This window comes from Notechis scutatus, chromosome 1, assembly GCF_049901735.1.
Source record: "Notechis scutatus isolate UNSWTSFEM ecotype Mainland chromosome 1, rNotScu1.2, whole genome shotgun sequence".
NCBI lineage: Eukaryota > Metazoa > Chordata > Lepidosauria > Squamata > Elapidae > Notechis > Notechis scutatus.
Window position 1 is genome coordinate 307,467,761 of NC_142009.1, and position 128,181 is coordinate 307,595,941.

Sequence of the window (128,181 nt, forward strand, 5' to 3'; positions counted from 1 at the left end):
TTACTTCTCATATTTTGAGAAATTATTTATTTTGTCAAATACTCAGTTCTATTTGATTGGTTGCAGTCGATCACCTTTGTATTTGTATATTTATGCAACTATGTATATGATTTTTAAGTAATAGAGGGGATTCGGGCTGGTCTTTACATTGTCGTAAAGCACCCAGAGTCATTTGTTTGAGGAAGTTAACAAAATAAATGTTCAGCTCTCATAAAGAGATAACAATCAGGTCTGGGTTTGAAAGGTCTTTGAAAACGAGTTCATGGACTTATGGAAATGAATCATGCCTTGATCAAAATCTCTACCAAATTCAGAAAAAGATTATTGGTTTTCAGGATGATAGATGCTACAGAATTATTGCCATTTAAGTTACTCATACATTTGTTCAGGAATTCAATATAGTATACACAATTTTCCTCACAAGAACAACTGAGTGAGGTACATTGGGCTAAGAGTGACTAAATCAAAGTTGGCATGTGAAATTTCATGGCTAATGGTGGATTTGAGTTTGAATTCTTTGGTATGTTCCACACCTTAATTACTACACCATATTTTAGCCTCTAGCAATCCATGGTCACACATATAGAAATGCAGAAAATGAATCATTATTGTTAACTCTTTACAAGAACAGTCAACCGAAAAAATTCACCCCAAGAGTAAATTCCCCAGGAGGTTGCTGAGAAGGTATGGGCAATAGCAAATAAATCGAGCCTCCTCATCCATTGAACAGTTAATGAGAAACACAGAATTCAAAGAAAAGAACCTAATGTTTCCAACCATGAACTAAATTAGTGAGAGTATCATAGTTTGGGGATACTTTGTAGCTTTAGGATCAGGGACAGTGGATTCTGAATCGTACCAGCTAATTTTATAGGAGAATGCAAAATATCTGTGAACTCTTAAAGCAATGTGGGTCATGCAACACAACCGTGGCTGAAAAAAATTCACATTTTGGAACGACTGAGGCAAAATCATGATCTTTCTTTCACTGAAATGTTATGGCATGATTTGAAGGAAGTTCAGGAAAGACAGCCCCAAAATATGAGCTGATAGTGTTCACTAAAGAGAAATGATCAAATTGTTTGCTGGAATGATCAGGGATGAGACTTGGTTGAAATTGCTCCTGAAGGAGATGCCATTGGTTACTAAAATTAAAGCTTCCAAAAAAGACAGTAAAATGTATAATAAATACATGACATGGTACGCTGTTTGCAGTAATGTTGATCCTTTTGTTCGCAAGACATAGAGGGATATGACAACATTGTAGCTTGTAACATTTCACAGTTACCTACAGTTCTAAAATATTCAAAACCACATCACGGAAGATGAATCTAAATTCTAAAATGTTGGATTGTTAACTTAGATCAAACATAAGACCGGCCAGAATCCCATACAAAGGACACAATTTTTATAGTTATAAGCAATATAAAATTGCTGATTTGAAATATTACACAAAATATGGTAGATGGAAGCAGAATCTGATGCTGTTGTACATAAAAGGTTAAATGCAGTTTTAGATTTTTCAACATCCATATTTCAACACAATAATCTCCATCAATGTAAGAAACTCATAGCCCAGAAAAAAGTATATGCTCTTTAATGTAAAATGTTTTTTTAAAAAAACATGGGCAAAACTTCAATATTATGATTCTCTTTACAATCTAAAACAAAGCTAATTCTATACTATTTAAATAGTATTCTATTTGTAGAACAATTGCAAAAAAGCAAAACTGTGGTAATATATTTTATTAATCATTTTATCATTTTCTGTAAGGCCTTTGAATACTAGCAGTAAGTCTAGGGAGATGTGGGCATTCTTGGTGGGGTAGGAGTATCTTTGCTCAGAGTGCCTCATCCTGTTTTGATTCTGCCAGTTTAGAAGGAACAGGAAAATGGGTGAAAGTTCAAGGTACACAGTTGTGCTTTCTCATGGGACTTTCCAAACTTTCCCATGAGACTTTCCGTGGCTGTATGATCTCATCCTAGCAAGGTAACATCTGGGACTTTCCAAGATTGTGTGTTCTCATGCTGGTGAAGTAATCTCCTGTTGAGGTCATTGTTTTCTGAATATGCATACTGTATATTTTGCTTGTGTTTTTTCTCAATAAATACTGCTACCTGAGTTCTCTCAGGGTTGGCATTTTCTCAAGACATTTCACCGTGTCTCATTTCAAATGTCAATCCACCATAAATGGTGACCCCGACGTGATAGCTGGAAGGCTATACGTTTCCCGCATCCTATACTCATCGTCGCGACGCCGACTGGGCCCTCATCTTCTTCGCTGGACGAAGATAGATTCTTTCGTGAGTATGGGGGAGATCTCTCGAAGGCTCAGAAAGAGCACATCAGGGAATTGAGAGGGATCATTGGGAATAGTTTTGGGTTTGGAATTGGCAGTAGGGGTTGTGCTGTAGGAAAGAAAGAAATTGAGGACTTACTACAGTATGTTTGGAAAAATATTAAGTCATATCCGGAGGGAGGTAGTATTAAAGTAGAGTCCTGGAAAAAGATAGGAAATTTTTGCACGAGGAACCTCGTGCCCTTCTTCAATTTTGTTAACCTGGAGGGTGATTATGGATGCGTTAGCTACTTATGAACAACCGCTCCTAGCACCCCCTGAAGAAGGTTTGCCGCTTTACCATGCGGTACGTTTGTTGCCGCCGACGGCACCTCCAGATAAATCTGGGGACTGTCTGGCGCTAGAAATACTTTGTCAGAGGATAAGAGTTTACCTTTAAGGGTTCAGGTGGATGCAGTTACTGCAGCTATTCAAGAAGCAAAGAATAGAGGGGAACTATCAGGAGATGATTTGGTGGAGTTTGGAGTAGAAGTTCAACTTAATCCAGTGGAAATTGTCATGGATGCTGCATTAAATCCGCAGCGGGAGTGGAAGCCTTTACCTCTCAGGATTTTGAGGGAAGTTAAGCAAGCAGCAAAAAGAATATGGTGTTAGATCGCCATATACTCAGGCATTGTTAGAAGCAGTTGGTTATGGAAATAAAATGATTCCGGCTGACTGGAAAGCTCTGTTGAATATGATTTTAACTCCAGCTCAATATTTGGTGTTAGATCAGAAATGGAGACAGCTGGCAGTCCAGAGGGGAACAGCAAATGTTACCCCAGATCAGCTTTACGGAGCTGGTAATTTTACAACAGTGGAACAACAGAGAGATGGTATGCCTGAGGAAGGGTTCGTTCTTCTCCCACAAATAATTTTTCAAGCCGTAGGGGCTCTCCCTGGACGGCGAAGGTGGTGAGAAGACCTTTACTAACATCAAACAAGGGAACAATGAACCCTATGAAAATTTCATTAGCAGACTGAAATTGGCTATTGAAAGACAAATTGATAATCAATTCGCCCAGAAAGAGTTGCTTTTAAGTTAGCAGTAGAACAAGCTAACACAGATTGCAAAAGATTTTAAATCCACTTATAGCAAGTGGAGAGCTAGAAATCGCGGATTTGATTAATGCATGTAGAAAGGTAGGGAGTCAGTCTTTTAACATGGAAACTTTAGCTCTGGCTTTACAAACAGGACATGCTCAAAAGGGGAATTGTTTCAATTGTGGGAAGCCTGGACATTTTAAAGCGCAATGTCGGGCTCCTGGAGGAGGTAAAAGTCAGCAGAATAAGAGATCAATGGGACAGGGTGTTCGTCCTAAATCAGTGTGCCCAAAATGTAAGAAAGGATACCATTGGGCATATCAGATGCTCCTACAGTTTTTACTGATGGAGGAAAGTTTTTGGTGCTTGTGTTTGGAAAGATAAATCTGGAATTTGGCATACAAAAGTGACTTCAGAGCAGAAGTCTGCCCAGCAGGCAGAACTTGCTGCTGTAGTTTTGGCTTTTCAAAATTTTCACAATCAGGATTTTAATTTAATAGTGGATTCATTGTATGTGTATAATTTGTTACCCTTTGTAGCAGGTTCTTATTTGTCTCCTGGAATATCACCTGATATTTTAAGATTGCTTTTGCTGTTACAAGGATGTTTGGAGCAGCGTGTGAATGTGTGTTTTGTTGCTCACATGCCACGCTCAAGACCATGTTGACTAAATTAAATAAAAAGGAGGGAAGCTCCTGGGGCTTCCGGCGATTCAAGATCAATTAAATCTAGCTTTATATACTTTAAATTTTTAAATTTGTCTGGTAACCCCTGCGGCGCGGCCAGCAGGCATTTTTCTTCTCCTTCTACAGATGCGGTGAGACCTCGGGTGTTGGTGCGGTTCCTTCCGGATCCGGCATGGGTTCCTGCTGAGCTGATAACGTGGGGACGTGGTTATGCAGCAGTTGAACATCTTGGTCAAATTCGTTGGGTTCCTGGTCGGTGTGTTCGACCTGATCATTCGCAGGCACCTGTGAAGGAAGTTTCGGAGGAGCAGGATGGCGCATCTGTGGTTCCTGATCCTGCTGATTCTGCCTAATCTGTCCTGGGCTGCTCGGGTGCGGAGAGAGCAGCGACAGCATGTTCAGCGTGCCGGAGATTTGGGCGATGATTTGTGGACAGATAATAATTACATTAAAGATTTGCGCACAACTGCCAAAAACTTGAACATCACCAATTGTTGGTTGTGTATGCACCTTCCTGGGAGAGTGGGAGAAGGACTAACATTGCATGGAGTGCCTTTTGAGGAAAAAAGATTTAATAAAGAATGCAACCTGGAGAAAACAGTTGTCTTGTGCTACAACAGAGCAATTCCAGATGTTCAAAAAGAAAAAATGCACACATTATAATCGGAATGTGACGGCTAAGGTCAAGGTGTCTTTAAAGGGAAGGGCGTATGTATGCTTCACCCGAAATGACTCTGGAGGAACTTTCCTAGGGAATTGGTCCAGGTGTAATGTCACTTTTCAAATGCCAACCATCTGTTATAATAGCAGTGTGCAGAACTATACCTGTCTCCCTCAGTTCAATTCTCCTCAGTGCTATATGTGTCAATATCTTGAGAAGATGAAGAATGGTTCTGAGGTAGCCCGGGGGAGCCTTGGGCTATGGGGGAATGATGTGTGGTTCCTATGTGGGGAGTATGGGTATCGGGAGGTTCCCAGGAATTGGTCTGGGATATGCACATTGGGGTATGTAATACCTGTAATTTATAAACTGGATCAGTTGCCGGAAGGCAGAACCGCAACAAACGTGAGCTGGAATCAGGTCTAACCAGGGAGGTAATCTATGGACACAAATTTCTCGAGGTCTCATCCCGCCTTTGGGAATTGCTATGAACTATAGGGATATTCATATTTTAAATAATTTTACTGTTGCTATGTTTAATGATACTATAAAGAATATTAAGATGATTAATGTAGAAATGTCTGAAATTCGTAAAGTTACTTTGCAAAATCGATATGCTTTAGATATTATGTTAGCTGCCCAAGGAGGAGTTTGTGCTTTAATTCATTCGCATTGCTGTATTTTTATACATAATTATGAGCCAAACATTACAAAGACTGTTCAGGACATGGAAGATCGTATTGCTCAGCATCAATCTGGAGCCGATGGGTTTAATGCATCATTCTGGGACAGTCTGTGGTCCTGGCTTCCTGATGGATCATGGTTTCGCTCCTTATTGCAAGGGGTTGTTATTATTATTGCTATATGTATCTTATTATGTTGTTTTATTCAATGTATTCCTAATCTATTACAAATGTGTACCTCAGTCTTCCGGCGTGTGGGATCAGGTCATGAGGGAACTGTGTACTATGCCACTAAAACACCCCTATCTTTGAATAAATAAAAAAGGAGGGAATGTGGTAATATATTTTATTAATCATTTTATCATTTTCTGTAAGGCCTTTGAATACTAGCAGTAAGTCTAGGGAGATGTGGGCATTCTTGGTGGGGGGTAGGAGTATCTTTGCTCAGAGTGCCTCATCCTGTTTTGATTCTGCCAGTTTAGAAGGAACAGGAAAATGGGTGAAAGTTCAAGGTACACAGTTGTGCTTTCTCATGGGACTTTCCAAACTTTCCCATGAGACTTTCCGTGGCTGTATGATCTCATCCTAGCAAGGTAACATCTGGGACTTTCCAAGATTGTGTGTTCTCATGCTGGTGAAGTAATCTCCTGTTGAGGTCATTGTTTTCTGAATATGCATACTGTATATTTTGCTTGTGTTTTTTCTCAATAAATACTGCTACCTGAGTTCTCTCAGGGTTGGCATTTTCTCAAGACATTTCCCTGTGTCTCATTTCAAATGTCAATCCACCATACAAAACATCTCTTGAGAAATATCCATTGGTAACATTGGCTGATTTATACAATAGGGACAATAGATGACCTCACGTATTTCCTCAATTCAACTTATGTAAGATTCTACCTATATTGCTTTGCAAAGCAATTTGGCCTTCCATTATATTGCCAATTCAATTACAATACCACATCAAGAATAATTGCCCTTTTAAGTGAACTTCAAATAAGATTCTTTTTCAGTGTGAGAATTTGCTGGTGCATATCTTTTGAAATTGCTTTGACTATAGAATATTCTACTATAGAAAAAAAAATCTCTTCACCAAGTTTTATTAATGCTGAAAGATATAACCACTGATATTTTAATATCAAACCCTTAGAAATCCTTAGAAAAAGCGTGCAATGGACTAACAGATTAAATGGCAAGATCTTTCCATGAACTGAAACAGGAGTGGAAAATGTTCCATTTGTTTTACTGCAGATGAAGCTAGATAGAACAGAATCTGTTTTTCACTCGATGCATATGGAAATAAGAAAAAAATGGTTGTTTTCATCAACCTATGTACTCTTATTTAACAGGCAGCCTTACTATGTGCACTTGGGTTTGCTTCCAAATAAACATGCATCAGACTGTTCTGTGAGATTTCTGTGATCAGATTAACAGTCCTAATTGCTAGTATTGCATTTACCATGATTAAAGAAGAACAGAAAAAAGATGGACAAACACACCACACTGATGCAAGGCATTACAGCTATGCTATGAAGTGTAGGGTTTTCAATTTCTTTCGCTTCGATCTGGCAATTTCACCAGTGCTTTCTACAAACAACGTTCCTGATGAGATCCCACTTGAATACTGTGTTGAAGTGCCTTTCTTCCATTATAACAAGAGTCCTCTTTGACAGAAAATGGAAGCAAGACTTCTCTTATACGTCATCTCTTATACTTTTTGATTGCTTCCTGACAATTAGTATTCTTCCTTTCAAATGCGAGCTCAGATTGGTCCTTTGGAGCTTATTGAGACAAAAAGGGAATCAGCCACCAAAGAGAAAAGCAGAGCCTCCCCTTTCTTTCTGTCATATAGCAAAATTGCACAAGATTTTGTAGGTATCTGGGCAACTGTTTCTAATGCTTTGGTGCCAAAGTGGGAGGCAAGGAAAGACTTTTTTGACTGCTGAACAAAAGGCCACCGATTACATACTCAAGATTTCTCACAGCTGTTGCGCTATTGCCTCCTACCCAGCAAAAATCTGCAGAATTCAAAACAAGGCTGTGATACCACTAACAAGAATGCTACCCTTGCATCTTGAATCCCTGCCAGAAAAATCTCTTATTGATGCACCCTAAATAGCTTGCTTAATGGTGAACCTGGTTATGAAAGCACAAATTGCAAAATTAAATACCTGTTAAATGCTGGCCTAACTTCTGACTGATAAAATAAAAACTTGAAAGCTAAATTTTCTCCAAGGCCCGACAAACTCTACAGCCTATTTTCAATACTGTGATTCAGCCTTGCAATGTATTAAGGTTCAGGATGAGGATCAACAAAAGTTATTGCATGTAATCAGAGAGGGGTTAAAAAAAAGAAGAGAGAATTTACTCTACTGAAATTCTGCTCAATTTTTGTCCTACCAGGTATTTCTCAACAAAAAAAGCCTAGATCCAGAGGACTCATGAAGAATTTTATTACTGGGACGCTTCCCCTAAATTCCCCAATTGCTCATTATTCTCCCCTCCTGTATCTTAACTTTCAATTTTAAAAAGCAACACTAAATTCCAAGGAAAGTTAAGATTTGTCTTTAGGGATGCCATTTTGCTGCCTGAAGATCTGCTTCAGAGGATTCAATGTTGAATGTTGGCAGTAAAACAACTGCAAGGATTAATCAACTTGATAATGATTTGACATGGAATCTATAAAGATCATGGATTCTTAGGGGTCTTTCTGAATGATTTTTTGGGGTGTGTTATTATGTTTACATAAAATATTTCACTTATTTGTGATGTACTTAATCTAGTTTTTTGGCCCTGACTTATAAAGGAAGCTATAAATATAACTGCACAAGCTGGATTCACATAATATGCTAGGCTACAATGAGATTGGCTAATATATGGTACTGCGTTGTGTGAACTCAGTTGATCAAATATAGGTTGTGGACGGTACACAAACATCTTATTTGCTTGATCTATAATTGTGAGTTTTGTCATAAAGCATAGGTTGTTAGAAACAGTGTTGCAATTCTTCAGGTGAATTGTGAAAAATTGGGAATGGTATCTCAATCTTTCTTGTTTAAAAGAGGCAAAAACCAGTTTTTCTTTTTCATTTGTGAAATGGAGACAACTTAGCATAGTCAGGAATAGACTTGTGTGAAAGCCATATGAGTAATGTTGGTACTGAAAAGCCACCTTGCTACCAACAATATCCAAACTGTGATGAACACAGCGGAGAAGAATTATGAAAACTGATATCATATATCCCCCTCAGTCCTCCCTTCTCCAGGCTAAATACATTCAGTGCCTCCAACTACGTGTGTGTGTGTGTATAAATAAAATGATACAGCTTACAACTTTTTTAGCAGCTGCATCACACTATTGAATTCTTGCTCAGCCTTTGATTTATCAAAACCCTTAGTTCTTTTCTCATGTTTCTTATTCTCATATGTTTAATTTTTGTTATTGAAATAAAGGATCTGAATGGAATCCTCTTAACTGTTTGCTACTTCCCTCCCCAATCTTTGTGTCATCTACGCATTTGATAATCCTATTATTTAACCTCTCATTCAAGTATTTATAAATATATTAAACAGTCCAGGGTCTAGAATGGCCTCTTGAAGTATACCACTCATCACTTCTTCCAGACTGTTGTAGAGTCACTGATATACATTTATTTATTGGGTACAGTTGTTCAGCAAACTTTACATCCATTTAACAGTAGCACACCTGTGATCAATTAAACTTTCAAAAATTGGGATCAAGTTGGTTAACCATGACTTCTGCCAAATACATGCTCCCCAAAAAGCTTGCTTAATAATATGTTTCAGTTTTACTTCCCACTATCAATAGCAAATTCTGTGACTAGTTAAATCCTCTTTTCTTCCTTTTCTGGAGACAATAATATTTCCCTTTCTCCAGTCTTCTGGCACTAGACTTGTCTCAAATTTCACTGAAGGGGGCAATTTGTATTCCCAAATTGGCTGTCATTGAAAGTGTGACCGATCACAACAGAATTGGAGCAGAATACAAGACAATGAATTTCTAGTCCTCCAGAATATTTCCTACCGTTACAAATGATCCTCCCTCCCTCCCTCCCTCCCTTCCTTCCTTCCTTCCTTCCTTCCTTCCTTCCTTCCTTCCTTCCTTCCTATACTTTGAAACAAAGCCTTGGAATGCAGGCGTCCATCATTTTTATTTTTAAGAATGTCTATATCACCAGTTCATCGGCTAAAGTTTTTTACAGAAATAAAAACAATGGAGGAGAGAATGTTTTGTTCTGCAGTTTGTTAGTTTTGTATTTTATTTTTTTTAACTGAAAGAATCTTTAAAAATCAGAAAGGAGCCTGCTGCCAAAGAAGCTGTCACAACATTAGTGACTGGGCTATCCATCTGCAATAAAGGCTAAAGCAGATAGGAAGTTGGTAGGTCCATTTGTTCAAAGTCTTTGTTTGCTCCAAATATGAGCTCAGACTTCAAGACCTTTTTCATAAACTCTTTGGGGTATTGTGCACCCTTCCCTAATATGATGTATGGAGAACTAAATGTATGATTTAGAATGTTTCAAAGTTGGTCATGCTGCCTAAGGACTCCAAGAGCTGATATTTAATATAGCTAGGGGCTATTAAATTGGGGTAGGCTGATTTAATATAAGAAAATTAATTATTTCCTGTTTATTGCCTTTAAGTCTGTATATTGCATGGACCTGATTTTTTTTAAAGTCAAGCTTTATACTAATGTTGCATTCTTAGAGTTATAATTCTCATTGTCTGCTCAGAAATTGAATAGAAGGTAATGTGAAAGATGTAACAAACTCTGTAGCCGATGCAGAACCGTCTGCTGAAATCCTCCATGCAGTTTGAGCAGGATTGCCAGATGATGAATGAAAAACATGATGTTCTCTTTGCAACTCTTTTCCTAATATCTTCATATCTAATCTTTATCTTGATGGTTCTGTATAAAACTTTACTTTTTCTCTGCTTGAGGCCTCAAAGGAAAATGTCCGTTTATGTCTACTATTACTGCTCATGAAGGAATCCAGTCTGTTAGCCCTTTAGTTTGGCTGATGAGAACAATCCCATGATATTTCATAAAGTATGGCAGCAGCTTTGCAGTAGCCATTCATTGGCTTTTTAAATGTTCCATTGCAGGACATTACAGAAATGCCTTCAGAGCAATGACATTTGTATGATCTTGATGAAAGACCTTTCCTGGGCATGTTTTCAAGTCTTAGGAAACAAAAGAGTTCCTTGTGTGGTAACACACACACAAAAAAAAACCCGTAAAGGGTCGGCTTCTTGTTCCATACAGTACTTTTCTTTCTTTTCTTTTCTTTTCTTTTCTTTTCTTTTCTTTTCTTTTCTTTTTTTCTTTTCTTTTCTTTTCTTTTCTTTCTTTTCTTTTCTTTTCTCTCTTTTTCTTTTTTTCACAAATAATGGAAATGTATTAACAAAAAAATTGACAATCGGTTCTGTCTCTGATGCAGCTATGATTTAAATCACCGATGGTACAACAGTAATTTGTTACCAGGTTACCTAGAAAATATGGATAAACATTATCCAAGGAGGCTGGCTTTAAGGCGAAGGCTGTTGGCTTATGTAGTGTTTGTAGAAGTACAAAAATTCAAATGGAGGAAACCCACCCCATGCCAGAGCTAGATACTGGGTAGCGCAAGGATGTTGAATGTTTAGATGAAAAGTGGGAAACTCATTGTCTGGAGAAATGGAAGGAGATAATGTTGAGAAGGATGAAAGGCAAGCATTTTTTAGATTACACTTGATGTATTTCATATGTTTGCAGCCATTTTTTCAAGGGTACTTTCTGTGCAACTCCTTCTGGAAGGAACAGATAGGCTTCTCATTTTTCTCCTTTTCATTTAGGGAATGCCAATACTCAACTGGCACAAAAATGAGCAGAGTTATATAAAACTATCCCCGAAAGGCGCCCCCTTTGAGACAAGTATTCAGAAAGCACAGAGAAGACACAGTGGAAGCTCTGATGAAAGATGCAGGTAGTCTTTAACTTAGGACCACAATTGAGCCCAACATTTCTGTTGTTAAGTGAGAAATTTGTTAAGTGAGTTTTTCTCCATTTTGTCACAGTTGTTAACTGAATCCGTTGATAAATTAGTAACCGGCTGTTAAGTGAATCTGTCCCTCCCCATCAGAGGTGGTATACAGCAGGTTCTGACCAGTTCTGGAGAACCGTTAGAGGAAATTTTGAGTAGTTTAGAGCAGTGGTCCCCAACCTTTTTTATGCCGCAGCCCGGTACCGGCATCAGCTGGGCGCCGCCATCTTGTTTTTATGAAAAAGTGCTTCCGTGAGCTCACCGGAAGCACTTTTTCATCAAAACAAGATGGCGGCACCCAGTGCCCAAGTGAGCTTTTCTGGGTAGAAATGGCTTTCTACACGGAAAAGCTCATCGAGCGCTGCGCCGCCATCTTGTTTTGATGAAAGTGCCCGTGAGCTTTCTACCCGGAAAAGCTCACCGAAGCACTTTTTCATCAAAACAAGATGGTGGCTACCAGCAAACCAGCGCCCGGTAGGATTTGTTCCATCGGACCAGTACCGGTCCGCGGACCGGTGGTTGGGGACCCCTGGTTTAGAGAACCGGCAAATACCACCTCGGATTGGCCCCGCCCCCATCTATTCCCTGCCTCCTGAGTCCCAGCTGATTGGCTGGGTCTTCTTTTGTTACCCTGCACAGGAGAACGGAGCTGGAAAGCAGGTTAGTGGGTGGGGAGGGAATGGAGATTTTACAGTATCCTTCCCCTGCCACGCCCACCAAGGCACACCTACAAGCCATGCCACGCCCACCAAGCTACACCCTCAGAACTGGTATTAATTTTTTTTGAATCACACTACTGTTCCCCATTGACTTTACTTGTGAGAAGGTCACAGCAACGGTCATAAATATGAACCAGTTGCCAAGCATTTGAATTCTGATCTCATGATCATGGGGAAGGTGCAAAGATCACAATTGGAAAAAAATGGTCATGTCACATTTTTCAGTGCCGTTGTAGCTTTGGTCACTAAACAAACTGTTGTAAGTCGAGGGCTGCCTGTATACTGTAAGTTGCCAAGAGGGATTATTATACCTTAAATGCTGGTGACAACAATCAGAGTTGTTTTAGCAGGGAGCTGCTGGATTTTTTTTGGCATATGTGGTGGTTGTGGTAGAAAATAATGGGAGAAGGATGAGTAGTGTAACCTGCTTCAGCTCCTCAATAAAAGGAGGATGTAAATAAAATCAACCGACACCAAATAAGTAACCTACCTTCAGAGTCCCCAACTCCTGGATTAATTGGTTCCAAGAATGACAGATCTTGTAACGAAGTGCCATTGAATTATTTTTTCCCCAAAGAAATAATAAGGTAGGTTTATAGGCACCCTGGCAGTTTCACTTAACAAGGAATATCTGTAGTTATTGCTGGATCAGGCCAAGTCTTAATCTACCATTTTACATCTCACACTGGACATCATAGTATACACAGTATGTCCTTTTCTAAGAGGCATTTTCAGGATCTCAAGATTTTTTTTTAAAGTATCTCTTTCCAGTTGGGCATTTTGATTATTACTTTGTTTTTATTTAGTTTTGACATTCATGCCAACTGAGTCCTAGATTACAATTTGGGCATCATTATATCAGGTTAAAATCTGGTTGCCTAGCTGTGGCTGGATGTGTTGGGCAAATGCTGTCTCTTATTGTAACTTCTCAAGGGTCTGATGGCCCTTCAGCACAGGAGGGGAAAATAAGATTTTTTTATCAAACTCCTGGTGAACCACCACTCCATGTTCAAGTGAGACCTGTTTTTGAAAATCACAGAAAGAAAATTAAAAACCTGAACATTCAGGAAGCATTCTCATTCATCCTTCCAGTCCATGGAAGTAGACGAGAAAAGGTAAGGCTTCTGTAATTCAATGATCATGCTGGAAAAAATCTGGTTTCAATGATCCTTGTCTGCTGTATCAAGATAATTTATCATTGGAATAAAAAGGATTGCATTTCATAAGGACAGATGTGTTTAGCCAAAACATGTAAAGATTGATTAGAGAGGTTTAACTTCAATCCTATGAAATGTGGAAAGTAAATCCTGAAATAAGTCCCTTGTATAAAAGCTTGTAAGTTGTAAAATGTTGTTAAACTGTATTGTTAAAATGAAGCCTCTACAACCACTCAAAAGTAAATTTAAAAAAAAATGACGCATAAAGTTAATGGCCTTTTTTGTACACTTTTACTCAGAGAATGGAAATAAACAAGATTAAGCTTGAGTTCTTAATCTAGAAGGACCAACATGGTTTAATATGAGAGACCTGGTAGAATGTCTTCTATGACTGAAATATAGCAATCGAAGGATAGCATTTATTTAAAGCAAAGAGAAGAGACAGAGAGAATGCATTGCATTGCAAGTTAAGAGCACCCTTTCTTGCTCATTACAAGTTAAGAGCACTCTTTCTTGCACCCTTATTCAAGTGAACAAATTTGAAATGCTGTAGAGAGCATTTTGGTTAATTGCTAAGGGTCAAGTATTTGGAAAACTGAGACTATATCCTAATGTGAAGCTTGACAGAAGGAATGTTTATCAAACTTGCAGATGATCATGGGTGGGATAGCTAACACCCTAGAACAAACTCACAACAACATGTCATCACATGATGTATTGCAACTTTTTTCCCTTTTGCTAAACTGGGGGTGGGTGTGGCCAGCACATGACATATCCGTCCCACGGGCTGCGAGTTTGACACTCCTGCCCTAGAAGAAATAAATTTCAACATGATTTTGATAGGTTATTGCAATCACAGGTAGAAGATAGGTTAATGTTAATACTATAAAATATCATTTAAGACAAAGGTCAGAAAAATCAATTGTGCAAGTGCAGAATGGGGATATCTGGCTTGATGATGGTACTCGAGAAAAGTATCTTGGCTGCCAGGAAGGCAGATGCAATCTTAGGTTGTATCAATAGAAACATACTTTTTAACTCACAGGAAATAATTTTTCCACTGTTTTGCTTTGGTTGAAAGTCACTGCATTCTAACCACTGTGCCACCACGGCTCTTAAATCTTAAATTTCTTGTCTGAAATGATAGGAAAGCAGATTTCTTCAAATAAATATTGTGCATTTGTGCATGTCAGGGTAATTCTAATTATAAATGTAACAGTGGAATAAAATACTCAGACCAGAAGTGGATTAGTTATATTGGTTACATTCAGGCAGGTGCTACACAGCCATGTATCTGGGGTGCAGAGAGGAGGAGCCCAAAACTGGTGGCCTAAATGCACCCTTCTAATTCCCCACCCAGATTCTTTTCCTTTTAAGGTCAGAATTGCATATCTCTTATTCTCAGTATTGATTCATTGCATTAATACCCTAGCTTTTCTCCGGGAGCTCAGATTTACGTGCATCAGGATTTCCTCTCTTTTTATCCCTACCAGTTCATAAGACATAGATTGGGCTGAATGAGAGTAGGCTAAAATGGCCTAATAAATGAGTAGGAACATAGGCTTGTGTCTTCGCAGTCCAGGTCTCATCACCATGGTTTAGTGGCACAGAGCCACCAGCTTCTGTGCCACTAAAGTCAAGGACTGATGTAAAATAGTTTTTGTATTTCAGCCAACAATTGTGTATGAAGGGAAGGGACTCTAATTCTTCTGGACTAATCCTGCATCGATTTGGTAGATGAATCTCGGAGATTGTGAGTGCACAATTTGACCCTCTTTTGAATCTTATTCTCATCCAAAACACTTTTTGTCCATTTTGGATGAGAGATGGAGCCAATCCGTAAGAACAACCAGCAGATATATACTGTATTCAGTGTTCGGTGGGCTAATATTTACAGCCCCATGTTCTTAACAAAGTTCATGAAACGAAGAGTTACTATGTGAGCTGGGTGGCTATGCAAATGTAATAGACAGACAGCAAGACAGACAGATGAGAAATGACTCTGAAGAGAACAGTTGCAACAACGGCGTGTAAAGCTTTGGATTTTTACATCTTGGTTCTTGACCCTCACCATCATCAATATTTCTTCAGATCTCAAATAATTTCCAAATGACTGCAAAAATATTTTCTTGACTTTGAATGTTTTTTTCAGTTTTCACTACTTCTTACTGAAATAGTTATTGCTTATATTGCTTATATTGTTCCACTATGATTGTTCTTATTAATACCAATACTATGTATTTAATGATTTTTTAAATTTTGTTTACTGTTCAGCTGATTTGACCTCCCTCTTAGATGTGTGTATTTTTAAATAAAAGTGAAGTATTGGTGGCAGAGAAGATAACAATAATTATTTTAAGGAATTGACTGTTGCAATATATTGCCATGAGAAAATAATAAGAGTGAGAGAGTAAGGACAGCTGGCTAATAGTTCCATTCTTTCCAATATCTAATAGCTGTTTTATAAGAAATAAGATATTTTTTGTCCCTTTTCACATTAGCTGGACACAACTCTATAAGAGGTAATAGCTTAAGCCAACATTTCAAACTCTGCTTGTGTTGTGTTTGTTTAAATTATATACAATCCTGTGGCAGGTAATTTGAAGTTGACAGAGAAAAGGTATGGAAAACCAGACATACTCCAGACCTTATTTTGTTGGTTGGGAGTATATCTGGTTTTGTTTTGTTTTTTGCAGCAGTCAGTATCCAATTGGTGCATTATTTACTTTTGATCTACTGAGTGTGGATTACAGAAGCTACTCTCTGTTTCATTGCTTGCTTTAGCTTCTGGCCTAAAATGCTAATTCACTTGGGCAGTCTACAGTTTGGCTTGCCCAAGTTAAGATTTAAGCCGTGCATCCTGCCGTAAAATGAAATTTATTTTTTGAATGCACTCTAGGTGTTCCACTCTCTCCAACTGAGCAATAGTTAAATAAAACACAACATATTAAAATCTTTGGGAAAAAAGTCTCTAATTAAACAAGTGCTTCTCCTTCTCCCACACAGATTTCATTTTCAGCAAATGGGTTCTCCACACAACCTGTTTTCATCACACAAGCAGCAACTGAAAGGTGAGGGAGAAAGGGAGTAAAAGTGAGAGAAGGGGCTCTCTAGCTTATAATCTTAGCTCTTCAACTTCAGGTCCAAAGGTTTCAGAAAGTGCGGCAAAGGTAGACCATCCAGAGCTTCTGGGAAATGTTCGCGTGAAATGCTCCCAATTAAAACTTGCATGGATCTAACAAAGAGAGAGAAAGGAGCAAAACCAGCTAACCACTGATATCGGCTATCACCCAGAAGGTCCTGCCATGGTTGCTGGTCTTCCCGCAGCTGCTGTTTCATGGCAAAATGGAAGCCTGTTGGCATGAAGAGCAAGAGTGAGTCCAGAAGGAGAAGCTTGGTGCAGAGATTTGAAGCTGGACTCTCCCAAATTTGTTGTAGGAGTAGGTCTAGAGGTGTGTTCCCAGCACAGTCACGAAGGCAAGGCGAGGCTCCATGTCCTAGCAGCAAAAGCAAACACTCTGGCCTTACCAGTTCACAAGCCACATGAAGGGCTGTTTTGCCACCTTCTACCCGACTGCAACCTCGGCGATCCAAATAGGTAGCTCGGTCACTTACTGGAAAGTTTTTGATGGCCTTCAGAATCTCTACTAGGACATGGATACGATTGTACCGGACAGCCATAGCTAAGTGAGGAGCCGAAGAGTGGCAGCAGCTGAAGTGAAGGCTCGGTACTGCAAGGGCACTTTTAGGAAATTGGTTCAGTAAATATCGGGCATAAGGCTGGTGGTTGTGTACCAAGGCATACAGCAGTGCCTCTGAAGGTGAATATGTGCTGACTTTGCCTCCTTCTTGCCAGTGGAAAACCTCCATGCGCCTCATGTCTTCCAAGAGCCATGCTGGTAGCTGGTCTCTCACCGCTTGATAGAAAGCAAAAGAAGATTTCTTGCATTGTTTCTGAGACTGGGAGCTGTGGCTGTTGCAGCTATTCAACCATTTGACGTTCCAGGGCATCCTTGAGGTTGGGTTCACTGGGAAGGGCTCCCTTCTTGGCTATCAGATGTTTCTCTCATGAAGAGTCAAGAAGACCAAGGAAGGCTTTTAAGAGAAAAGGAATTGTTTAGAAGTTACCCCTCCCAAAACCTATGTCCCTCTGTGTCTTTGTTTACCATGCAAGGTTCATCAAGGTACAAGTATTTCTCAACTTACAACCATTCATTTAGTGACTGTTCAAAGTTACAACGGCACCGAAAAAGGTAACATGACTATTTTACACACTTACAACCATTGGGCACGTGATCAAAATTCAGATGCTTTGCAACTGACTCATATTTATGACGGTTGCAGTGCCTGACGACTGCAGTGATTCACTTAACAGTGACAAGAAAGGTAATAAAATGGGGCAAAATTCACATAACAAATGTCTTGCCCAAGCAACAAAAAATTTGGGCTCAACTGTGGTCATAAGTTGAGGACTACCTGTATTGGGAGGTGGTTGACAAAAACTGTTTGAAGACGATGGGAAAGAACTCTGCCTAAATCTGAAACCTTCCCATATTTATGCGAACTGTAGGCACTGCCATCCAACTCTTTGAAAATAGTTCTTGATCTCTCTGTTTAAACATCAATAATAGTGTAGTTAAAATTACCATGAAGGGAGTTTTATTTTGAAATTCTAAGGCTCCATTTTCTCACTGGAAGGAAGTCTGCTAGTTACCAAATGTCAGATTCTACAGAAGTTTGAGGGCTTTACGTTTTGCTCAGACACACATAAAAAGAAAGCTGGGTGGGGGAGGGACAAGTTTGTGGTATTGTTATTCTTGTCAGTTGCCTCCTCTCCAAGATCAGCTGTTGTATGAAAAGGGTCAGGCTTCTGATGTTATTCTTTTCCTTCTATCCCTATTGGGTAGATGGGATTTTTGCTGTTGCATAATTTATGGAAGGTCAAGCTGGCACAGTATTTTCCCCAGCCTTTAAAGTCAAATGAAGACAGGTCAGTCATGGATCCGTGTTAAAACTATTTCTGAGGGTTTGGGGAACAAAAACAGTAGCCGTGCCCTTGAGATCTTCCACAATGTTTACCTATATTCCTCAACTTTCTGCAGACTTGATGAGGATTTTTTGGTTAGCTTCCCCTAGCATTTTTCTGCTTCTTTTCCCCACCATCAAATAATAGACATATCTGGTTATCTATCAACTTACTTAATGCCCCTAAGATCGCTCAACTCAGTTCGATAATCTTTATCCTAATCTCCAAATTCTGTAGACATTTATTTCTGTGGTGGTCACCTCTTATAATACTAGATCTGCTTAGTGATTAATTCCCCCCTCCGCTCTTAAAAATAAGAAAGGAGTGAGGAGGTGTTGGCTGAGCTAAGTAATTTAAATCTAACCCAGATTGAATCCATTTTCCCACAAGACAGATGGAATGGAAATTTGCAGAGCTAGTTTTTCACAAGGCGCCTGGACTCCTAACAAATTGGTGTCAGTCCCTTTTATATTATTAAGAATGATAAAGGAAACAGACAATACCTTTTTAGAAGTGTACAAGGTTTGCATTTTATTTAACTGGGCTGTTTGTGACTCCTCATCTAAAACTGAATGCAATATGTACATATTTATCTTTGCACGTTCATGACTGAGGCTTTTCATCCTAAATGAAAGGGCTATTTCACTCCTCAATATCAAACTGAGCATAAACAGCAGATCAGGCTTTGAAAAATAACTGTGTTGGGGAATTTTATCAGAATCCCAAGAGTTCCAGAAATGGCTTGCTAAATATGGTGTTTATGTCTCCCGGGAGCTGCAAAAGACTTCTGACCTACTCTGTATAAGCTTATCTATCCCCATTCACTCCAATTTTGCAATCAATATAACACATGCAACAGAATGACTTCTTCAGTTTGTTGTCTTTGAGCTGTTAAAATTTCCTAGGCAAGCAACGGAGCATTGCTCTAGCAGTCCTTGAAAGCTCACTGTACCCCCAATCACCATACCCACAAAGGGATTTATTTCCAAGTACATCATTAACACTGCAGCTTTTCTTTCCTATTGATAGATCTGAGATAAATTAACTTTGCTAGCCAGTTCAGCTTTGTTTTGTTTACACTAACAGAAGGGTTTAAGGGTGCCTGCACTTTGGCTCAGGAAGGTGTGATATTTGTTTCCTTTTCAAGGGCAAAAGGCCATGAAGATCTGGCCCAACAGCAAGTAACAAGGCTGACCTCCTGAGCAAGTTGCAATTTGGAGAAGGCCAATTCAACACCACCCTGCAAATCTTGATCCATTTTGTTAGCATTATGGCAACTTGCTTTACAAGTGGAGTCCCCAGTGATCTCAACATCAGGGTTTGCTCCATCTTGGCTGGCAGCTACTTGTAACTTAGGATTTAATATGTGGCCCAAGCCAGCTGGGGAATTCTGGGAATTAAAAACCACTTGCCTCTTAAAGTTCCAAGGCTGGGAAACACAGGCCTCCCCTATCTTGTCCTTGGATTCTCCCCTTTATGTCCTCCCCCTTTTGAGCTAGCATGATCGTCATCCCACTGCACCCAATGGTATTGCTATGTGGACCAGCAAGGGAACGTCCTCCAAACCTTGCACCTTTGAGGGCTCCAAAAGCAGTTACCGCTTGACCTGCTTTCCCCTCACTGGCATGTCCCTCTCTTTTAGCGCTTTCCCTCTCCTCTCTTGCCAGGCAGCGGCTTGTAACAAGACAAGGAAAGGACGTTGAGAGGCCCGAGGGAGGCCAGGACTTTCTCAGTTGGATTATAGTGCTAGTTTTGTACCCCCCAACCTCTCTCTTACTTAGGGAGAACCCGGCTCCTCCAAAATGCTTCCCTTCCAAAGATCGGTCATCCTCCCTCCCGCCCGAATAGCCTTTCTCCCCAGAATGGCGTTTCTTATAGCATTAAAAAAAAATATCCACGCATGTTTTTTTTGGGGTGGGGTTGGTGTTGTTGACGGTTCATCTGTCAAGACTTGAAGGGAGAACGGGCGCTACTCATCTCTCAAAAGACCCCGCTGTGCCCCGAAGACCACCCCCTTCTCGGCTTCGCCACCCTCAGTCTTTCCAAAGCAGCAGATGCAATTCCGGCACGACCCCTGCCTCCCCCCGCCCGCCTTCCCCCCCTCCCCGCTCTCCATCTTCCCTTCCTCTCGCCAGATGCCCCAGACCTCCTCTTACCTCGCGCGTCTCCAAACTCCCAGCCAGCCCGCTGGTCTTCCGAAACGCCCTGGGGTTAGATCTGGCATTCGCGGATTCGGCCGGATCGAAGGGAAAAGCCGGATCCAAACCCCTCCTGCCCCCGCCCGCCCCCAACCGCTTTCTTTCCTCCGCAAAGGCGGCAGCCTGACGGGAGTCGCCTGCAGGTCGCGCCGGCTCTTCCTCGGGGCTGGTGACTCGGCTGGCCGCAGCAATGAATGAGCCGCCCGCTCGCTCGCGGCTTGTCTCCGGCTGCAGCCGCGCGCGCGCGCGCACCCGAGGGAGTCCGGCAGCCGCGGCTGTCTCTCTCCCACCCACCCCCGCCGCTCCCCTCCCCGCCGCCTGCGCTCTCCTCCCCTGCGGAAGAAGAGCGGCTGTGCTGGGCTCCCGGCTGCACCGAGCGCTCCTGCTCCGAGGAAAGCAGCGGAGGAGGAGAAGAAGAAGGAGCGGGCGAGGAACAGCCGCCGCCGCCGAGCCGTGTAGCTCAAGCAGGAGGAGTTAAGCGGCAGCAGCGGCCAAACTTCAATCGCCTCCTCCGGGCTCTTTTATCCCTTTCCCCGATCCCCCGTCCGGCGAAGGTCGGTTAGGACCGGGGGAACTGTCCAAAAGCCTCAGGATTGGTCTCGGCGGGTCCTCCCCACCCCCGGCTTCCCATTGGCCGAGAGGGGAGGATGGGGCCCCGCCGAGCGATTGATTGTTGGCGTCAGCGGGAGGCAAAGTTCCAAGAAAGTTTCCGGGCTGTTTTGTAAGTCGGAAGACGGAGCGCGCGGCTCGTGCTGTTGACCCTAAAAGGGGAGGAAGCGGGGGGCGGGGAGGGGGGAAAGGGAGGCAAGGCAGGTGGGGCTTCCCCTCAGGAGATCAGGCCGCCCCCCCGCCCCCCACGGGCCCTCTTCCTCCCCTTGGGCCTGCTTTCCCCCCCCCCTCCCCTCCTCAGGGCTTCTTCCCATTGGCTGCCTCAAAACGGGCTTCTCTCTCCGTCAGGGTTTGAGCCGAGGGAAACTTTCTACGCCGACCCCTCTCTTGCCTCAACGAGGACGCCGCTAAAGGGGCTGCCCTTGCCGGGCCTGTTGTGAATCGCCTCTCCCATGGATGAATCTAGCAGCTGTTGCCAAACAAGGACAAGTGCCCTAGAGCAGGGGTCTCCAACCTTGGCAACTTTAAGACTTGTGGACTTCAACTGGGATGATTAGGGGACTGGAGACTAAAACATACGATGAATGGTTGCAGGAACTGGGCATGGCTAGTCTAGTGAAGAGAAGGACCAGGGGAGACATATTTGAGGGGCTGCCACAGAGAGGAAGGGGTCAAGCTATTTTCCAAGGCACCCGAAGGCCAGACAACGAATAATGGATGGAAACAATAAGGAGAGATTCAACCTGGAAATAAGGAGAAATTTCCTGACAGTGAAAACAATCAACCAATGGAACAGCTTGCCTTCAGAAGTTGTGGGAGGTGTCATCACTGGAAGCTTTCAAGAAGAGATTGGACTGCCATTTATCAGGACCTCCTGCCTGGGTGGGGGGTGGGACTAGATGACCTACAAGGTCCCTTCCAACTCTTTTAATCTATTAATCTGTTAAATGACATCTGCCTATCCCAGGTCCTTGGGAAGGACTCTATAGGTAGATAAAAGTGCCAAATCCAGTCTAAATATTTGGCTGGCTGTGTGATGAACCACAATAATAAAATAGTAATAGGCACCTTTGGTGCAATCCCAAAACAACTAGAGTACCACCGAAACACCATCAAATTCGCCACCAATCAATTACAAAAGGCAGCTTTACTTGGAACAGTTTGCATCCGTGTTGAGGTAGTCCCCGCTAGGAGAATGAGTGCACTCAGGGAAACGTAGTGAGAGTGGTGTTGAATAACACCAGCATACACACTGAATAGTAAAATGTAGGTTTTACTTCCAGTAAACGGGTAAACAAAGTCCAACAAACAGTCCAAATCATACATGGTTAAAGCAGGTAGTATTCAATACAATCAGTCCAGGGATAATCCTGTAACAATAACTGTAACACTATCAAGCATCTGCATCTGCGCATCGCAAGTCCTTAGATAGTACAAAAATAGATAGTACAAAAATGCCAAATCCAGCCTAAATATCTGGCTGACTGTGTGATAAACCATGATGATTTATTAAACTTGTGTGCCACCTAGACAGATCTCAGTTCTTGAACCACATCAGCAGCCACTGAAGTCAATGAAATGTGCTGGAGTACATTTACGGCTTAATTTTGCTGGGAGGAGAAAGAAGCTGTCTCAGTTACAGGCTCATCTTGTAGGTAACGTGGGTATGGCAGAAAAAGAGGTTACCAGGGCATGTTTGTAAACAAAAACACTCAGATATTCTTGTAATTCTTGACACACCCACTTCAAATGCTTGTCTTTTGTTTGCATTTGTTTGCATTATTTGGGTTGAGTGATTATTGCATGCATAATATCTATCTGATCTGGGAACAGTGGCATTGGAGCTTCCCACGCAGATTTGCATACCTCTCTTGGTGAGGAAGTTGGGTGTTTCCAAATTCTGGGTGAGCTGAAATTTTGTGTGACGTGTCTAGCAAGGTATATGTCTGAAAATCAAGAATTTAATAACCTGCAATAAATTATTTGTTGAATTTGTTCCTTGGACTGTATTTGCTAATGAAGGGTACTGTACTTCTATTTTCGTCTGGTGCTTAATATTTGTTGGTTGTGTCTTAAAATTGGAGGTATACCAGTATGCTACCGGTTTGGCCCAGTTCTGCTGAGCCGGTAGCTGCTCAGCGCCGCCTACGCAGAGTGTATGTTTGGCGTGCGCATGCACGCAAAGTATGTGCACATGCGCAAAGTGCTCCCACCAAGCCACGCCCATTGAACCGGTGGTAAAAGTTTTAGAATCCCACCACTGAGGTATACCCATTTACAACATGCATCGGATTAAAAAAAGTTTTACAACTGTTCAGAATAAAAGTTCACACTGAATCCAGCACCATCCTTAGCATGTATTTTTAAAAAAAGATAAAGGCTTTCCCTGACTGGTGGTATCTGACCCTTGGGAGTGGTGCTTATCTCTGTTTCCTAGGCAAGGAAACTAGCATTGTCTGAAGATGCTTGCATGGTCATGTAGTCGGTATGTCTATACGCTGAGGCACATGGAAGGCTGTTACCTTCCCACCAAAGTGGTACCTATTCATCTACTTGCATTTACATGCTTTCAAATGTATCTTTAGCAAAACATTTGTTAATGTTTTCATTTTAATAAAAAATGTATTCACAGCAGCATAAGCATATAATCTAAAATAATAATCAGGAAAATAGTTTTTTAAAAGAAGTGCATAAGCAGTAAACAGCTTAATGCAAATATCACTGTTGAAACCTCAGTTGATTTTTTAATTAAAATTAAAATTAACCATGGAGTAAATCTAGAATCAGCTGAAAATATGAGAAAAGAAACTTTAGCTATTACCTGAATTTTGTACTCATCTGAATTTGACAATGCATTTTGCCAGCAATAAAACAACAACAAGCATTTTTGTAGGAAAATTATTGAGAACTGCAGCCCTTCCTGGAGCTTGAGATACTGATAATGGTTAGCCAAGCCTTTATCACTTTTCATACAACTGTAATACATTGTATGTGGATTTCATTTTGAAACCTATCTATCTAAACCTTTCAGTTAGTGCAGAATATAGAAGCTCATCTGTTGCCATGTAAAAACAATTCAAATGCTGCTTATAATCTAGATGGCTTATCACCAAAATATCTGCAGGATAACCTTGTTCAGGAAAAACCATCCTGTCTGATTCATTCATCCTCAGCTCAACAAAAAAGTGGTAGAAGTTCATAGTAGCTGTATCCAGTGTACTGAATAGATTCAGACTAAGGTATAATTTCTTTTGATTAGTGCATTGTATGATCCTAGCCATTATGGAATCATTGCAGGTGTTGAACTTGGTGGACATGGCAAATAGGTCAGCTCTTGCAAATTACACGGTGCAAGATTCCAGATAGCTTAAAATATTCCAAATTGCTTAAAACATTCATTGTCAAATAGACTTGTGCTCTTGGATGGTAGTACTCTAATAATCCCTAATAGGTATCATAGGTACTAGAGTTATAAATATCTGAAGGAGAACCTTGCCCTTTCTTGATGTAGTTTGCAGTTAAAGAGAGCATGTAATACAGAAAGAGTCACTTCCAACACTTTCCATTACTGTACAAAATACATTCTCAAGTTGAAATCCATATATCTTAAAATTGCTGAAATTGAAAATGCTATTATATGTGGGAAGATGGACACTTGAATCTGTTGCTACTGCCTTCTCTTGGTTTTCTTCAAATATGCTTTTTTCTTTTTCTTCAGAATCAGCATCAATTACCTACCAGTGATCTAGTGGTAATTATTCATGTTTACTTTGGCCAGGTCCACAGTTCAATTCATTCGATGGTTTGGTTGTGAGTCGCTTGCTGAGTGAGCAGGAGTTGTTCTTGATTAAAGTCCTGGATTAATCTGGCCTAGATTATGGCCAATACAGAAGTACTTGCTTTTATTTTCTTATCAAGCCAAAATGTAATTTTCTTTCCCTTATTTCTGCTTCTGATTGGAAGACATGAAACTAACACTATTTCCATGGGATTCTGCTTATCATGATTAATAGTTATTTGGATAGTGTCCAAAAGGAAAAGAGATGAGAACCTATATTTCTACAGAAATTGCTGAATTACAACTGTCATAATCCCTGACTACTGTAGTGATCAGGCTGATTGCCACTTGTAGGAGCTGAAACCCAAACGTTCTAGGGACCTACAGTTTTCGAGCCTGATTATATAGGAATCTGTACTTAAACAACAACCCCCTAAAACAGTGGTCCCCAACCTTTTTTGTACCACGGCCCAGTACAAAATGATCCACGGACCGGTACCGGCATCAGTACGCATGACCAAGGCAAGGCAAGCCGAGCGACCGGCCAGCCAGCCGTCCCCCGCTTCTCCCCGCCACCTTCAACTCCTCCTTTGTACCTTCTCGTGGTCAATGGGCTTTTCGGGCTCTTTCTTAATCTCCTCCTGAGTAACGCGAGACTCCACTGCCATCGGGACGGCTCTTCGTTCAAAGCCCCCCCCTTTGACGAAACTAGGGCGCGAGGATTCCTTCAGCACCCAAACGCCGCTTTCCAACCGACGACCGACAAGCTCACCCGGAAGCCCTTTCTCAAGCGCTGTCGAAAGAAGATGGCGGCGCCCGCATTCTTTGCAGCCCGGTACAAAATGATCCACGGACCGGTACCGGTCCAGGGCCCGGTGGTTGGGGACCCCTGCCCTAAAAGATATAATTATTTATGCCAAGAGATTTACAGTCTAAATGTTGGAAGCAAGTTTTCGCAACCTTACATAATCTGCTAAGAGCTCACAAGAATGAGCCTCTTACCAGAGTTTCTCCACAGGAGGGTACCATATAAATGAATCCATCAGGGAAAAAAATCCTGCCTCTTATTGATGACTGCCTATTATCTGGTGATAAAAGTAATATCATGAGGGTCTCTGGAGATCTTTAGGTTTCCTTTGCGTATCCATGTTCATGGAGATGGAACTAGGAAATTGTCTAATGAGGCAATTTCACAAGGTTTTTTATAGCGTGCTGACTTTTTGTTTTTAATGGATAACCTTTCGTGAGACTAGATGTCATCTTAATATAGCTTGTTACCAATGTTACATTAGATATGTATTAGTGAAAATAGACTGAGCTGGCTGGAACACTCTAAGCCTAAGGCCTAGCATAAATATAGAAACATCAGCTAGGCAGAAAAGGCATCTGTAAACCATAACCCAAGATGTAAATGGAGAAGGCAGCAAGTATGCCCAGCTGCTATTTATTACAACATAGTCCATGAGTATCCCATTTACTTATCATATTGTATTATATTCCTTCCTCATGTCCAGGAAAACATGCAATGCCATTTCACCAAACAAATTTCCAGGTGGCTTCACTGAGAGATCCCTGAAAGTTTTCAGCAGTAATATGGACCTTGTTTGCGTCTGCCTTCTTCAGGAAGGGTTTTTTCTTTTTTTAACTTTTCAGTTAAAAAACTGAACTCACTTTTCTCAGCGGTCCTTGGTACTCTCTGATCTTGATTGTTTTCTTGCAGACATTGCAGACATTTCATTACCCAAACTAGATAACATTATCAGTGCTAGTAAGGAGTGGGGTTTGTTCTCAGTTTATATTTTAGTGGCTTACCCTGTCAGTGTTGATGGGGGTGGTCTTGGAGATTGTTTGGTTGGACTGTTGTTAGCTTGCTTTGCCGTTCCTTCATTGGAGTATTGTTTACTCAAGTCCATCTAGCAGTTTGAAAACATGCTAATGTGAGTAGATAAATAGGTACCACTTTGATGGGAAAGTAGCAGCGTTCTGTATGTCTCAGCATATAGTCATGATCACAGAAGTGTCTTTGGACAATGCTGGCTCCCTCAGCTAAAAAATGGAATGAGCACCAGCCCCTAGAGTCGGACTTGACTTAGCTTTACCTTTTACTTCTTGATTATTGGTCTGATGTTAATCTTTATGTTTAATTAATGATGTTTAATTAATCCATGCTTATCTTTTTATGTTTTATTCCATTTCCTTTTTGGCTTGTTGATTGTCTCTTTTGCACAGTATGTAGATGTTGTCCATGCCTATGTATCTATTGAAAGCCAATTTGTCAGAGTGCCAGGCTTCCGGAACTTCTCTAACATTTTGGACTTGGCTTAATCTAGCATGGTCACAGTTTCCTAGTTGAAGCTATGGTTAAGCCTGTCTATTTGTTGCAAAATTAAAGTCTAAGTCTGTCAGTCTATTCTGGTATTCTCCAGCTGCATAGCCACTACTTAATTTTTGAAAGCATCTAGCTCACATTTAAAAATAAAAAATAGCTCTAACAATTAAAACATTCTGTCTTTCCATGTAACAAGAACACCCTGAAATGCTGGTCCTTAATGACCTGTTGATGTGTGTAGTTTTTCAAGTGTACTAGATAACAGTTTGTCACTTTATTTGGGATAGTGACAGAACGTGAAGGGCCACTGATAGTATTGCACTTCAACTCCCATCATCTCTCCATACTGACTATGTTGATTGGTGCTGCTGAGAATGATAACTTAATTAGAGAGACAGTTTCCTGCCTGTCATTTAGGATTCAGATCCCAAAATTCTTATTTCCAACAGCACAAAGTCCTGCAGGATGTGGAAAGCATGAGTGTTGCCAGCTGTATTCAGAATGATGAATATAAGCAGTAAGCTTGTGCATAAGTATAAGTCACAAACCAAAAATCTGGGTAGTTTTTGTTCTGCAATCCAATGATTTTGTTTGAACTCAACTTGCTGTTACTAACTCAGTCATTCCAGAACTGTCCTAGAAAGCTATTTATACAATAACTGCCCCCCATAACACAGTTGGAATAATCCCCTTTCTTCCATCTCAACTGAAAACATCTTTGTCTGCTTCCACCAGCACTGTGCAAATTTAATTCCGTGCCAACTTAGGTTAATGACTTTGAAATGGGGAAAAGGTAACATTTCTTCTGATCTCTCTATAGAAGGTCACCAATCTTAATTTCTATTCATGAATAGACAAGTGATTATTCATGTGTTTAAATAATATGCAGTCCCAGGAACAAATCAAAACTGGGAAAACATGAGGACATATCCCTACTCGCAGAAAGGATCATACACATAAGTCTTTCAAATACCTCCAGGATTCTTTGTTGCTCTTATTTATCCCAGTACCCAGAACACAAAGAAAGCAATGTGGATGTACAATTTTGCTTTCCTTCTGAACGAAAACCTTTACTCGTGAACTCTTCTTCTTTGTATACATGCCTAAATCCAAGTCTTTCTGACCAGATAGGTCTGAGCTTCAGACGAATCAAGGCAGGAAGCTTGTTCTGTTTGATGGTTTATGGTACTCTAGTGTCCATTCGTTTTTGTTGACTTCCAAAAAAGTTCAGCCAGTCCCAAGGTGATACTCTTCTTACATCTCCTACTGCTTTTCCACCATATTATCCAGTCCTTATGCAACCTTTGGGGTATTTGGGGAACAAACTTTGCTTAAGAAGACCATTCCTTCTTTTGAAAGCTATCTTGTTGTGTCTTGTTAGTAATCTCCATTCTGGTATTTTACCAGAAATTGCTGCTATTTTTTTTAAAAAAAAATCTGTTTTGCTTTTATGATCTGCTCTGAATGAATCTCAAATACCCCATGTTTTATAAATGTCCATTTGTGCTATCAGGCAAATATTCTCCTGAACATTATGATAGAATTAACAATACGGTGTTGACATTGCAATAAAATGACTTATCATTTATGGCTAGATGTTAATAAAATGTAACTATCTTGGATTCATTTCACACCACTGAGGTAAAGAAATGCTATCCAGGTCTTTGGAAGACCTGTGGAATATGCTGGTTCAACTTCCAAGAAAAGCAGCAGCTGGTTTTTGAGATAAACTTTTCCCCCAATGTGGGCTCCCCTACATTTCTCCTTGTAATTCAGAATTATTTCTAGCCCCAGACCTCAGCTTTGGGGAAAGCAACTGAAGGACTGGTTATAGGCATCATATTCTGTATTGAGATATGCAAGAGAAGTTGAATGCTAGAAATAAGTGGACATCATGCAAGATTGGATCAGATGATAGTCCAGGCAGACAGGTGAGTTGTCATTTTGTGAAAAAGACAGTTGAAGTTACTTCACGTGTGCCAGCACAACAGCAAGATGATGTTATCTCAGCAGCAAGTAAGAACTAAGTGGGGCAAATCCAACCATCTGATATAGGCTACATTTGTCCAATGAGTTACTCAACCTCATTTTCTGGATATCCATAATTTTGATAAATTAATTGAGAAGGACCAGATTCATCGAACAATGGTTGGCTAATTAGTGTATCAGTGGACACCTCTGTGGAGATTTTGCTGATAAAGAAGCAATATTCTCTGGTTGGTGGAGTCTTGAATAAAACTCTGGTTGTGCTTCTGCTAAGAGAGCAGACTGCCATTTTCTAATTAGAATTTTCTGCTGCAGTGAAAACCATTGGATGGTGTTGTAATGACGAGGCAGTCGAGGTGTTTGATCATGATCAACTGAATCATGATGAACTTTATTGGAGTCTAGTCTTGCATTTATACACATTTTTAGTTATCCTCCAACATTGGTTAACTTTGGTTACTGCTTAACTTTCGTTACTGTTTAGCATAGTAATTAACACAATTAATTATCTCTAGTTAAAGTCTAACATATGTTTACTTCCTCTCTCTAATCCTCCTTTAGATTAGTGACTTTTTTTGCCTGAGTTGTATTTGCTTGGAAACATTCTTTATCTGAGGTTTGCCATCCGAGATTGGAACATTCCTGCAATTACAACTCTACAGGATGGATAAACCCTTTGAAATTATTTTTAAAGTATTGACAGATTGCAGTAGGGCTCAGATGTAATCTGAAATGGTTTGAACACTCCAAAATATTTCATAAATGCAAAAGCAGTTTCATATAGGCAATCTTTATGTATCTGAAAATTTGCAATGCAAAATAAAGGCAAATTTTCCTCTTCCAAAATGTAGAACATCAAATAATGAATTTAAGTTATAAGATTCCAATTGACTGTTAAAAAATAATCTAATAATCACAATAGAACCTGTCACTGGGGAAGGTTGCAAGTTCCTTTTTACTGGAATTGTATAAACAGATGTTGGCTAAATGTTTGTCAGAGAGATGTTTTAAATTGAACTCTAGCACTGAATTCAAGGGCTTAAGTCCTGCCTTCTAATTCTAGGTTTCTATATAATCCATGTTAATTAATTGATTGTTTTATTTGAAGGCAGTTTCAGTCTCCAAATGTTTTCAGTAGTAGTAATACAGGCTAGTTGTATTGTTCCTCCCATAGATCAATATGTGTTGGTTTTATTCTTCTTTGAGATTAAATTTCAGTTGAGACTTCACTCGCCCCTTGATTCAGGGAGGATTGATTATTCTTGAACACATTCCAATAATTTTCTCATAGGGCTAAAGGGCTGGGCTTTCTATTTAATTAAGAGATACTTTGATAAATGTTACACACAAGAACGTTGGAATCCCTATTCTTTATAGGAGTGGCGACTAAGCATCTCAGGCACCACCTCAAAGCTCTTTGCTTTTAAAAACACCTTTCGGGCTGGCTATCATAGCGCTGGCCAGCAATTGCAAATGAATGTTTACTTTGGTGGTTTGCTTAATAAAGTTAAGCAAGTATTGGGGTTTTTCACAAGAGGACAGTGACCTGGCCTTGGTGCAACCAAGCAAAGTCTACGAAGGCAAAGGGATCAGGCCTTAGCCTCACCCCCATAGCTGTAAGCACATTTTCTTGCTTATCAAGGGACATTTCTTACATATTCAGCCCAAAGTTCTCAGGGGAAAAAAACAAAAAGGGAGGCTAGCAGGACTCTAAATACCTTAATGTTATGCTATAGAGGTGACAAGAATACTCTTAATTTCACAGCCAATCACAACAAGAGATGTCTTAACAACTGCAGGGTATGTTGGGGATTTCTCTTTCATTTCAGTGTGGCTTTAATTAAGCCCATCACCTCCAAGCAGCATTCAAAAATGTGATTTCAACTGAAGGATTTTATAGATTGTCCAATTAACATGCATAACCTCCAAAGAAGCCCTCTTAGCTGTCCCATTCTGAGCATTCCCCGAGCTTCTGTGTGATTTAAACTTGGTTCACATGACTACAGTATACACAATATGAAAATTTAAAATGTAAATGGTTAGTTTAACAGCAAAATTGTATCACTTGTAATGGGAGGAGGGGTAAGGAATGAGAAATATGTATATTAAAAGTGTTAAATATGCATGACGCTACGTTTACATGAGTTCACGTCATATGCAAAGTGGAGTCTGATATCAGACTCCACTAATTGGTTCAGCCACTGGTGGGAAGATTGGGTCCCCGTCAGTAGCTGAAGTGTTGGACAGCACCAGCTATAAAAAGCCGGCGCTGGTTATGCGTTTGTTTGCTTTTGATTCCGGTTGTAAATAAGAGTTCCTCGCACTCCTGAGTCCCGCTCCTTCCTCATCCATGCCCATTTAACACTGGCAACGAAGGTGGGATACTGAGGAAGACAAAGGACCTCATGGGGCACTGCGGCCATTTTTCCAGCTGACCTGTGAACTCGACTGTTCAGACCGACAGCGAAACAACATGGCCCACCGACCCCTATCAATCCCATTCAAGCCAACCTAAGAGAAGTGGTCATTGTGCATGGAGAGATTCAACCTAAACCTGGTGGTGAATGGGATGCAGGCAGAATCTGACGTGAAGAAGAAGGTTTACTTCTTGACCTATTGCGATTCGGAACTCTATAAATTAACCGAAGCCCTCATTGCAGATGACCAAGAGAATGTCTCCTGGGATGAACTGCAACGAGCATTGAAAGGGCATTTCGACCCTACCACACCGTACCTGGCAAACTGGAACAACTTCTATATCCAGAGCCAAAAAGAAGGGGAAAGTATAAGTGATTTCATGGCCGCACTGAGGAAACTGTCAAAGAACTGCAAGTTCTCAAATGCCAAAGAAATGATCCAAGATCGGCTAGTCCTCGGCCTTAAGGATTTAACCCTGCAGAAGAGACTGTTCACAAAAGAGGACGCCTCGTTCAAGGAGGCTCTGGAAGAAGCAAAAGCCATGGAAGCCTCCAACTCTTCTGCAGCTTGAGTCAAGGGCAACAGCAAGGTCCACGCCACTCAGGCCGCGAGGGGGACACCACGTAGTCCATCCGGCTCTGAAAGCAGTGACAGTAAGAAGGAAGATGTCCACTAGGTAAAAACCAGCAAACCCAAAACCACCAAGGGAAGCAAGCCTTTGGAAGTTGCAAAGGAAATCATCCTCGGTCCGCCTGCTGGCGATGTGAGAGGAAAGGCCACATTGCAGAAGCCTGCAGAGCCAGCCAACCAGCGGACAAACCGAGACACAGAACATACTCCCTGAACAGACAATACATGGGTTGGAGGACATTTGGCGCAAAATTAAAAAAACAAGATGGCGGCCGGGAAGAAGAAACCCACCATACAATTGGAGGCTACACACACGCTCGCGTGGGGCACACAGATAATATTGAACAAGTTTCTCACCAAAGTGAGGATTGATGGAACCCTATGGTTGATGGAAGTGGACTCAGGGTCTTATATATCAATGATATCCTGGATGGTTCTCCAAAAGATCAGCCCGACATCCGCCGAAACCAGCTGCAGCCACAATGAATAATATTAAAGGACTACCAGGGCTACAAAATACTGTCCTGAGTAAGAAAATCTGCCACATGGAATACGGAGATTTCCAGGGACCCCTACCACTGACCATCGTGGACCGAGACCTGCCCAATCTCCTAGGGAGAGAGTGGTTCACACCATTGCAAATCAGCCTCACCGGCATCCACGCGACAGTGGTGACCAGAGCAAGCGGTGGAGATGATCTAGATGTTTTGGAGAGGGAATTCTAGGATGTTTTCAGCAGCGAATTGGGCAAGTATAAGGGCACCTCAATAAATTTTAACCTAGACCCCAACATAGCCCCTGTCTGACTTAAGTCCCAGAGAGTCCCTTTTGCTCTGCAACCCAAGGTTGAAGAGCAATTAAACAAACTGGTAGCTCAAGGCATCCTTGAGCCAGTAGACCACGCAAAGTGGGAGACCCCTATAGTGACCCCTGTAAAGCCTAATGGGTCAGTCAGAATCTCTGGAGACTACAAGAGTACCCTGAACCTCACACTACAACAGAGTGCATATCTGGTACCAGTAGTCCAGCACCTATTACATTTGATGGGCCGGGGCAAGATTTTTGCTAAGTTGGACCTAGCACAGGCATATCAACAATTGCCTGTGGACGCAGCCACCACCGAAGCCCAAATGATTATAACCCACAAAGGCTCATTCAAGTGCAACCGACTGCAATTCGGGGTTAGCATAGCCCCCGGCCTTTTCCAAAGCATAATGGAAAGGCTGCTATAAGGTCTGCCGGGAGTAGTCCCTTACTTTGATGATGTAATAATCTCGGCCGAAGACAAGCCCCAACTAATACCATGTTTCTCCAACAATATGACCTCCCCCAATAGGAAGTCCCAGCATGTTTTATAGGCATAAAATGAAATTAAGCCCCTCCCCCCAAATTAAGGCCTATTTTAAAACATGCAAAATGTGGGGGAAGGGCAGGGGGCTTGCCATTAGGAATGCCCCGCAGGCAGACATGCCTCGCCACCAACCTCCCTACTGTCGCCAAGTACTTTTGTTGCACACCCGGGTATGGTGCTGCCTGCGTTGACCTTGGCGTTGGTGGGGCACTTCATATCAGGAGACCTTCCGCCACCATTGCTTTTCCTTCTCCCCGTGCCGCTGTGGTATTTGGAGCATCGCCACGGCATTTGGCACAGCCACGCAGGGCCGGCCAGGGCTCCTCCCTGCAACCGGAGCCTGGTGGGGACACTTGGCTTCAGGCACTCCTGTCGCCACCTTCCCGGGCATCGTTCAAAGGCAAAGCCCATTCTTTTAAAAATGATGCCCTACTACATCAAAGCCTCCCCTGCCCGAGAGGGCAGCCCAACCCCACGTGGGGAGGCGAATCTCCCGGGGCCACAGCACAGGATCGGCCCACCCTGGGAGAAGTGCCCAGCCACCATCCCTGCCTGGCGCTGGGCAGAGCATGAAGAGCTTCACCTGGGGCGCCTAGCACAGCTGACAGTGGGCCCTCCTGCCCGGCAGTGGAGCTCTGGCCAAGGCAGCAAGCGCCTCCCTGCTGGGCCCTCCACTCATCCCGCCAGGGCCGTGCCAGAGCCGGGCGGGCTGGGCAGAGCCAGGAAAGTGAGCCATGGGTGTGTGCCCGCCTGCCAAGTGAAAGAGCTGGGCCGACCCGAGCTTGGCTTCCCAAGTCCCTCCAGCCTGACCCCAAAGGGGCCACCGGGACAGGCCGCCTGAGGCAATGATAGCACCCACCCATCCGCGGACAGGGAGGTGAGGCAACAGCAGTGCTGCTTCCCTGGCTGGCGGGTCCAGCGGAGAGAATCTGAAGCCACCCGTTCTTTCCACCCCTTGCCCAGCCCGTCCCCATCCCCATGCCTCTCTAAAAGTGTCAGCAGCTCCAAACGTGGCAGCAATGCTCCAAACGCTGCAGCGGCACAGGGATTGGGTAGAGGTGCTCACTCGGTGAGGCTCAGCTCGGAGGAGGATACAGCGCCTAGCCGTTTTTTCGGGGCTCAAAAAAAAAGACATTAAGAAATGCTAGATTGTTGACATTAGAAGGACATGATCTGTTGTTGGGGTGGCATGCTTTTTTATGGTATAAAGGAACTAAAACACAGGGGTACTTTAGAAGACATTATATTCGGGAGTCTCTGTGGTTAAACTGAGAGAAAACCAAAAGGCAATGTTATTTGAAAATTCCAGTCTGGCTATCGACTATTGAAGCATTTTCTTATCCTATAATATACAAAAAGGAACAAACAGTTAGATATGCTGAAATATTGAATGAAAAGGGTGAACTTAAATCTATGCAAAAACTAGAGGAACAAGGTATAAAGATGAATTGGTTTTTATATGCGCAAATACATTCAAGGTATGATAAAGATTCTAAAACAGAAGGTTTCTATTATAAACTGACTGACTTAGATAAGATTTTGACAGGTACTGATGAAAAGGTGATTAAAAAATTGTATGGATATTTATTAGAAATTAAATTAGAAGAACAAGTTAAAGAAACAATGATTGCTTGGGGGAAGAATTTTGGATATGGGATTGATTTAGAGAAATGGCAAAAATTGTGGTCTCAAAATTATAAAATGACAATGTCAACTGCATATAAAGAAAATTTGTATAAGATGTTTTACAGGTGGCATTTCCCCCCAACAAGAATAGCAAGAATGTTCAAAAACAAATCTGAAAAATGTTGGAAATGTCATCAGGTACCTGGCTCATATTACCATATGTGGTGGACTTGTGCGGATGCCAAAAAATATTGGACTAAAATCCACACATGGTTGGAAAAAATGACAAAAAAGCATATAGACTTGAAACCAGAGATATTTTTATTGGGAATTTTACCTGAAATATATAGTAAAGAATTGGAATATTTGATTGTAAATGTATTAACAACGGCTAGGATTGTATTTGCTAAGAATTGGAAAAATGATAAAATACCTATGCAGGAGGAAGTTATTAAGAAAATTATGGACTGTGCTAAAATGAGTAGATTGACATTTGAAATCAGAGAACAAGAAGATAAACAATTTTATAAAATTTGGGATCTATTCTATCAATGGTTAGACAATAAAACATGGTAATGAAATATGTAGATTTTTAGAACATAATGAATATATAAAGATGTATTTTTTTAAATTATATCTACAAAATGATTATAGGATAGATTTGAGATGATAATATGAACTGTCATAAAACTAAGTAAAATAAAATATTATCTTGTGAAACATGAATGAACAATAGTATAGTCAAGTGATTGATTAACAATGATATTAATGTATTTAGGAATGTTTGATTGACAATATGATAACATATACAGTATAATTGTGGTTGAAGGCTACAAAGTGGAAGCACAAGGCAGTTTATGAACCAACCGACGCACTGTATGTATATATATGGAGGATGGTTTGATGTTTTTGTGTTGTGTTTGTCTATGTTTGTCTTAAAAAACAATAAAACTTTTATTTAAAAAAAAAAAAGACCCGGCCTTATTATTTGAGAAACACAGTAGAAAGAGTCCGAACAGTATTAGAAAGATTCCAAGAAGCGGGGCTCAAGTTAAAAAGGGACAAATGCCACATTGCCATACTAAGCATAGAATTCTTAGGTTTCCAAATCATCCGACCCATGAACAGCAAACTGAAAGCAATCAAGGAAGCCCCCATCCCACAGAATAAAAGTGAACTCCAAGCATTCTTGGGCTTATTAAACTTCTATAACATACTCTTACCACAGAAAGTGACCTTAGTGGAGCCACTCCATAGACTGTTGGATAAGAATACAACCTGGAAGTGGGGACCCCCCAAGGACGTCGCGCTAGCCAAAATAAAAGACATTCTAACATCTGACACAGTATTAATGCAATATAGCGAGACCCTGCTGCTACGGCAAACCTGCGACGCATCTCCATATGGCATCGGGGCAGTACTGAGTCATAGACTACTGAATGGGAAGGCAGCTCTCATAGCCTATTATTCTAAGACTTTGTCAAAAGCCAAGAGAAACTATGGCCAAATAGACAAAGAAGCCCTCGCCGCTGTAGCCGGAGTGAAACGTTTTCATGAATACCTATACGGCAGACACTTCGAGTTGGTCACAGATCAGAAACCTCTGCTCGGCATTCTCTCAGGAGACAAACCCACACCTAACATCTTATCTCCAAGAATGCTAAAATGGACAGTTTTCATGGCAGCGTATAACATAGCCTCCTACACAGACCAGGAAAGAACATCCTACACGCTGACGCACTCAGCAGATGCTCCCTGCCAGACCTAGTGGAAGACCCTGCCCCCACAACTGCTGTATTTCTTGTAGAATGTTTCGAACCGGGTTTATTGACAGCAGCAGATATCGCGAGACTCACCGTAAAGGACAAAATGTTGGTATGAGTTTTGAACTGGGTATGGCGAGGTTGGTCGAACAAGATGGGGGGGGGGAATTCAACCTTTCAAAGACAGACAGCTAGAGCTGTCAGCATTAAGGGAGTATTTGTTATGAGGAGACAGGGTGGTGGTATTGCAACCATTAAGGGAAAGAATTTTGGGATTACTACATGAAGGGCACCCAGGAATGGTAAAAATGAAGGCCCTAGTGAGGAGTTACATCTGGTGGCCAGGAATAGACAAAGACATTGAGACCTGGGTTGCCACATTCTCCCCATGTCAGGAATCCCGACTGGCCCCTCCCTCAGCCCCCCCTCAAGTGGGAAAAGCCCTCAGCTCCATGGGGTCGCAAACACATAGACTTTGCAGGACCCTGCCAGGGACAAATATTCCTAATCGTGGTCAATGCCTACTCTAAATGGTTGGAAGTGGTTATCGTGAAATCCACAACAACCGAGGCAACGATCAGAGCCCTGTGGAAAATATTTGCCACCCACGGGTACGCGATATGCTGGTTTCGGACAATGGACTGCAATTCACAGCACAGCAATTTGAAAGCTTCCTTGCCCATCTGGGAATCCAACATGCCCTATCAGCACCAGCTCATCCGGTGGCGAACAGGCAAGCAGAGAGGATGGTCCGAACGACCAAAGAACTTCTTAAAAAATTAGACCCCGGCGATTGGCAAGAAAAAATTGATAAATTGTTGCTAACCCAACACATAACACCAAGCGCAGCAACAAACAGAAGCCCAGCAGAAATGCTCATGAACAGAAAATTAAGGCCCACACTGTACAGAATCCATCCAAACTATACAAACAACACCCCTCTAGATTCCACAGGGAAGTGCAGAACATTCACACCGGGAGACACTGTGTATGCACGCGACTACATGGGAGGGGAAACCTGGGTCCTGGCAAAAATAATCGAAAGTATCGAACCCAGATCATACAGACTGGAGGTAGAAGGGGGAAGAACATGGAACAGGCACATAGACCAACTGCAGGGCCACAGAGTTTGACCCCCACCCAAAGCCGAACAACACAACATATCTTCGGCAACAACGAAACCCCGGAAATTAGAAACCCCACAAAGACACATATTAGCAAAGGCAACCCCGAACAGAACAGTGGAGGACTTAGGTGTGGGGGGAGGAGTCCAGCGTAGTACTTCTGAGGCCTCTAGCTCAACAGAAACTGCCATGCCCCCGGAAACTTTTGAGACACTTCCAAGGGCAGAGTCTGGAGCAGCAGCGGACCTGTCCGCTCAGGCCGCCGCCTCAGGAACAACTGAACAACCGAAGCAGGCCCAGTCACACCCACAGAAGCCCCGCCTACCTGAAGGACTATGCCGCGTATGCGGTGATTGGCCTGAACTAAGAGGGGAGGGGTGTTAAATATGCATGATGCTACATTTACATGAGTTCATGTCATATGCAAAGTGGAGTCTGATATCAGACTCCATTTATTGGTTCAGCCGGTGGTGGGAAGATTCGGTCCCCGTCAGTGGCTGAATTGTTGGACAGTGGCGGCTATAAAAAGCCGGCACTGACTACGTTTGTTTGCTTTTGATTCTGGCTGTAAATAAGAGTTCCTCACACTCCTGAGTCCCGCTCCTTCCTCATCCATGCCCATTTAATAAAAAGCTTTACGTTTAGTATTTCTTGCTTTTTGTTTAATGTTTGGGAATCAAGGGCCCTTCCATGCTCAACAGCCGTGTCAGTTCAAATCTGCACTATTTCACGGGCTTATTATTCCACTGCTTGCATTCAGATCTAATTAATGTCAGAATTAATAAGCTCTGTTATAAAGAAAAACAATAGCAAAAACTGCTTTTCAGCATTTCATCTGTAGTAAAAGAGCAATTATTGCACTCACCCCGTCTTCCAGCTCCTGCAGCTTTTCCTTTCACTTGAAGGAAAGCTGTGTTGGCCAGTCATCAATCTCCACTGATTTCTGGCAGTCTTACTAGGCCTTTTTCACTGTGGCTGGTTTGTTTGTTGGTTTTACCCTGTTAATTGTTACCAAAGGAAAGAAAAAACAGTAAAAGAAGAACAAGAGAGGATGAGTGTGGCTGGTTGCTACTTTGAGTGATCCCATTGGACAACTGGAAGGATTGTTCAAGTGCGGGAAAAGTTAGGACTCTCAAGGCACAACAATTACCCTGATAATTTGGAAAGGAAATGGTCACGTGGAAGGAACTCCCAGAGTTGGCAAAGTGAAAAAGAAGACATATTTTTTGCATGTTTAATAAACAGACAGAAAAACATAATAGTTTTCTTCTTCTACACAGTTACTAATTGGATTTTCAACTTCTCATTAGTTCTCTGCTGAATGCCTGTCTTAATACATCTTGACAGTGCTAAACATTTGACCAACTAAATTTATTTACTTGATTATGTCCTATATTCCATATCATGGATGATTCAACATATTAAACCATTATTATTTGGATTTACAGTATGTCTCTTCCCTATTCCAAGTCTCTAAGCAGTTTACAGACATGCAGTAAGAGCAACAAAGAATTTTGCTTTTTCCATCCATCTTGCTGCTAGTCATTCTCATCTTCTCTTTCCACCCACTTCCTCAGCATTAAAGCTTTTTCCAGAGAATTAAGTCTTCATATAATGTGATCAAAGTAGGTCAATGTGAGCTTGGTCATTTGTGCCTCAAAGGAGAATTTTGAGTTGATTTGTTTGATGATTCATTTGTTTGTTTTTGGGTTCTCCAGGGAATTCTCAAGAGTTTATTCCAACACAAAATTTCAAAGGCATCAATACTTTTTCTATCTACTACAGCACCTAGCACATTGACAAATGGGACTAAAATTAAATATACAGAAGACCAAACAATGACAGCAGGTAGAACAACCAGCCTTTGAATTGGCAATAAAGATTTTGAAATGGTAGCTACAGTACCTTCAGCCTTTTAGGATCAACTATCAATGGTAAAGAACAAGCACTCAAGAAATATATCACAGTTAGCACTTTGTAGAATATTTAATTATTAAATGTGTATACTACTTAATTCCCTGAAAAGCCTTGGAAAAAATATTCTGATACCATAATATGTCTATAACCAGAAAGACCAGAATAGTGTGAGCAATAATGTTCTTTGTAACACTCTATGGAAATGAAAAATTGGACTTTGAAGAAACAGGATAGGAAGAGTATTGATACTTTTGAGCTTTGGTGTTGGGGAAGATTCCAGAGAATATCATGGACATCCAAGAAAGCAAACAAATGGATTATGGAACAAATCAATCCAGAGTATCCATTTGAAGCACAAATGACGAGGCTCAGATAATCATACTCCAGGCACATTATGCAAGACCTAATCTCTCTGAAGAAAGTTCTAATGCTGGGAAAAATGGAGGGAAAAAGAAGCAGCATAGTGGATGGACTCAGTTACAGTGACAATGAGTGCACAGCTGGGAGACTTAAAAAAACAGATTAGGGACAGATCAGAACCCAAATCCTGCTTCTTTTTTAGCATGGTTTTAGTTGCCAACTCTTCAATCATTGTTTTAATGACAAGGGTTGCAATGGTTAAGTTTGAAATTCAGAGTTTTTAATGGGAAAATTGCCTAGCAAAACATTTAAAATTGTTTTGATTTTATATCAAAGTGCTTGGCTGTGGAATTCCTAATTACAACTAAGCTTCCTGTGAGAAGAACTTGTTGTGGCATGAATGGAAACTAGGATTATTCACCATGCGTTGTTATGTACATCATTTTCAAAACATGTTTAAACAAGTTGAGACTTTTTGTGTAAGCATACAGAGAGACTAGAAAATATTCTGTGCCTATGATTGGTGATCCATTTTATTTTCTTATTAGTTTGAAATAGATAATTTCAACTAATTGCTATGCGTCTCGATGTCCTCTCAAAATGTATTCATTTTTTCCACATATTCCTATTTTTAGCACTTATATAGTAACTTCTATTACATCAATATCTCAGTTATCTGACTTTTTCAGTAAACCAGCTTTTTGATTTTATGACACACCACACTATAAAGTAAGTTCATGAGCTAGACTAAAATATGGTTAGATAAATTGTGACAAAGTGTGTGATGTTAACACAACCAGGGTTTCCTTCTATCCTTTCAGCAACTGCTACTTGCTCATCCTCACTTTTTATATATATAGTTACACTATTAAAGCTACCAGTAGCATATTTGTCAAAGAATTAAAGGCTGAGTATAATAACCAAATTGTATTTTGGGGGTTTATAAAGCATTGTAAATAAAACAGTTCCTGAAACCCTCTGGACTTGTCTCTTTCTTCTTTGAGGACCTCATCAGCTGTGGGGAACCATCTGCTTCTTGGGAAAGTGATGCAAAGTGAGGCTTCTCTTGCTTTACTACATGTATCAAAACAAGAGGATACATCTATCCAAGCTTGCCGTCCTCATATTACTGGGCCCAGGTCTTTCTATCAGGAGCATTGAAAAAAATAATGGTACTAAGGGCAATGCCCAAAGGTGTGAGAAAAAAGGGGCATACTTGCACCAACCTGAATGGGCAATAGGGTCTTTGCGAGCCACATTGTCTGACAGACCCCAAGATAATATTTGGTTAAGGGTCAGATTTTCCTCAGCTTTGAACTGCTGCAGGTTTCTCCCAGCTAAAGATGAATATGTCCTTGACTGTTTAACATTAAAATAACACCTTGCCCTTGTTTTATTTCATTCATGGTTTGGAGATGAGGTAAAGACTATACCATGGTGACAAAGTGAAAAGAAAGTTAAATACAAGACGGAAAAGCCCTCTGTTTATGCAGCAGTGATGTCCAGGGCACAATGCCAGGCTATCTTGAGAATATTATAGCTTTGGTTAGGAGAGGAGAAAGCTGGCCAGATCTCAAGGGAAGGAACTTCTGGAATTGCTAACAGTTAGGTATTGCATAAGAGTAGTTCAGCGACTTGATTTCCGGTTTGTCGGCTTTGCGAGCGGTAGGGATTCGCGAAGCTGCGCGATCCCTGCCGCGCTAGCCGCTTTTGGGGCTCCGATCCAAAGGCTGCGGAGCAAGGCTGCCTGCAGGGGCAGCTGAAGGTAGGGGGATCCGGAAAAGGGTTTGGGGGTTGCAGACCCCCTTCCTGGCTGGCAGAACCCCCTTTTACCAAGACGGCATAGTGGCGGTCCGTAATGGCCACCACAAAGAAGCCGGCAGCTGGGCAAGTATGCGCAGGAGGAAGAGGAGAAAGTTTTTAAAAGTGAAAGTCTTCTTGGTCGGTCCAGGACTTTGAGATATATTTAATTTAATTCCTGGAAGTGATGGCTTTTTGGATGATTCTTTCCACAAGAGAAAGTAAGCGGCAATTCTGAGGTGCTGAAAGGAAAGTTTACTCTCCTCCCGACGGAATTAACAAACGGATATTGAGAAACCTGTTTTTTTTTCAGGTTAAACTAGCTTTATGGGATAAGTCGGAAGGAGAGGACAAAAATATATTTATCTGGTTGGATTTTGTTGGAGGAGATGCCTTAAGGATTTGGAGACAGAAATAAAATTTTAATAAGGCTTCCAAACACAGATTTGGATTTTCTTTTTCCTTTGTCTGATACTACCCCTGGAAGAGAAAGAGGAAATTTTGGCTTGGCTTGGATTGATTGAGGATTGTGGACTTTGGGATTGTCTTATTTTTCTTTTGGAATATTTTGGTTGGAGTGAGAAGAAAGAGGAAAAAAAGAAAAGAAAAGATTTATAATGGCTTTCTCCTTTGAGGAACTGAGGGATGAATATGAGCAAACAAAAGCAGCCTGTAAAGATGGTATGGAAAAAGCTTTTCTATTTTTAGAAATGGCGCTGGTTAACTATGAACAGACAATGCGACAGATGGAACAACAACAAGAAGAAGAGAAGACACCATCTTTAATGAATCCCAAAATTTATCTAAGAAAGAAGGAAGGAAGAAAGCGAGGAAAATGAAGGACTTAAGATCTAAAAACATTTAAGAAAGAGAAAAATATGATGCAAAATAAATACAATGATAACAAACAAGAGAAAAAGGGAATACAACAGAGAAAGGATGCCAGCAAGACAGAGGTTAGAAGAAGGGGGGTAGGAAGATCTGGTGGGGAAGAAAGAAAGGGGAAAGGCGGAGAAAAGCCACAAAGTTTTAAAATTGGATGGGAAAAGAGGAATCTTTTTAGGGATAAAGGGTGAAGTATAAATTTTCTTAAAAAAGATTTTGCAAGGTACATAAGACGGTATTGTAATATTTGTATTAGAAATAGAAAATTAGAATGGCTTAAGAGTTAATAAGAAATTAAAATGTTGAAATGTTTAATAATGATTGATTTTTAAAACGTAATAAAATATTGAAGGGAAAGGCAATGAGAATGCTATAAGATTTATTATTTAGATTTATTATTCAACTACGTATTTAGGAGGATACTATGTATTTAAACATTTTCGATTTATTACTCTGTTTTTATTGTTATTAAAAGTAAAAATTAATAGATAGAATGTACCAAGCAGAATCAGATTGGGTATTAGGTGTTATTTTAAATGTTAATCTAATATTTAGGGAGAGGATAGAAAGGCATCATACTCTGATTAGAGATTTCAGGAGAAATTTTTTTTTTTCATTATAAGGAATGAGATAGAGGGATAATAAAGGATTGGCAAAAGATACAAATATAATGATTTAAATTAAGATGGATTGAATAAGATAGAATTATGAAGAGTGAAATGTGTGGAGAAGTATATATAGAAGATACAAGATGAGCATGAATATAATTAAAGCCCATATAAAGAGAGGTACCGGGGCCAAGTTACTTTACTAAAAGATTTTTATATGTTTGTTTGTGTCTGTTTATGTTTTTGAGAAGTATTGGTGAAACCTTCTAGAAACACAGAAAGAGAATGACGATAATCAAGTCAGAAAGAAATAGAGGACAAGAGATGTTTTTATGCTTATTTAGAAATGGTTTAAAATAGAACTGTATTGTATAAGATAAGGTTTATCTGACTTGTAAAATTTATAATGGAAAAAGGTTCAAATATGTAATGGTTGATGATGATTTGTTTGTTTTTGAAATTAATAAAACTTGTTTTTTTTTAAAAAAAGAGTAGTTCAGCGACTTGATTAGATTTAAGGAACTTGAATGGAGCTTTGAAATTCTTTTTCTCTAGGAACAGGTCCGTGTGGAAATAATATCTGTATCAGCCTCTGCCTTTCTGGCATTCATATTTTAGAATTCAAGAATCTATTATGGATCTTACCTATTACCTCCAGATTTCTCTTAAATTGAACTTTTGATAAGGTGATTGGGATGTAAACATCTGAATTATTACTTGATGGCAGCCCAAAGTTCAAGTTTTCTATCTTTCTTTACTGCCTTTGAGTGGTTAGCAAGATTTCAGCACCCTAGATATGGTTGCTTTAATTTGGGATCAACTAGATGTTTACTGCTCTGTGTAAACCCTTCTAAAAGGTTTATTGAAACAAGCTTATGTACACAAATCTGACTTTCTTCATTTGGGAGAACTAAATTGGCTTGGCACATCATTGTTGTTCCAACATACCATATATCCTGCCTTTCTACCCAGAGAAGGCTTAGTAAGCCATAAACCGTTCTTTGTCCATCATACTTGTTGAATTCATGAAGCATGCTAAACTAAAGCCATGATTTCTGGCTGAGGTTTGCAAAACACAACAGGCTAAGATGCAGCTGGCTAGCATGGCTCAGTGACTATAGTCATCTGGCATCTAGTCATAAGCTAGTTAGCCACACTTTTTCTCTGGTATGAATCCACAACTTGGTTAATTCCTCTAAATGTTAAACATGCTAGTTTGTATATTAGTGTGTGAGGACACAGAAAGGTGAATCAAATACATTTAGTAAGTTATGATTAAAACAAACTGCAATGGGTTAGTCATGATGCATTTGGCTGATGCTGCAGATACTTGTCACCCAATGATGTCAACCAGGCAAGTAGAGTTCAAAGTATTCTTAATTTATAACACTATGTGACTAACTGATCAAAGTTTTTTTAATGTTGGAGTACCATGTGACTTGATTTCAGGTAGGGAAGATTCAGAACTGTAAATTAAACAAGCATGATTCATCAAGTATACATTTGCATTTCATACCAGAAGTTATTTAGAATCTGGCAAAGTGATTTATTAAAGAATTGTAGGAGGAGAAAAGTGTTTAGTTCTCAGCAAAAAAAACAAAAACAAAAGAAATCCAATAGTACTTTTTCAGACTAACAAATTTGATTAAAAAACATTAACTTTTGTGAAAGTTCAGTATAAAAAAATATGCTGCGTTTATGATGGTATAATTGTGCAAAACAATTTTTCTTGCTTCTTTGAAACACTTAGAAATAAGTGCATCCATAACAAAATGTTACCCTCTACAGACAATTAATAGTTACTGCAACAGGTATTACCAGCTCGAGAACTCTTCTTTGTGGCCAAATATAGAATTCCTCCCTAAACCAGCCACGTTCCACATCAAGAAAATTCTAAATTGTTTGCTGCCTGACAAAGAGTTAATTGAAACTTGAAACCTTCTTGCTATGATTACCTGGTCCACTGAATCCAATGTCTGTTGCTCATTATCTTTTATATCTTTTCTTTCTAGCGGCTTCCTCAGAGTCTTACAGGAAGCAGAACGTATAACCTATATCAAATACTGATTTTCATAAACCTCATAGAGTAATTTAGTTAATGAGTTGTGTGTGACAGGACGAGATGGCAGGCAGGTTGACTGTCAAATCATGGTTTTTCAAACTTGGCAACTTGAAGATATGTGCACTTCAACTTCCACTTCAATTTCTAGTTGAAGTCTACATAGCTTCAAGTTGCCAAGTTTGAAAAAAAATGGGTTAAACATTTGGGCTTACTGGGTCATACAAAACCAGCTATTTTTCCTCTATGAATTTTACAGTTTGCTGATTTAGACCACATGGACTCTATTCAAGCACCATGTTATAGAATGGAAACTATATTCTGGTTTATTGACAACCTAATTACTTCTGTTTACACAACTGCTTAATGTGTTGTGTATTCCCTGTCAACTATCTGCAGTGAGAAATACGTGAAGTATTCATTCCGATACTATGTTGGAATCTTCCTTTTTTTTTTAAATCAAGTTTTTTATTTCAATCTTCACATACACAGCAATACATTAACAATGTGGCATCGATATATCATACATTTTAATATAAACGAAGTTAATAATACCAACCATATTTCTTAATACACATATTCACATTAAGTCATACTTTCATTACTTATTTTCAACATTTCGATACCCTCTCCTAATGCCAACCACCATAACAGTTAAACATACGTAGTAATTTCATTATTCAATTTCCTCTCCTATTTTGTTTTTAAATAAAAAATTCTCATTTATACACACACACACACACACACACACACGTCAGATTCCGTGTTACATTTTCTCAATCACCTTATAAAGCATCTATACATTACAAAAATATTAATCTAATCAATTAATTATAGCAATTGATATTAATCTTTCCACAATAATTCTCATTTTTGTAATTTCTTTTCTTATCCATCGGTAATCATCAGTTAATATATAATATTCTTATTATAAATTCCCATTTCCATATTTATTTCATTAAGTTCGATGTCTAATGTAGTGATAATCCTTTAATAAAAAAAGAGATAGAAAGGAAACTAAAGAAAAAAACGTATCAGTTACATTTTTATCTATTTTCAGTACTTATTCTTATATATCACAACATATTACCTTGCAGAATCTCCTTCCCTATCCTTTTTTTTCACCCATTACCTCTCACTCTCCTAGCAATGTAATTCCTTTTCATCCTTGTTTGCTTCCTATTTATCTTTTTTTCTGTCTCTTAATTCCCTTTCCCCCATTCTTACTCCCCTCTATTTCTCATTTCTATGTTGGAATCTTCCTGAAAGGGTCTTTATGCCTCCACCAACCTAATCATTATATTATTATATCATAGCATTATACAAGATTGGAATTACACGCTGAGAGACACTTTGATGTAACAGTGAAGGCATCAGATTCCCAGGAGTTTCTAGTCCTGTCTTTGGCATGAAGCCAGCTGAGTAACCTAGGGCCAGTCAGTCTCTCAGCCCTAGGCAGAAGGCAGTGGCAAACCATTTCCAAATCTTGCCATGAAAACTGAAGGGATTTGTCCATGCAGCTGTCAGGAATCGAGACTTATGTGAAGACAACTAAATAAATAATTACATAAATAATATGCTGGCATTAATATCTGATTTATTCAGTAGCATGAAAATCATTCATGATTATATATGGTAATTTGTTCCAACATGCTTTAAACAGGGGTGGGATTCAAAATTTTTAACAACCGGTTCTGTGGGTATGGCTTAGTTGGTGGGTGTGACTTGGTGGTCATGTGACTGGCTGGGTGAGGCCAACTCAACATCGCTCACATTGAGGCACGCATCTCCTCGCCTGGCCTCTCATGACTGTGGGGATGCTGCAACAGTCGTAAGTGTGAAAAATGGTCATAAGTCACTTTTTTCAGTGCCATTGTAACTTCAAATGGTCACTCCACACAAGCAAAGGACCAGCAAAGGACAAAAAGAAAAACCTCCAGAGACGTTCCTGAGACAGGAAGTCTTGTCCTGCCAAGAATATAATAAGGGTTAATGGAGAGGCAGTTTTTGTAAGCAACACCAGAATGTTTCCTTCCTGCCTTCCTTACAGGATTAGGCCAGTAATTTCTTCTAACAACTGGTTCTCTGAACTGCTTAGAATGTTAACAACCGGTTCTAGAGAACAGGTGCGAACTGGTAGAATCCCACCCCTGGCTTTAATGGACTGAATGCCTTAATCAGGATGCTCTGGAACTAACAATTGTGGAAGGGCAGGAAACAGGTTCTTGACTGGAGATTCTCCAGATTAGTTAGGTTACTATTAACTCAGAACCAAGATGGCCATAGGTAAACTATGCGTATGATTGACTCTGCTATCTTGGGGCCATTTTGTGAAAGCACCCACAACAAACCTCGAAAATGCTGAGGAACTCTGGGAGTTGAAGTCCACAAGTCTTAAAGTTGCCAATGTTGGAGACCCCTGTAATAGAGGTGACAGCAAGGACTGAGAGTTTTCTGTATCTCTTTGCTGCTCTCTAGTGGTGATCTGGAGTTTGCAGCCTGAGGGTCTTTTAGCTTATAGATAGGCATTTTCCTATATTTTTAGGGCTACCAGAACTGGATGGCAAATTAGGTAGCAACAAAGGGAGAGTGGTTTCTTTATTACTTTGCTGCCTTCTAATGGCCTACTAATATTTTTCAGCCCAGGTACAGAAGCCCTAACCAAAATGTAAGCCAGTTTCATCCCACTTCGTTGCAATTTTTTAATTGTGTACTGTCTGTTTTATCCCTCAACTCCTGGCACCAAGTTATGATTAGGAAAATCAAGCTACTTCATAACAATCAGGATAATTGAAAACAGAAGCAGGACTTCACTTCATTTGTCTGCCGCCATTTAAGTCAAGTCATATGAGTCTCAGATCCCAGGAGATAACTAATTCACAAATGGCTTATTTTTTGGAAGTAAGTACTTAGCAAGGGAGAATTTCCCCACCCACAGACAAAATATGATGCAATCAGAATATTTGGCAACAATTTGCTGAGCAATTTAGCGTTTTTACATCCTGAGAAACCCATTCTGAATTTGCAAGATATTTTAAGAAGAAAATTACTTTTCTCTATATTAATGGAGGCTGCTGGATGTGCAAATAATGTTCGGCTCCAACAAAGCACATGAGGTGCATGAAAAACAAGAGTCCAGTGGAGTATGTTTCCTATCAGCATGTTCCATGATACCAAATGCCGCCTCTTTAACTTCTGCCTGACACACAAGTCCTAACTGTAAGTTAATAGGAGAGGCCAACAGGATACAGATGAGGTAGTCCTTGACTTAAGTCTATAACTGAATCTGGCAATTACACCAAGTCATGATGGTTGTAAAGTGGATCATCACAAGTCCAGACTTGCTTTTAATGACCTTTTTTGAGATGGTCATAAAGCAACTGTCACAGTCATTAAGTGAACCCATTGTTCGCTAGGGGGCTGTTTTTGCCAGAAACCGGAAGAAAACATCAGTTTCAAACAAAATTGTTATACATTGCAATGACATGACCATGGGGCACGACAAACAGATGTAAATGCGGGCTGCTTGCCAAGTGCCCAATATGTGGTCATGTGACCGTGGGGGAGGGGCAATGTCAAAACTTGGATTGTAAGAACCTTTGGGGGAGGGCGTCAAACAGAGGTGGTATTCAGCAGGTTCTGACCAGTTCTGGAGAACCGGTAGCGGAAATTTTGAGTAGTACAGAGAACCGGCAAACACCACCTCTGACTGGAGATTTTACAATATCCTTCTCCTGCCACGCCCACCAAGCCACACCCACAGAACCGGTAGTAAGAAAAATTGAATCCCACCACTGGCGTCAAAGCTTCAAGAAGTCGCTAAGATCTGGTTGTAATTTGAGCACTTCCTTTACTGTATTTTTATAGAATAAAACTTAAAAGCAGTCAGTATGAGTTGCTTAACTAATTTCCCCCAAATTCCAAGGCTGAACCCCTTACTTGACACCTTAGAGGTAGATTTCTCCTTAAGGAAAAGACTCCTTGGCTTGTTTTCACCCAGAATGCTGTATTTGTGTCATAGTAAAAATATTTGCCAAGTATCAACAAATCTATGAGCGCTGCCTACTGAATAGATTGGAGAGCTGCACTCAGGTTCAGTGAAACTTTTCTTAAGCTGGGCAGGAATAAATTCCTGAAGGATATCTAGATCTTTGTGCTCAGTCGAAGGAGGGAAGGGAAAAGCACATAAGCAGAAAAGTGAAATCTGTGAAAGATTTCCGGGAAAAGAACCCAACAACAACCTCCTGTATCTGTAGTTCCTGAAGTTGGAAATACTACCAGTACTTCTGATCAGGGGCATTCCAAGAGGTCAATTAAGGTGCAAGATTTTTGTTTATTGTTTTATTATTGTTTTATTTATTGGTTTTATTGTTGCTGTGAGCCTCCCGCAGTTTCTTAACATGGGCGGCCATATAAATATTTTAAATAAACAAATAGCAATGCTTGCCTGTGAGACATGCATAGCAGTAACATTCCATTCCAAGATATTTCTTCTAGCTAGGCTGAATGACGTGCTAAATAGGAACAAAGAAATGGACACATTGCAAACAAGGCCTCCATGGGAAAACAAATTCCAGCAAACCCAGGATAACATTGGAATGCAGTTTCATTAGCCTCAATACTAGTGGCTAGCAGAAAACATGCAACTGAATTTGGAAGTCTGAGAAATGAAAAAAACTCAGCAAACTGAAGTGTTAAAATCTAGAGCCAGTTTTTATACATCACTTGTTTTTGTACCTAGAAAAGTTAGGAATTAAATCTGGCTATTACAAAGAAAGTGCTTTAACATTAAACTTAATGTTTGAAATGAATGGAATAGCTATTACTATCTAACTCTTGTTTATTTTAGTGAGGCTTGCATAAGTAATAGTCTGCTCCTTAAAGCATTCGTACAGTATCTATTCCTGAAATCACACCTCTACAACCCTAATACTTAGATATAATTCCCAGGCAGAGGGAACTGTGTGGAATAAGTAGATAAAGACTGGAGGCAGGGAAATGTCGTAGTTATCCACGTCTATGGAAATTGGGTCTTTGTCTGTTTTTAAGATGTGAGTTAGCCCTTCTGTGTGCAATCATTGTCCCATCAATGTCTCAAAGACAATTAAGTTAATAGCTGGTAGTGCATGAGAAAGACTCCAGGGAACACTGACGGACGGAGCAAGAGCTGAGCCAAGAGTATTACTTGATTGCCTACCTGTTTATTACCCACTTATGGTTCTTCTTAGCAAGAAAAGGAGAGGTTGAAACAGGATGTTCTATCAAGCAGTCAACAGCCAGGGAACCAGTTTCTCAAATGTTGCCCTAGAGCAAGCAGTAGCTATTGCAGGTGCAATCAACTTCATATTCCCTCTCCTCCACTAATATTCTAGCAATACTTCCAACTAGAAACAGTGAAATAGAAGCTGCATCTCTTTTCAAATTCACATGAGGAAGTTAAGTGAGCCTGTAAATTAAGTCATCCTTTATTGTGCACTGTTTCCCTGAAATGAGGGCAAAGAAGTTATGTGTAACTGTTGAGTTTACTTACAAATGAGTAAATTGATGATAGTAGAAGGAACAACATATCTTGACGGGGCCCCTGTAAGTGTGTGTGGACTGCAGTCAACATCATAAAATGCCATGGCTTTAAAGGGAGGTGCTCTTTATTTCTTCATCCATTGGTTTATTCTACATTTTTATTCTGCATTTTTAAGCGAAAGTACTTTTTAAAGGCATAAAACAAAAGGCAGCCACAAATAAAATCAAAATAGCCTTTTGCTTTAGTTTTTTCCAAAACAATAACCAACACTCTAAGAAGAGCTATTTTTGGATCAGGGTTGGGGAAAAGAATGTTTGAATGCAGAGGCAAAGAGGTAGGGTGAGGTTGCTTATATAGGCAAAGGAACTGGAGCAGGGCTCTCAAACTCCCAGCCCATGGGCCGGATGTGTGACATGTTGGCCACACCCATGCCTGGTTTAGCGAAGTGGAGAAAAGTTCCGATACATCACATGATGCTGCCGTGACGACACGAGTTTGAGACCCCTGGACTAAAGGAATTAAGACTGATGAATGCCTAAAATAGGTACTAGATTTTTCCAGGTTTAGTTGGTGGGAAGCAAATGAAATAAGAATTTTGTGAATGGGAAAGCTGCTACCCAAATCTTTGAAACTTACTACTTCAACACAGAAGTTGGACATTTGAATTTGACCATCGCTCAGGGTCTGAAGGCGGAAGTCAGCTGAGGGGAGGTAATCCAGATGTAGGAGAGGCAGGGGTGGGATTCTACCGGTTTGGACCGGTTCAGGTGAACCAGATGTTAAAGTTACTGCTGGTTTGCTGAACTGGTATTTCAACTGACCAGCTGGCCCCACCCTTCCCAGGAGTCTCCATGTGGCCCATTTTCGGTGGAGGTAAGTACAGGGTCCATGTGGAGGCTCTGGGAGGGGGAAAACAGGTCATCTGGAAGTCTGGAAATGGGCCTGTTTCTGGCTTCCGGAGGGCCTCCAAAGCCCGGGGGAGGCCGTTTTCACTCTCCCAAAGGCCTGGGAGAGGCCTCTGGACCCTTGGGAGGGCAAAAAACAGCCTTCCTGGAAAAAACCAGAAGTGGCAAAATGGGCTTGCTTCCGGCTTCTGGTGGCTTCCAGAGGCCGGGGGAGGATGTTTTTGCCCTCTCAGAGGCCCGGGGAAGGCCTCTGGACTCTTGGGAGGGTGAAAACGGCCTCCCACAGACTCTGGAAGAAGCTAGAAACAGGAAGCTCTGGTAGGCCACACCCTCCATGGCCACACCCACCCAGCAACAGGGCTAGGGAAACAGACCTGTTCAGCAAGTCAGATGTACTACTTTTTAACAACCTGCTCTTTTACCAGTGTTGATCTAATAGCATAAGACCTGTAGAAATTATGAAATAAATCATCAAATCCTTCCTTTGAAGGAGGATCATGCCAGCAGTGGGATCCTACCTATTCCACTACTGATTCGGTGTCGATCAGCTGAGAGGATAAAAAAGAGAAAAGTCTGGTGGCATAAGGTATTCTGCAACGAGTAGAGGAGTGGAGAACTCTTCTTGTGAAATATTTCTGGACTTTCTCAACTGTGTTAATATCAGATACGTAATGTGGGTTCCAGACTGATGAGCTGTATTCAAGTATTGGTCCAGCAAATGTTTTGTATGCTCTAGTTATTAGTGTAATATTACCAGAGAAAAAGCTACGTAGGATTAGGTTAACAACTCTTAACGCCTTTTTGGCTATGTAGTTACAGTGGGCTCTAGCACTTAGATCATTAGAGATGAGTTTTTAGTGGCCACAGCTTCTGAACCTGCTGGAAAATCTGAAAAAGAAAAAAAATCTTGTCTATGTGAAAATCTGAAAAAGAAATTATTTTTCTTAATCATCTTTTTGGATAGCAATTCTTCCAACACATTTCCACTTTGTAGCATTAATCTCCTGGGGAAAAAATGGGGCTATATCACTGCTCTTCAACCACTAAAAAGTTTTGGTTGCTCCTGTAATGTTATCTCCTTTGAATGGAACTGGTAGAATCACTCAGTATCTTTGCAAACATAGCAGCTTGCTGCCACGTCTGCTGCCAACTGACATGTCCAAAAATGCACAGAAGATAATCCCCTGCAATTTCCCCATAGCACAACTGTATGCTGGCTGCAATCCAGCTGTATTATGTGAATGAGCCTGCTAGGCATTTCAGAGAGCGAAGTGCTTAGTTCCCTGTGATCTTGCAAGCAGATTTAGAAATGGAAGATTTCTCTGAGGAAACCAACCCACTAACTAGCGGCCTCGGTTATGGTGGCCAGGAATAGTAGACAATATGATCCAACACATTGGAGTTCCTGGATGTAAAAGCCCATTAGATACCATGTATTTAATCCTTCTTTGTGGTAGGTGGCTCTCAATTTTCTCAGTGAATAAATGCCATTCACTTTGTGTTTTTCAGGAGAGTGGGAGGTTTGTGGGATTGAAAGAAGCCTGTCCCCAGGTAGCCATAATGCTAATGGTTCTTAGAACAGCTGGAGGCTCTTCACTTACTCTGATAACAACAGCTACATAGAACTACACAGTTCTTTTTTGGGTGGTGCTGATAGCATAGGCACTTGTAATTTCCTCCACTCATATTACCTTTATTTATAGAATTTTGATGGATTTCACTAATCTTTTGTTCATCAGTCTTAATAGCCGAGGACTCTCAGGAGCTAAAGTCTCCAACTTTCACATTAGGTTGTGGTCTCCAAAAGGATAAATAACTTTTTTGAGGTGAGAGACAGGGGTGGGATTCTCCTGGTTTGGACCGGTTTGGGTGAACCCCTAGCTGTGATGATCAGCTGGCTCTGAACCGGTTCGATCCGACAATCATATGGGCCATTGGTAGGATTCATTTTTTATACTACTGGTTCTGTGGGCGTGGCTTGGTGGGCGTGGCATGGCTTGGTGGGCATGCTTGGTGGGCGTGGCAGGGGAAGGATACTGCAAAATCCCCACTCCCACCCCACTAACCTGCTTTCCAGTTCCGTTCCCCTGTGCAGGGCAACCAAAGAAGGCCCATCCGATCAGCTGGGACTTGGGAGGCAGAGCATAGATGGGGGTAGGGCCAGTCAGAGGTGGTGTTTGCCAGTTCTCCGAACTACTCAAAATTTCTGCTACCAGTTCTCTAGAACTGGTCAGAATCTGCTGAATACCACCTCTTATGTGCACCCCGCCTGCCTGCCCACTCCTGCACTGTCCTCACCTATATCTGCTTAGCTGATTCGTGTGGCAGAGCAGAGTGCCATGCCTCAGCTGTGTTACTTCCTTGAAGTAACATTGAAGGTAATATTAATTGCGATAGTTGTGCACGCACGCAAAGCACACGATTAGCAAACCGATTGTTACACCGGGAGAATCCCACCCCTGGCGAGAGACCTATTTGGTACGTTGAGAATAATAACAACTCAAAAAGTAAGTCTCATCCTGTCCACCAAGGGAGCTGGTGAATCAATGGAGAAGCTCCCCAGAGCCATCATGTTTGAGGATGTTCATAACATGCTCTTGAAGTTTCATTAAAGGGACATCTGTTAGAGGGTGTCAAAAAATAAATTAAGACAAGTAAGCAGCAACTTTACAATAAAAGCTCTGCTACTTTTTAATGTGTAACACATGTGGAAAAAGTGTGGGGCTTTAGTCATGGGGACTGTGGCTCAGAGGTTGTATTCAGCAAGTTCTGACCAGTTCTGGAGAACTGGTAGCAGAAATTTTGAGTAGTTTGGAGAACTGGCAAATACCACCTCTGACTGGCCCCGCGCCCATCTATTCTCTGCCTCCCGAGTCCCAGCTGATTGGCTGGGTCTTCTTTTGTTGCCCTGCATAGGAGAATGGAGCTGGAAAGCAGGTTAGTGGAGTGGGGAGGGATTGGGATTTTACAGTATCCTTCCTCTGAAGTGGGGAGGGAATGGAGATTTTACAGTATCCTTCCTCTGCCATGCCCACCAGGCCACACCCATGAGGCCATGCCCACAGAACTGGTAGTAAAACTTTTGAATCTCACCACTGCTATGGCTGCCATTTTGACTCTATTAACACCCCTGGCTTATGGAAGAGCTATGCTGGCTGGAGAATTCTGGGAGTTGAAGTCCACAATCTTAAAGTTGCCAAGTTTGGGGACCCCTGTCTTACAGTAACTGAAGTTATTAATATGATATGCCCAGGATTGCCTTGCAGCCACTATTTCTCCTGCAAAACATTAGTCTACCTCCAAACCATTTTGAAAGAATTCTTGAGGTTCAGCCGAGTTCTACAGTTGAAACACCTGCCCTCTAAACCAGCCAGATCACTATTTAGCTTTTTATACTGACGTTGTTGAATATCTGTATAAAAAGAAGAGGCAGCTTGCTTGTTGTCTTAGGATTCTAAATTTAGCAAATGGTAGACAGGCATCTTTCTTAATTCTAATGGTAAAAAGATAAAGCCAAATGTGAAATAAAATGGCTCACTTTCACTATAGAAAAGAACAATAGGACTAATAAATCTCTTGGTAATGAGATGCAGTACAAATTTGGACTATGAAGCTAACCAGGGTGGTTAATGTGTGTGTGTGTGTGTGTGTGTGTATGTATGTATTTGCATAAATATACACTTTTTCTTGAGAGCAGGAAACATGATTTCATTTTTTAATGTGGGCCAGTGCTCGTAGTAAAAATATGACAATAAAAAGTTCTCTCTCTCCCTCCCCCCTCCTATTATCCTGTCTGTCAGTTTGTCTATCTATCTAACTCTCATCTCTCATCTCTCTATCGCCTATGTCTGTCTGTTTGTCTATCTCTGCCTATCTGTCTCTGTCTGTCTGTCTGTCTGTCTGTCCGTCCATCCATCCATCCATCCATCCATCCATCCATCCATCCATCCATCTATCTATCTATCTATCTATCATCTATCTATCTATCATCTATCATCTATCTATCTGTCATCTGTTATCTCTGCCCAAGCACCCCTGTATTACCATGTCATGTCCCCAAAGTCCTCAACAGCTTTTTTTTTTTTGACATTCCTTAAACTGAAATAATAATACATCATTGGTTTCTCTCTGTTGGCTGAATTGATGGCTGAAAGGGGGATTCTTCTCAGATTTCCTGAGGTGAGGTATATAGTCTATCACATCCTTGGCAGCTGGATCATGCATTAGGGACAAGTAAATTGGCCAGATTTCACCTTGAGCATCTCTGCAAGATGTGATACAAAAAGCTTAATGGAGATTGCATAGTTTTCCTTGCCATCTGTTCTCAGTAAGTCTTAGCTTCCACTTCAAGGACAAGTTCTAGTCTATAAAGTTTGAATATAAAGTAAAATCTCCACCTCTATGATTTTAGTTTAAATAGGGATATTTTAGAGAAAGAATCCCTGAAAAAAATCTGCTTTGTTACCCATACTTACTTTTCCACATAATCACCACTACTTGAAATAGTATTTAGTATCAGCTCCATATTATGAATTAGTTTGGAGTTTTAACATTTATTCTTTCTGTTGTTACTCTTAACAAGTGTCCAAATAGGTCAGAAAGAAAAACTATGTTGGACTCTCATAATGTTGCTGTTCCTTGCATTTCTGCAAAACCTAACACTTAGCTTGGGATGACTGGCAAGTGTTATCTGTTAGAAACTAGTTACAAGTCCATAAGCCTGTTTATAAAATTATATGCAGTTAGTTATGACTCATGTTTGTATATATATATACATTTCTTTCATTTAAATTATTTATTGTATTTGTTTCCTCTTTTCTCTGGAACTTCACAGTTCCCCCAACAACAACCCTGAAAAATTAACTGGACAGAGAGAATGACTGGTCCTAAGTCCTTCAGTGAACATCATGGCTAAGTTGAAGTTCAGCCTGGCTTTCTCTTGTCTGAGTCTAGAGCACAGGTGTCAAACTCGATCGCATCACATGACATATCAACGATGTTTTTTTTGGCTTTGCGGAGCCAGGGTGGGCAGTGGCTTGTGCATGATGCATTCGGCTTGCAGGCCACCAGTTTAACAGGCCTGGCCTAGAGACTCAGATGTTAGTACCAAGTTGATCTTAATTGATCTCAAAAAGCTAAGTGTTGGTTTGCATTTAGATGGAAGATTACCAGGACATCCAGAACAATAGGGATTTTTTGACCAAGAAATTAGAAAACACCCATAAAAAAAGCAGTGGCAATCTGCTCTCCTGCCAAGAAAGCAATGGCAAGTTCCAGAGTCAGTAAGAAGCAATCTCAACTTGAAAAAGATGTTTCCTTGTATTTTGTGAGTATAAGAAGGTTAATTTATGAAGTGCCTTATATATTTCCTTGGGGCTTTCACACTCTGACCTCTAACCCCATAGAAATTTTGAGAGTAAAAAAAAATACAGAGCTGGAAGTTAAGCTGTGAGATAATCTTGTCAAAATCACAATATCACAATTTAATTATGATCATCAAAATGTGAGAAATATATATATAAAATGACAGTATTAGAATTTGATTCAGAGGTTATGGGAATTTGCCTTGAATCCCTCTCCAAAATGGTGTGCTGAACAGACAGGTTATCCTTTTTCTCCTGCTGATGAATAGCTGATTTTGCCACCAAAGCTGGTTATTTGGTGGCTCAGCTCCCCGTTTTTGGAAGGGGAGACTAGGAAGACCCAGGTTGACTTTTGGACGATTCTGCTCCAATGGAGAAGAGGTGGTCTGGAGAACCGTGGAAGGTATGGTCTCTTGCCACCTTTTCCCTTCAGCTGCTCATTTTTCTTAATCTCACCTGGGTTTTAATTGCACTTTTTGAAGCTTTATTATCTCTTGATTTATGACTAGTTGACTTTTCACCTATTTTATAACCTCTTGCTGGACTTTTACATCTTTTTTTTCCTGTTCGTCCACTATTGATATTATATTCCAAATTTAGCCATTAGCTATACATAGGTAAAGGTTCCCTTCGCACATACATGCTAGTCATTCCTGACTCTAGGGGGTGGTGCTCATCTCCATTACAAAGCCAAAAAGCCAGCGCTGTCCGAAGACGTCTCCGTGGTCATGTGGCCGGCATGACTAAACTCCGAAGGCTCACGGAATGCTGCTACCTTCCCACCAAAATGGTCTCTATTTTTCTACTTGCATTTTTATATGCTTTCGGTTGGCAGAAGCTGGGACAAGTAACAGGAGGTCACTCCCTTACACAGTGCTAGGGATTTGAACCGCCGAACTGCCAACCTTTCTGATCAACAAACTCAGTGTCTTAGCCACTGAGCCACTGCGTCCCCTTTAGCTATACATACATACAAATATGCCATCATCATCATCATCATCACCACCATCACCACCACCACCATCACCAATTTAGCCATTGTCTGTCCACTGCAGGATGAAGGCCTCTTCTGCATGTTTCCAACCAAAACGGTCCTGAGCTTTCTTTTGTCAGTTGGACCTACAATACTTGTTAGGAATGTAAGTCACCTAATAGTTGGGTTGGAAAATATATAAACCAGGATAGACATTTTAATACTGTTTCTTTAAGGGAATGCTAAAATTGTAATAGAGTGTGGTTCCTCAAATGGCCATAAGATGGAGCCAGAAACCTGGGTTGTTTAGTCCGTTCCTGTCCTTGTTCTGGAGAGTGTTGCTGTTCCTGTATTGACTATTGCTGACCATAGTTGGATTTGATGTAAGTCTGTTACTGAACTGTTTTTGATACTGGACTTTGTTATTGGATTATCCCCGGACTGAAAACTGACTGCTTTAACCGTGAATGACTTGGACTGTTTTTGTTGAACTTTGCTGAACCATTTTACTGGAAGTAAAAACCTATATTTGACTATACAGTGTGGCTGTGTGCTGTGTGTGTGTTATTCTTCATTACTCTCACTACGTCTCCCTGTGTGCGCTCATTCTCCTAATGGGGAATTACCTCAACAATACTTACTGATGTCATCGATCCATCTTGTTTTAGGTCTCTTTTGTAGATGCTTTTTGTCAAGTGGGATCCATTCTATGACTGCCTTGGTCCACTGCCATCAGTTCTTCTTACTATGTGGCCAGCCCATTTCCATTGCAATTCTTGATGACATTGTATACTTTTGTTTTTTCTCCATTCCATGTGCAGGTCTTTCTATCTTCTATCTGAAGCAAGTATCTTTCCATGGATCTTTGTGCCACTCATAACTTTTGCAACAATTGTGAGGTTAGTGTCCATGTTTCTCTGGCATATATTAGAGCAGGTAGCACACACTACCTACTATACAGTGAATATTATTGGACATATTTACACAGGATTATACTACAAATTTTGCTCTTTTTTTAGCTTACTTTTTTTTAAAAAAAGAACATTGTTATTGATCTCTCGATTTTTGATAGGAAAATTCCTTCCTTCCTTCCTTCCTTCCTTCCTTCCTTCTTTCCACTCTGGAATAGATGTGATAATTAAATCCCATAAATGTATTGTATTCAGAGTTTGAGTTTTTCTTAACAGTTAAGAGTTTAATACATTAGGGCTGTTTTATTTGTTAAATAAGGATAAAATATTTAGATTAGGCAGAACATTTTGTTTACTTTTTACTGTGATTTATGATTCATATTATACTGGCTATTTTGTTAATTATTAAATACTGGATTTTAATAATGTTAGAGAGTCTTAAAATGCACCAATGCACTAATTTAATAGTACTTCATTTTATAATTGATGATATAGCTTGCTAATCTTTCTTAATTTGTTTCTATTTGCTTTTCTTGATATTTTTTAAATAACTACTAAAATAAAATAAAATAATTAAGTAAATAAATATATCAATGGATCTTACAAAGTCCATGCATTTGGGATTATGCCTCCTGGGACATTGTTTATTTACTCAATCTGAGTAAATAATACTTCTCCTTCCTATCATGATACCACACTAATCTGTCAATAAAAATAAACTTCCCAGACGTTACTAAGCACCAGAATTACAACAGCTGCTTTTTTAGAAAACATTCCTAGTCCACAAAGTTGTTTGAAGAGTTGCTACAGCTGTTGGAAAAGGGGATATGTCAGCACATATCTACACTATAAAGTTCTTCAGTAGTCAAAGCCCCAGAAAATATTTTTAAAAAATGTTTGTGTCACTGTTCTAAGAAAACGGAAGTCAAAGTCAAAGCAAACTTTGAGGGAAATTCCCACTTTTCCCCATCAGCACTACTTGCCTGAGAAGTGGCAGCCTGGTGGGCCCAAGCACCACTGCGTGCATAAGCGCACAATTGTGCCTACCGTCCCTGTCCTCTTGTCCCCATTTATTCATACCTATTTCCTGTATTCTTACTCATAAGTTGAAACTTATACCTATTATCTTGTAAGGGATTGACAAATCAAATAAATAAATAAAATAAGTACAATTTTGAGTACCTTTGCTTCTGAGCTGAAAACAAAAGACTTCTCTTTAAGACGGGTTGTTGGGAAATCATTGGCACTGCTCAATTAAAGGATATATTCTCAGCAGCCAAACTTACTGGTAAACATACTTGATTGCAGGAAATACGACTTCAGCAATAGAGTGGTCAATGTCTGGAATACTCTACCCGACTCTGTAGTTTCTTCCCAAACCCCAAAAACTTTAACCTTAGACTGTCTACTATTGACCTCACCCCTTTCCTAAGAGGTCTGTAGGGGCGTGCATAAAGCGCACCAACGTGCCTACCGTCCCTGTCTTATTGTTTCTCTTATTCTTATTTTATTTTTCTTATATGTACCCATTTCATGTATTCACAACTATGTATACACTTATACTTATTATCTTGTAAACAATTGGCAAATCAAATAAATAAATAAAACAAATAAATAGTGAGAAGAAAACAAAAACACAGAACCAGCAATTGAAAAGTTCTACTCTAAACCCATAAAAGTATAACACACTGAATTACAATTCAACCAACCATAATCTAATCTAGCCTCTCATGGGAATCCAGCCAGTTTGGTTCATGCCAACCCAGAAACTCAGTTAATCCCCATGTCAAAGTTCTGTTAACTAGGCAAGAATGCAATGCTTAGAATGCAAATACAGTCAAACCCTTCTCTTGTTTGTCCTTTTGAACACGGAGTTAATAACACTGGCTTATTAACTTCCAACTGTTGCAAGGAAGACTGAAAGATTTTGGCTATACTTTGAACTATACTGTGACACTTTGTCACAGTATTATGGGACATGTGAGAGAAGTGATTTTTTTTTTCTTCCTCCCATAGAGGAGCAAGCTACTTTCACAACAGGTTCTGTACGTCATTCAAGAGCATAACTTTCCTGAGCAGAATCCACATAGAGCTTCCCTTCTAGGGATGGGATCTGACCAGTATAACTACCGGTTCTGTCGCTCTACATCGTATGTGCGCACAAGAGTCACACAAGTCGCATGAGTACAATTTACAACCTGCTGAGCTGCCCAGACAGCTGAGCAGCGCTATGTGCAAGTGCGCAGTGGTTGAAAAAGCAATTTTTTCTTCTTTTTCAACCACAGCTATGTCGCGCAAAGCAGCTGCGGTTGAAAATGCAGGAAATAAAGGTCAGGTAAGAACCCGGGCGAGCAGGTGGGCCAAAACAGCAGCAGACATATAACTGGTTCTGTGTTTGTTCTCTATTTGCTGCTTTTCATAGCAACCGGTTCTTCAGAAGTGGACAGAACTGGTAGAATCCCACCCCTGTTCCCTTCCTAGTTCTGTATGATGGTGAAGGACAGAGGTATCAATCTTATGTCATCGTGGTGGCATCACGTGACATATCATGACTTTCACCCCCCTTTGCTAAAGCGGGCGTGGGCATGGCCAGCACGTGATGCATCTGGCCCATGGACCACGAGTTTGACAGCCCTGGTGAAAGAGAAGGAACTGAATGTAAAGTTGGGTTCATGTAGAATAGGTTTCCCCAAAATGGTCAATCTCAATTCCCAAAAGATTATAGCCAAAGGTTGCTGTTGCTGTTATTATTTGTAGTACTATCAGTTACAGTAGCATTTATTAAATTATCTCCATGTAATAAATGCTTGGGGATTGTTGAATAATCTGGAACTTCATGAAGGGGTCAGTGAGCAGAGGGTTTGGAGCGGCCCTGATGTAAAACTTGCCCAAGAGACCTCAGTGAAAATCCCATTTCCACATTTATTTTTTTAAAAATATGCCCTCTATTATAATACATCAGTGTTAAATACAATTGCATACAGTTATACAGAATCTGATAATAGCCAAACTGACCTTAGAAAATATTGTAATTCCCTATAAAGGAGCAGAATCTTGAATCTTCATAGTTCTTTTTGACTATTTATGCAGTGATAAGGCTTTTCCATTTCTTGTGGAAGTTCTTTTTTATGTTCCTCTTTATAAATGTAATACATTTAGAAACCTTCAAACTTCTCTTTCTTCCCACATTTCTTAGGATCTCCTAATTGCAAATCCATTCCTTCCCAGGCTAGGTCAAAGGAGAACATTAAAAAAAAAAGTTGCAAAACAGGCTCCAATTTTAAAACCACTCCCACTGATAAAAGTTATGTTAGATAAGCCTGTATGTTGCTTGGTGTCTCATGGAAATTACAATTATAAAGGGGAAAATGTAATAAAAGTAGGAAAATTTAAATAATGGGGGAAAGTTGAGGGAGATGCTTGTGCCAGGCATGTGAACTAAATACCACGGTTCCCAAGGGAAGGAGATGTTTGGCCAACTGTAGGGGACAGAGAGAATGACCTTGAAGGACAGGAAGAAGAGCTGCTTCTAAGACAACAGTCAGATGAAAGTAACCTCAGCCATGCCAAGAAAATAACATGTGTAAGCATCTTTGGCAAGCCCTTCCCTAGTTCACATGAAGATGAGGGAGGGACAGGGAAAAAACTTACAAGATTCTGTTCCTATAGTCTTACAGTAAAAACAATAACTATTTGACATTGGTTTGCCTTGAAGGGCTGATACCCATAGACTTCACCAGGCTTTTGGATATACATCTGGCCTGTGTGATCTTGGAGGCCTTTCTCACTATTACAGACAGTTGTGACTTCTGCAGCTTACTGGAATATCAGCAGACACCATTTAGCTTCAATTATGTTCATTCTTTCTCCTTTGGAGAAAGGAAAAGTACAAATGAAACAAGACCAATCTTTCTCCATGCAGGAGACAGAGAGTATTGCTGACCAGATGACATTAGGTTTTAGGGCACATGCCCAAGAGTGGAGGTTCCCTTCTTACAACTCTGTCCCAAATATGCAAACTGTGGGGTGAGACAGAACCCTAAACCTAGTCCTTAAGCATAATTATTTCTCTGTATCTGCACTTCAAGGATAGACTCTAATTTAGATTGCTTGTTATGAAAATCATTCTTCAAGTATGGAGCATTCAGCCAAAATGGCATTTCTTTCACGGAAGAGGGAAATATCAAGAGGCTCAGATAGCACTTTGGGGATAAAGGAACAGATGGTTAGATGGATACTACAAGTGTTTTAATACTGCCCAATTCAATTTCCAATTACTTATAATAATATCTTGAGGAGAGGAAGAAAGTTCAATAGGTCAATGGAAAACAAATCCATTCAATGGCAGTGGAATCAGAGGTGATATTCAGCAGGTTCTGACCAGTTCTGGAGAACCGGTAGTGGAAATTTTGAATAGTTTGGAGAACAAGCAAATACCACCTCTGACTGGCCCCACCCCCATCTATTCTCTGCCTCCCGAGTTCCAGCTGATTGGCTGGGTCTTCTTTTGTTGCCCTGCACAGGAGAACGGAGCTGGAAAGCAGGTTAGTGGGGTAGGGTGGGAATGGAGATTTTGCAGTATCCTTCTACTGCCATGCCCACCAAGCCACGCCACACTATGCCCACCAAGCCATGCCCACAGAACCGGTAGTAAAAAAATTTGAATCCCACCCCTGAGGAATGCTAACAATTTTGGGAATGTAGAGGAAAGGGAAATCCCAGAAGGAGGGAATTAATAGAATGTTCTAGATGCGGGCAAGGCTACAACCTTTATCAGGATGTTGCAATATGTTGCTATAGGTCTTTTTGAGTCTCCAAGAAGTTGGCAGATTGAAACCATTTTCTGCTTTCCATTCTTTTTACTCTCCTTCAGTTATTTTCTAAGGAGGAGTATTAATGCCTTTAAAAAAATATTTCAAACAGTTTACATTTCCTGTTGTTGCTAAGAAAAGGATAACAAGCCACAGATTCTGGTATATGGAGCTGATTGTGACAGGCATGAGAAGTTTCCAGCTTGCCACTAAGTCTTCAGACCGTTGTATATGAAGATCTGCTATGAATATCCATTGGGATTAGTTCAATTCTGAAGAATTGTACCCATACATTGTATAGGATTGAGAGATTCCTTGAGATTCTTTCCATAACAGCAAATCTCATTTTCTTATCTTCTGAATGACACATCTTTTGCTCTTGACTCTTAAACAGGGATTTCCTATCTCATATATATTTTTACCACTCTCTGTGTATATTTTCAAAGAATTTGTGAGACTGGATAAAATTAGATTAAAATGTTTAATTAAAGTTCTGATAATTTAAGATTGAGTAACTACTGCCAACAAGATCTTTAAAGGGATGAGACACATTTACAGTATGAGCTTTGAATAAAAAGCCTTGGTGCAAGTCAACTTCTATCCAGCAGAGGTCAGTAATTCCTGCACTTCAGCACTTTTGGCATTAAACCAAAATTAAGGCACCAAGAGAGCAAAATTGATATTATCAAACAATCAGTTGGAGAGCACAGAATATTGCACTGGATCATCCTGCCTGCAATATTCCAAATGCAAAGCCAGTTACTCTGAGCTTGAAAATAAATCCCCAGAGCAGACATGTTGAAAGGAAAAACATCATTTAAAGTCACAGTGAATTATTCAGTATTAAAATGAAGAATGGATGCCCCGTTGCAGTACACTTGGTGTAAAGTCTTGGGGAACAGAGCAAGGAGCTCAAATGTAGACTATAGAATAGGAAGTATCTTGCTTGAGAATTGCAATTCTGAGACAGAACTGAACATGAGTCAGCAATTCAACCTGGTGGCGAAAGAGGAAAACTTAGTTATTTGGCGGCATCCCTTTCATAGCACAGGAAGTTATTATACCCACTCTGTTCTCTAGTATACTGGCTGGGCAAGGTCTGGGGAACCTTGCAGTTGCTGAGGTTGGGAAACAACCACCTTGGTTCATGGACTTTATACTTGAAAAGGATGCAGGCCAGCTGGAAGAGTCATCAAGTGAGGCAATGAAGCTAATTTGGGGGCTGGAAATTTATTCCTTGGAGAGGAGGCTGAGGGAACTGAATATGCTAAGAAGATAGTCCTCGACTTTCAACCACAAACTTGAGTCCAGAATTTCTATAGCCAAGTAGCACATTTGTTAAGTGAGTTTTGCCCCATTTTATGACCTTTCTTGCCACTGTTGTTAAGTGAATCACTGCAGTTGTTAAGTTAGTAACACGGTTGTTGAGTGGAATCTGGTTTCCCCGCTGGCTTTGCTGGTCAGAAGGTCGCAAAAAGTGATGACATGATCGCGGGACACTGCAATCATCATAAATATGAGACAGTTGCCAAGTGTAGAATTTTGATCACGTGTCCACGGGGATGCTACAGTGGTCGTAAGTGTGAAAAACGGTTATAAGTCACTTTTTTTGGTGCCGCTGTAACTTCGAATAATCACTAAATGTACTGTTGTAAGTCGAGGACTACCTGCATAGTTCAAATACCTGAAGGAACCTCACACAAAAGAAGACCATGATTGGACCCTATTGTCGAAGAAGGCAGGATTTGGAATAACATGTCTTAAGTTATAGGAAAACTGATTTTGGCTGAATGTTAGGAATGCTTTCTAGCAATAAATATGGTTTGACTACAAGGTCAGTTGTCAAGGAGTGTTATGTGAAGGGGCTTTCCATTACTGAACGTGGCTAAACACAGATCTTTTCATTTGGACTTCTGCACTGATCAAGGATTTGATCTAGATTCTAGAACAGATTTCGATGTCCTGTACTAATCCCATTATTTTATCAATACCTACTTTATGGCATTCAGTCACAGACATCTGTGGATGAAGGACAAAGCTAAAGCAGGTGTTGGAATGAAAGCTCCATTCCTTATGTATTTATGTGTGCTATATAATGTCACAAAAGAGCAGGTTGGTGTAGTGGTCAAGGCAGTGGGCTAGAATCCAGGAGACCATCATTTCTGGTCTTGTCTTAGAGTCGTGGTGGTGCAGTGGTTAGAAATGCAGTATTGCCGGTTAACTCTGCTCAGATTGCCAGGAGTTTGATTTCTTCGTTCCTGACCGGTTCAAGGTTGACTCACCTTTCCATCCTTCCGAGGTTGATAAAATGAGGACCCAGATTGTTGGGTGCAATAGGCTGACTCTGTAAACCACTTAGAGCAGGGGTGTCCAACCTTGGCAACTTTAAGACTTGTGGACTTCAACTCCCAGAATTCCTCAGCCAGCAAAGCAAAGCTGGCTGAGGAATTCTGGGAGTTGAAGTCCACAAATCTTAAAGTGCCAGGTTAGTTTACTGACCTAAGTAAAGTCTAAGTGCTATTGCTATTGCTTAGGTACATAGCTAGCTGGATGACCTTGGGCCAGTCCTTTTCGCTCAGCTCAGGGAAGGAAGCAATGGGAAAACACTTTTGAAATCTTGCCAACAAAAACGCAGGGACTTACCCAGTCAGTAACCAGGAGTCAGCATTGCTCAGAGGCGCACGCACACTCACCAAAGTGTGTCACAACTATAAAAAGGTGGAGCTTGTGTTATGATGTTGCACCACATAGTATTATGATGCCACTGCGGTTAGGAATGGATGCCTTTATGTATGGTTCCCACTGTCACCTTACGGTTCAGGCTGCAATCTGGCAATAAGTTCTACTGAATTCAGCACAATGTGGAAATACGAAGTTGCATTTCTGGTCTTGGAACTCAGTCAAGCTCTTAGGGGCCTCCTGGTCTATTAATGCGAGTAAAATCAGCTGAAAAACCTGACGGCAATTATGAGATTTATAGGGATGTTTCTGGGCAGATGTTTCTACGGCAGGTCTGCAGTACAGATAGTCCTCTACTTACAACCACCAGAATTTCTGTTGTTAAGCAAGGCAGATTTAAGTGAGTCATGCTCAGTTTTATGGCTTAAAGTGGTTAAGTGAATCACCGCAGTTGTTAAATGAATCACCATAGTCATTAAGCAAATCTGGTGTTTTCCCTTGACTTTGCTTGTTGGAAGCTGGCTGGGAAGGTTGCAAAGGGCAGTCACATGACCCCAGGATGCTGCAACCATAGTAAATACATGCGAGCTGCCTGATCATGTGACTGTTCTGATCCAGCTCCCCAAACAAGACAAACCCTCTGAAGTTAACTCAAAGATCCCTCTATTAGGAATGCCAGCAGCCTCGGCAAAAAATTTCTCTCTCACCGCAGGCTAACAAGTCCACCTGGCCAGGAGATGAATAGTTGCCTGCCACATCTATTCATCTCCTCCCCCTGCCTTTTATCCCCAGAGCTAGGGTGGGGCTTTGCTAGCAGCTCCCGTGGCTCTCCCTCGTCCCTCTCTCCTCTCCCCTGGATTTCCACCTCCCTCCTCTCCTCTCCCTCCCTCTCTCCGCGTCTCACTCCCTGTTCTCTTCCTCATCCCACCTCCTCTGGAGGCTGTCCCTCCCTCTCTGGAGGCCCTCCCTCCTCTCTCCTCCCTCAAGCTCTCCCACTCTCTCCTCCCTCCTCTCTCCCTCCCTCCCTCTCTCTCTCTCCCCTCCCTCTCTCCCTCCTCCTCCCTCCCTCTCTCCCTCCTCTCCCTCCCTCCCTCCCTCCCTCTCTCTCCCTCCCTCCCTCCTCCTCCCTCTCTCCCTCTCCCTCCCTCCCTCCCTCCTCCCTCCCTCTCTCTCCTCCCTCCCTCCCTCTCCCCTCCCTCCTCTCTCCCTCCCTCCTCCCCTCCCTCCTCCCTCCCCCCTCCTCTCTCCTCCTCCCTCCTCCCTCTCTCCTCCCTCCCTCCCTCCTCTCTCTCCCTCCCTCCTCTCTCTCTCCCTCCTCTCTCTCCCTCCCTCCCTCCCTCCCTCCCTCCTCTCTCTCCCTCTCTCTCTCCCTCCCTCTCTCTCTCTCTCTCTCCCTCCCTCCCTCTCTCCTCTCCTCTCTCTCCCTCCCCTCCCTCCCTCCCTCTCCTCCTCCCTCCCTCCCTCCCTCTCTCCTCCTCTCTCTCTCTCTCCTCCCTCCCTCCCTCCTCTCTCTCCTCCCTCCCTCCCTCCTCCTCCTCCCTCCCTCTCTCCTCTCCCTCCCTCCCTCCCTCCCCCTCCCCTCTCTCCCTCCCTCCCTCTCTCTCCTCCCTCCCTCCTCCCTCCCTCCCCCTCTCCCTCCCTCCTCTCTCTCTCCCTCCCTCCCTCCTCCCTCTCCTCCTCTCTCCTCCCTCCTCCTCTCTCTCCCTCCCTCCCCTCTCCCTCCTCTCTCTCCTCCTCCCTCCCTCCCTCTCTCTCCCTCCTCCTCTCTCTCCCCTCCCTCCCTCTCTCCCTCCCTCCCTCCCTCCCTCTCTCTCCCTCCCTCCCTCTCTCTCTCCCTCCCTCCCTCCTCCTCCTCCCTCTCTCTCCTCCCTCCTCCTCTCCCTCCCTCTCTCTCCCTCCCTCCTCTCCCTCCCTCCCTCCCTCTCTCTCTCCCTCCCTCCCTCTCTCCCTCCCTCTCCTCCTCCCTCCCTCCCTCCCTCTCTCTCCTCCTCTCTCTCTCCCTCCCTCCCTCTCTCTCCCTCCCTCCCTCTCCCTCCCTCCCTCTCTCCTCCTCCCTCCCTCCCTCTCTCTCCCCTCCCTCCCTCCCTCCCTCCCTCTCCTCCCTCCCTCCCTCCCTCCCTCTCTCTCCCTCCCTCCTCCTCCCTCCCTCCCTCCCTCTCTCTCTCTCCCCTCCCTCTCTCTCCCTCCCTCCTCTCCCCTCCCTCCTCTCCCTCCCTCTCCTCCTCTCTCTCCTCCTCCCTCCCTCCCTCTCCTCCCTCCCTCTCCTCCTCCCTCCCTCCCTCCCCTCCCTCCCTCTCCCTCCCTCCCTCCCTCCCCCTCCCTCCTCTCTCTCTCCCTCCCTCCCTCTCCCTCCTCTCTCTCCTCTCCTCCCTCCCTCCCTCTCCCTCCCTCCTCCCTCTCCCCCTCCCTCCCTCCTCTCTCCCTCCCTCCTCCCTCCCTCCTCCTCCCTCTCCTCCCTCTCCCTCCCTCCCTCTCCTCCCTCCCTCTCTCTCCTCCCTCCCTCCCCCTCTCTCCCTCCCTCCCTCCTCTCTCTCTCCCTCCCTCCCTCTCTCTCTCTCCCTCTCCTCTCTCTCCTCCCTCCCTCCTCTCTCCTCCCTCCCTCTCTCCCTCCCTCCCTCTCCTCTCTCTCTCCCTCCCTCCCTCTCCTCTCCCTCCCCTCCTCCTCCCTCCCTCCCTCTCCCTCCTCCTCTCTCTCCTCCCTCTCTCCCTCCCTCCTCCCTCCCTCCCTCCCTCTCCTCTCTCCCTCCTCCTCTCTCTCCCTCCCTCTCCTCCTCCTCCCTCCTCTCCCTCCCTCCCTCTCCTCCTCCTCCCTCTCCTCTCTCCTCCTCCTCCTCCCTCTCCCTCTCCTCCCTCCCTCCCTCCCCTCCCTCCCTCCCTCTCTCTCCTCCCTCCCTCCCTCTCCCTCCCTCCCTCTCTCCCTCCCTCCCTCTCTCTCCCTCCTCTCCTCTCCCTCCTCCTCCCTCCTCCCTCTCTCCTCCCTCCCTCTCTCCTCCCTCCCTCCTCCTCCCTCCCTCCCTCTCTCCTCCCTCCTCCTCTCCCTCCCTCCCTCTCTCCTCCCCTCTCTCTCTCTCCCTCCCTCCCTCCCCTCTCCCTCTCCTCCTCTCTCCCTCCCTCCCTCTCCTCTCCCTCCCTCTCTCTCCTCCTCCTCCCTCTCTCTCTCCCTCCTCCTCCCCTCCTCCTCTCCTCCCTCCTCCCTCCCTCCCTCTCTCTCTCCTCTCTCCTCTCCCTCCCTCCCTCTCTCTCTCCCTCCTCCCTCCCCTCCCTCCCTCCTCTCTCTCCTCCTCCCTCCCTCTCTCTCCCTCCCTCCCTCTCCTCCCTCCCTCCTCCCCTCCCTCTCCTCCCTCCTCCCTCCTCCTCCCTCCTCCTCTCTCCTCCCTCCCTCCCCTCCTCCCTCCTCCCTCCCTCTCCTCCTCCCTCCTCCCTCTCTCTCTCCTCTCTCCTCCCTCCCTCCTCCCTCCCTCTCTCTCTCTCCCTCCCTCCTCCTCCCTCCCCTCCTCCTCCCTCCCTCTCTCTCCTCCCTCCCTCTCTCTCCTCCCTCTCCTCCCTCCTCCTCCTCCTCCTCCTCCCTCCTCCTCCCTCCCTCCCCTCTCTCCTCTCCCTCCCTCTCTCCTCCCTCCCTCTCTCCTCCCTCCCTCCTCCTCCCTCCTCCTCCCTCCCTCCCCTCCCCCTCCTCTCCTCCCTCCCTCCTCCCTCCCCTCCTCTCTCCTCCCTCCCTCTCCCTCCCTCCCTCCCTCCCTCTCTCTCTCCTCCCTCCCTCCCTCCCCTCCCTCCCTCCTCTCCCTCCCTCCCTCCCTCTCTCTCTCCCTCCCTCCTCCCTCCCTCCCTCTCTCTCCCTCCCTCTCTCTCCTCCCTCCCTCCCTCCCTCCCTCCCTCTCTCCCTCCCTCTCTCCTCCCTCCCTCCTCCTCCCTCCCTCCCTCCCTCCCTCTCTCCTCCCTCCCTCCTCCCTCCCTCTCTCTCCCTCTCCCTCCTCCCTCCCTCCCTCCCTCTCTCTCTCCCTCCCTCCCTCCCTCCCTCCTCCCTCTCTCTCCCTCCCTCCCTCTCTCCCTCCCTCCCCTCTCCTCTCCCTCCCTCTCTCCTCCCTCCCTCCCTCTCTCCTCCTCCCTCTCTCCCTCCCTCCTCTCTCTCCCCTCCCTCCCTCTCTCCCTCCCTCTCTCTCTCCTCCCTCCCTCCTCCTCCTCCCTCTCTCTCTCCTCCCTCCCTCCTCTCTCTCTCCCTCCCTCCCTCTCCTCTCTCTCCTCCCTCTCTCCCTCCCTCCCTCCTCCCTCTCCTCCCTCTCCTCCCTCCTCTCTCCCTCCCTCTCTCTCCTCCCTCTCCTCCCTCCCTCCCTCCCTCTCTCCCTCCTCCCTCTCTCCCTCCCTCTCTCCCTCCCTCCCTCCTCTCTCCCTCCCTCCCCTCTCTCCCTCCCTCCTCCCTCCCTCCTCTCTCTCCCTCCCTCCCTCCTCCCTCCTCCCTCTCTCCTCCCTCTCTCCTCCCTCCCTCCCCTCTCTCCCTCCCTCTCTCTCCCTCCCTCCCTCTCTCTCCCTCCCTCCCTCTCCCTCCCTCTCTCTCCCTCCCTCCCTCTCTCTCTCCCTCCTCTCCCTCTCTCCCTCCCTCCCTCCCTCTCTCTCTCCCTCCCTCTCTCTCTCCCTCCCTCCCTCTCTCTCTCTCCCTCTCCTCTCCTCTCCCTCCCTCCCTCCTCTCCCCTCCCTCTCTCCCTCCCTCCCTCCCTCCTCCCTCTCCTCTCCCTCCTCTCTCTCTCCTCCCTCCCTCCTCTCTCTCTCTCCCTCCCTCTCCTCTCCTCTCTCTCCCTCTCTCTCCTCTCCCTCTCTCCCTCTCCCTCCCTCTCTCTCCCTCCCTCCCTCCCTCCTCTCTCTCCCTCTCTCCCTCCTCCCTCTCTCCCTCCCTCTCCCTCCCTCTCCCTCCCTCCTCTCTCTCCCTCTCCTCCCTCTCTCTCCCTCCCCTCCCTCCTCTCTCTGACAGCTCCACTCCCTCTTTCCCCTCAGAGTTCTCAGGTTGCCTTGATGCTGACCCTGACTCCCACACCTCCTCCTCCTCTTCCTCTGATTCAACTGCTGGAGAAGCTGGCGGCCAATAGGCAACAACAGTGGGTGTGATGATGTTACAATGGTTGTATACCGCAAAGACTAATTGTAAGTCATTTTTTTTTTCAGTTCACTAAAACTTCAATCACTAAACAAATGATCGTAAGTCAAAGACTGCCCATATGAGATTCACACAATTGATTTATATGACTTTTCATCTGAGAAGGGACTGAATTTGATGAAGCCCTTGTTGGAAACCTAAGCACAATCTTACAGTGTAAGTAGCTTTTGCTACAGCCTCTTCTCTTTCTCCTTGCTTATCTATCCCTGAATCATTTATTAGTCACGTACATATTATACAGTAGGCCTTTATTTTATTATACTTTCATTCCAGAGATCTTATTACTTTCTATAACCAGAATGTGCTTATTCGTTAGTAAAGCAGTTCAGAGCAGAAGTGAGCTACTTTGGTCATGAAGGCGCTGCATGGTGAGACAATAGCGGTGTGTTTCACAGTTGAAGCAATTAACACACATGGCAATTTAGAAGCCTCCTCCAAAGACTATTTAGTTCAAGGTCAATATTACTTCCCTGCATCACCACCTATGCTATCTAATGTGCTGTATCAAAGGAGGCTCACAAATGAAACATGAAATTAAGATGGCTGCTTCTCTGATGATTTCCACTGGTTTTCACAATTCTCCTGATGGGTTTCACCTGACTTAGCAAAGCTTTCCTAGCTGCTTTCTGAAACAGAGAAGTAATCCAAGCAACTGGTGATAGCAACGTGCAAGCAGCCTGCTGCTTTTCTTAATAGGGGTCAAGCTGAATGATTGCAAAGTCTCTAGCTTTTGCTATTGTTCAGTGGGAAACAGCTGAAGGATACCTGCAAACTCCTCTTAACTTCTGTTGCCATTTCCTTTCTCAAGATTGATGTTGTCTCAAAGCTCAGAAACTGACCCTGAAGCAGTACAAGAGAAGAGGATAACATTTCTGAGTCACCAGAAGAGCAAGAGAAGAACAGGTGAGTTCATCTCTCCCTGAGTGGAAAGCAAGCACCTTCCTGTTTTGTTCAATCTGCAAGCAGGTCAGTGCTTGCCTTGGTCCTTCGACTAAGCATTTGACCACTACTTTAGATTGTGTTCCTCCGTGGTGGTACTTGGGATGTCTTTCAGTTCACATTGGCGAGGAGAAAATAAGAATTGTAATCCGACACATCCAAGAGCACCAGATTGAGAAGATCTGTTTTAGATCAACCTACCCCCAAGTTATTTTGGGTGTGGTTGATAAATTTTATTTTGGGTGTGTTTAATACATTTTAAGCACATGGTTAAGACATGTTTGTTTCCCACACCCATCAGGATATTAATGAATTGTATTACTTGGAATTTTCATCTGATTAAATTCCTGCCTTTTCTCCTCATTGAGGACATTTATATCCCACCCTTCCTTCAAAGAACTCAAAATGGCTCCCACAAATAATCTTTCCGTTTAATTTAATATAGTTATAAGAATATCATTATAAGAATATGTTAACTAGTATGATGGTACCTGGCAAAGAATACCAGGTTTGTGGGTAGAAATTTGAGACCTGAATCATGACTGGTAATATGCATCCCTAGTTCTCTGCATCCCCCAAATTTGAATCACCACACAATACTATAAATACTTCCAGTGCTAGTGGTCTCTGTGTGTGGCTGCTGCATCTCCCTTTAACTGTGCCACTGTGGTATTTCAGCAGTTTTCCTCCCGTGCTTATTGTAGCAAAGCTGTAAACAATGTCATTGAGATGATGTTTGGGCTGAGTGAATTGAGTCGCAGCTCATTCACTCATGCTTATGATTTAATTATAAACCAGCCCTTGTGGTAGTGACCATCATCACACCTTCTGACTGGAAGTCCTTACTTATGTATCACATTCTGCAAGTTAGCTTTGGAACCTGGCTTCCAACCAGATTTTTAGTATCCTTTCCCAAGGTAGCTTTAGGTAAATCTTGATTGATTGATTGATCTGCGCATCTCACAGTGGAAATGTTGGGTGGCATGCAAGGATTAAAACACAAAATCCACAGCGTTCAAGAACTCCACTCCTAGAGAAACTAATAACCATAACAGATTTCTGTTTTCACTGGTGCCAAGGAAAAGTGCTGGATGAGTGCCTGCTTCTCTAAGCTCTTATTATTGCATGATTTTCACTCATGTACTCTTTGATCCTCCAAAGCCCCATCAACTTGTGCAGCTCAGGTTGTTTTTCCATTTCTAATTTGCACTGCTTATTTACTGAGCCACAAAAGTGTAAGAGTTGGAGAAATACCAAGAAGTGTACAGTACAGTATTAGGATCTGGATTAGCTTGTAAGCTTCACTGTAAATCAGTGGCCCCCAACCTTTTGGCCCCCAGGGACCGGTTCTATGGAGAAAGGTTTTTCCGTGGACTGGAGAGGGCGTGGTTTCACATGCTGCCTGCATCCACGGATGGGGCTTTGCTTGTTTGCGCAGCCCGATTCCTGGCATGCTGCAACCCGGTGCTGGTCCAGGGACCAGGGGTTGAGGACCCCTGCTCTCAATGAAACACCTTGCAACTCTGGGCAGCTTACCAAAAAAGTTAAAAAATGCTAAAAAACAGTTAAAATTAGAAAAAATAAAAATAAAACAAATAGAGAAGTTAAAAGTTAAAACTCAACATGATGGGAATCCTGGGGGGAGAGAATCTTCTCTAACTTGTCAACTATTCTGAATGGAGCAGACTCAGTGGTGGGATTCAGTGGTGGTGCTATCGAAGTGAATCCTGGGCACTGCGCTGCAGTGGACAAACAGGTAATGGAATGGGGGTGAGAATCTTCTCTAACCTGTTAACCATTCTGAATGGAGCAGACTCAGTGGTGGGATTCAGCCGGTTCACACCGGTTCAGGCAATACGGTTGGTAAATTACCCACCCACCCCCTGCTATCAAAGTGGATCCTGGGCACTGCGCTGCAGTGGACAAACAGGTAGTGGAATGGTTGGCGCAGTTTGCCCAGAATCTGGTTGGCCATAGCAGGAGGCTCATTCCACATGTGCGGTGGAGCTGGAGGATGGGGATGGCCCACGCCTCCTGATCCTGGGTGAACCGGTTGTTAAATTATTTTAAACCCACCACTGAACAGGCCCCTGTTTGGCCCAGGCCAAACAGCAGAGCCACATTTTTAGGCCCTTTTAGAAAGCCAGGAATGTGGGGGTAGTCCTCAACTCCCAAGAGAGAATAGTCCAGAGGGCAGAGGCCACAAAAGAAAAGGCTCTTCTGGACCCCACCAGCTGAATTCTTTGGCTGAGCATCTGAAGCAAGTCCTTTCCACTGAAACAAGTGGGGTGGGTTACTCCCACCAGAGCAAGATGGTTCCTCAGATACCCTGGACCAGGCCATAAAGAGTTTTAAAGGCAATGACCAACACCTGGAGTAAGACCTGAAAGCAACCTGGCAGCCACCGCAGCTCACATAACAGCAGTATTGCATGTGCCACCTGAGAGGCCTCCAGAACTGCCTGTGTTGCTGTGTTATGTACCAGTTGTAGCTTCCAAGCACTCTTCAAAGTTTCCCCATGTAGAGCGCATTGCAGTAATCCAACAAAGAGATGAATAGGGAGTGAATGACGGTGTACACGTCTTACGGTCCAGGAAAGGAAACTACTGGTATATAACACAAAGTTGTGAAAAGGCTCTCTTAGCCATGATTGCCACCTGTTCTTTGAACAGGATTCACAAGTCTAGGAGAAGCCCCCAGATTGTGCACCGCGTTTGTCTGGGGTAATGCAAATCCACCCAGAACTAAGGATGATAAACCCCCAGATTCCAAAGCCCCTTGAACCCACAGCCTTTTATTACATTTAAGATACAATCCTCCTTTCGCTTTCATGAGTTTACTTATCACTTGATATCTAGCCTTTTTAAAAATAAAATAAAATAAGGATCCATCCTTTTTCATTGTTTGTGCTTTTCAGCCTGTAAATGCCAGCAGCATTTTATGCAGAAATGTTGCAACCAGAGCCTTTCCTAGATGATAATGTGTTGGGGTTACAATGGAGTTAGCACCTGGCATCATTGGGCAGCTACAGCATCTCCAAACCTTTGGCTACATCCTATGCTAATTCTAACCCTAAATTCCTGTCCAATTATCAATTCTAGATCTTCAGATACCCTCCTTTTCCATTGCCCATAATGTCTATAGAGATTCTCAGTCATCCAGATCATGGTTGTCCCAAAGGTGCTTTTCTTCAAGAGGCAAATGGACTTTGTTTTTCCTTGAAGACATCCTCCTGCTCATCCAAGAAGCTCCCCCAGTTCTGACCGAATGGTGGGGGATGGAAGGATTTATATTGCTTGCAGTCATCTGATCATTAGCACTCTTTCTCAGAATTCAGGAAGAGTTCTGACAAACTCATAATCTCCTGGTTTCTAGCTAGGTGCCTTAACTACTAAACCAAGGTAGCGGTCCTTGATGTTAACTGTTATTGGGGTATAGACTTTCAGTAGAGCCCAATTTGTCAAAATTTGCAATTTGGAGCCTTTATGGGAAACAAATACTTTGTCTTCTGAACATAAATTCAATTCTCTGCTCCACATTAGCTTCATAGCACTTGTAATGAAAAAGCCACAGTGAAACACTATTTTATCTGACACTAAAGCAGGGCAAGCATCTAAAGGACTTTTCGGGAGAAAACCCAATTCGGGTTACCTGTTTACTGCCAGATTTGGAGCTCATGGATGCACAGAGCATTCCCTGAAGTGCAGGCCCTGATCAAGAGAAGCGTGCTTGCTAGGGCATTGATCAAGAAAAGTATACTAGCTAAGTTGTTGATTTGCCAGAGCTGAAAGATACTTGGTGTGTTTGGGTGTATGTGTTTGTGCATATGAAAGAGTAGGGTGTGGGGAGAACTCCCATGTTCATTTTTTTTTTTTGCTGAAAATGAGTTACAGCCTTTTCTGTTTTGTTTCATTTGCATTGCTCTTGTGCATTGGACTGCATACGAGTGCTTGGAAATTTAGGAGGTCATGCTTTGCCTGGCAAGCGAGTACGGGAAACCATCTCTCTCTTTGTTTCTGCATGTCAGCTGCTGTTAAAGGACAGTGGAAAGTGAACTAAACGGCACCTTAAATTACCTTCCGGAGGAGAGGAACAGATTCTCTCATTTTTTTTCTAGTAGTATTGGAGATACCCCTACCAGAGAGAGCCTTTTCTCATGGAGGTTTAATTAAGCCTCTTTAAAAAGGAGATACCCCATTGCCTTCATTCCTTCCTAGCAGCTGCCATGTTTGGGATTAATGATTTCTTTTGACTCAGAAGGCATCCTTAATTAATTGGTTAGCCTGTTTTCAAATCTTACGGTTTTTTTTTTTAATAGAAATGCAGATGGCAAATGCTACCTTGGAAGAGACATTCCCCTATGGCAAATGCTACCTTGGGAGAGAAAAATGGATAATTTCATTTCTGAAATTCAACTCCCGGTAGCACATATGGCTGTAATCTAAAAAAAAAAAAAAAGTGAGTATCTTTTTAAATAGATAAGGACATTATGTGGATCTATTTAATGGCGTAACATTCTTCACATGTTTCTTAGATGAAAATCCCATATTGTTGAAGGGAGGCAACTCCTCAGAACCATGTTCAGGACTGCAGCCTTAATTGATTGACAACCCTAATATTGCTGCCAAACACTTTTCTTTAAATCTGAGAAAAATACATTATTTAGAGATAAAAAAAACCTGATTTCTGTAATTTTGTGGAAGACAGACACCTAGCAAGCGAAAGAATCTTTTTGGACATATGTCATGCCATATAACAGGGGTATCAAACTCAAGGCCCAGGGGCCAGATCTGGCCCACAGGGTACTTAGATCTGGCCTGAGGGGCTGCCTTGGGAACAGCGAAGGACCGGCCCGCGGTGCTCCTGCGAGTGAAAACGGGTTCCCGAGCTCCATTTTCAGCTGCCACGGCCTCCTGCAACCCTCTGCCAGTGAAAAAGAGCTTGGGAGGGCCGATCCATTTTCACTGGCAGAGGGTTTCAGGTGGCTGTGGCAGCCGAAAACGGAGCTCGGGAGCCTATTTTCATTGGCAGAGCACTCTGGCCACCACCTGAACCCCTGACATGAGTGGTGTCGAGCTGGCCATGGCCACCCTGGCCACGGTCACCCCATCCCCCCGAGGTCAAACACAACCCTGATGCGGTTCTCAGTGAAATTGGTTTTGACACCCCTGCCACGTATGATAAGGTATACTTGCTAAAAATCCCCTTTTCCTCATATTTCGTCCAGGTCTGTCTACAGAATAGACAGGTTTTATGACTGGCTGCTTAGTGACTGTTCAAAGTTATGACCAACCTGAAAAAAGATTTACAACTCAGATTCCAATTTCTGATGATTGCCTCCCGCTCCAAGAGGTCACATGACCAAACTTTGGGCATTCGGCCATATTTAGGGATGCTTGCAGTGTCCTACAGTCACATGATTGCATTTTTGCAATGCTGAAAAATGCACTTCCTTTTTTGGTAAAATCGTGCTTAGTAAAGTACTGGTTTGTTGTGTTCACTTATCAACTGCTGCAATCGTTTTACAACCACTTTACAAATTGCTGTTTGCTTTACAGTCTTCGCATTTCCTTGACAACAGTTGTAAAATACAAAATTTATGACTGACATGACATATAACCATAATGGGTTCACTCCCTTATAGTCGTATGTTGAGGCTTGAGATAAAAAAAAAAGTCAAATGGCAGCTGCAACGGTGTGATTAAAGCTCTGCCTATTGTTTATACCTGTTGCATACAGAATATTCTTCCCTGCCCTCTGCTCTACATTCCCTGACATATTCAGTTTTGAGACTGCCTCAAACCTGGCCCCGTTTACCCTTAATTATGTTAAGGGTTTAGATTATTGTGAAAGTCTGTGTGTAGCGGATGTGTGTCTGATGCTTGGCATTTGCCCCAGTCTCCATTAATGTTTGTGTGTGAGAGAGAAAGATGCAGCCACGTAACTTCTCTTTCTGTAGCATTTGATTTTTCTGAAGTGTCTACAAAAGACCCAAACATTAAAAGGTACAATATTCAAATAGTACATTATTGCAGACAGTCGGTCTCTCACTCACCATCTTTCACTAGCGATGTTATTTATATCACTTGCGTTTAACTTCATCACAGTGCTAGTATTTGACATTAACAATAAATCCTGCCTAGCAAATTTTCAGCTTTAGTTAATGCAGTTGAGTTCATCTATTATTGGCAATCTTGTACAAACATATCAACCAGGACAATAGAACCTGGCATTCTTTACTATACATTTCTCCCCATCTTTGCTGCATTTTAATGGCAACCCTGAGAAAGGCTGAAGAAGCCAATCAGACAACATGTTTTCCTTTTCTGAATGGTGAACAATTGCAGAGAGAACAGATGCAGGGGGAAAATGCAGGAAGCATAACACAAAAGCCCTCCAGTAGATGTGATCCTTGGCATTCTGTTATTCAGCCCTCTTTCTCACTTTCCACTGCTTTTGAATCCCCTCAGTTGGCTTTTTAGTGATGAGCTATTTATATGGCCACTCATTCAGGATGGCAAAAAAGGTAAAACCAATTTTATAATGCAAACACATACACAAATGAGCCCCCACCTCCACCTCACTAACAGCATAAGAAACACACATGCACCCACACCAGACCTCCATTAACACGCTGACACCAGTATCTGTGGGAAAGCCAGGTCTTTGTGGGCCTTCTGGAAAGTGGCAAGGTTGGGGGTGTCCATATCTTGGAGGTCTGGGAGGCTGTTTCGCATGACAGGCTCCATGACAGAGAAGGCACAGCTTCCTGGGATCACCAAATGACACCAGTCTTGTCTAGTTGAGTCACATAACCTAAACCCAATAATGAGAGGCAAAGGAAAGCAACATTCATTCCACAGATTCCCTACTGGCCCTCCTCTTGTTGATATGTTCCTCAAGTAGCCTTTTCCCCAGGCTCTGCATAATGACTGTGAGAAAAAGATATCCTCTGTATGAGCCGGAATGTCATGTCTGACATGAGCTGTAGGGCAGTTCTGCTCACAGTACACACAATGCCCTGATTGGGAGTCCACAAACACTTCCATGCTGTTATGCTGGTGATAACGTGGAAGAGTTTGGCCATGCTGCCTATTAGGATATTTTGAATGACTTCTGAGACAAGGCAGCAGCCCTACGGATTTCCAAGTAGCTTCCCACCGCAGGATTAATCAGATTTGGATGTACTCTACCCGACTCTGTAGTTTCTTCCCCAAACCCCAAAAACTTTAACCTTAGACTGTCTACTATTGACCTCACCCCTTTCCTAAGAGGTCTGTAGGGGGCGTGCATAAGCGCACCAACGTGCCTACCGTCCCTGTCCTATTGTTTCTCTTATTCTTTTATTTTTCTCATATGTAACCATTTCATGTATTCACAACTATGTATACATTTATACTTATTATTTTGTAAACAATTGGCAAATCAAATAAATAAATAAAATAAATAAATAAATAAAAAATGTGATCAAAGCCCCCCCCCCCTCGCAGCCCCTTTTTGATGTCCACTGGGCTTGTCAAAAAGGGGCAGGGTTGTGATCACATGTTTTGGCTAACAGCTTGATTTTTTTTTTTTTACCACTCTCCTGCTAGTTCTGTTCCTGCTCAACTTTTGTTGTTAGCTAAGATTGGCTAGTGCTGTCTGTCATCTGCCATGGCACCTTCTATTACTGTATGAAAAATAATCAAAGTGCATGAAATGGAGTAAAAAAACATCCCTCTGTGCTGCCTTGAAAGGTTCTTATGCGTTTGGGCTGAAAACATCATTATAACAGGAGATTTAAAAAAGACAGGGCAGTTTTCACATTTCATATTTAAAACCCTCCCCTTTTCACATTTTTTTCACAACATACACATTTTATCTTTTAATTTAGTGATGAGCAAGAAATTGGAATTTGCTGATTATCTTAAAAAAAAACAACCTCATGTAATAGGCAAGTCATATAATTGTATCTTCTTAAGGATTCTCTCACCCATGAAGGGGGATATAAGCTGGATCAGCAAGGTGGGATTTCTGGATGCAACTTAATATTGTCCACTCAGCAGGAGCATCTGAACTGTCCTTCCCCCAAAGGAGGAAAAAGTAATTGGGATGGAGAAGAGAGCAAAACTGAGCCGAGAGATAGATACCTTGGAAGGGAATGAGAGATTGGTAGATCAGCAGGTAAAAATCTGAAAGAGTGGATACAGATTGTTTTATCTGTGTGGTGTGAGCGTGTGCATGTGTTTGGAACTGCAGCAAAACCAGGTTTTCTTTTTGTAATGTTTGGGAACACATTCCCATTTCCCTGCTTGCCTCAGGCTGTTTCCTGAATTCAAATTCTTGAATTGAGGCAAGCAGAGAAATGAATTTACTGAATTTATTTTCTCCTCCTCCTCTAACTTCTCTTTCAAGGCAGTTGCTGGAAAAAAAATATCAAACAGTTGTTTGTCAGTTTGCAGCCTGTGGACTCCCTGCCAAAAAGAAGGGTGAAAAAAGAGATTAATGTTGAAGGTTTCAGCCTTGCTCACTGCCAGGCATTGCCAGAAAGAGTTGCAACGATCTGCAGACAAAAGAACTCACATCAATCCAGATTGTCTTCTTCATTCCTGCAGCCACCGCAAAAAGCACCCACTGTTAGAGCTGTTGGGAAAAGTGCCCGGTTGCAAAATGCTGACGTGCTGTCTTTTTGATTGCACAGGTTGTAGTGGCTTTCAAATGAAAACAAAGGAATGGTGCCTTTGCAATCAAGTTGATCCCCCTCATGGTAACTATTCAGATTTTTTTATTTTGCTAATCGACAGAGGAATGTATATGTCATGTTCCAAAACTATAGATGGGAAGGTATCCAAATCGTTTATTTGCTCTCTTTTTGTGTGAAGCAATGTTTTTCAAATTTAACTATTTTAAGACTTATGGACTTCAACTCCCAGAATTCCCCAGTGAGTGTGCTGGCTAGGGAATTCTGGAGTTTGAAATACACGTATCTTAATATTGTCAAGTTGCAAAATGCTGATGTGGAATGTAGGCAGGAGGACTTTTCTTGTACCTGAGCAAATTTAGGGTGAGAAGGCACTTACTGAAAAAATAATTTGGGGACTCTCTGTTAGGTCAGCTGAAGGAAGCACGGATTGCCACATGATATTTTCTGCCTATTTCTAGCATTCTGAAGTTTGCTTCAGATTGCTTCAGAGACTGAAGAGGAAAAAAGGAAGTGAGGAAGGAAAAAGGGGGTGAGATGGGAGTTCTCTAAATTACAAAAATGGCCAAATGACCAATTTTATAGGCTCTCTGTAACTGAGAATTGGTTTATACACACTATGTATTTCAACATTGGTGACATACACATTCATCTCAAAAGTAAAACAACAGAGGTTATAGAAATAAAACTAGTATCTTTTTCTATCTGCATTGACTGCAGGCCAAGTCTACTTGTCAGCCGTAAAGCAGTAAACAAACAGGAAGAATGTGCCTTAATCTAGGAGACAGGCACTTGAATCTTTTGTTTCCTGTCACCAAAACAAATATTTCATAACCAGGACAGCCATAAAGTAATTTTATACTCTGGACTTAGTTATTCACACAGCAGCTTTCCTATGATGGCAACATGAATTGCTTCACTTCATTTATCACATTTTAACTATCTTCCTACTCTGTTTTGTTTGGTGCCTTTGACTTTATGTTCTGTGACACCTTGAATTTATACAACCTATCCTGTTTTGATGGGACCAGTGATCTCTAACTGATCATACAATCTTATCTTAATTACAGCATAATATCAATATTAATATAGCAATATATATTTGTTAAATGGTGGGCTGCTTCATCATTGGGATTAAGCATTGGTCTAGATCAGGGTTTCCCATACTTGACAACGCTAAGATATGTGGACTTCAGTTCCTAGAATTCCTTAGTTAGCATGCCAGGAGCACTGAGGAACTACCAGAGGATAGGAAAAGAGCTGATGTGATTCCCATGTTGTTCCATTAAGGATTACACATTGAGTGCAACTTCTACCAGAGATGAGTCTTTGGGATCCTGCAAGGCATCCTGCTCCAAGAGGCTGCGCCGGTGCGACAAGTCTCACAAAGACTCATTTCTGGTGGAGTTTGGGGGAGACAAAGAAAGACTTCTGCTGCTTTCCTTGCATAAAGCCAAAAGTTTCTCTCTCTCTTTCTCCCTGAGAACGGAGCTGGAGACGGTATCATGCGATCCCAAATTAAAAAATGATTGATCAGTAGGAAAACGGGACGGGAAATTTTGTGTAGTTTTGGGGGGATTTTCCCAGGGTCTCTGGTCTATGGGATTTAAAATTATGAGTTTGGTGGTCCCTGAGATCCAAAAGGTTGGTGACCCCTGGTCAAAAGGTCAAGATAGCAGCCACAATAGTGCCATCAAAATGTCACCCATGGATTTCTTTGATGATTCAACCATACCATAATGGCTGCCATCTTGATATTTTGTACACACCCCTTATGCACACCCCTTTTTAGTTCTCTGGCTCTGTATGTACCCATATTTACCAACAGTTTGTGAATAATCTGGCTCCAGTGATTTCTAGCTCTCTTCAGTTAGCCCTGAGTCCAAAGCTTGAAAACATTTTCCCATAATGTGTATCTATGACTACTATATATAGCTAGAGATCATGTCATGTCCTGAAGCAGAAAAATAACAGTCATGAATAGGACTACAGGTAGTCCTCGACTTACAACCACAACCAAACCTAAAATTTCTGTTGATAAGCAAGACAGTTGTTAAGTGAGTTTTGCCCCATTTTACAACCTTTCTTGCCACAGTTGTTAAATGAATCACTGCAGTTGTTCAGTGACTAACATGGCTGTTAAATGAATCGGGCTTTCCTATTGACTTTGCTTGTCAGAAGGCTTCCTAAGACCATAATTAAGCACCCGCTTAGTTAAAACAACTCTTGTTTTATTTCAACGCTGGGAATTGTGTTCATTCCCAGCCTGCAATGAGTCCCAAACAGTCCCTCAAGATAAACACCCACCTTTCTCTCCTTTGAATTGCTGCCAACAACTAAAGTGCCAAATTAATTATAAAAAACCAACGAAGTACAAAATCCACACAGAGCTTCAAGGTTTAATCCAAACAGAGTGAACGACTTTGCTTCCTGCAAAGGTTTCTCTACCTTTGCACCTCCTTTATACCTTAGGGAGGGGCAATCACCTCCAAGCCTTACTCCCAAGTTACCCCTTTTGTCTTAGCTGCTCTTGCCTTCTAGCAGCTCTGCGCACATGCACATTGGGAACAGGCTCCCCTTGTTCCACTTCCTCACTGCTGCCAGACCCTGGAGGCTCTGGAGTCAGCACACAACTCCCAGATGGTCCTGGCCCCATCACTGCATCGGATGCAGGACCCTCGTCCGAGTCCTTCCCAGACTCCTGGACTGGTCCCCAGTCTTCCCCACTGTCCGATTCCACTGCTGTCTGCACAGGCTGCCGGCGAACCACAACAGAAGGTTGCAAAAGGTGATCACATGATCCAGAATGTCGCAACCGTCATAAATACATGCCAGTTGCCACGCATTTGAATTTTGATCACGTGACTGTGGGGATGCCGCAATGGTCATAAGGATGAAAAAAACAGCCATATGTCACTTTTTTCAGTGCTGTTGTAACTCAACCAATGGTTCTAAATCAAGGACTGCCTATAATCCTAAACGTAGTTAACATGTTATCCCAGAATGTAAAATGTAATCTTCAAACAGAAGATTAGGGCTATACATGGAGAGATTGCCCTGGAAGTTAGCAATTGCAATTGTGCCAGCCTTGCAGTGAAAGGAAGCACAGTAGCTAAGGCCACTCGGAGGGCTTCCACACAAAAGCTTTGTGCCACTCGGGGCTCGTCTCAGGACTGGTTTGATCTCATGGCTTGGAGAGCTGAGCCAATTTATTCCTGGATATGCATAGCTTGTGGGCAGCCTGCTATCCCAACAGCAGGAAATCTCGCCTTCCTTTGCTTCCTGGGCTCAAGCAGCTATTTGTCCCTGCCTCCCTCCCTCCCTTTCTTTTTAGCATTCAGTTTCTGGTGCTTGCCTCTTCCTCCATGCATTATTTAGAATAATCTCCCTCTCTCCAGCCACAGTAGCAATACTTAGATATAGTTAAAATGATTGGACACCTGGTTGCAAAATTGCTGGAATGCTATTATTTATCTTTGCAATTCACAAGGGTTTTAAAATGTGACTGATGAATAACGCGCAGGGACTGAGAAGCCTTTGCAGGTTTTCAATACTTTCGTTTACATTTTGTTTTTTCAATAGATCTTTCAGTAGATGGCTTCCCGCTTAGCAATTGATCAGATCATCTTTTTTTTGCAAACAGGCAGCTGGATGTCTACAAATAAACATTTTGAAAGATGTGAAAAATATGGTGTGGGCGTGTATGTGTATGTATAAGGAACAAAATCCTAGAATATTATTCTATTTAGCATGGTGTGGAGTAACGGTGTCTTTGTTTTCTCTGACCTCCAGTACCTTTGGAGAAGGGATCATTAAATTAAATATGTTCTTTGTATTGTCCCCTATTGGGCCACTGGAGGGAGTCCTGTTTGGCTCATGGTATTCTCCACATTTTGAGATCAGCTGAAGAGAAGATAATCACAGCTTGCTTTCAAACTGCTAGGTAACTGGTGGTAGAACAGAAACTCTGGTAAAGTGGTAGGATACACTGTCAGTGTTCCTCAGACAGTGAACAGAGGATGGGACGAGGTGGGGCACAAGGAAGCCTTGAAAAATCTTCGGCTGCTGGACTTCCCTTGTATGATTCCTCCCAGTTCTGTATTGCTTGTACAACACAACTATTTTAATGGTGGGAGAAACTACTTATAGAGTTTAGCCTGGAAGACACCTTGGATGTCTTCTACTTCAAATCCCTGCCCAAGGCAGGAGTCCTTTTGGACAAACTGTTGTTTAATCTTTTCTCTGGATAGCAAGCTGTTCCCATGATTAATCGATCTCACTGTGGAGAAATTTCTTCTTAATTTCAAGTTGGATCTCCCTCAGATGAGCTTCCACCCATTGTTTCATGTCTTGCCTTCAGGTGTCTTGGAGAATAAATTTATTTATTTTTATTTTATTTTTATTTATTAAATGTATTTGCCGCTCATCTCCTTTCGAAGTGACTCTGGATAGTTTGAAGCATTAAAAACATTAAAAAGGTAAAAGATAAATATTTCTACAAGTAAAAATGGAAATTACAATGAAAAATAGAATGATACTTACACGATAGGGAGGAAGGAGGCTTGCCTCTTATTCATCAAACACTTCCAGTGTGATACTCCCCCATTGGGGCCCCAAGAGCCAGCTCTTCAGGCCCTTGCAAAAGGTCAGAAGGATGGGAGCTGAGCTCACCCCAGAGATAAGACATTCTAATGGGCAGGTGCCACAGCAGAGAAGGCCCTTCTCTTGGAGTCCACTAGCAGGAATTCCTTGACTAAGGGGGCCCACTTCCTTTGCTGACATGGGTGCAGTGGGCCAGTCCCAGTGAGGTAAGACGGTTCCTCAAGTAACCTGGACCTATGCAATTCAGGGCTTTAAAGTTAATAACCAACACTTTGAATTGCATCTGGAAGCAAACTGAAAGCCAGTGCACCTTGCAAAGCAGTGGAGTAACAGGGGCCACCCTAGGAACCACACGAACTGCCCATCCTGTCACACTCTGCATCAGTTGAACCTTCCAAATGCACCATTTTGGCTGGCAGAGTGCTGCAAGGCCGTCCAGGTCAAAAACAGGGCACTGTTTTGTCTGCCAGAGGCACTATGGGCTAGTTCTTTGCTATTTCCAGGCTGGTCCCGTGGGCTAGATTTAAGCGTGTGGGCCAGATCCGCCCCATGGGCCTTCAGTTTGACACCCCTGGCTTAAATCGACCCGTTTTTTTTTGTTGACAGTTCTTGACAGTCCTTGTTGACAGTCATCTTCTATTGGAAGATGACTATCATGTCACTCCTAAGCCTTCTCTTCATTAGACCTAACATACTTAGTTCCCTCAGCCGTTCATTGTACTATTTAGCCTCCAGAGCCCTTATCAACTTTGTTGCTCTTCTCTGCACTCTTTCTAAGGCCTTTCTAAGGCCTTTGTTTGCCTCATGGTGACCAGAACTGGGCACAGTATTCCTAGTGTGGCCTCACTAGTATAGTATAAAGTGATACTATTGCTCTTGATGCTATTCCTCTGTTGATGCAGCTTAGAACTTAAAGGGTGCTCCACCAGAACACCTAGATCCAGTGGTGGTATTCAAATGTTTTTACTACCGATTCTGTGGGCGTTGCTTGGTGGGCATGGTGTGGCTTGGTTGGTTTGGCTTGGTGGGTGTGGCAGGGGAAGGATACTGCAAAATCCCAATCCCTCCCCACTCCACTAACCTGCTTTCCAGCTCCATTCTCCTATGCAGGGCAACAAAAGAAGACCCAGCCAATCAGCTGGGACTTGGGAGGCAGAAAATACATGGGGGCGGGGCCAGCAGAGGTGGGATTTCCGAGTTCTCCAAACTACTCAAAATTTCTGCTACCAGTTCTCCAGAATTGGTCAGAACCTGCTGAATGCCACCTCTGCCTAGGTCCTTCTCATAGGTAGTACAGTTGAACCAGGTGCTGCCTATTTTGTACCTGAATTGTGCCTTTTCACCCTTACTATCCATCTACCTCGTCCCTTTTGAGACAAAAAGAGGCAAACTAGATGGAGGATGAAATCTTATTCTGCAGCCAGTTAACATTTATAGCCTCTTGAGTATCTGTACCTTACTATAAAACACATATTAATAGCAGTGTAAATATAACAACAGAATGTGTTGCTTTCTGGGAGCTTTGTGAGACCAAGATTTGTTAGATTAATTCCTGGTATATAAAGACAAAAAATGTTTATTCCCATCTCAATTTGCTGAACATTTAAAAAGCAAAGATTATACCAAGAACTTATAAGAACATAACACATCTCCTTTTACCTGTACTAATATTCCAAAGAAAGCAGATCCTATTTACACAATTTATAAGGAAAAGAAAACAGAAGCCTGTGACCAAAAAAACAAAACAAAACACAGAAAAATGGAGGGGAATATCCTCAAACAGCAAATATTTGGGAGAAAAGGTAAGTCTTAATCATGCTTAGTAAGTAATTATTGCTTACTAACCAATATTTGCTAACCATTATTATCAAACCATGCTTAGAACGTCATCATAAAATGCCCAAGCAGTTTAGCTTGTTAATAAACAGTTAAGGATTTGCTGCTCACAAAAGTCCTTAATTTCATTTTTTTCTTATTTTCTTATTTATTTGAAATAAATATAATATTTTTATCTACATTGTAGTTTAGTTAATTTATTTAAAAAGTTATTATCATTGTTGTCTGCCAGAAATGAAGTTGATTCCAATTGATTGGTCAATAGTTTAGATGGTCTGATCCAGAGGTGGTTTTCAGCAGGTTCTGACCAGTTCTAGAGAACCGGTAGTGGAAATTTTGACTAGTTTGGAGAACCGGCAAATACCACCTCTGACTGGCCCCGCCCCCATCTCTTCTCTGCCTCCCGAGTTCCAGCTGATTGGCTGGGTCTTCTTTTGTTGCCCTGCACATGAGAACGGAGCTGGAAAGCAGGTTAGTTGGGTGGGGACGGGATGGGATTTTGCAGTAATCTTCCCCTGTCACGCCCACCACTGGTCTGATCACTATCTTACACATGTTTTCTACAGTATTTGTTTGGCAGAAAGGCCAAGTCATAGGGATATAGATTCATCTAGGTTAAAAGTGTGAATTAAATTGGCTCCTTAAAACGTGGATCAAATTAAATACGCCTCCAGCTTAACACCACATTTGAAAGAGCCTTGTGTTGTGTGACAAATCCTCCATTGGTCTCTTTCAACCTCCCCTCCTCCCAAATAGGTATAGAGTCTATGCTAATCAGCCAGCAGGAGCAGGAGTAGTTAAGGTGCTGACTTATAAAAGTTTTAGACCTGCCATAGGCTTGAAAGCCAGTTGAATGACTTTGGACCAATCATTGTCTCTCAGCCCAACTCAACTCCCAAGGTGGTTGTTGTGAAGAAAATAGGAGGCAGGAGAATTAGATATGTTCATATCCTTGATTTATTTATAAAGTAATAAAGGCAGAATAAAAATCAAATCAATTAATCAATCAAACAGATAAATGAAGACTTTAATTTTATTTTACCATATCTTTCTGGAGGGGGGGAAGGGTAGTCTCCAGCCTGACCTCACAGACAGAGTGCTATTGCTGCCATCTTGATTTTCCCAGGAATACCTCTAGTTTTATGCAATAGCCAGCACCGTTGAAATAAAGAGCAAAGGGAGAGAGCGATATAAAGAAGGTTATTACAGAAGATCAGAGCATAACCGATTGATGCAACCAGAGCGGCTTTATTGACTGGCCTCTGGATAAAATTGCTTACTACTTTAAATGCCATTCATTAGTGGAAAAGCAAGATACAATTTCAGTAAACCTAAATCTATAAAACAAGATACTTCATGTTAATTCATAATAAAGATCATAGCCAGTTGTGCTGATTTGTCAGAGATTGGAATTATTGATAAATACACCTCCTTTTTCATGCAGCTGTTGTTTACTCCCACATTAGCCACTGTAATTAAACACTTCACCCGTATTCCACAAAGTCATTTCAGGTCAGAAGAATGGAGTGATTGCTATTCTTTTCTGGTTCTGCCCAAGGCTGAGTTAAAAGAAAAAGAAAAAAAAAGAGAACATCATCCTTCATTTCTCTATATTAAGTAATGGATGAAGAAGAATGCTGGCTTTGAAAAGGGCATTCTGTTCCATTAATTATTGCCCTAAAGAACCAAAGAATTTATACCTTTGCCCTTCAAACTAGGTTCCTTTCACCCAAAGCCAAAAGAAGTCACCACAACTTTCATTTCTCACTTTCCTGTGTCCATATTTTTCATCAAATATTGGGGCTCAGTTTCACTTCTTCCAACAGTAGCACAAATGTAATCTCTAAACTATCCTGGTACCTCCAGTCTTCCAACATTCCTTTGGGACCATTAGGATTCAATGCATTCATAGATGATGTTGAAGGCACAGAGCAGAGCTATCAAAGGACACCATATTTTCAGGAAGGCTAAAACTCTGAAGTAGAAAGGTCTTTGTGCAAATTGAGTGAACAGAAAATAAAAAAAATGAAATGTAATCATATCCATTTGTATACATCTTCATCCTGGAAAGTGGTTCATAACATCAAAAGAGCTCATAGTCACCTTATAGGGGAGAAAGGTGTCACAAAAAGTCAATAAATAAATATCACAGTATAAACCTAATAGTTAAATGTTGTTTATGAACAATTATAAAACAACACTTAATGTTGTAAGCCACCTAGAATCATCTTACAGTGAGATGGAGAGCAAACACATTTAATAATAACAGTGCTGCTTTATATAATATATAATAATATTAATAGGCGCACACTGTTTGAAAGATCAATAATTGGCATAATAATGAGACGAAAACATTCCAAATAGCAGTAAAAACAAAACAACTAAAAGGCCAAATGTCTGTGGAGATTCTCAGTCATCCAGTCATAGTTGTTTCAAAGGTGCTTTTTGCTTCAAAAGACAATTGGATTGGTTTTTTTTTTCCTTTGAGGAAGAAGAAGGAAACATTTCACTTCTCATTAAAGAAGCTTCAACAGTTCTGATGGTGGGGGGAATGGAAGGATTTTAAAAAGACCTCTTTCACCAATTACTAACTATTAATCCTAAAAACCAAAACCAAAAATTTCTGGATATATTCCAGCCAGCAACTGAAATATCTTTTGTAGATGCAGTCAGCCAGGGGTTTCCCAACTGAGGCTGGAATGAGAAAGATTAATCTTTCCCAATTGGGCACTTCCAGAAGTTTTGGGGGTTTAGAAGATAACCTGATTGAGAAAAGGTGATCTAGATGAGAAGCAAGGACAACCCAGATGTAGCGGGATTCGGATATATTTTGGGCCATTTTTAAAAAATTTAACGTGTACGTTAGTGGATAAAAGCTAGAGGTGCATTATTGTGCCTAATCTAGAGGCCAGCTAGTTCTGTTTGGGAGAGTGGCAAGGAGGGGTGTGTGCAACTTAGTTTATTAGCATGGGACATAACTGCAATCTGTCAAAAAGTTCCTGACAGTGTAAGAGCCAAACAGAACTATCAGCCAAAGCCCTCTGAGTATATACACAAGTATCTACATGTATATACCTATGTGTATACCTATTTCTATAACGTGTATAAGATGTGCTGTGTATGTGTATGAGTAGATATATTCTTTCTTTTGAAAGCAGGCAACAGCATTTCATTTTTAATGTGTGCCAATGTGTTCACACTAAAAAATGACAATAAAGATTATCTTAATCTATATCAAATCAGAGGAAGCTGGATTTTTCTTTCTACTACTGAGGCAATGATTTCAGTAGTGCAATCTGGGATCACTAGTTACATCTTATCCTTTGAAAGATGGGTGATAAGCCTCTGGTTGCAAGAAAGTTGAATACAAGTATTCCTATGAACCCAGTTTTTCCAGAATTGGACAAGTTATAACAGGCATTTGAAAAAGGGCATTTCTCCCTAGTCAGAGGTATGTATTAAGGAACTTCCATTTAGTTAGCTGAGGCTTTATTTCCTTCTACCTTGAGATTATTTCGGAGGATGCTGACTCAGAGTGTTGATCGTGAATCAGCCCTGACAGTCTGTGGAAAAGGAATGCCAGGATATTTCACCCTTGTCTCCTTCCTCATCAATTTGGGTCAGTTTCATGTCGCTTTTCCAGGCCACTGCACAGTAGAGACAATAATTTTGCAATTGTTTGCTGCTTCCAGAATGCGATAGAGATTAGAGACACCAGTGATTCCTTTTCTTCTTCTTTTTGCCACTCCAGTTTGTAGCTCTCCCATTGATTGTTAATTATGTTAATTATGGGGTTGAGGCCCCTAAAAATCATTGGGATTAACAACATTTTGAAGACCAAGAACTGCACTTCACATTTACTGGAGGTGCTGAAGTTTGCAACATTGTAAAGTTGGGCAGCGTTAGAGGAGAAGTCTGAGTTTGTCTTTCATCTTTTATTACAGCAAAATACTTTTCAGATGTCTCCCTTCAAAATGGTGGGACATTGCACCTTCAGTTTTCAGCAATCATCATTAAATGGGACACTAAAGATCAAACTAGGAAGCAGGTCACCAGTTTTCCAGCCCCCTTTTCAAAATTCATCTGATTGTTCCTATTGGAAATTGTTTATTTGCAAACTTCAACAATCACAGTGTATTTTAAAGGCATTCAAAAGCATTTGTTGTAGGTATTTTTGTGAAGTGTAACAAGCCTGGGAATATTTTCCTCTGACTTAGGCACAGGAAAGTTTTAGCTGGTGGTCTTTCATTCAGGCCTTTCCTCACCGCTGAGTTGGTGTTATCAATCCACCCTTTAAGTAGCTGAAAAATCCCCTGGCATAAAATTTGTCACCCCATCGCTGACCCCTATCCTGCCGGTTTCAAGACACATTAGTCACTTGATTTCCTTCTAAAGCAATGGGTGACAAAGATTTGTCATCTGCTTATCTCCTATGCTGAAACCAGTAGGAGAGAAAGCTTTAGATACCACTGCCTGTATTTCAATCTGTTGTTCACTGGTGGCTGGAGTTTTTGTTCAGACAGTGGTTACCAATTGGTTGGTTCTCCTCTCATCCATGCCAGGAATAAAAGCAGTATTCTTTCTTCTTTTGTGTGGGTGCTTTTCACTGATATTTATTTATTAGAATTTTATCTGGCCTTTATTATCTTTATAAATAACTCAGAGTGACAAACATACATAATGTGCCTTCCGCCGCTTATTTTCCTCAGAACAACAACCGTGTAAGGCAGGCTGGGCTGAGAGAGAAAGGGACTGGCCCAAAATCACCCACCAGGCTTTCATGACTAAGGTGGGACTAGAATTCACGTTCTCCTGGTTTTTAGGCCAGCACCTTAACTACTACACCAAACTACGCCTTTTATATCTACTGACTTCACCATCTTCTTGACACTTTCCCCTCTAGTGCAATTGGGCAGGAGAATGCTTGCCAGTTTCACCTGATCTTAAAAAAAAAAGACTAGTGTTCACTGCTTCCATGGTGGACAGCAACCAGTTACTAGAGAAGAAGTGGTATTCCTGCCCAGAATGGGACAACTCACCACAGCCAACTCACCATGGCAAACTCGCCAGTCAACTTGCCATGGCCACTTCGTTACAGTCAACTTGCCACAGCCAATTCGCCATGGTCAACTTGCCATAAGCCAACAGGACAACTCACTATGGGACAACTGGTTGCAGGACAATTCAACAATTCAATTCAATTATTTAAAATAATTAAAAAATATTTTTTCATTTACATTTTATTTTGCTCCTCCTTTGGATTCCTTTCTTTAATTATTCTATTCCACTATTTCTTGTATATTAGTCTTACTCTTGTCCCACAGCAAGTTGTCTGGTGGCAAATTGGCTGCGGTGAGTTACCCATAGCCAGTTGTCTTAGATCTGTATGTGTACTGGGGCAAGTCAGTAATGCAAATCAGCCCATATTATTTTGTGTTCAAAGAATCAGCAGAAAGCTAAGGAGGGGCAGGAACAATGACATTGCAAAAGTTGTAGGATTATACTGCCCTCTGTCATGTGCCCCTTCCCAATTATCTCAATGGGTGCTAAATCACCACGCAACATATATCTCGGTTTCCCAACCTTTGCAACTTTAAGGTGTGTGGGCTTCAATTCCCAAAGTTCCCCAGCCACCATGGTTGGCTGGGGAATTCTAGGAGGTGAAGTCCCACACATCTTAAAGTTGCAAAGGTTGGAAAACTTTGTCATATGTATAACTATGGTTTTGTTGGCAGAAGGGAGAAAATGTCACTTTCACTCCAGATCAGATATTCTGACATTAGGCAGCTTTGGCTAGAGGTGAAGGATGAGAGGTAGTATCATCATAAAATGATGTTAATATCTTATTTAAAAAAAAACTGGAACTGTTTTACAGTAAATACTTTTTATATTGCGAATATTAAAGCATTTATATTCTCCCCGCCCACATCTTTTGGAATGTTGAACTTAGAATTAAAATTTTACAATTCAGCAAAACAGATTGTCTCTGTGAGACAAATATTTCCTCTTCTTCCCCTTGCCAAGTTCTTTTTGTTATAAACTTGCATTTTTTTCAGACTTTCTTCTGTCTACATGTGAAGCAAAGCCTAGGCCATCTTCAGTTATTTGTTGCATTCATTTCCTGCAGATAGGGACTAGACAAAATAATATATTTTCTACAGTAAAAAAATTGGTATACTTAAATTTATCTGCTTATTTTCTTTTCCCGTGAAACTTTATTTGACAAAACTATCATCACCATCATTCTAAGAAACCTGCTTCTGATAATATCGTTCAGCATTTCAGAATGTATATGCCTAATATTTCTAATTACACCTATCATGTTTTACTAACTGTGGGTCACTCTAAAGCCAATGGCAGAATGTATATTTTAACGATTACTAATCTTCAACTACCAAAATTCACCCCTAAAGATTCTCAACTGCATTACTCTGAGCAAGGACGGATATAACTTTACAAGGTTTATTTAGATGGGCCCTGGCATGGTATTATTTAAAGTCAACTTCAAAGGCAGAAAACAGCTCCTCTGCCTCAAAAGGTTTTGTAGCATTGGTTGATAAAAATTATCATGAAGAAATGATAGAGTATGATTTTTTTGTGTGTGTGTGCCTTAGAGTCAGCTTTAACTCTTGGTGACTGCCTGGACTAGTCCCTACAATTTTCTTTCTTATTCTCTCTCTTTTTTTTAAAAAAAATCTTTACTACATTTCAGAGTCAAACTTTAAACTACAAACTAAAATAAATTTTCAGAACTAGTTTGTCATTGCCTTTTTTCTTCCTAGGGCTGAAAAAGAGTGATTGCCCCAAGATCACCTATCTGGCTTTGTTCCTAAGACAGGACTAGAAATCACAGTCTCCAGGTTTATAACTCGATTAATACCTTAATCACTATACTAAACTGGCTCTGAGGCAAACTTTATCTGGTCTCAAAAATTATTAAAATTTATTTGGCAATCCAGTTCAAAATTTCCTTTTGGCATTGACAAGTCATGCTAATTAATGGGCAGTTAGACTAAGAGATTTCATAGGCCATCATAAAAATGATGTCATTCTTTATGGAAAAAGCACAGTAAAACTGGTCTGACTGGCTGAATGAGAGGTCTATATGCCAAAACAGATAGAAAAGGAAACAATCTGAAACTACTAGACATCCAGATTGCTTGTGCTATAACAGAATGTATAACCTCTGATATTACCTTGTTTAAAAGGAAATTGACCCAATTTTAAAAAAATCTTGCCAATCTGAACAATTGCCTTTGACCAAGTTGGCTGGGAACTTAACGAGTTGGATAAACATACCTAGATGGTAACAGATTGTGAAGCTGTATAACAATTACTGGTAACTCTAGCTAAAGATATGTATGGCAAGGAAACTAACAGTTCTTATGAATCTTTAAACTTATGGGGATTTTGACAAGGTTAATCAACTCGTGGCCCATAGCTTGCATACAGCACCTTGTTTAGACACTCAAAGTACCTTGGAATATTATGTCAAAATTCAGCAGTGCAAATCAATCCTTCCTTCCTTCCTTTCTTCCTCTCTCTCCCTTGCCCCCTCCCCCTCCCTCCCTTCCCTTCTTCCTTTCTTTCCTTTTGTTCACTTACTTAGTATATAAACTGTTCTAATCAAATGGACTCTGAGTGGCATCTGATCCTCCAAATCCATAATTTGGATTAAAAACAGACAAGATAAATAGGAAGATAAACAAACATTATCAGTGATGTTATCAAAATAAGAACTTTTAAAATGCCAGAATAAGCCTGGAAATAGGTTTAACTTAAGATTGTGTGAGGGTAAGAAATACAATTATTGCTATTCTTTAATCCCACTGAAATTTTCAAATCATGAAAATTTAAATCAGAATGTCCATATTATTAGAAGGCCTTTTGCAGTTTTTTGGCAATCAAGGAGACCTCTGGCCAGAAACCATTACAACTCCGATAGCCCAAGGAAGATTTAGCATTAATACTGCTTTTAGGAGGCAGAACTGTGAATAGAGTGCCCAGAATACATTTGTCCACTGAGGCTTAATTTTATTTGACACAGGAATTGGTCTGCAAGTCCCTACAAAACAAAGATGCTCTGAGTCTTGGCAAAGGCTCCACATTCTTCTCAGTTGCTTCAACCTCAGCTGGAGATCTTGTCACTTGTGAAACTTCCATATGGCAGTTTGCCCATAGTGAATGGCATCTACTGAAGGATATCTTAACTGGAATAATCAAAAGAAATAACAAGCAGGAGGAGATAGGAGCAATAGATAGCTAAGATTGACCCTGCAGCAGAATGCAACTTCCTGGGGCAGCTGCCAGGAACTTGCCAAAGATGCTTGCTCTCTGTGGTTTATCCAAGAAGTTGCAAGTGTAATTTTCTAGTATAAATCTTCTGATGCAGCATTTTTTAAAAGGCATCTTCAACACATTCACCCCAGTCAGAACAGCTCCATAACTTTGAAACTGGTTATCTGAAAGAGCATTTTCTCATATATAAACCCCAAAATCTTCTTGAGAGCTTACAGTGGCTACATTCACATGGCATACTGATTTGCAATTTGGTCAGCCACATATACATATGATAGCAGCAGAAAGGTGCAGAGAGATCGAGAAGCACCGCAACTGGTGCTGGATTAAATTCCCCTGACATTTTTCTTATAGTCTGTCTTTAATGTCTTTTCCCACTGTTTTTTCACTATTTTTCTGAAATTTACATAAATGTTTCTTCCAAAAGAAAGGGATTAATGTAATATATGCATGTATTAGAAAACTGGCACCCAATAAAATTAAAATGCCCAAATTCCTTCTGGGCCCTCTTTAGACCTCAACCTTTGATGGGCGGGTGTGGCCCAATATTTTGTTGTAAGTGGTGGAATTCAATTTTTTTTACTACCGGTTCTGTGAGCGTGGATTGGTGGGCATGGCAGGGGAAGGATACTGTAAAATCTCCAGTCAGAAGTGGCATTTGCTGGTTCTCTGAACTACTCAAAATTTCCGCTACCAGTTCTCCAGAACTGGTCAGAACCTGCTGAATAGCACCTCTGAAATGCACCCATCTACCCAGAAAAAAGGCAAAGATAAGTAGAAGCAGAAGGGAGGAAATCACTAATGCCATTTCAGTCCATTGGGTCAATCCATTTGTAATAGGTTGCATAATAGGCTTTGTAATAGGCTGGTTTTCCCAGTTGCAATGTATCATTGTGAAAGTTGGACCATAAGAAAGGCTGAGCACCAAAGAATTGAGCCTTTGAACTATGGTGCTGGAGAAGACTCCTGCAAGTCCCTTGGATTGCAAGGCAATCAAACCGGTCAGTCCTAGAGGAGATCTACCCTGACTATTCTTTAGAAGGCCAGATTCTGTAGATGAAACTCAAATACTTTGGCCACCTAATGAGAAGGAAGGACTCACTGGAGAAGAGCCTATTGCTGGGAAAGATTGAAGGCAATTGAAGAAGGGGACGACAGAGAATGAGGTCGCTGGATGGAGTCACTGAAGCAGTCGGTGTGAGCTTAAATGGACTCCAGAAGATGGTAGAGGACAGGAAGGCCTGGAGGAATGTTGTCCATGGGGTTGCGATGGGTCGGACATGACTTCGCTACTAACAACAGTAACAATAGGCTACATTTCTGTATAGCATTTCTGAATGGGTAATCTCTCTAACTTCCTAAAACCATTTGCAAGAGCATCCAGAACACGTTCCTCAGGTTCTCAAAGGAATTGTAGATCTGTTAGTCATCTGAATCTAGACAATTGCTTGCATGATTGAAATGAGTAAATTAACCAGGGCTAAGCATGAGAAGACAGTGAGTGACCTTGTCATACAATATTGAAGCAGGCAACTATCTCTAAGAAGACTTTTTCACAAGTGGCATTTCAATTATGCTATGTTGTCCAAGTCTTCCTTGATACATTCCTATTGTACGATTCTGTATTCTGCTTCATGTTTAAATTGCACGTCTGCTTATTTGTTAGACACCATGCAGAAAACTATGTGACAAGAAAACCTGTGAGTATGGAATAAATATAAATATAGGTTGTGTCTGAAAGTATCATTATGGCTTTCAGCAGAAGAAGCATTCTATAGACAAGAAATGACAAGTAAACATGAGTGGTTAATTATTGTGATGTAGTAGAATTTTGTCACAGGGACTGTAAAATAAAATCAAGAGAAGATTTGATAATAGAAAAATATATCTGCCAATTAGATATATATGTACAATTATCAGAAATATTTAAACTGGATCAAAGATTTTATGGTTTTGAACAAGATAAAACTGAGTTTGAAGCATAACTCTTTATTAATGTTATTGCTAAAATGTATACACTTTTATTGAACTATGAGATAGAAGAACAGGTGAAAGAATGCATGATTAAATAGAAGAAGATCAAATTCGCAGAGATAACTAAACTTCTTTGATGAGAGAAAAGCCAGTATCTACATTTATGTTGAACACAGATCCTTCATATAATTGTTGCATAAAACAGAAAATGCACTTATGGTTTGTTGTTTCAATGATTAGAAAAAGACTGGATAATAGGAAAAATGAGTTTTTGTAATTATAGAGAACAGCAAATACTGAATTTGCTGCAAATGAAATTGGAAGCTGCTTCTTCCTGTTGAGAGAGAGAGAGAGAGAGAGAGAGAGAGAGAGAGAGAGAGAGAGAGAAGAGAAAATGACAGCAATGGCTGCTGTGAAGTTAAATAACATCTGTATTTCCACAGTATAATTCTTTCAGTTTCTTTCATGGCTATTTTGCTATCACATATCACTTTTACCTATGTAATAGCAGCTTGCTTATCTCACACAAGGATAAGCACACATTATTGTTGCTAATTAATGAGGGCAGAGTTGAGCCACAGTTGCAACAGAAAGAAACCATGGAAATATGTGCTAATGAGCAGCTGGAATGAAGTAGAGGAACTTGTATCTATTTAAGTACAATAAGTATAATGGAAATGGAATATAATCAAGATATTGACTAAAGTATTGATCTAACAATACTAATCTAAATTATTTTCATAATAACTGCCCATAGTAAAATAAAAATCAACCTACTTACCTACCAATCATACTTACTTACCTGCCTAAGGTATCTATCTACCTACCTGTCTTTCAGTTTGGAAAGTATTATCCTGAGAAATAAGAAATGTAGTCCTTTATTTTATGTTTTAACATGTGTCCATAATATCGTAAGACATGTGCAAATGAGTGCAACATTTAAATACTACAATATGAATTTAATACAATATGCAATATCTTTTTAGGGATGCCTACATATATTTGAAGTTATTTGTGTAATGTTATGTTATAATTATATATATTGCTTTTCTTCTGGATAAGAACTTAATGTAGTTAAGGATTTTTGTTTGAAAGTTAAAAAAGCTTTCAAAATATATTATTTAATGCTCTTTTCAAAATATATACTTTTTTTTAGAAAGAACAATGCAACTCCCTGAGAAATTTGTACCTCACAGCTAAGACAGATCCATCTACTGCTGTATAACACATAGATTGATCTTGAGAGATAGTGCAGAAAAGTATTTTTAGAATGTTAGTCACCCAAATGTATCAATTCCTATCATATCCATACAAACATTCCAGAACATGATGACAACGACAGAGAAGGTCACTCTGTGATGGCCAATTCAGACATGGAATTTTGAGGAATTGGGAAGAAATTCATTAATTTCTAGGCACATAGAGGTGATGAATGCATTTTCCACAAACAAGGACAAGATTTTAGCAAACCATATCTTGACTTAAAAAAAAATCAGACTACCATGAGATGGCAGCAGATTCTTCTATGGGCCAGATATGGCAGGCCTAACAAAAATACAGATGCAGAAGTATCTTTAAACACAATAATCCACTGCCTTTGAAAGAATACCCAGGTAAAACGAAGGTGATAGGTTTGGAGCGTTCCTAGATAAGATAGAAATTGCACAATGTCTTTATTGTTGGTACTAAGGCAGAGGGTAAGCAATCTCTTTAAGCCACTGATCATACAGATAGTCCTTGACTTATCATCACAACTGAGTCCTAAACGTCCTTTGCTAAGCACATCACGTATTAAGTGAGTAACATGGTTTTTAAGTGAATCTGGCTTCTCCTTCTCCTTCTCCTTCTTCTTCTGCCATATCCGCCATCGGATGTTGGCAATCATGTTGGCAACCCTTTTTTCCCCCCTGCCATTATCATGATTTTCCTGGGAAATATATCGTGTAGTAGTCTTCCCTTTGCTTTCTATACCGCTATGCACACACTGTTCAAGTGGCTGCTACCACACTGTGTGCGGCTTCTTCTGAAGCCATTCCGACCAATATGGCCTCCTCCTTCAATCAATACTGATAAGCCAGCTGCCACTCACTAGGCCTGTTGGTCCACGGGAGGTATTTGATTCTCTCCAACCCGCCATTACAGCATAAAGCCATACTGGGTAGGGACCCCCAGTCCAATCGGGGACGTGCTCTGCAGGGGTTCCAGGCTTCCCCTGAAGTCAAATGCTTTCCCAGAGGAACCTGGTTTACTCTCCTCACTAAGGTGACCCAATCTGTGCTGTAAAAGAGATAGAAAAAGTACTGGCCTTTTTTTTGTCATCTGGATCACTGCCATCAAGATCTGTTAGCATTGCTTCTAGCAGATCTATGATATAGCGATGGTCTGTATTCAGACAGGGACAATGGACATCACCTACCCCTTAGTCCTGTGAACTAAAAATGAATCTGGCACTTTATCTGCACAAAGCCTGTGCTCTGTTAAGCAGCTGACAGAGCAGAGCAGAGCAGAGCAACTAAAAGGGAACCATCTCACTGGATTTTCCTAGAACCACAGAGGATTTCTGACAAATTGAAACTCTCAAACCCTCCACGCCGCACAGATCTTCTCACGATCCATTTGTGAACACGTGGGATTGCTGAGTCAAATTTGAAATAACTGCAGCAAAAAGGGTGCCCTGTATTAAAAGATGGACAGAGCAGCTCTGCTTTTTGCAAAGTAAGACCAGTTGCAAATTTGGTGGGAGGGACAAAGGCAGAGACATAAGCAGTCTGGAGGCTCAGAAAGCAGATCTTTTACCTACTATTCCCTCTTGCTGCACACTGAGCCTGTCAACACTGCATTTGTTTTATTACAGACAAGATGCTATAATATAATCCTGTACCAAGGTAGTGGAACTGTAGCTAGTAAAAGCTAGTAATAAAAACTGTACGGACGGAAAGGCAAGTGATTAACACAAGTCCACCAAGACCAGATCTTCTATTGTAACTGATGCTATTTCTATATTTTTTATACCTTTTGATGTTAATACTGGAAATAACTAGGAGTTTTGTATAATTATGACAGGATAAACATGTAATAAACACACATTTTGTTATTGCTACTGACTAATTTTACCACCTGCAGGGAAATTAGAACTATTCCAATTGACTTTCAATCATCCTGAGATACACTTTTAACTCTATCCATTAACAGCTCTCTTTTAGGCAAGCAGGACATCCTTATTATGTGCTACAGTATATAAACATTTGCAAAACCTTTGTGCAGTTTCGTAATTTGTCTTTTGAGCCGTGGAGCAGAAACTTGGGTGTATTAGGCTTTCTATTCTTATCTAGAAAAAAAATAAACAGAAATTTCCATTCCTTACAGCTCTTTTGGCATTCATCCCAAGGTGGCTTTTGCTCTCGTCACACCATGCCTTGGCTCCAGAGAACCACAAAGAAAGGAAGGACAAGCTACTTGTAGAGCAGGAGTGTCCAACCTTGGCAACTTTAAGACTTGTGGACTTCAACTCCCAGAGTTCCTCAGCCAGCTGGCTGAGGAACTCTGGGAGTTGAAGTCCACAAGTCTTAAAGTTGCCAAGGTTGGACACCCCTGTTGTAGAGGAACCTGTTTAAGAGCTCATGCAGTCCTACTGCTGTTCTTCTGCTCATGAAAGCAGGAGGTGTTCTAGGTTTCAACTATCTTTAGTTATTATTTTTTAATGTGCAAAGCTGTAATCTGAAATAATGCTTTTTGCATAAGGAAGAGTGCTTTTGGATCTGCCAGTACCCACCTTACAGTATACTTCATTTTGTTGGGTCTGTTTTTTCAAGTTCTCCCTATTTGTAGCCTATACTCTGTGCACTGGTATCCAGGCATTTGAGCTCTTTAGCAGTGGCTTTTCTCAAATGTGCCTGTTCATCTTCTGGTGATTCATGAGCACCCCTTCCTTCTTAGCACTTCCTTCCTTATTTAACGTTTAATACTTTGAGATTATGCTGTGAGTGTGTTTCTGGGTATTGATCTCCCACCTCTTCAGTTTTAGTCTAAAACCCACCAGAAAACCTGAGCAAGGTGTCTCCCAAGCATTCTTCCCATACTTTCGTGAAATTTATCTCTCACCAAAAGCCCTTCCCATAGATAATACAGGTAGTCCTCAACTTTACAACAGTTCATTTAGTGACTGTTCAAAATTACAACGGATTGAAAAAAGTGACTTATGACCATTTTTCACACTTATGACCACTGTAGCATCCCCATGGTCATGTGATCAAAATTCAAATGCTTGGAAACTGATTCAGATTTATGATGGTTGCCGTGTCCTGGAGTCAGATGATCACCTTCTGTGACCCTTCTGACAAGCAAAGTCAATGGGGAAGCCAAACTCACGGTTGGTGTTGTTAACTTAACAACTTCAACGATTCACTTAGCAACTGTGCCAAGAAAATTCATAAAATGGGGCAAAATTCACTTAACAAATGTTTCACTTAACATCAGAAATGTTGGGCTCAATTGTGGTTGTAAGTTGAGGACTACCTGTACATGGCATGTTCCAAGTATCCAAAGGTTTTCAATAATACTTTCCCTTTAACTCGCAGTTCTCTTTCAGAATCCTCCATTCTTCATTTGGATCTTCATGATCTTCAGATGGAATTGTGGAAAAAGGGGCCACCTGTGCTGCAAATTCTTTTTCATGCCTGCCAGGTTTTGCTGTCCTTCCATTTCTTTCCAGATTCTTTTTTGGCAGTGTCATTTATTCTAACATGAAAGAAGAAAGGGATAATGGTTAATAAGTTTAATTAGTCAGGTCAGCCTTGTTAGGAATTGATAGTCACCTAGCGGTTAGGTTGGAAATATACAAACCAGGATAGACATTTAATACTGTCTCTTTAAGAGAATGCTAGAATTGTAATTGGGTGTGGTTCCTCAAACGGCCATAAGATGGAGCCAAAAACCTGGGTTGTTAGTTCTGTTGTTGTTAGTTGCTAGTTGCTAGTTGCTAGATGTTCTGATGTTCGATGTTGGTTGGTTTGCATTTTTCCCTATTGACTGTTGGTGATCGTCATTCTTCTTGGATTGCTGTGAGTCTGTTTACTGAACTGTTTATGATACTGCATTTTGTTATTTGGATTATCCCTGGACTGAAAACTGACTGCATTAACTGTGTATGACTTGGACTGCTTATCGGACTTTGCTTAACTGTTTACTGGAAGTAAAAACCTACATTTTACTATACAGTGTATCTGTGTGATGGTTGTGTATTATTCCTCACCACTCTCACTACATCTCCCTGTGTGCACTCATTCTCCTAACAGGGAATTATCTCAACACTGGTTATGGGCCCAGGCCATACCAGGCTCAGATAACTGAGAGTTAGTGTGAATGCACAGTACTGTAAACAGACAGCTGTTTACTGTTTAATTTATTTATTTATTTATTTATTTATTTGATTTGCCAATTGTTTACAAGATAATAAGTATAAATGTATACATAGTTGTGAATACATGAAATGGGTACATATAAGAAAAATAAAAGAAGAATAAGAGAAACAATAGGACAGGGACGGTGGCACGTTGTTGCGCTTATGCACGCCCCTACAGACCTCTTAGGAAAGGGGTGAGGTCAATAGTAGACAGTCTAAGGTTAAAGTTTTTTGGGTTTGGGGAAGAAACTACAGAGTCGGGTAGAGTATTCCAGACATTGACCATTCTATTGCTGAAGTCGTATTTCCTGCAATCAAGTTTGGTGCGGTTAACTTTGAGTTTGTATCTATTGTGTGCTCTTGTGTTGTTATGGTTGAAGCTGAAGTATTCATTGACAGGTAGGACATTGCAATGTATGATTTTATATACCATGCTTAAATCAGACCGAAGAGGCGTAATTCAAGGTTTTCTAGTTCTAGAATTTCAAGTCTGGTGGCATAAGGTATTCTACAACGAGTAGAGGAGTGGAGAACTCTTCTTGTGAAATATTTCTGGACTTTCTCAATTGTGCTAATATCAGATACGTAATGTGGGTTCCAGACTGATGAACTGTATTCAAGTATTGGTCTAGCAAATGTTTTGTATGCTCTGGTTAGTAGTGTGATATTACCAGAGAAAAAGCTACGTAGGATTAGGTTAACAACTCTTAATGCCTTTTTGGCTATGTAGTTGCAGTGGGCTCTAGCACTTAGATCATTAGAGGTGAGTACTCCAAGGTCCTTTACAGAGCTTGGGTCATCAACAAGATCTTGACTATTCAGCTTGTATTTTATTTTCTGATTTTTTTTGCCAATATGTAAGACAGAGCATTTATTTGTTGAGATTTGAAGTTGCCATTTGTTTGACCATTCTGATACATAGTCAAGATCTTTTTGTAGGGTAGCAGTATTGTCTGTGGTATTGAACAGCTTTACATCATCAGCGAAAAGAACGCAATTGCTCTTAATATGATCACAGAGGTCATTTATGTAGAGTATGAAGAGAGTTGGTCCTAGAACACTGCCTTGGGGAACACCACTATTGACAGGTACTGGATTTGATAGTACGCTCCCGATTTTGACCATTTGTTGTCTGTTTGACAGGAATGCTTCTATCCAGTTATTCAGTTGTCCAGAGATACCATAGGATTTTATTTTTAGGAGTAGTTTGTCGTGTACCACTGAATCAAAGGCTTTACAGAAGTCTATGTAGATTGCGTCTATTGCTTTGCCCTGGTCGAGTTGTGTCGTCCATATGTTTTTGCAGTGTAAGAGTTGCAGATTACAGGATAGTTTTTCTGAAACCAAATTGTTTATTGGAGAGTAGGTTGTTTGTCTCTAAGTGGAGGATGATGGATTGGTTAATAATTGATTCCATGACTTTACAGGTGACGCAGCATAAGGAGATTGGTCTGTAATTTTCAACTAGGCTTGGGTCTCCCTTTTTGAAGATGGGGATGACTGTGGCTTGTGACCATAGGTTAGGCAAGGAGCTGGTCCTGAAAGATTTTTCAAAGATTATGCTTAGAGGTTTGGCTATGGCAGTGGATAGCTTTTTTAAGAAGTAGGCACATATTCCATCTGGTCCAATAGATAGAGATGGTTTTAGATTGCGTAGTGCTTTTCAACATTGTCTTCTGTAAAATCGATATGTATTAGATCATTGTTGTTATCTGTGTACGGCTAGGAAATACTGGGCATGATCCATTGCTGTTTACAAATACTGAGCGAAGAATGTGTTAAAGATGTTGGCTTTAATGGTGTCATCGTTGCAGTCTTTACCATCAGGTCCTATCAAGGGTGGGATAGACCTTGAGTCTTTTAGTTTGTTGTTTACAAAATTGTAAAAGCACGGTGGAATTGGTGCTTAGAAGGTTTTCCTCTTGTTTAATGTGATAATTGATGCATTCAGTCTTTATCTGGTGGCATAAATTTTTGTATCGGCTTTTGAAATTGGCAACGTGACCAGATTTGTTTTTCCGCCAGAGTGATCTCTTTTTGGATTGAAGTTTCCTTATTGTTATGGGTAATCTGCTTTTTGTTTTGTTTTGGGAGTTGTTGTTGGTACATATAGTTTGATGACTCTTTTGACTTCAAGTAAAAATATGTTGTAATGGTCTTCAACAGTATTGCATCCAGTGAATAGAGATTGCCAATCAAGGGATGAGAGATCGTTGTCTATAAGATCATAGTTGCCTTTTTTGAAGTTACAATTGGGGATTACATCATTGTGGTGATTTTTGTGTGGACATATGTTGAGACAAAAGTCAATCATATTGTGGTCACTACTGGAAAAGGGTTCTTTAGTTTGTATTCCGTAAATTAAATTCAAACTATTGCAGAAGATGAGATCGAGGCAGTTGTTTAGTCTAGTGTTGTTGGTTACTAGTTGTTCCAGTCCCAGATTTGTAATAGCATTGTAGAAGGTTGTGTGTATGATTTCAGTTGTACAATCATTTAGGGTCCAGTCAATATGAGGTAGATTGAAATCGTCAAGAAAGATAAAAGGGTATGGGCAGGATGCAGCCCATGGTAGTAATGTATTTAGCTTGTTTACATGTTCGATGTCATAATCAGGTGCTCTGTAACATAGTAAGAATCGAATTGTGATATTTAAGGATAGTTCACAGATGATGGTCTCAGGAAGAGCAAGCTCCTGGGTAACTTGGATATTTTTAGATGTAAGGACTTTTTATAGAAGATAGCAACACCACCTCCTCTCACGAATTTCACGATCTGATCGGTAAACATGATAGTCTCTTACTGTGGTAATGGAGTCAGGGAGAGATGCATTGAGCCATGTTTCACAGACAAATATAATGTCGAATTTAGCCATATTTAGTAGGAGGAAAAATTCAGGTATTTTATTCACGAGGCTTCTTGCATTGAGTAGTTTGCATTTAAGGCCAGCAGTAGTTGGAATTGAGGTAGTTAGGGCGTGCATGCCTAGTCTTGGGTGATGGTGGATCGGTTGAGGTAGGGTTGTGGTTGAGGGTTAAAGCTGAGTTGCGGGTTGTGTGGCTTACTTTTGATACAGTCAGCATGGTAGTCAATGTACAGGTCCTTCTCTCCATTGTCTAGACATTTTTTGAGTTCGGTGCGGAGTACATGGGAGCGGGCACGTTGCTGTATGGTTAGGTCAGGGTGACAACGGAGGTTCTTATGGTTGGTGTTGGTTTTGGCGAGTGAATTTATAGTGTAAATGAATTTACGTTTGCTTGATTCATTTTTGCAAATGACCCTGCACAAGCGTGGGGCCACAGAGCCGTCTCTGTTTTTGAGCTCTCGGCCAATGCGGGAAATGTCAAGTATTTCATCAGCGGAGATGGTTGATGCTTGATAATCACTGATGATGTTTCGGACAGTTGTGATGTCATCATTGTCATTGATGTCCTCTAGACCAAATAAGATGGCGTTTGGACGTTTCCGTTCACGCTCAACAGCTTCTCTGATGAGGATTGGGATATCAATATTTGTCTGGGTTGTGTTTATTTGTGGATTGGGTTTTGGATTGGGTTGTGGTTGTTGGGTAGAGATGTGGTTAGTAGCTATTGGATGTTCAGGTTTTTTGCGTTGTGTCTTTTTTTTCAAGGTTGGATATTCTTTCTTTTACGGCGTCCAGGGATGCTACTATGGTGTTAAGGGATGTTTCAATGGTTTCAATGGTATCAACTCTTTCCAACAGATCCAGTTTGGGTTTGCATGGTTTGCAGAGATATGGAAACTCATTGGATGATTCCAGGTATTGAATAAATTGCTTGGTTAATCCCAAGCAGTCATGATGAGCGTATTTTTTACACAGAAAACATTTGATGGAGTTTTCATTATCCTTTAGATTTTTGTAGCATTTAAGGCATGTGCAGGAGTCTTGTGGTTCATTGGTGGGGATTATCTTCTCTTTAGGTTGTGGTTTGGCGTTGGATTTTCTTTTTGGCATGGTAGGTTTGTTAAGATAGTACGTTGATTGAATTAATTAAAGGAACAATTTTGGGTAATCTATATAGCCAATATCACACCAATCAATCAATTGCAGTAATCTCTCTAATCAGATAATATTCCTGAGCAACAATCAGCCTAATCAATTAATTACTCTAATCACTAATCAATTAATTACACTAATCATTAATCACACTGTTCATTTAAATTCACTAAATCATTGGTTTTACTATTCAATTAAATTACATGAATCTTGATCTTTTAAACTAGTCAGTAATCACACTATTTGCACTAAACACTCTAATCACACTAATCAATTAAAACAATAAATCAATTAAACCATTAATAAAATATTTTATAGAAATTGATTATCTAATCGTTGATATAGGTGATGAGGTAGAAAAATTGTAAGTTTTGAGGTAATGAATTAATCAGTGTTTGATTAAAGTAATGAGGTAGTATTAAGAGTCTGCAAGGAAAGGGTTAATTGTTTTACTAGCAGCTGTAGTTGACTGAATGAGAGGAATTTATTGCTCTTTGTAATAGCAGATTGCTATTACTCTGTAAACAAAAGGTTGTAACACGATGTTCAAAGAGTTTTTGAAATAGAGTAAAACTTGCTGAATTAAACACTTTGACTACAATCAATATGTCTCTGAATAAGATTGTTTTGCAATAGTTTCTTAAAGCTCTTCAAGTTGAGTAGTAGTAAAAATACAGTCCAGAAGTTTGGGTTAACCAATCCAATCTGTCCTTTACTTTTAACTAAATCTGACAGTAACTCCAGATCGTTAATCGCAGCTATTTTCCTCCTTAGAGTCCCACTTTCCAAGGAAAATTCCACTGCAGAAATTGGAGTGATTTTTTACCAAGATTAAGCACGCTGTTACAAGATCTTTCCTTTCTTTTTTACTTCTGTCACAGCTTTGATTTAGCCATGCTAAGTCTCTTTTTAGTTCGAATGGAGAGGTTTTCTTCGAGTTTTAGGTGAAATGTGTTATCTGCCCTTTCTAAATGAAGTAAAACCCTAATACGACATTTATGATGTTCTCCCTACCTCTCTTCCAATCCTGAAAAATTAAACATGCGTGAGGAAACCCGAGTCTTCTCCAGATGCCCATGAACTACAATTCCCAGCATCCTTCACCATTGGCCATGTTGCACCAGTAGCTGGAGGGCTATCAGTTTCTTCTTGCTCAGGTTGAGACTGGGAAGCTTTCGGGGACGGAAAAACCTGCTAACGTGAGCGCCTTAAAACGTTTATTTCCCCGTCTCTCTTTTTGGCTTATCCGTTAATTACTGTCCTAGTAAAGATGGCACAAGACCCTTCAACTAGTCTATCACTGATAACCTGGTTGGATGGAAGAAACTGTTTTCTGGTCTATGAAGTGCAGTCTACTTCTGCGTAGAGAAGGGTTATGGAATGCAGTTGAGGATCCACCGGATGTAAATGCTTGGGATCCAGATGAAGAGGACGGTGCCAAGAGGCTTGCTGGCTTTAAACGGAACAACAAACGAGCTCTTTGTATAATTGGACTAACACTGAGTGACCAGCAGCTAGTCCATATTTGTGGAGAGGAGTCTGCTGCTAGGTGTTGGGAGAATTTGGAGAGGATTTATATTCATGACAGTATAGGTGCACGCATACATCTTACACGTAAACTGTTTAGAGCACGTCTTCTGAAAGGTGGAGATATGTTAGCTCATTTAAACTTCATGAAAAGAACTTTTCAAGAGCTACATGAAAAGGAACTGATATTTTCAGAGCTGCATCATCATTCTTTTCTCATTGGATGAAAGCTATGATGATTACATATCTTCACTGGAAGTCCTGCCCAAAGATAAACTGACATTGACAGACATAACTGGAAGATTGTTAGAAAAGGCAAGAAGACAGCTGGAAAGGGACCAACTGAGGAAGGAACAACCACAAGAAGAGGATTTGTGTTCAACTGCCTATACTGTTAGGAAATGTTTTTCTTGTGGGGCTAGGGGACATATAGCTAGATTCTGTAAGAAGGGAAAATGACAGAATACTGTTAATCACCAGAAGGCTAAGAAGAATGTTAGTTTAGCTATGTCTAGCAATTCAACTGTAAACTATGATTTGTGGGTAGTTGATAGTGGAGCATCGCAGTGCATTACTAAAAATAGAGAGAGTTTTGTAAAGATGTCTACGAGTAAGCAACATGTATCATTGGCAAATGGATGGAAGATGAAAGCATCTGGTGAAGGTACTGCATATTGTTCATGTGTAAAGGAGCATTTATCTATATTATATGCAAATTTAATTTATTATCAGTAAGGGCTTTTGTTAATCTTGGTTATGTAGCAACCTTTAGGGGAGCTAACTGTATAATAGAGAAAGAGGGTAAAAGTGTTACTGCTACTTTAGAGAATGATTTATATGTTATACATGATGACCAGTTGCAGATGGCTAACTTGGTTTATAACAATGTTAAGCCACATGATGAATGTATACATTTACTGCATAGACGTCTAGGGCACATTAATTTCAAAATGCCGAAACAAACTGTTGAATTGTCAGAGGGAGTAAAATTAAACTGTAATGCCTGTAATTAGGAGAAAAGCAAGGTTACTCCAGCAAACAGACTGAATGGGTTTAAGACCAAAGAACCTTTAGAGGTTGTGTTTGCTGACATAATTGGTCCTAAGAAACCCAGTTTGGGAGGTGCCTGCTATGTTTTGAGTATAATAGACCATTACTCACAGTACGGTTTCTGCTATTTAATGAAAAACAAAACAGAAACATTCCAACATTTCTTTAATTGGCTAAGGTTTGCAGAAAGGAAAATGAAACATAGGGTAATTACTATAGTTACTGATAACGGGACTGAGTTTATTAACAATAGATTCCAAACTATGTTAAAATTGGCTAGTATCTAGCATAAACGTTCTGCACCTTACAGGCCACAACATAACTCGTCTGTAGAATGAAGAGGGCAAACATTACAAGACATGGCTCGCACTATGTTATCTGACTCAGGTTTGCCTGAAACTCTGTGGGGTGAAGCCATAATGTGTGCAAACCATGTTTTAAACAATGTAGTGAACACAACAACCGGTGAATTGCCATTCACTCGTTGGCATGGCAGAAAACCAAATTTAAGTTATCTACACACATTTGGAACTCCAGCATAGGTGCATATTCCCTCACAAGTAAGACTGAAAGGGCAACATAGAGCTAGAACATTATTTTTCATAAGTTATGAAGCCAACCATAGGTCGTTTAGATTTTGGGATCCAGGCACAGCTCATGTTTACTGTAGCACTAGTGCTAAATTTCTTGAGCATGTTGGGTGGCATAAACTGGAACAGGAATCCAGCAATGATGTTGTAATTGACACCCAAGTAGTCCCTAAATATGAAATAATTAAACCATTAATAGCCATTAAAGAGGAAGAACAGGCACAGGAGGATTATGGACTTAAACTGTAAGCTGTTATATATTGTCCTACTCAAAGGGGAGAATGTTAGGAATTGATAGTCACCTAACAGTTAGGTTGGAAATATATAAACCAGGATAGACATTTAATACTGTCTCTTTAAGGGAATGCTAAAATTGTAATTGGGTGTGGTTCCTCAAACAGCCATAAGATGGAGCCAGAAACCTGGGTTGTTAGTTCTGTTGTTGCTAGTTGCTAGTTGCTAGATGTTCTGATGTTCGATGTTGGTTGGTTTGCATTTTTCCCTATTGACTGTTGCTGATCGTCGTTCTTCTTGGATTGCTGTGAGTCTGTTTACTGAACTTTTTATGATACTGGACTTTGTTATTTGGATTATCCCTGGACTGAAAACTGACTGCATTAACCGTGTATGACTTGGACTGCTTGTTGGACTTTGCTTAACCGTTTACTGGAAGTAAAAACCTACATATTACTATACAGTATATCTGTGTGATGGTTGTGTATTATTCCTCACCACTCTCACTACGTCTCCCTGTGTGCACTAATTCTCCTAACTGGGAATTACCTCAACAAACCTCTTCATCATATTCTGCATCTTTGCATTTGACAGATAATGTCCTTCCCTTGAAATTATGTCTGATCTGCAGACAACTGTTCCGCTCAGCACCAAGTTGCCCATTTCCTCCATGTGCTTTTTCCTTCTTGGGGGATTCTTTGGATTCTTCACCTCTGAGGAAGCCTGAGCTTCTCTCCTTCCCATCCCAGGAATGCTGGACAATAATCTTTCCCTACACACCTGTGAGCCATCATCTGGGAGAGGATCTAAAACTGATTGTGCAGATTCAGCACAGTCTCTTGGTCCTCTGAGTTATATGCAATCAACCCTCCTCCTCTAAGTTCAAGTTTTCTTTGAAGTTGTCTCTTTCTTTCTGTGCTCATTTTGCAGGCATCTTCCTGCCGTGTCTGGAGGATTGTCAGTGTCACTCGACATGCCTCCACACCCTCTGCTTTCTTCTCCAGCAATATAATGAACTTGGACTTAGTGCAAACATTGCTGTGATCTTCTTCTGGCAGGAACGAAAATATGCCAAGTATCATAATGATACTTGCCTCCTTGTCTATATCTATATGTTTCCCGAAGATTGTATGGCTTCAAACAGCTTCTTCTTTTATATACCTTCTTGTCGAGATTCTCCTGCCAAAAAGAAAAAAAACTTGAAAAGCATGAGCTGATAAGACAAACTCTAATAAGCTGCCCAGTGTTGCCTTCCAGTGAGATGGGTGGCAAATAAATTTAATAAATATATATATAAAATAAAATAAATATTTCTGCTGCTCATGGTGACCTTCTGCTCACTTCCCAGGATACTCTAGGAGTATGCAAATAATCCTGATGAGTCAGAATAATTTCCCATATCTAAAGTGAAAGTGGGCACTACTGATGATTCTAGATCTGGTGCAAACAACACCAGCTGCTTTGGGGACATCAATTCTTTAATTAGAAGTTATTTTTATTTTGAAAAGAAATGTTGCATTAAGTGGAACAAACTCACAGCATTATATTTATAACTAAGAATGTCAATATACCAAAGATAGCACATATCAAGTCATTACTCCCACGTTGGATATAATAGCAGACAGTTACAAACTATTATTGTTGTAGAAATTAAACAGCATATGATTTAAGGGAAGAGGGGCTCCATGAAACTTAATAGGCCTACCTATTAAGAAGAGGAGGGGGGAGGAAGTTTATCAGAAAATGGGAAGCTTTGGGGAAAATAAGAAAAAAGAAAAGGAGGAGCAGGAGAAAATGATCATGCTTGGGTTAAAATCTTACTTGTCACTGCAGGAAGTGGGGCATGAGCCGTGGTTAGAATCCAGTCTTGCAGGCTAACTCTGCATTCTACTGCCAGGAGTTTAATTCTGACTGGCTGAAGGTTGACTTAGCCTTCTATTCCTGCGAGGTCGGTAAAAAATGAGGACCCAGATTGTTGGGGGCAATATTCTAATTATTGTGGTTCGCCGGTAGCCGGTGCCGATGGCAGACATAACAGACAGTGAGGACGAAGGGAAACCAGTCAGGGAATCTGGCGAGGACTTGGACGAGGTCCTGCATCCGATGCAGGGATGGGGCCAGAACCATTTGAGAGTGGGGTGCTGCCTTTGGAGCTTTTGGAGTCTGGCAGCAGCGAAGCAGAAGACCCCAGGGAGCCTGTTCCCAGTGCACGTGTGCACAGCGCTGCCAGAAAGCGAGAGCAGCTGAAGCAGAAGGGGCGACTTGGGAGTAAGGCTGGGAGGTGATTGCCTCTCCCATAAGGGATAAAAGTCAGTCCTCAATGATGAAGAGCTTTGCAGGAACCAAAGCAGTTCAGTCAGGGGTGGGATTCAAATTTTTTAACAACTGGTTCTGTGGGCGTGGCTTAGTTGGTGAGTGTGGCTTGGTGGTCATGTGACCAGGTGGACGTGGCTTGGTGGTCATGTTATTGGCTGGGCGTGGCCAACTCAATATCACTCACATCGAGGCACCATCTCCTCGCATGGCTTCTCATGACTGTGGGGATGCTGCAACAGTGTGAAAAATGGCCATAAGTCACTTTTTTCAGTGCCGTTGTAACTTTGAATGGTCACTCCACACAAGCAAAGAACCTGCAAAGGAGGGGGAAAAAAATCCAGAGACGTTGCTGAGACAGGAAGTCTAGTCCTGCCAAGAATGTAATAATAAGAGGCAGTTTCTGAAAGCAACACCAGAATGTTTCCTTCCTGCCTTCCTTACAGGATTAGGCCAGTAATTTCTTCTAACAACCGGTTCTCCGAACTGCTTAGAATGTTAACAACCAGTTCTAGCGAATAGGTGCGAACCTGTAGAATCCTACCCCTGAGTTCAGTAATATCCGAGTCTTTCGTGAAGCTCTGTACCCTGGTTGGTTTTTTCTAGGTTGTTGGGTTCATTTATGTTAGCCTTAATTGGACTTCTGTTTCTTGGCAGCATTCGACAGCACTGAAAGTGTGCTCTTATCTGGAGGAACTGTGTATAATGAGTTTTGGCTGCGAATGCAATTAATTCCCAGCATTGCATTAAAAAAGGTTTTACTTCAGTTTGTGTTTTATTAAGTTTGACAAAGCCTGGGTCAGGAACACTGTCTCTGTAAAAAACTTAGAGAGGGTTGTAAAAGTACTATGAAGTGGTATATAAGTCTAAGCTATTGCTATTAATTCGTATCATATTCAACTCAACGTATCTAATCAACTCAAATGCCTAAGCAACCACATTTGCCTCTGAACCCACCAAAGAACATCTGATGAAGAATCCCAGCCCTACCATCTTGCTCTCTTTCCATTTACCAGGGAAGGGTAAGGGGAAATGGAGCGAATGAGGTCCATCCTAAGCATGCTTAATCAGAATAATGTCACCATCGGCCAGCAATGCCTGTTCCTCATCTCACTAAATCTGCACTAGGAGATCCTGCCCTATAGAACAGATTTTGGGTACATAGAAGGAGTCTTGCAATGCTAATGAGGGAATAAAAAGGATCTGCTGTATAAAGACTTCTTTAATGCAGCAGTTGTTCAATAAGTATAGTGTATATAATTTTGCCTCTTAGCTTCTAAGGATCTAAAGAGGTTTGGGCAATATGTGTAAGCCCAAATTTCTGAAATTATATGTCTGTGTTCAGAGAATTTATGCAAATCATACATTTTGCAATAAATATAAAATTTAAAGTGTGAATAAAATATATATTTAAGTATAATAGGAGGTTTTAAAAAGGATTGTAATTTCCTAGCCACTAAGATATTGTAATTATCAAGGAAGAACAATAATAAAGAATGAATGAATTTTTGTGTTATCAGTTCTTTTCTATTAGTTCTCCTATCCATTTCAGAAAATGCAGACAAATAATCATTTTTTCTTTGTTTATCCAAAAAGATAAGTCCAAAAAGTGAAGTCCAAAAAGGTGTATTAAGGGGATTTGTTTATAGGTAATACTACACTATTTTCATTTTCAAAATTAAGAGAACTGAGAATTAATTGTTTTAATTCTCTTCCAGTTTTTTTTTAAGCTAAGCTATTTTGTTAAGGGTTTGTGAACCCTGAATCAGCTTAACTGAGCCAAAACGGTTTATTTTTTATCTGTGTGGTCACCATAGATACCATTTCAATCTACTAAGAAATGTAGTGCTATTTTGTTCTTAAATTATTTTATCCACAGATGATCCTATGATTTATTTTGTACAAATCTGACATAGTTGAATTAGACTTGCCTCTTTTTGTATGAGATAAATATAGTAGACAATGGCTACTATATAATTATGCATTACAAAACTGAGATTTGTAAACATAAAGTCTAGCGCTGGATTTTCATATTCTATGACATTAAAATGGCATTAAAATGTGTAATTTCACTCATATGATTTGTACTTATAATTCTATTGTGATTATTTTATCTATTATACAAGTAATAAATACTAAAATAAAGCAGAGTACATAACATTGAGAATTGTACAGATATAAAGATAGACAAAGTTCCTGCATGCAGGATTATGTTTTAAAACCAATGAATGTAGACAGAAAAAAGGGAGAAAGAAGATTAGTCAGGCCACCAAGGAAAAATATAAAGCTGACAATTGTAGCTTAATGATGGAGTGTAGATCTGAATCAAGACAGTCAAGACAAAATCCCTGACACTTTGAGTTAAAAGAACACCGGGTCAATATACTGTATATTTATTCCATCATTGTGACCTCTGGCTCACTTAAAGATATCCAACACATTATTCAACCTGGTCTCTGGACACTATTTTATCTCAATATTCCTTAATGGGATTTTATGACGATTCTATTAGCTTATGGTCATTTTTCCTCCTAATAGTAAGATGTGTTCTAGTCGTCAATGGGCAATAGTCAAAGGAGAGGAAACTGGGGTCATGTGATTACTTTTTGTGACCTTCTGACAAGTAAAGTCAATGGGGAAGACAGATTCACTTAACAACCACTTTACTAAGTTAGCAACTGCAGTGATTCACTTAACAACTGTGGCAAGAAAGGTCATAAAATGGGGCAAGATTCAGTTAAACAACTATCTCATTTACAAAAGACATGTTGGGCTCAATTGTGTCACAGGTTGACGACTGTAAAAAGAAATAGTGCTAGTTAAGGCAAGTAAAGTATCCCCTCCCCCAAATATATGTACCATGGGAAAAATAAACTGTCAGCTCAGCTATAGAGGATTTTAGACTCAAAGAATGTGATTAGACCACTAAGAGACAGAACAACACTGGGAAACAAGGTCAATGGGAAATAATACCTAGAAGAAAGTGCAACACATCAGTCGTGTCTTTATTCAGAGAACATAGCCTTTGTTTAACTCAATGAGCTATTGTCTGTGTATCATCTTCATTACCTCATTATCTTTACCTCATCAATGTGCATATCGAATCAAACAGTGTTGCTATATCTAGTAAATTAATCTACCATACTAGTATATTTCATACTGATATGTATACCGTAATTAGCATATGTCTACATAATAAAGTTGCAGCTCCACCCTTTAGGTTAGCCTCTGCTGCCTTTGGTACCATAATTTAGATTTAGATTAACAGAGTTGGAAGGGACCTTGTAGGTCATCTAGTCCAACCCCCCGCCCAAGCAGGAGACCCTACACCATTTCTGAAAAAATGGCAGTCCAGTTTCTTCTTGAAAGTCTCAAGTGATGGCGCTCCCACAACTTCCGAGGGCAAGCTGTTCCATTGGTTCATTGTTTTCACTGTCAGAACATTTCTCCTTATTTCCAGGTTAAATCTCTCTTTGTTCAGTTTCCATCCATTATTCCTTGTCTGGCCTACAGGTGCTTTACAAAATAGCTTGACCCCTTCCTCTCTGTGGTAGCCCCTCATATATTGGAACACTGCTATCATGTCTCCCCTGGTCCTTCTCTGAACAATATGTGCTTCAGTGAAAGGCTATCTCTGATTCCCCATTGTTAAAGGATATATTGAGACATTTCTCTTAAAGTGATCTGACTGGGAACCTGAGCTGAATTACTCCACATTATCTTACTCCCCAGGATTATTTGTAAATTATAAACAATGTGGAGCAGAATCTTGTGCAGTAATGTTTTTGTTAAACAATACATATTTCAAAATTTTTATATTTCAGAAAATGCTGTTTGAAAATGTGGGAAATAAGATTTAAGTCTTGCATTCTGAGTGTGGTGGTGCCTGGGAGCTATGTTGAGCAACTTCTGTTTTTGGTTAAGAAAAACAAGTTGCTAACAAGTCTTTTAGTAGTCTTTTAGATTGGTTGTTTTGTTTATATGTATCATCATCCTTGGTTTGGAGTAGCTAATATTTCCACCCAGTTTCTATATACATTTTATAAATCTTCAGTCTTTTATAAAGACAACCTCCAATAATTTAAAGCAATTAAGAACCCTTATACATAAATAAATAATTATATTGCTCCAGCATTGCTTAGGGTATTTTATAGGATAACATTAATATTAGGGTTTTGTTATAATTATTTGGGCCAAGATACACAAGAGGGAAACTAATGATAAGCTATTGGAAACACGTTTTTCTCTTAGGTTTTCGTTTGAGATTTCTGGAGGAAAAACTTACCCACTATTTTCATTTCTTGCAGGCAGATTTTCAACTACATCTGGTGACATGAAAAGGAAGCACATTTTTGAATCTTCAGTTTAAATATATATTTCATCACATTTTATAAAACTCAAGATTTGTGCTGATTTCAATTCAACATAATAGGACTGACGAAACTGTGAAGTTTGGTTTGACATTTGTTTAATCAGTTTTGTCCTTTTGGTTTTGGGTTCTTTATTTATTGCTCCCTTGAATGTATTGTAAGTCACAAATGGCACTGAGAATAGTATATATTTTTTGTACATCACCCAACTATTTTATGCTCTTTTCATACTTCCAACTAACCATAGCGCAAAGCATGCCCTGGCAACATTTTTTTCCCTACCACTTCTCTAATATTGCCATCTTCTTCTCCCCAGCCATGAGAAAGGATTGAGTCATTCCCCTAATACAGACACCATCCAAGGGCAACATGAAGGTGTCCTAAAATCTATTACACTTTCCACTCATTTACTTTGAAGGGAAATCAGCTGACTGCAATGACCGAATAAAAACAAAAGAGGCAGCATGCAGTAGGGATTGGCAGAGAGGACTGCAAATGTTATGCTGGTTTTCTGATGGCTCAAACTTTGGTTGATCACCCTTCAGCTTATGGTTAGGAGGAATGGACCTGAATCAAATGAACAAGGGAAGAACCAGGTCCTTAAACTTGCCCCACTTTCCCCCTTTAATAGTTTTAAGGAATTACAAAATGTGAATAATAGAATACAGATACATCACTAAATACAATGGTATTGTTCTGACCCAGGCTTCGTCAAACTTAATAAAACACAAACTGAATTTAAGAGTAAAACCTTTTTAAATGCGATGCTGGGAATTACTTGCATTCCCAGCCAAACCCCATTATACACAGTTCCTCCAGATAAGAGCACCCTTTCAGTGCTGTTGAATGCTCCAGGAAACAGGTCCAATTAAGGCTAACATAAACCAACCCAAAAACCTAGAAAAAAATCGACCAGAATACAGAGCTTCATGAAGAACTCAGAGATTACTGAACTGCTTTGCTTCCTGCAAAGCTCTTCATCATTGAGGACTGACTTTTATCCCTTATGGGAGGGGCAATTACCTCCCAGCTTTACTCCTGAGTCGCCCCTTCTGCTTCAGCTGCTCTGTGCACATGCGCGCTGGGAACAGGCCAGGGGTGGGATTCAAATGTCAACAACCGGTTCTGTGGGCATGGCCTAATTTGTGGGTGTGGCTTGGTGATCATGTGACTGGGCGGGCGTGGCTTGCTGACTGGGTGTGGGTTGGTGGTCACGTGACTGGCTGGGTATGGCTTGTATGTAAATATTTTAAATATTTATGTAAATATTGAATTTTTTATTTAAAAAAGAGCAACTTTTACCCAAAATCAGGCAAAGCAGGCAGGCAAATTGAGTTGCTCATGGAATCATAGATTCACTTAGAGGTCTATCTTTCTGCAACCAATTGCCTGAGTCTGGCACATAAAATTTGCTTTCAAGCAAACCCACAAAATTAACTCACAACACACCATGTATGTAAATATTGAAATTATTAATTAAAAAAGAGCACCTTTTAGCCAAAATCAGGCAAAGAAGGCAGGCAGATTGAGTTGCTGACAGAATCACAGATTCACTTAGAGATCTATGATTCTGCAATCTACTACCTGAGTCTGCACTGAAATATAGAAGCTTCAGTCCTAAGGAAGGTTCAGCTCTGCTTTTAAATTAGCTAGAAAGCAAGAAATGGACACATGTTGTTAGTTTTGCCATTGTTATATATTCTCCCAGTTTATTTTATTTATTAAATTTATATTGCCCCCTCCCCATCCCTTTCCAACACTACTCTAGGTGTCTGAGTTCCCAATCCAATATCATTGGGACTGTATTTTTCTTCTAATGTTGGGCAAAGTTTATCCTCACCGCTGTGAGCATATACCTCAGTAAATTATGAGTTACTTGCTAATTCTTAGATTGTACCTATTAAAAAATGGGATTTCATCTCAAAATTAGTTTTTTTTTTAAATTATCTAGATAGTGCTATGGACATCTTTCCAATACTTTTGAGGTTTTTTTTTTTACATGTCTACCACTGTATAAAACTTTCCTTCTGTTTCATGGCATTACTAATGTTTGTTACTGTAACATTTGTCTATCTTGGAAATCATTGACAGAGCTGTATACCATATGTGAAATGTTTGTACCAGTTTTCTTTTAGATTATAACTAGGAGTAAAAGGGAGAAGATTCCAAGAGCTGCAAAAAAGGAAGTTGGGCCTTTTGTTAAGCCTCATGTCCTGTTTATGTTTTTGAATACTGAGGTTTGGAAACGAGGAAAAAGGCAGTTTTACTCTATACAAACATATGTAGTATGATTTGAGTCACTGCAGATTCTTGAACTTTGAAGCAATTCTGTTTCCCTTTGGTAGGAACTCTCCCTCTCTCTCAGATCCTTGGCATTTCTCCACTCCCTGTAACTGATATTCTGATAATCAGAATTACCTCAAATCAGATAAAGTGCCCCTGGTATCCTTACTTCTGGATTTAGGGAAATCAGACAGGCAACAGCTTCATTTTTAATTGTCTTAATACCCAAACCAACATGGATAGGCAAGGATGAGGAATGGGGTGTTGGAATTACTATGAATAATTGGATTTAATATACAGAAACTGAGTTTGTGAGTTTCATTAGGCACGTTTTTGCTTAATATATTATTTTTTAAATGTTATCATATTGATATAGCCCCACAGATCACAAGAAGTGACTCAGCAGCATGCAATAAAAAACAAACCATAAAATAAACAATACTAAAAACATTCCATAATTAGAAAACAATTTGCAGAACTTCTTCCTGATTCACCATTTTGTGTAGCATCCTGTCTGATGAAGGCTTCTCAGGAATTCCAGTATGCTGGTTTTTTCTTTGTCATTTGATTGATCCTAATAAAAATATTACTGTGCAATGAGTTTCGGATTGATTTTACTTTATTTTTCCTGATGGATCACCACAATTACTATTCACGGCAGAAGGAACTTCATAGGTGAAGCCTTTCTGACTTGGAGTTAAACGCCATACAAACAGTTCAGGTTTTTAAATATCTCTGCATTTGTTAAGTGGCTGTCAAACATCTTAGGAATAATACAAGAGAGTGAAAAATGTGGGTAAATCCTGTACAACAGGCCTTTTTCAGAGGACTATTTTTGACTCCGATTCCACGTGTATTCTCAAATCGTCCTTGTGCTTTTACATTTCTGTTGGTTACGAGCAATTTCAAATGAAAGAGACAGATTGCCACCTTCTGTGGAAAAACTTGTGGGAGAAGGGAAATGCCAGAAGCCTCCTCCTCTCTTTGAGAGGCGCCAGTTCCCAGACCGAAAAAGATTGGAACGCTGAATCCCTCTGCTGTGAATATGCCGGAAGGAGTTTTTCTCTGAGTGAAATGTCAGACTTTTCTGGCTGCCCTTGTGGTGCATTTGTGGTCACTTTTGAAATTCGAAAGATGGGAACTGAAGGAATCTCTTTGCTGTATTTTTATCATGAAGATTTTACCTCTGCCTTCCTTCTTTTCTTCACCTAAGATCAAAATTAGACTTACATTTGCATTTTTTCTCATCTTAAGCCTAATGCTAAAGGCAACATTTTACATTAATACTCAAAAGATAAACAAGAGATCTAAGCACTTGTTATTATAATGTAACATCTGAGGTTGGAAACCAGGATCATCTTTAACCTGTCATAATTCACGCTCAAAGCACCTCTGGTCTTATAAAGGACTGGTATGTTTTATCTTGAAGAGATAATAATTGTGAACTTACAGTTTAGAATATTACATCACAATTCACTCTTTACATGCTAGAACATTTTAACGTTGTTATAAAGTATGGATCATGGCAAGTTGAGTTAACAGTATAAACATAATTGGACCAGTCATTCTCTCAGCCGAATCCACCTCACAAGATTGTTGTTATGTGAAAAATAGGAGGAAGAAGGAGTATTATGTATATTCTCTGCCTTGAGTTAATAATAAAAAGAACAACGGTGAGAATCCAACCAACAAACAAAATAATATAATCTCTTCTTCACATACAGATAATATCAACAGGAATCCTAAAAAACTTTGTCTAAAGTCAAACCCTACTTTATTGCTTTGCAACAGAGCTTTGCAACATAGAAATTTGTGTAGAATGTTATTGGTAACGTGCCGGTGTTTATAGAATTTAAGTGCCATATAAACAATAGATATTTTAAATATTCATATGTTCACAGTTTGCAAATATAAACTCTGATTCTAACTTTGAATTTTTATTTTCATAACTGGAAAGCAGAAAGGAAAATCTGTAAACAAAATTGAAAGTAAGTTTAGATAGTGTGCTAGCTTAAATAAAAGATAATAACAGTGAAAAGGAATCTAATACTTGAAGGGGGTGGATTTCACAGACTAAAATTCAGATTATATAAGAGAGTATTCATAAAGTTATTTTCCTAATAAAGATTTTGGATTCTCCCCTCCCTTTCAACATGGTTATCTCTGCTTCTATGGGTTGGGACTGTTGGAGGTTAGGATGAAGCTGGTAATCAAAAATTCTGATATTGGTTTGCAAAGATCAGAAGGTTTTTCAGAATGTGTTGACGCTATCACTAGGGGACTGTGAGGCCAGTGTAGCTTGAAATGGCAATTCTAAATTAAAGCTGCTCTGTTTTTTAGAAACCAGTTAAGAATGTAAAAAAATATTTATCTATAGAGGGGGAAAAAAGACTGTGCTTAACTTAGAAATTTAAATTTAAATGGTTTACAAATAGAATCCATTATAACTACAAATGTGTCTAAAAAAGTAAAGCTTTGCCTCTTCAGGGACAGGTTAATTTAGCTGAGGTACATTTAGCATTCTATTTAAAAACACACTAACTTGCAAAAAAATCACCTCTCTGCCACAAAATAAACTTAACATTTTAAAAGAAACTCTTTAAAAAAAATCTGCATGACCTCAGATACCTTGAAATCTCATCTCAATACACTAAAGCAAGGTTAATTCTACTGAATGTCACATTTTTATATAGCTGTTCTTAAAGGACTAAAGTGTACAACAAAATTGAAACCTGTGGAGAATTAATTAATCCATATTATGTGTAACTGGCCTTCTAGCAAGCCAGTTCTCCAAAGCCTAAATTAGAGAAGAACTTTGGATATCTATCCTTTTACCCATAAAGGTGTATGAGTTAGGATTCTACCCCTATTAACTCTATCCTGATTGGCAAGTTTGAGTACAGGTAATCCTCACAACCATTTGTTTAATGATCTTTCAAAGTTACCACAGCACCTGAAAATGTGACTTTCACACATATGACTGCGGCATCATTCCCATGGTCATGTGATCAAAATTCAGGTGCAACCTGGTTCATATTTACAATGGTTGCAGTGTCCCATGATCATGGTGATCAACTTTTGCAAGCAAAATCAATGGAGAAGCCAGATTCACTTAACCAAGTTATTAACTTAAAAACCACAGTGATTCACTTAACAACGGTGGCAAGAAAGGTTGTAAAATGGGGCAAAACTAACATAAAAACTAACATTTTGCTTAGCAATGGAACTATTGGGCTCAATTGTGATCATACGTCAAGGTCACCTCTTCCAATTACGGTATGTTGTACAAATCAGTCTTAGTGGTAACTGAAACCCAGTTTGAATCTGATTCCTTACATACATAAATGAAAATGTAAGCGCTTGGGTCACTGTTTTGGAATAAGCTGAGCTTTTTGTAGATGACTAGATTTTACGGACAGAAGGGATAGGTGAAGGACTCTGCACCACATTTAAAACTAGATGGCTGCCTTGATTGTGATCCTTGTGGTCCTCTCAGTTGCTCAGGTAATCATGTTGTGTACTCCTGCCCATACTTCCCTAATATCATAATGAATGATATACTTCTAGATATGTCAACCCAGTTTAAGCATAATATTAATGACACAAAATACTGCACAATAACTAGTGAACTTTTAAAAATCTCCAGTATCCCACCTAATTAGGGCTTGAAGGAGAAAATTTGAAGCAGCTGGAGCAGCTTTATGAAAGGCTTATATATAATCTGCCGGTCAGCAGGTTTTAAAGATTCCATCACAATTAAGCGAGAAATAGATGCAGAAAAATTGCTATACTTCATAATGTTTACTATTGATCTATTTTTTAAAAAAAAAGTGTTTTTGCCCACTCAAGGCTGATTAGATAGCACTTTAACTCAGTAGCAAGGCCCAGAAAGACATTTCTTTCAGGAAAATCAAGATGAGTTTACATGCAGGCCAATCAATCTTCAGTATTTTTAGTTATAAGAGCTATATAGGTACTCCTCTCTTACCAACAGTAATTGGAAGTGAGAACTCCACTGCTAAGCGATGTGGTCATAAGGCTTGATGTCACAAGATCACACGAACTTACGGTGGCAGTTCTGGCAGTCTCAGTTGCTGTTATTTTAGGCAAATACTGCATGGTTGCAGCATCCTACACTCATGAGATCACCATTTTCAGACTCCTGCTGGTTTCCCCATTGCCTTTGCTTGTTGAAAGTCACAAATGATGACACTGTAATTCTGAACAGGTTGCCGAGTATACAAATTGTGATCATATGACATGTGGATGTTGCAATAGCCACAAGTATGAGGAGCAGGAGTAAGCCTCCTTGTTCAACACCATTTCAAAGTTTGAACAGCTGTTAAGTGAGAACTACCTATAGTTCAATGAGTAGAGAAATTGTATTGTATACATAAAGGTCCTAAGTCCAATGCCTAACATTTCCAAGTGTAAATGGAAATAACACTACCCAATTTTAAAATATGAGGAAAGTAGTCCTAGTTTATAACTAAATCAGAACTGCTGGATTTGCACAACATTCTCAGCTAAAGTTAATCAGGTACTATGAAAGGTTGTACAACCCAGCCAGAATAACTATGCACCTTTTCCCACTGCTGAGCTTAAATAATTCTCCATTCTTGAATTGGCAGAAAACTGCAGCAGTGGCAAATATACTGTCCCTATTGCCAGTTCTTACCCTGCCTCTCTTTAAAGTCATTGCAGTTACCTATTTTTTTCTGAGGTAATGGATGCCAATGTCTTATAGATTTTGCATACCTTGAAGCTGTCCTTGGACAATGTTGAAATAAGTGGAACTATATAATAGTTAATTCTATTGTTGCCTTTTTGCTAAAGAGCTCAGGAACATTGAGCCATGGTGGAACAGTGGTTAGAAAGCAGTATAGCAGGCTAATTCTGATTACCAGCAGTTCGATTCTCACTGGCTCATGGTTGAGTCAGCCTTCCATCCTTCCAAGGTTGATATAATGAGAACCCAGAATGTTGGGGGCAATAAGCTGACTCTGCTTAGAGAAGCCTATAAATCCCTGTGAAGTGGCATATAAGTTTAAGTGCTATTGCTATTACAGTTTATGCTCATATATGATGATGGACTTTCCCCACTTGGACCTAATCATAGCACAAATATGTTAGTTCTTTTTTCCGCTGCATCCCATAATATTGACATGTATATCAATATGTATAAAACTAGACATACTTCCAAGTCAATGGCGTAGGCAGGATTAGCTCACATCCACTGAATATTTCAGGCTGGTGTGAGTATTTCTAATTCCCCTGCTGTCTTTGCATTCTGTTTTAGGTTCATTCATACTAGACCCTCTAAAGCATAAACACTGGCTGTTTTGTGGACCTGAAAGTGAAGGTTGCAACTCGGTTGGCTGCCCCCCCCCCCCCGCCCCCCCTAGCCAAGCTTATTCCTGGTCCCGGGCCGGGGAAATTTTTTTATGCATGTCCCCCCCCCCCAATAAAAATTCCAAAAAACCCCCCCCCAAAAAACAAAAAAACCCCCCCCCCCAAACAAAAACCCCCCCCCGTCCTGGGCACTTTGAGCTTCTGATAAGGTACCGATGGCTCAAACCTGTAGGGGAACAGGGGATGCAGTGACAAAAGCACTAATGTGATATGAGCTCCCTTCTTTTTATGTGTGCATTGTGATATATAAAGGGGCAGAGCTTGGAACACTGCCTATGTTGTTTTGATAAAAGTGCTGGATCCTGTGTAGACCAATGCTGTCAAACTCAGAAACAGGGCCACTAAATTATACACAAGGATCCTACAGGATGCATTTTAACTTTTAAAAAAACATATATTCATATACTGTATTTATTAATACTTCTGTTGGAAGTTAAAACCTACCCCTCTCCTAGGAAAATGAAATATTTTAGGATATACTAAAAAGACAGAATATTTCCCCCTAAAAAGAAAAGTAGAAACTCAAAGGCAGAAACTCAGTCCCCCCAACTTTGCTACTTCTTACAAATTTGACTGTTTTCAATATTTATCTCTCTGTGTATATTTCTATTTGTGCATGTGTGTACAGCCCTGCTCACCCCCACATATTTCCCCACCACCCCACTCTGAACTTACTCTTGGTCTACTGCCAAATTTTTGCACAAACCACCTCTTCAACCTCCTACTCCCACTGATCACTTCCCTGCAATGTTCCCTCTAATTTCTGACGTGCCTCATGTGGAAAAAAAAAAGTTTTGTGCAGCTTTTCCCAGACTAAATATAAAATCGTGCGTCACAATACAAGAGTATGAGTAAATTAAAAATACATACATGCTATTTATGTATTTCTTTCTGAAACTATAGTATATATACTACAACATATATACTATTATGTCAGTCAGATACACGCTTGGAAGTTGTGCTTTCATGTCATTTTGAGCTCCTGGCAATTGCCCCCTTCACTTTCCTTGGCAGCTTTTTTCAGTAGTTCTTTCTTCCTAGAGGTGACAGAAGTGACAGGCCCCAGGTCACCCAGCTGGCTTTGTAGCTAAGGCAAAACTAGAAATCATGGTCTCCTGATTTCTAGTCTGACACCTTAACCACTACACCAAACACACTGACAGATTATAATATAAACTCACTGGTCACTAATAACTGCAATACATATTTTATAAGTATTATCATTATTCCCACTCGTTCTTTCTCTTTGTTATTTGATATTATAATAAAAGAAAGAAATGAGAAAAGAAAAGCCTTATTCAAAAAGCATTTAGAATGCTCCCTTTCTTTCATTCCCATTTTCTTCTTCTCCGGATATAATAATTTAAACATGGAAACTTTATAGAGTTAACAATGATCATAGACCTTGTGCAGCCTGAAACTCAACTGATACAATTTAAACCTACTTTGGAGAGAGGAAAGAAGCAAATTCAATCTGTTTTGGAGAGGTGGTGTGTCGTATATAGGAGGTTCTGGGTCTGGACCAGGTTGACTGTCAGTGCAAGTCATTCACTTAATGACAGGAACAAGGCACAAAATCTCTGCCTCACTTAAACACAGCATCAAGGTTACTTGGCAGGGGTGCATTGCAGACTGAGAGGGAATTCCTGTCAAGTGATGCACCTACTCAAGTCGCACCACAGCAACGCCAAAGGAATTCTGTGTTCTACAATTAAATTGTGACAGCAAACTTGTGCAAGACTCAGATTTATGTCTGTTTGCAGCATTCCATGGACATCCGACTGCAATTTTTTGCTAGTTTCTGGTATTTACTTCAGGTTTTCAGTTTAAAAAAAAAGCAAATTGGGGAAAATGGGTTTGCTAACAACGATGGCATTTTGTTGATGACCATAGTGGTCACTTAATGTTCACTGCAAAAAAGGTCATTAGACCAGGCGTGGTGACATAGTTAATGACTGCCATGACTTACGACTATAATTCTGGGCTCTCAGTCCTTGACTTACTACCAACATTGGGATAGAAAATTCTATTGCTAAGCAATGAAGTCATTAAGTGAATTGAACCCAATTTTACAACTCTTTTTGCTGCAGATGTTAACCGAACCATCTGATCATTTAGTGAACCTAGTTTCTTCCATTGACTGTTTATTGGAAGCACCACTGGGAAAATTGTAAACAGCAATCCTATGGGCCCAGGATGTTGCAACCATTGTAGATACTTGCCAGTTGCGAAGTGTTCAAATTTTGATCACATGACTTCAGGGGCATTGTGATGATTGTTAGGACCAGTTTCAAGTCACTTTTTTCAGCACCATCATAATTTTGAATGGTCATTAAACAGAATAACAGAGTTGGAAGGGACCTTGGAGGTCTTCTAGCCCAACCCCTTGTTCAAGCAAGAGACCCTATACCATTTCAGACAAACGGCTGTCCAATCTCTTCTTAAAAACCTCCAGTGATGGAGCACCCACAACTTCTGAAGGCAACCCATTCCACTGGTTAATTGTTCTATCAAGAAATTTCTTAATTCTAGGTTGCTTCTCTCCTTGA

General features: G+C 40.9%; 1 protein-coding gene and 2 long non-coding RNA genes across 4 annotated transcripts; 2 read left to right on the forward strand and 1 right to left on the reverse strand.

The window, feature by feature from the left end:
- Positions 1-16,190: 16,190 nt before the first annotated feature.
- ANKRD9 (ankyrin repeat domain 9) lies at positions 16,191-20,936 on the reverse strand. Its single transcript, XM_026680215.2, has 2 exons — positions 20,515-20,936; positions 16,191-17,427 (listed from the first exon to the last, which is right to left on the reverse strand). The coding sequence occupies exon 2, from the start codon at positions 17,341-17,343 to the stop codon at positions 16,456-16,458; it is 888 nt and encodes a 295-aa protein (XP_026536000.1). The 5' UTR covers positions 17,344-17,427; positions 20,515-20,936; the 3' UTR covers positions 16,191-16,455.
- A 126-nt stretch (positions 20,937-21,062) lies between these two features.
- On the forward strand, positions 21,063-22,773 carry LOC148133478 (uncharacterized). The gene is made up of 2 exons (XR_015746854.1): positions 21,063-21,277; positions 21,522-22,773. It is a non-coding gene; the product is annotated as an uncharacterized LOC148133478 (long non-coding RNA).
- A 36,609-nt stretch (positions 22,774-59,382) lies between these two features.
- LOC148133479 (uncharacterized) lies at positions 59,383-117,915 on the forward strand. 2 transcript variants are annotated; one of them, XR_015747414.1, is made up of 5 exons: positions 59,383-59,460; positions 72,114-72,261; positions 72,914-73,008; positions 81,725-81,790; positions 117,875-117,915. It is a non-coding gene; the product is annotated as an uncharacterized LOC148133479 (long non-coding RNA). The 2 variants fall into 2 exon arrangements; XR_015747415.1 differs by having other exon boundaries at positions 72,914-73,071; positions 117,875-117,913.
- The last annotated feature ends 10,266 nt before the right edge of the window (positions 117,916-128,181 follow it).

Excerpts from the sequence above, each read along its gene's own strand:
- ANKRD9 (XM_026680215.2), bottom strand. The coding sequence starts at position 17,343 with ATGCCCTGGAACGTCAAATGGTTGAATAGCTGCAACAGCCACAGCTCC.